The following is a 126,835-nucleotide window of genomic DNA, read 5'->3' on the forward strand; positions in this document are numbered from 1 at the left end:
ACCATTGCACTGATCTACAGGATCTGTCACGTGCCAAAGAATGCAGAAATGCAACAACAGGGAAGGAGAAGACTTCTAGCAAGTAAATAATGCAGGATTTAAAATATTCCAAAAATTAGATTTTTAACTGCTTCATGACGGAGGTACATTCATCATATTTGTTAGACCCCAAGGATACACACAATACTTTTGGTGAGTGACACTGAAGATTAACGGAAACTTTATTAGTTGACAAAAACTCCACAGCGGAGCTTTAATTGATGGTGTTCATCAGGATGTGAATGTCAGTCTCCTACATAAGAGTCAGATGCACCACAGACCTGTCCATTAACTCATCCACAGAGATGTCTCCCCAAAGACAGACCGTCACAAAGTGCATCTTATGGGGATTGTGGCATCGACTGAAGGCTTTATAAGTTATGTCAGCAAATATTTTACAGTAGAGAAGAATGGATGAAAAGTTCAGTGCGTATCTATATATGATAGGTATAACATCTGAATGATCAGCGAGGGGATACCATATGAGAAAATGTGTCTTGCAATTGTTAACATTCTGATGTAGGATGGAGTAGCTTCCAGGTTAACTGCTTGGTACTCCTATGCTGCCCTTCTATGCACTGCCTTTCGCAAACTATTTGCACTTGTGCATGTGGTGCGAGACTGGTAAAAGGTTTGGTTCAGTTTAGGCACAAAAACTGCTCGTGAATTTTAGGACATGCAAGCTGCAAGGAAAGATAAAATGAACAGTCTCCCCTGTCAGATTCACCACCCAAGCATGTTTAATATATACTGAAAAAGGTCAAATCACACAGAAACTATGTGTTCATATTTGTAAAAAACAAATGTGGGTATCCATTAATCCAACACTTAATTTGCTCTGTTGAAAAGCAACAAGATGCTGGTCAAAATTGACGAGTTTAATAGAAAATGAAATTATCCCAGAAGCAAAGTTGTAAGTGAAGGTGATGATTCCCACATTTCTCTCAGTGGTTGACATGTTTGGGAGACATCAAGTGATTATAACACCGTCAAAATACCTCTGATAATTACAACATGTGGTCATTGCAAAAATGATACGAGTCCATGAGAAGAAAAGGAAATCGATCCCACAACATGTTCTGCTTCACTTAAACCAGACGTTGGTCACGTCTTGGGCATTGATCATGTTGTGGGAGAAGCTTTTAAGCTAACCGGCTTGCTTCTAACTAACAGCACAAATAACAGCTCCGTGGTGAAAGAAAGTAGCAGATTTGAGTTCTTAAAAACATACACTATACATAACAAGAACCACATTATTACTGCAATTAATATTGTTCATATTATTCTTATTACTATCATTATTAAACACTAAAATGCAGCCAGGCACAAAGCTTCAGGCTGACAAGTTAATTTGAAAGAAAAAACTCAAAGTGACATGCAAACGTTCTCTTCGTCCTCCTCGTCTCCGTTGCCATCATCAGTGCAGTATATTTATTAAAAGGAAGGTCTTTGTTCACAGTTTCTCGTCCACCTCACAGCAGTGAGAGCTCCTATTGGCTCAGGTTTCAGTAGCAGCAGCTGCCATTGGCTGAGCATGGAGAGCTCTGATTGGTTCTCATTCTGTTTGGCACTTCATCCAGTTGGCTGCAGAACTCACATGACAATACTATGTGCATGTGCACGTGCAAAATGTGTGGCTCATGTGGGATACTGTATGTCAGTGTGTACTGATGTACTGTATATGTAAGTGTTTATGTCTGTATGGGTGTACTGACCTATAGACAGGGATGGGCAAGATGTCTCACAAGTATTTTAAGTATTATATTCATACAAACATATATATACATATATATATATAGAGAGAGAGAAACTGACCCTGATGATGTCATAGTGATGTTTTCTTAATCTAGAGAGATTAAAAAATGACTTGGTTGTGCACTATTAGGGTAGAAATTGTGTGTTGATCTCTCACTAAGAAATTCTGATTGTGTTCATGTATCTTCTTTATGATCCTCTTGTTATTTAAAAAGAACAAGGGATTTCCACATACGGTTGACGTATTACTGAAGCTAACTGGGACTCAAAGGTCTGGATTTCTTGGGTTTTATTTAAATGCGATGAGAATAATATAGATTTGTTCACAGATCCTTTAATAGCATCCCAGAGAAAGCGGCGATCAACAGTAATGGGGGTATTGGTTTGAATAAAGTCAGCTAATTCTATTGCAAGATGATATTTGAAATTTAGATTTAGTAAAAGAGAAAACTTGAAACGTCTATTTTCAGCGTGCAAGTGCCAGATGATGAAATACAGTTGTGAAGCCCAAATGAATATGTCACGGATACATTTTCAATTTTAATCAATACAAGCTGTCACACTTGCACAGTGCAGTCAGAGAGAGATTTTCGTAGTAAATTATATTTTTGAAAAAAACCTGCACCTGGCCAGAAGCTTTACATAACAAAACGGTTTGAAACTGACCTGAAACCAGATACACATGTTGGGTACCGGTAGCTGAACTCAACCTCAGACAAATGCAGCGTAATTAAACGCAAGCATTTATTCAACTTGAGCTCTGAGTGTGTTTCTCTTATATTCGACCCAATTTAGATATTGCTACGTCCCTGTCAATCTCCAGTCTGATGACGGAGTGCTTTCTATAAAATATGTTACGAAACAAATGCAATAAATGTAATGCTGTTGTTAACAATGGACATTAAAAAGTAGTTAAAAAGTAACTTTGAATGACCTTTAATGGCTATAATACCATTTTAGAAGAAGAGTTGTGTGCTTCACACAGCCAAGACAATTATTTTAAATGTTAAGCTATTACCCATAAACAGGAGCAACATGTGAACTGGTGATTAAAAGCTGTTAAAGACACTACAAAATGTATGAATAGGTTACTGCTAAAAGGCGTAGCAACACCAATAACCAAATGCAAATTTATCAAATGTAGTAGTATGTTTGTGGATGACTACTTGTGAAGTTAATGCTTTTTGGTTTTTGTTTGATCACTTAATCCATCCATGATTTGTGTGTTCATAGACTCTTTCTAACTATTGTGATGGCTTACGTTTTATGTAGAATAATGAGTCAATCAGTTTGAAAACTGGTGCAGTCTACATGTTGCTCTCAAACCAGTTATTCTCAGCTTCCCTAGTTTGCATTTGTTTGGTGCTCTTTGATGCTACCACTCGGTGTTACCAAAGTCAGAAATGCTCAGATCCTACACAAAGGGGCTTCAATTGTGGAAAAATATTTACCAACATACATCTTGATTAATGTTTTCCCATCCCTGTGTATAGTGTATGTATTCGTACCGGTGGGTTTGTGTGTGTATGTGTGTGCGTGTCAGTCCATGCATCTCTTGGGTCTCTACTAATTAGGGATATTCAGGCAGAAATAAGGAAAACAATTAAGATTAATAACACCATTATCATTATTTGCTATCACAATTACTATTTTGTCATGGATGCATTTTTTCAGGACGTCAGATTTTTTTCATAGCACTTGAACTCATTTAAACAAGATTCTGCTTTTAGACCCACAATTCCTGATCACATCCCTGATTAATGTTATTGCGTTAACGTCAGCATCACTGTTGTCCTTAGTTTCTATCGCCTCCATGGCAAAAATCTACAAAACAATGTGTTTTTTTTAGAAAACTGTCCACTGTGCTTGATTGTTTTTCATGAATTTGTAAATGACAGGCCATCTTTCTCGTTGATGGTCAAGTGATTCACTCCGTTGGTGGGCAGGTCTTTGCTAAAGCCTGACAGCCAAGTGGTAAGAGGACAACATCTGTCCAGTCTTTTTAGGCTAGATGTTAACGAGCAGATCAGAAGTCCTCAGAGAGATATGATTGGCTAAACTCCGGATTGAAAATCAGGGCAGATCACCCACGGTGAGTGGTAATTGGTCACCGAAGGAGATGACAAGCATTTCCACTCACTTTCAGAGGGGAAGGGAGGGTGTGTGTTGATTGGCTGTAAGGCACTGGCTCGGGTGTGGTCAGGACAGATCAGTCATGCTGAGGCTCATGGGTAATCCTGGACGGAGGTAAGCCACCGGGACACGACCATTCTCACCGGTCGATCCTGTGATGGATAGACGAGCTTTGGAGCGCATTGCATCTGTGAATTTCATCTGTACAAGGAAAACACATGTTAAACGTGTTTTAATCAACACTAAAACTAGATACACATCTGCTTCTGGTGGACCATCTGTTCCGATAGAAAGTTAACCTTGAAGGAATGGTTCATTATTTTGGGAAATATACTTATTTGTTTTCTTTCCAAGAATGAGGAGAAGATTGATGGGGGAGCATACTTCCTCAACTGTTGAACAATCCCTTCTAATCATCATCAATATTGTGATTAAAAAAGAGTAATGTGGAACAAGACAATAACGTAGAATAGAAATGCAACTCATTTTGATGACCCTTGAGGATATGGAATGAAACGTGAGCATACAGAATGAAAGTTATTATCACACAAGCTATCATCTCTGCGTTTCCTTTATAGACCTAAAATATGCTTTCATTAAGGCACTGCCCCTTTAGACGTCTGTGCAGTACACTGCTGACATTGGTTTATTAAAATATTGCTCAGACAATCCATGAACTTGCCAAAGTGTTAATTATTTTATTATTGGATTGTTGCCACCAGATTTCCAATTGACATGTATATTTTGATACAGTGCTGCTATGACCCGTGTGCTTCAGACTTGCATTACATGTCTGAAACAGTGTGGTGTCATCAGGTTTCATTGAATATGTTGTTGAGACCCTTTCCTATCACACTTATACCCAATTAAAACTGACATATTGATCCGTTGAATGGCTCAATATGAGTCAGCAGACCTCCTCTCGACAATGGTTGGACATTGTTTCAAGGAACAGCAAGCATGCAAAAGGACAAACGGAAGTGAAACTGAAACTAAATCTGGTAATTATTTGGTGCAATCTATGGTTTATCAGTAAAGTTTACAGGACTTGAGACATGAGTCTCTGCTAACAGTAGAAGCCGGGTGACAGCTGTCTTATATTAACAGATAGATAGATAGATATCTATCTATCCATTAATATAAGACAGGGACGAATGCGGGTCCAACACCCATTGAGTACACTCGCATCATACAGCTTCTGCTGTCTGTAAATGGTATTATGTATTGGTCAACGGTCAATTGTAGGGAATGTTGCAAATCAATGAGAAGTATTTCAGGATTTCCACCAGTGTAGTGCAAACCTTGCAAAGCGCCAGGCCTAAGCATCAAAATGTATTTCTATGTTTTCTTTTTCAAGCTAAAATGTGTCATACAAGTAGCGAACTCCTTTAAGGAATAACTCATATATGGCAACATTAGTGTTGAGTGTGAAGTAAGCAGCAACATGAATAATGTGACTGTAGTATTGCATTGTTTGTACAGTTTAGACTACTTGGCTGTGAATACATTCCTATATCTTGCGTGTCACCTGTTGATTAATGTGAAGGGAGTTAGCGGCCCATGCTCACTTAAGGTGGACTGTCCTTTAAGGCGGACAAGCTATTTTCATTTTAGTGACAAGTCTCTCCTAAAAGTTTTGCTCAGCTCCACCCCACCAAAAAAAAAAAATCCACTTGGCTGAACACTTTCTGGTGGAAGCCCTGAATTGTTTAAGAGAAATATTGCTTCTTAATAGAATTCGCATCAATGTAATACAGTTCAGTGATTTTAATTTTTTTACACAACCAAAACATTTCTGTCTGGTTATTTTATCCACGAAGATTCAAACATTTCTTACCAGAAAATGCACAATAACTCAAAATGTTGTTTTTGTATTATAAAATGCAATGTGGTTATTGCAGAGATTATTTTCATCCTTCACAATAAATGAATAGAAATACATGTTGCCTTAGTTTATGGTATTAAGCCATATGTGTGTTTGTGTGTCTGTGAGCGCGCGCACAGACACACACACACACACACACGCACACACGCGCGCACACACACACACACACACACACACACACACACACACACACACACACACACACACACACACACACACAGAGAGAAAGAGAGAGACAGAAATGTAAGGAATTATTTTAAAATCTACAACATTTCCTGAAGCCACTAAATGCAGCAAGACATACTGTAGCATGATGTCACGAATGAATGGACAATGTGTATAAAAGGAAAGTATCGGGTATGCTGCAGTATGACCAGAAGTGTCAAGGCAAATCAAATCATTGAGGAAGAAACATTGACTTTATGTGAGAATGAATTCTGGTTTGGAGGAAAGAAACTTCTCACATTATCTCCTTGTTAGGAACACATCTTATGCTTGAATGATGTTTTAAAATCAATGATTTCACTGAATGGTTTAATAAACTAGTGAAGATAAATTAAGGAAATAAAATGTTATGGCTATAGCTTTTGTTCCCTGAAGAAGAGAAACAAGGTACAATACACATAGTAAAGAATATCTTGTCTTTGTGTGGCCAGACTAAAGATATGGTAGTGTACCTCATTCCTCTCATTTAGGAAGGAGAAATGATATCCATCATTGCTTTCCTTTTGGTTGATCCACTCCGTACACTACACAGATACAGTAACCTAAGGTACTTCAGATGCATTTAGGAGCAATGTAACCTTGAAATTATTTGTAGCTAACAGGTAAGAGTCTCTCTTTGTTTAAGACAAAGCAAGGAGCAGTGAAGTCTTGTATAAAATGAACCACAAAGAGCCTCAAGCACTGATGTCAAGACCCATGAAGGAACATTAAACATTACTTTAGACCTAAGGCGTTATGTGTTTTGGAAAAGAACGGGGGATTCTCCCTGGAGGTAAACAGACAATTCCGAAATGATCCGACACCTGAGCCTCCAACAACAGGATCAACATGTACTCTCTCAAAATAGAGACACTCGCAGGTCTAAAATGGGGTACGGTTTCCATCCTTTCTGCAAAACAACAAAGTTAAGGCTGTAACAACCTCGGCTAAATTCTGAAGGTAGAACCACTGGATTGCTTTCTTTCACAGCGTACTGATGACACAAACACAGTTGGCATAACCAAAACTGACACCGATAATAAATCGCTACCGTTCTCTCTACGCATACTGAATCTACCATAGATCACTCAGGGAACGCACTGCAAGCTGACAGATCTGCAGCACCATAGTGAGAGCGGCTGCTGCCCTTTTGTGAGCAAATTGAGGATGGCATTATTTATTAATTTGGATGTATTTGACCTGCTCTGTAATAAATAAATGCACATAAATCACTGTTTATGAGCTGAGAGACCATTGTTAACTTGACAAGCGTTTGGAAACAAGTGTGGTTAACTTGCAAAAAAAGTGCATTTGTGTGCAAAAAAGAGGTGAATTGGGAGACTGGGTTTGGGGATGTCATCCGTGTTTATCCTAATTTTGTTGATCAGGACGGTCAATGGACTTTCGGAGCATCGGCGCCCCAAGCTTCACCAACAGGCGTAACTGATTACATGGATTATACAAAAAAAAGGTAAATGTATTCCATTGCAGATACAGAAAAAAATACATAATCAGATTACCGATACATTTGGTGAAACTTGTAAGCCGTCAGGTAGACGTCAGGTAGACGTCAGGTAGAGGCAGGTGGTGTGGAAATTACTAAGTATGTATATTTGTATGTGTTTAGCTTTTCAAAAACTACATTTTCACTGCGGTCAAAAAACACAAAGGTGATGCGCACCTGTGTTAAAAGGGCGGTCGAGCAGCAACAGCACCATGAATTCCATTCATATAACACAATATCAATAACACAAAATTATATAATTTTAGGGTGAGGACATCATAAAATATATGAAATAAGCTTGAATGTAGAAAACGACATGGCACAGACCTAGAGATTTGATAATTTAATTGAATTAATATAGGAACTGATGAACACTAATGTGCCAAATGATTTGGATGATGGCAGAATTTTCACAGCTGGAAGGCAGAACATGTGCTGCACTGTGATGTTTTTCCCTCTTTAGCAGACAAATCAATGGGGACATTTCAGCATTTTTCTTTTCTCTTGTCTTTATTTGTATATTTGGTATTGAGGTAATCCAAAAGTAATGAAAAGTAATCTGATTACAGAACTTTTATATTGTGATAGCAATTGTATCAGATCAATTCCACCACACTGTTCACCAGACACATCGCTTGATAAGTTTGCATGGGGCAAGAGCTCCTGGGAAATTTTCTATAGTTGCATTACGAAAATCGAAATTGATGGCTCAGGGGGAGAAAAAAAGCTGAGAACTTAGATGGTTGGCAAAGGAGAGGTCAACTCCAAAGCCAGTTTCTCAGCTACCTGACAGTACAGGGAGAAAGAGGTTGCGTCATCCAGCCTAAACAATGCAGAAGCAGTGTTCTGGTCTCAAGGCAAAGGCTCTTGTTCATCTTCTGACAGACCATGTATATCCAAGCCATGTCCAGAATGTCATGGTCATCATGGCCACAAGCGAGCTCAAGGTGCTGCTGGCGAGTGCTTTCAGAGGGCTCGACCTTCAACTCTGCTAAATCTTACACATATTCCATATGGTCAACCTAGCTAAGTGCAGGAAAGTCGGACAAATGCTTTACGCCGTCTCACTCAGGACAATCTGGGTCTCCTGACTCCGAGAAGAAGAGGTAGTGCCATGCAACAGTCGTTTTTTTCCGAGTACTTTCTCCACAAATGTGACCCACCATTCCCGGATTGAGTACTGAAGCTGGCGACAAAATGCACAACTGAGGCTCAGTCAATACTTTCCAAGAGGCAATAATCCCCAGGAAGTCATTTTTGTTCTTAGAAGAATCACACTCATGGTAGGCCGATTGGAAACTTTTTCTTTGCCTGCTTTACTTTAGTATTTTTGTCGGGGGTGTTCTGTAACACTGAAGTAACCAATCAGAGCATAAGTAGCTAATTTCTTATGCTTCATAAACGGTGTCTTCAATCAGGCCATGCAGGGGTGTGATATCCCATGTGTTGTAACGAGTAAATCAACTCAAAGGGAACAGTGGTATTTATCACTGTACTGCGGTGGTATTACACTTACATTTGTTTTACCAAGAAGTCCAGCGTTTGATGATGCTACTAGTATAAACCATCCCATCTTCAAAATGAAATCATGGGCCCGCCTAATGAAAAGCTGATATTAAGACGGATGGCAATGATTGGCCAATGAGTCAGTCCATTAAAGAGGATGATTGGCTAGAAAGTAAGAAAGGAGGATCAGGAAAGGCAAAAAGTAAAAAGGGAAAAGTGGAAGTGGGTAAGAGGACAAGAAAGAGAGCGGAATAGAGGAGAGGAAAGGAAAAGGAAGGAGAGCGGTAAAGGAATGCAGAGAGGGTAGGAGGTGTGGTTAAGGGGAGAGGAGAGGTCAGGGGAGGTGAGAAAAAGGGATAGAGGAGGTGAGCAAGCTGTTGGGTAATGAGTGAACAAAGGAAAGGAGTTTCACAGCCATATACAGTTTTGACAAGATACCTTGTATGCAGTGTTAATCGAGACTTTATTATGGTCTTCATGTTACCTTTGTTTACCAAGAACAACTGCTGCATTCGGAATATGCAGTAAATCATACCACTCTGCAATGCCAGTCAGCCTCAGCGGCAACTTTTGTCTCATTGTAGTGATAATGCAAATAAGCAAAAAGATTCCAGGTTCATGGACAATAATGAAATCATACAGATCAAAAGCATTGTGGTTTTTCTTTTCAGAACAGGTTGTACTATTGATTAAGTATTACATCTAAAACCACCACTAATCAATTGGAAACAAATCAGCAGCTTGGAGTCTTGCTGAACTAAAAGTTGGAATCACATTTTTGTCTTTGGACAGTGGAAGATCTGCTTGTCTGTCATTTATTCATTTGGAGCCTGAGCGTCCCATAAAATGAATGGTCATTGCAGTGATAGACACATTTTCTGTTTGAATGATGGGTCTAATTATTCAAGCTGTACCAAACCAGTTTCCATGATCTCAAATAATTATGGTTTAACAAAAATAGCTGTCTGGTGACCAGTGGATTAAGGCCTCAGTACCTCTTTTTAATAGAAAATTTAAATGTTTTCATTCCCTAATTATCTTCTTTGATTTTGCAATTTTTTTTTCCGATTCAATGTGAAATCACTGCCACTAAAACTAAACAACAATCACTCCTTAACAGCCTACCAGAAAAGAGAAGAGCATTTGAGCAACTCAGAGTTTCATTGCTTGTGGCTTAAAAGCAATCAAAAACAGTTAAGGGGAATCAACAACTTTAAGTTTTCCCACAAATGGCATTATGGATCATTGAGGCCCAATAATGCAGTTTGCCATTGAAGCTGCTATGCACCACCATGATGCAGCTGTTGTTCGATGGTATGAATGAAAGCCAATTACAAGTTAATTGTCTGAACATTGTCTATGACTGTGAGGTTAGGAAAGTTTTAGCCATCAATCATCGCTCTCCTACCCGTGTTAGATCTTGACACTCTCAATGCCGTAAACGTTGTAGCCCTCTTTATAGGTGGCGTAGTTTGGCTGGTGGCTGGGGGACAGCATGTTGAAGTTGGGGGCATGTTGAGGAGAGGACAAAGTGTGTGTGTAGTTTCCTGTGTGCTGGGGGGACGACAAGGTGTTGGCTGCCACCTTCATAACACAAATAAAGTCATTGTTATTACTATACTGGTTGTAACAATGATGACTCTTTAGCCGTGTGGCTGTTATGAATAATTCATGTTACAACAATAGTTTGACTACTGATGGCACCAAAAATAGATAACTGCAAAAGAAATATGGATTTGTATTACAATAGACAGTGAGAGAGAGAGAGAGAGAGCGAGAGAGAGAGAGACAGAGACAGAGAATGGCCTTTTAAGACCTGTCTACACATGTTGCAAATAATGAAAGAATAAGAATATGACAATTACATTATGACAGAAATGCATTATAACTGACGACTTCATTCAATTGCCCCAATTTCAGTAAATAAAATACAAAGGAAATACAATGATATAAAGGTGATATGTCTGTTCTGAATTCTGCAGATTGTGCTTAAAATATCAACCTGAAAAAAACAGCCAGAATAATCATGAATAAGATGACGAATATCACTATCATCACTGGGACAGACCCAGTGAGCCCAAATGTGTTTTGAGCTTGAAATTAAAGGTCCACAAGCTATTAACAAATATCTGAGGAGGAAATTTGTTATTCTGAAAAATAATTGCGGGCTTTAAAACCTTTCCCACAGAATGTCCCATTTGCACCATTGAGCATTTAGCCCGTTAGTCCTTTTGCAAATATAATATAATATTAATAAAAATAGAAATAGTATTTTTTGTGGAAAAGCATTAAAAGCATCCACTGTACACTACCAGCTCAACACCAAACAGCAGACAGGAAGAGTTAGAGACTATTTAGAGACTAGCTGGTGAACATAGTGGAGTATTTAGCAGCCAAAGATAAATATATTTCACTTAGGATTTACATTCATCAGGTGGCCAGAAACATAACTCATATTGGCAAATATGAAAACACTAAATCACTATAAATCTGACAGTGTTTACCACAAACCATTCAAAACCTTAAGATTTCTGGTAGAACCTAAAAACCGGCTCCTGTAGGGAACACCAGGTCAGTGAAACAGCAAGGAACCTTAATTAATAATTAACATTAGTGGTTGACCAGAAGTCAGTGGATGGCCGGAGAAAGTAGTTTGTAAATGCTTTGGAGCAGACACACAGCGAGAAGATGAAAACATCTGTCTGGGTATATACTTAAGACAGTAACTTCACAAATAAGGTTGAAATCAAGTGTAGACTGATGCTTCTGTAGCGTTTACGCACTGACGAGATCTTGCGTCTGGTATGAATTTGAGGTAAGACTCCTAGTTGTGCACTTCAGATGTCCTTTGCACATTCATTTGCTAGTTTATTAGGTCAACCGAGCTACAACTAATGCATTCTACTCCAGCAGCCCTAGAATAAATCCTACCTTCATGAAGGTTCTACGGTTCAGTTTTTCTTTTAGTGTTGATTAAACTTAATGGTCATGAGGCTGGAGTTTGTGCTGTACAGAATTGTGTTGTACTGAGGGGTGTTTCAATTATTTTGTACGACCCCCTTGATCTAAATAGGATGGACGGTATAAAGTATAATGCAATAAAATTCAACAGCATCACAAACAACAAAAATGACCATGAAGATGTACCTAATAAACCGGCAACTGATTGTAACCTAATACATGGATAATATCATAAAGACACTGGCATACTATTTCTTACATTACATTGAGTGCACTTCTATGTCATATCAATTTCACACACATAATTTCACCACACAGGATTTTGCTTTTCTGGTTTTCTGACTGGAAGGCATTCGATCATTTGTATTTGTTTCATTACTCATCACACAAATTCAGACTCAGTATTTTTAGTGAGAATCCTACATGTAGCAGATTTAAAACTGTTTCTAAGATGGAAAGTTAATTTAAATGGGTATTTGAAAATATAAGGTATACCTTCATCTTTTTGGCCTCTGCGCGACTCTTGTAGCAAAACTCTACCAGCGCTACCATCATGGCCAGACCTAGACCTCCGACCAGGATGTAGAAGACCCCTGCTACATTACTGAGAGACAGGGCGCTGGTCTTCTCCTAATACACACACACACACAAAGGCAAAAAAAAGAAGGCAGCCAGCCAGAGAAAAGTGTTAGTGGGGTGTTTTCATGTTAACAGCCTGACACACTACCATTAACGTGTCATCTGCACATATGTAACTCCTCATAAATACAGATTATTTAAGATTAAGACAGCACAGTCACAGACAACTAGGGTAAACCTGACCTGCACACACTTAAACCATTCGTACCTTTTATCAGTTTGTCTACGTGTAAATATGTGTGTACCTTTGTATGTAGTGTATTTATGCATATGTGAATTTGTTTTTCACTGACATCACTGTGTTCACAGAAGTCAGCACTTACTTTGATGAGTACAATTTCATCATAAACGAGAGAAAACTTGGAAACTGTTGTGTTCTATTTCATTCTTCCTGAAGGCGAAAAGCAGTGCTTAACACTGTACGTTATCCTTCCTATGTGACCTGGGATGATGAAGGGAAGCCTTGCCTGCAGTCTGTGTCATCATCAAAGATGTCCATTGCAGCTTCTCGCAGGTAATCCGTCAATACAGGTTTAAACTAAAAGCTTCAAATGAAAAAGCAGGTAATTGGATACTCTTTGCTAGTAGGCCTGTAACTGTATGGTCGGAGCAATGTTTACGTCCTCCTATCACAGCTACACTTGTACCTCTTAGCTCACAGACAGGTGTTTACGCTGAGTGCCTACCATTATGGATAGGATCTTCACCAGCTCTAAAGCTCGGCAAGACAAGTAGCCAAATACAATGTTCACACTATGGACAAAGATACATTTTACAGTGATTTGGCTAAGAGATGCAACTGAAAGACCTGAAATCAGGTAAGTGGACCTAAGGGCTTTCTTTTTCACGTACCAAACGTTTTATCCATACCATCGCAGTTCTGTCTGCCAAGTCACCAAGTGCCATCTATGTATCATATAATGCTTAAAGATTGCCTTGAGCTTGAGTTTCCAGGAGTCAAGGGAAACAGGGCTCCATCCTATAAGGTACATGCCGCCTCCTGTAAGGTCTGCCAGCTGTTCAAAGTTGAGAGTAATATATTCTATGTAAAAGAAGATAGGCCCCTCTGAAGGGTCTGGGTGTAGCCTTTTGCAGAGCAGATACACCCACGCCTAAACCCACAGAAATGGGGGAAACAAACAACAAAATAAAATTGCCTTCACGCAACATGCCTACCCTTCAAAAAGTCCTTAACCTACAGACATGGTTATCCCCTTCATTACCCCAAATAACAACGCATTACCTTTTCTATGTGTATAATGTGTGATTATTGTGAAATCTCCATTTACAACTCTTACTTTGCAAGACATTAACTGTGAAACTGTGTCAGAATCAGGTTTCAGACAGACGGTCAGACTTAAACATCAGTGTTAAAACAGACAAAACAAACACTTCAGTGAGCCTAACTGCTAATGCACAGTGAGTTTATCTTAAGACGTTCCACTCTGTTTTCAGGACACTATTTGTTATTCTTCTTATCAACATTATACTTACAGTTTGACAGTTAAACCTCCATGCTTTAACCTCAGCATTACATACAGCTGGAACTAATCTGTACTTAACCATTCTGTGCAAGTTGTGTTTCCTTCAGGTTAACACCTATGAACATGTTAAACTACTGTGATCTTGAAGTGTAGCTATAGAACCAAGCTATATGTGCATGTGTGAACAGACAATGTGTTTGACATATAAAACTAACCTTATTGGTGGAGTCCTTGAAGCCACACTCTCCTTTATCGTACCACCACTTGTTTTTCATCTTGTCTAGGGTCCCTTGCTCATTCAGTTTCAATACGACAAGGTTTATTGGCACTCTTTAATGGAAATAACATAAATAACATCATTATCAATGTTATCTTATGTTATTAGTGGCGCAGCAATTCTCACACTCTGGTCTAGTGACCAAGACAGGGCCCACTAATGTTTGTTATTTGCAGGGACTTCATTCGTCATGAATGACACTAAAGACATTGAAGCTTGGTTTGGGAGATTATTCTAGCCCCCAGTGGACTGTGTAGACCTTTACGTCTGTAACAAAACTGTTAAGAATCAAGTCTTTTACTGTCAAGGCCCCTCTGTTTGGCCTCAGAGACAGAGAATGAGAGGTGCTGCAAAGAAAAGCCTTTCTGCTTTCTCAGCAGTAGTATTCCTCCAGGCCAGAGCCATAGATAAACGGAGTTTGCACAAACTCTTTATCAACAGCCCTTCTCCTGCACTGTTGCTGCCATCTGGTATGAGGTCACCTGACCCTGACCTTGCCCCTGAAGCCTGCCCTAACCCTGACCTCAACCAAACAGGGTGCAACACATCTGTAAAAGAAGCAGCACAGAGAACAACGCTACCTGCTGGTGGTGCTTATACGCAACTGCTAAATCTAGTACATGTAATAACAATGAGTATTGATTTGTTCTTGGATTTATGTGAAAGGCTACAGCTACAGCACGTTGGTACCTTCACATGTGGCGTTATAACTGTGCTGCTCCTTTAGGTCTTTTTTTTACACCTGATAACCCAGCGTTACCTTCATGTTTGTGTGTTTTAGTGTGTACATGTGTGTGTGTGTGTATTAACCTTGCTCTCCCCTCCTCCGCTGCCGCATTCGCCCTTGTCATACCACCACTTGTTTTTCAGTTTGTCCAGCAGCCCCTGCTCGTTCAACTTTAACACCGCCAGGTTCACAGCATTTCTACATGAACACAGTGGCTGTTAGCAGTTCAGTTGTTGTCAATGTCAGTCCTCCTGCTGGTATGCATGTTAGCAGCATGAACTCTTAATCCTGAGCATAAACAGATGATACACAGCTGAAATGCTTCTCGTGTCTTAGCAGCAAACTGATCAGTATTAGAAATGATTAGCTTTAACATGTCTTAGCAGCTAAGCTGGCTTACTTGCCAAGTAAGCATGGAAATAGGAACGTTGAATAGGTCTGCGTTAGAATCACATTATATTCCGTTATATAACCATAAAGATAGGGTTGGGTTCTGATAGCCAGTTGTTGATTGATAATTTACAAATCTCTTATAAAATCTTTTCTCTCTCCTCGGTCTTTGTTACAAAACATCCATGAATCAGGTTCCCATTGTCAGCTGGCACTGACTGTTGTTTTTGCAGGTCAAAATGTATTTACTTGCTGAAAGGCCAAAATAAAATTGGCTTTTGTCTGGTTAATGTGCTTTCTGCAAGCTATTTTTGTGTGAAACCCTGTTTTCCCTTTAAATTGTGTTTTCTGTAGCAATGTCTAGATCGGTTATGGTTACATTGAACTTGCTAAAATAATTGAGATCTTGTAATCTTGAAACCGGTGGCATCACTGAAATGAAAGACCTAAAGTATTGGCAATAAGTTGTACCAGAGGTTTGTCTGTAAACTGTGATGGATGTTTAAAAACAGACAATTTGCGTAATAATTTTATCAATTGCCTTCATTCTCTCTTCCAGGTAAGTTTGACTAACCAGGTGATGTGTTTACAATGTGATCATCTGACGGTTCCCTTTTAGTGATGTCACCATGTCCCAAAATGATCTAGAGTTTTACTGTGAACTGATTCCCAAACAACAAAAATAAATCCACAGCTGTAATAAACCATAGTTGGCCTTTAAGTTAAGGTGAAGTTATAGTTTTGCGTATCAGAAATTATTGATGGGAGTTGGGTTTAGTTTGGGTTGAGGTCAAGTTTGTGGTTAACGTAAAAATTGTGTAAGGCTAAGGTAAGGGGTGAAATGGTAATTTGTAATTTAAAAGAGGTAAATTCTGAAACCTCACTCAACAGATTGGCACGTCTCTAGAAAAAAGATCTAGCGTCACGATCATGTCAATTTTAGATATTGGAGCGCTCAGCTCAACTTTTTTCTTATCATACAAGCAATTATAGATGGGCAGGTTAATATTTCTGAATCAGAACTTCTGGTCGATACATATTTTCAATTTGGAGCTCTAGATGTTATATCGTGTTCAAGCCGCCCAAAATATCCTAATTGCAAAAAAACAGTTTGGTCTAACTCTACAATTCAGAACAATAGACCTCATGGTCCTTTCATGTTTTTAGCAATTATGTTCTAACATTTATAATATGTTTAGGAACACATCTCAACTTTTACTTTGCCTGGAAATTAAATAGGGTCAGAATTTTAGATATATTTACAAATGTATAAAGCTGACCCTTTCTAAAATAGATTCGATAAGGGATTTGAAATAATTCAGATTCAATAAGCTTGTTTAATATTGTATTCAGTTCCATAAAATGCCATCAGATCCCAACCATATATAGATATAAAAACAACTAACCCATCCCATCCCAGTTAAAATATTTTATGCATTGCTCAAACCAGTAATCATCCTCCCCTAAGCCAGCTTTACTGTCATTATTCAGACCAAATCTACATGAACACCATTACTTTGAGTTTGGTAACATTCACTGATGGTGATTCTGGCTACCGCCAAGTATTAGGCCATTAGTTTTCATGGGTACTTTCACATCTGTGTAAAAGTCACCCAAATTGATGTACATGATTGCATGATTAGACCAGGAGCAAATGGAACTGTCATTTTAGCATAGCAAAGGGGCTGAGTCATGTATAATTCGGTGAGGCAGATGAATTAGGAGCAAATCAATTTTCTAGCATTAGCGCCAAGTTTCCCTTTCATGCTAAGTCAAACTAAAGAATGATTATTTTCGGTTATGATATAAATCAGGATTAATTTATATACCGATATATGAAATAACAGTCACCAATATGGTAATCAACACAGTCACCATTACGTTTCATGGATTTACTTAATTAACTATTTTTCAGATATTAACTCTGCATACCTAATATTATGCATGTCATGGTCAACTTCATATCAAATGTATTTAGAATAGTTGGTATAGCCAGTAACATTACAAATTGGTTGTGGGTTTTTTTGGGAGTATCCTGGCTTGTGTAACTTAGCCAGTGTCACTCAAGATGTAATACCTTTGAAATTGTCGTAAAGTAACGAGCTCTTAAAAAGTAGTTATTTTTCAAACTTCATTCTGTGTTTTCACTATGGGAATTGCCTTGGAAGCTCCTTTGACACCATATCTGTCCGACATACCAGTCAAACCCCGTCCTCCCAAAGTCTTTCTTGCACTCTACCCTTGACAAACAATACTTAGCTCCCTCATCTTCACAAGGCTATCTTGGATTCTGCTTATTAATAGGTAACCTGTTCCCAGAACATTTTCCACAGTTTCCAGATTGTGCTGAAAGAGTGTGAAGGAAATAAGCCATTACTGGTCCAATTCTTTCAAGAGTATGCTTCCTATCAAGGGCTAGTCAAAGCTGAAGATCACAGAAATTGTGTGATGAACAGAAGGCAGCAATTGATGTGGCCAACAACCCGACCAAGGCCTTTTCAGCCCAGCCTTGGAGGCTGGAAGCAGGATGGAGTAGCCATTGACCTCTGCTTACCCCCAAAACACATCCCTTGCACCCCTAAGGGTACCCAAGACCGGCTTTGCTGCAGCAGTGTGGCAAAGGGTGCCAGAATACAGGCAGGACAACACAGACCCCATGGCCTTAAGTAAACATGCCTTTGCTGCTTTGACAGCTAGAATGGCCCTCCAACTGTTCATTTTGAGAAATAACAGCATCAGAATATTCTCCTACAAAGATGACTATCTTATATACTCACAATTGCACGTCAGCAGGCAGTCAGGGATTGTTATTGTGATAAACCATCCCAGGGATCTGTCTCCCTTTTTCAGCTGGGGAAAGTTCAGACTGCCTACACCCTATGTGCCTTATGGCTTCAGTGATATCTGTAGTATCTCTCAGTCTTCTTATAATAAGAGATTTTCAACATTTGGTAACACTATCACAACTGTGCCCTTGTGATCACCTTGGGTTCAGGCAAAAAAAAAAAAAAACATTGACTTGCATTAGCTGTGGCCATAGTACTGTTTTCCAGGGTAACAATGACAATGGATGCATGCCTGTCAGAGTGCGGGGCAACCATGATGGGCAGAGCAGTGAATGACATTTGATCCCTGAGGCAGTGTTTTTAGCACTGAAACATTTTCTACACATCAGACTACCAGGGTGGCACTTGCTCCTACACAAGAAGCCCAGTAGATAATTATCTAGAGTAGCATGATATTGAACATGGGGGGCCAAATCTGCTGTCATGGGCCAACCCCTTTGCGGTATTAGACCTTCCACCCTCATGCTGTGGAACAAATCTGGCAGAGATAAGGCCAGGCAATCATAGATATCTACACCTTATAGGAAACCCCCTAGTATCCATTGTTTTTCTCTGTGTGTAGATGCTCACCCAGTGGCCAAACGCCCTGCTCTATGCCTGCCTTCCTCTCAGCGTGATCCTTCTCGCTCTAGCAAGAGTGTGTAAGATGTGCCTGCAGCCCAAGTCAGATTTTGTCCCTAAATTTGATTCAGCCTATAGGTTCCACTAAATGGATCTATCAACGTTTCACCCACCACCATTCACCTCAGTGAAAGAACAGAGACTTAACACATCATGACCTGTGTATGTGCATGTGAGCAGGACAGCAAGATTCAGGAAAGCTGATGAGCTGTTTAAGTCCTGGGCCACACAGGCAAGTCATTATATCAACAGAGACTGGCCCATTGCATTGGAAAGCCATATATCTGGTGTGAAGGCCTCACAGGCCCCTCAGAGTTTGAGGGCTTCTTCCACCAGAAGTATGGCCACTTTGTTGGCTCAATTCAAGGGGAGTGTCAGAACAGAACAGAACTGCATTTTGAAGGGTACCCTGGCCGGCATGCTTTGAGGCTTCAAGAGCTTATGAAGTCCAAGAGTGGTCTATATGTCCCATAGTGAAACACCCAAATAAGTTTGAAAAACAACTATGAGTTACTTGATGTTATCATTCCTCATAACGCAGCATCATTTCTAACAATGCTTGAATAATTATTCGCAATTATTTCAATAATTCACCAGTCTTCATTTTTGTAAAACTGTCTCGCTCAGAACATATATACGACTGATCTAAATCTGTAGATGAGTCTAATATGTCTTTGTGCAACCAGCCCAGTGTTTTTTTTTTTTTTTATCTTTTAAAGAGCCTACGTTTATTCATTAACTCTTGAAAAGAAGAAGAGACAATCCAGCAGGAAGAGCTTATTAAGTTAAAGTAACGATGTAATGGCAAGACGAAAAGGCGGTGAAATTTATGCTAATGAGGAGTGGTATTTTGGACCCTAGTGAATCAAGCCAATGTGTCAATAGCAAACCTCATGTATTATGTAGTGATTAATGCAGGCGACTGTTTTCAAGACATCTAAAATACTCTATGTATATGTCATGTGACTAATGACTTGGCATGTGCTCAGTTCACATCAGATTTGATGTTGTACGATTTGAATTTGATGATTTTCACATTCCAAAGGATTGTGAGTGTGTGTTTTTTCTGAACTGAACCCACCATTAAAATCACATCATTAATCATCCACTTTGACTGTGATAGTGGCAACAAGGGGAAAAATACATTAAATGACAAAAGTACGATCATGCTAGGAGCAGAGACATGGGAAGATCATTTTGGCAGAAATTAAGTGAATGATTTGTCCAGTATTTGCTGACTGAAAGTCATGGAAATGAAAAAAAATAAATGTCTCTGGTTCTACCATGCTTTAGTACAACAACAGTATATCATACAGTAGATCTATCAAAGGGTTAGACTTAAAGCTCCATTAAGCGATATTAAAATTGAGTCAAGTAATGTGAAAGGGTTTTATGGGCTGCTGATCAGCACACAACTGTCTTCCAACCTCCCCAAACTCATAGCTTCAGTTCACAAGTCTATCTGGTTGAATCTCAGTGATTGTAATTGAGCCACCACCCCCCAATATCACAGCACCCAATTGAAACTCTCTGTATCTTACTGTTATGTTCACCAATGGCCCATTGCAGAGGAATAACCACCACTTGATCCTGATGCGGACATCCTTCTGCTGCTAGAAAGATATTCTAGAAGTCCACAAAATGAGCAGACAGTACAATGGATCCCACAATGCTCCATATGCACAGGAACAGGATCTGGGCTAGGACATCATATTCAATGTGTCTTGGCAATGCCCACAGGCCTGCGACAGACAGTGCCTTGAAGACCTGCATTTTGGAAAAAGGACGCCCAAGTCATCTAAGCCTATGCGTGAGCCATATCAAAGTCAAAGAGAACTGCCGATGAAGGCAGTCTGGGTCAGACAATCTTCCGTCAACATGAGAACGACAACCAGCTTGCACCGACTATGGAGGAAATGCTCTTCCTGCAGATTATGGAGGGAGAGTTCTTCAAGGAGAGCAGCAATTGGGCTTGCCCCTCTAGCGTTCTGCAAACCTCTAAGATCACTTCCAAATAACAGAGTACACCTTCAGTAGATTGGAGGCACAATCTAGAAAAGAAACCAGAAATGAAAACACACTTAGTGTGGAGTTCATGTAAAATGTATTGGGCCGCAACCATGCAGGGAGAGCACCACCACTCGAAAAGGACAAAGGATGTTGGTATCTTCCCATATTTGGAGTATGCCACCCCCAGAAACCAGGAAAGATTGGTGTTTATTCTAATCTAGTGCACAATATGATGGTGTTGAGAAAGAGTGGCCAACGTGGCTGACACACGACAAATGTTCCACTGTTTCCATTTATTTCTTGTACTTTCTGTGGTACCAACAAAGTTGTTGACTGCAGCATGAGAGTCCATGTCTTCGTAAACAGGCCATCCCCAGCAGTAGTTATGGTCAGACTGAAGAAGAATTCAAGAGTCAAGGAAAAGGACTTTGGTAGTGATATGAGACACTTCAAGAATAACTGAAAGAGTAGCATGTTCCACGCTCCTATTCATCCTCCTCAAGCTCAAAGACCTAGAACTTAGAAATGTATGTGATCTCGGATGCTTCAGTCAAGGCAATAGTTGCAGTTGATTACCTGAAACTCAGAGCAAAAATTGGTCCCAGTGAGGTAGGCGTTGTGTTTGGTAAGGCTAAACTGGCTTCTCAACCCTAACGAGAGCCTCTTCCTTCAACCTTGTTCTACCCAAGTCAGATGTGGAGGTCCATTCAAAAGTTAGTCCTTGCCACTAAAGCTAGGATGCTAAGAGAGTGAACCAATCTCAAAGTGCTTTAGGTTTGGTACATGAGAGGTAGTCGCACGCCGCACAAGAGGAAATCATGGCAATAGCAAGAGGTGGGCATATGCATGTCTACTAGAGCTATCCATATTGAAGTAATTGAAACAATGAGCTCATCCAGCTTCATTAATGCAATCTAAAAATGATTCTCAATAAGTGGGCTTGCCAAACAGTTGCGCTCTGACTGATAACCAACTTTGTAGGGGCGAGCAAGTCTATATACTCCAAGGTCAGGCAAGCATCGTGAGCTACTTTCTTGAGCTTTCATCGCCCTTGGTGGAGCTTGGGAACGCATGAGAGGAACTGCACGGCGCATCCTAGATGCCTCTAGAGATTGGGCATTCTCCTCTAACGCACAAGGTCATAATTATAAGCTCTGATGGCTGAAGACCCATGGTTCCTGTTTCATACGATCTTGGGTTACCCTTCATCTTAACACCTTCAATGCTCCTAATTCAGAAGACCATCTCTCCCACACCCACTCCAGTAGACTGCACCAAAGGAGACCTGTTCCAAGAGTCAATGGAAGAGAGTTCGAACTTTGGAGGACACATTCTATGGAATAGAGAGTTCCAGAGTCCAATAATCAAAATACCTAATCTGAACAAGGAGACATTGCTCTGATGAAGGACAACCAGGCAAGAAGATACAAATTGTCTGTGGGTGTCATTGACAAAACTCATCCCGGCAAAGATGGGATCGTACAAAAGCTGGAAGTCAAGGTGAAACAGCAAGGAAATGTGAAGATCTTATTAAGACCCATCTCAGAGGGCATCCTCGTCTTGTCTTTGGAGAGTTAGGAGATGTCTGTGTGGCATCGAGTGATGCCAGTGTCACAGATCTCCTGGACTTTAGTTTGACACCCAATGAGCAGCCTGTGCACAGTGAAGGCAGCATAATGTAAAAAGCATTGTGCAATACTGAAGCACTGAACATCACTTGACTTAATAAGGATCTTCAGGTGGGTGCTGCTTTATAACCTGATTTTGATGTACTGTCTTGAAAATCTGTATTCCAGCAGAGAAATACAATACACATTGCACTGGGAAGGATAGGAACCGTGGTCAGTAGGGGCCCAACAGCTAACTACTGCCTCAGTGCATTAATAAAGAGAACTCCTTTGGGAAGTTCAAGCTAACAGATCAGCTATAAACTTGATAAGTGAAAATACTGGAGTATACTGTATACGACTTATTACTATGAGTTAGTCCTGCCCTTTGGGGTTTAGAAATCGCTTAATGCAGCTTTAACAGCAAATTCACCAAATACAAGTAACTGTAATTGTCACTGAAAACATTCTGCAGAGGAAAATTAACTTTCAGAGCCGACTGACAAAGACAGCAACACAAAGAGACAGAGAAGAGAGAGAATGCAGGGCAGACGTAACCATATAGCGACCTGTAGTGTGCTGAAAAGACACAAAAGTGAGAAACAAACTCAATGACTAGCATGCAGCTCAACACACACACACACACACACACACAAACACACACACACACACACACACGTATCTGGATCATCATTTACATTAAGATATAAAAAATGAAGTTTGATGTAGTCTGTAAGCAGCAAGACCGTGACACATTTTACATTTGGCTGTCTCTGTACGCGAGTCAACAGTGTAGGTTATGCAAGTTTTTTAAAAATACATCATTAACACGTAACAGCTAAACAAAGAGGGAATATTTTTCTTAGTAAAATTCATGCAGAATTCAGGCTGGTATTAACTGCATACATTTTAAAGCTGTAAAATAACGTACATTTAATTACTTGTATGTTAATTTGTCCAATACATTTTGTGTATAAAAAGGGGGTATATTTCCTTCACTGTTCATCTGATGAGGATGTAACTTTAAGTCCATAGTTCAATATTGATATTAAATCCAATATTCTGGACTAAAGAACCAAAAAAAAGACGTCACTATATATGGTTTGGACAGGAAACTGTGTTTTCAACTGTGAAAACATCTGAAGGGTTTGTAACATTTAGAGGTTTTATAGTTATTCAAATACAATTTAAAACCTACAATTTACACAGTTAATAAAAAGGTATAAGGCTAGTGTTATTTTATGTTTTGCTTGTTGTTGAATGCAGCTAAGGTTATGATAAATAGTAGAGGCTAATTAACATGGTTGTCTGCAGCTGAAGCTGATTGTGACAGGCTATTGTGTACACTAGCTATCCTACTTACTGGTGTGAATTGACATAGTTGTGTTGGCTGAAGCTATTCCTGTACTCCTTTGGTGTACTGGCAACACATCTGTTATCTCTGATAGAAGTGCCCCATTCAAAAAGTGTCAGACTGTATGCTGTCTATCCCTGTCTTGGCCAAAGTTATTATCTTAGCAGTCAACCCATCCCAATCACAACAATAGCTACAGACATAGCCACAGAATGGCTATAGCTCAGGCGACGAGCTAAAGTCAGAGCTTGGCTTTCCTTCATTATTATTGGGCAGCAAATGTAAGGGCCCTTAGGGACAGCCACTGATGCTTTCAAGCCTATTCAAACACCTCTCCCTTGAGGCGCTGTGATAAAGATAAAGATAAAGCATTACAGTTCAATGCAATAAATAAATTATAAATGTTATAAATGGAATCAAAAATTCTAAGCAATTGAACACCATCTTCTTTTTCCTTTTAATTTGTACCTAACAACTTTTCTAGGAACCTTTCTAAGAAGCTACTTTTACATATGAGTGCTGTGCAATCACTTTCCAATTTGAAATAAAACCACCCTTTTTCCTGCTACCGAACCACTTAAAAACCTGCTACTTTGAATGCTGAGAAAAAGCAGAAACCAAAGACAGAATGTCTGGGTTTCAAACTACAATAAAACAAGACATCTGAGGGGCTGGATAAATTACATAAATCTATTTTATCTGTATAAAATATGGACCTATGATGTAGAAATAAAACATGGTCCAATTGTTCTTTTGGAAGGAGACATAGAACATTTTCTCATGGAAAATGAATGTAGACATACACACAGACAAACACACACACACACACACACACACACACACACACACACACACACACACACACACACACAGAAACATAATGTTAAAAACTCATAGAATCTGGTGATCCAGGTCTTAAAGAGTCAGTTCATCATAATTGTTAAAAAAAACCTGCAGCCAAATTCTCCTCACCAGAAAGAAAATGAGATCAGTCTTAATAGAAATGGATAATGAAATTTGAACATTGGTCATTGTATCATGATATCCCTTTTCACAAAAAGAGACTACATAATACCAACTTTACACTCATTAAAATACATCCTTTTGAATTTCTGTGATGAAGTATTTCTTTAAGACCTGAAATGTCACACTTTCAACAGCCCCTCCCCCAGTTGTCACGGCAACCACCACTAGCCGTTGGTCAGAGGTGGTAACCATGGTAAAAATACAAACCACTGAGATGATGTCATCAGGGTAGGTGGATTATTATAACAACGAGTAAGCCGCCATGCCCCATTCATCACACTCGCATACTGCAACACCCAATTGGCACTTAGGCTTGGGACCAGACTACATTGCTCCCCATTGGTGGTTTATTTTCCTGAGCAGAGCTGCACATAAGCACAGCCACAGCTCACACACTGGCTAAAACCACCTGACTACTAAAGCAGGTGGTCAGCAAGTGTATTCTGATCATTACTGTTGAGGCTTCAGAGCACTAAGTGAGGGACATTTTGAATCCACTTTCAACTGTAAGTTGACTATTAAAAATGTCTCTTTTAAAGTTTTGAGAGTGGGGAAATGAGCTGTGAGTGGGGAGAGGGACATTTACTAGGCAGCAGGTTAGTAGTGTGAATGGTACATGGCAGTGCAGGTTGGCTAGCATTGTTATACTGATCCACCCACCTTAATGGGGATCCTTTGGGCGTGGCGATGCCGTAGCCTTTGGAGTCCAGGTTTCCTCCCACTTTCATAGTGTCGCAAGGTTTCCTCTGCTCGATGTACTCGTTCATGGTGGACTCCAGCAGGTAGGCGTACTTCCCTTTGGATTTTCTGACACGCAAGACTCCCTCCGACGTTTTCTTGACGAAAGGAGAGGGCTCTGCTGATTTCATGTACTGCCACATCTTGTCAAACAAGGCAATTTTTGAGCGCTAAAAAAGAGAGACACAGACATAGATGAGATCCAACAACTTCATTTGTGCAACTTGGGTACTTTTAAGTACACGGTAATACAATTGACCACAGGCTACTTCAAGATAGGCCCTAATAAACGTGGTGAATGAATCTCATTTACAAAGACAACTTCAACAATATTTCAAATCAATGTTTCTGTCAGTCTCTCTATTTCCTGCCTTGGCGTGTTACCACAACCGACTACTGATCGGCGGAACAGTGAAAATGGTTTGCAGAAATGCCCATCGCAAACCTACTTACACACTTTTGTGTAGCCATTGTAGTATCTTCTGTTGCATTGTGAAATAACACATTTGTATTTGTCCTTACCCTGAAGAACTCTTTGGTGGATCCAGAGTCCAGGGTTCCATATGCGATCTCTGTCTGTTTAGCCAGGTCTTCTGCGCTCTCGATGGGAGACACCATCCTCTCTACCGTCAGGAAGGCAGCCAGGTTGGCAGTGTATGATGAGATGATAATCAGGGTGAAAAACCACCACACACCCCCAACTATACGACCTGACAGAGATCTGGACACACAAACAGACCAAAGTATGCCGTTTTACACTTATGTTGTGTTATTACAGTCTCATGACTCCAGGACTCAGATGAGAAACTCTTGGGCGCGCTGGGAGGATGTTGAGTACAGAGTTCAGAAGAATGATTTCATTATTTTTAGTTGATGTCTATTCATTTATTTATTCAAATTCTATTTATTTACTTTCACATCCATCTACCCTATAGACGTCACCCTATACTATGACACACACCCATCTCAAACCAACATTACCTTGTTCTCTTATTCTACATTATTGATTTATTTTTTCTGCATGTTATCTGGTCTGTATTCACTGTTCCCGTCTTCCTCTTGTTACTCTTGACTTTTGTTTTGGAAAAATAAAAATAAATAAAAAAGGGCTACGATTGTTTCTACAATTTTGTTTAAGCAACTCAAATAACTTTGTGTAGGTCAAGCAAACGGTAGTTGTGGAACTAAAACATTCGGTTGAGGTTACAGAACGTTTGCGGTCTTGTTTTGTCCAAGGCAAGGCAAGGCAAGTTTATTTGTATAGCACATTTCAACAACAAGGTAATTCAAAGTGCTTCACATAAAACCATTAAAAGCATCAAAACATAAGGCAAAAGAAAAGGAGATTTAAAAACAATTAAAGAATTTAATTCCAAATGTCCAAAAAGCGTAAAGACAAAATTTGCTTTTGGTTAAATATTAATTGTATTATTTACAAATATCACAGCCTTTTTCTGAACATTTCATTCTTATGGAGATGTTTTCCCTATAAAATTATATTTTTTTAAATCAAAAGCATCTCGTACTGGTGAGTACCGGCTCACTTTGAGCACTGACACTGACTTGAACATGACATACAATGTGGATCACAGTCCTGGTGTCAAAGTCATGAGGGTATGACCTCTGCAGGTTATAATAACACTGTGTTCCCTGCACTGGAAGATGTTGTCAGTGACTGTAATGTTTAGAGCACGTCATCCAAAGTGTATTTTAAAATACAAAATAGCTGCATATAAACATCATTCACAGACGACGGATTTGCACCTGAAGGCAGCACATAAATTGTTTATATGTAAAAATAACACCTCTTCTTTTGGTTTCAATTAACAGATTTTTTATGTTTTGGCTCTTCAACTTTTAACAAATGCAGAGAAGAACAGGTGTCTTGTCAAAACTGAGGATAAGTTGACAGACCAGAGGCGCACATGGTCATAGTTGGCAGTTTGATCAGACTGGTCCTCTGCCATGTATATTAAATCAGTACCGACACATTATTTGAAGAAAAGCCTTTAACTTTAACTGCCACACCAACCTTGGTGAGATGTCGCAACCCTGCCGCATGAAAGCACCCAAAGAGAACCAAAGGGAGTTAAAGATCCCAAACTCATTGTTGGATTCAGTTGTCAGTGGCATCGCTCCATCCTCTGGCTCCTCTAGCGTCCACTCATAGGGGCTGAATCTGGATACCTACAAGAAAAAAAGAATAATTCAAAGCTTTGAATTTCCACTTTGAGCTGTACCTACATGCAATCACACACCTCTACTGAACATAGGTCTCCTTCATGTTGACGGTCTCGGCTCGGCAGTAAATTGCGCACAGCCTGTCAGACACTAGTGGTAATATAATATATTAACATAATATTATGTTAATTATGTTGTCATATTGTTTATTACTGTAACAGATTTTATGTTCATCCATGGTAATTGTATCCCTCGGGGTTGCTGTAAGGACAGAGAGCTCCAGAGGGGAAGAGAGGGAGTAAAACGAGAAATAAAGCGTTTTGGCTGATGTGGAACTGGATTCTCTTACTGCGTTCCAGCTTTTCTTATAAAACCCAGTTAGGCAAACCTATGAAGAGCTGCTTACATTGTCAATGCAATACAAGTTGGATTTAGCACTGTTCGATTTTAGGAGTTTTGGTTATGGATCTGCATCAAAATCTGAAATTGGGGTTGTAGATGAAATGCAGGCTCTTACAGATTGTCTAAGCAGTTCAGCAATATTTTTACATGATTTCATCAATTTCGCCTCCGTGTTATGGAACACATACACTCAATTTGTAAGCAATACGTTATACGGATTACTGGATTCTGAATCTTATTCTTAAGCTTCAATAGAACATTCTCAGCAGAATACTCATGCACACAACACACACACATTAAGAAACTCTGACAGCCGTGGTGACAGCAGAGTACCGGACAGTTCTGGTGGTAACAAAACACATCTCTACAAAACAGACTGACTTACCAGAAAGAGTACAACACTAACTCCAATATAGGCAAAGACAATGCACATCCAGATTTCATAGGCCAGTGGGTCCAGAAAGGAGAAGACTCCTGGTTTAGATTTCTGCGGCTTCTTAATCATGATGGAGATTCCCAAAGACATGAAGGGTTTGGAGAAATCTATCACCTCTTCACGAACAAGAGTGATCGTCAGAGGAGCAACGGCTATATCTGCTTTCTGTTGGGAAGACAAAGGCCGAGTGAGAGAGTTATTTTCAATGGAAACAGGTGACATGAAGCAACATGAACCCTCACTGCTGCTTTCAACATTAGAAAAACTGAATGTTCATTAAACATTAGATGTGTTTTAAATCTTACCCCATACACCAGCTCTCCAACCATACCATTCCAGATCTTGGTTTCTGCATCTCTTGCTCCATATTTGCCATCTCCCACAATTCTTAACTGGTAGCGGATACCACAGTGCTTTGCAATCTCGGCAGCCAGGTCAACGCAGTAACCTAGCATCGGTTAAAATATAAGTAAAAAAGACGCACACATATGCACAGACGGAAGTGCTTACAGTGTTGAATACGTCATAATAAGTTCATCTAAGTTCAAGTCTTGGTCCCATCCAAGACTTCTTGGGGATAATGGTGACATGCATGATGACATCCAACAATTAAAAAATTGTATATTACCATTATATTCCTAACTATGCAAGAACTGTATGAAAACACACAGCACATAGATGGTGCTATGTTAGATTGTGGAAGTACCATTGTGTGTTTTTTAGGGAGAGCCCAGTATAAAGGTCTGGAAAAATGTGAGTGTAGAGCCCCTTTTCTGTAGCTTTAACAACTCAATAAACAGGTAAACAAAAGTGAATGAAATTCGGTATTTCAGAAATAAACACATATCCACAATAGAGTATATATAAACATACCTTCGTAGCGGTCATTGTCTTCAAACAGCTCAGAATTCTTCTTCATCATCACATAGGGGGCTTCCTACATGCGCACACACACGCACAAGCACACGCAGAGTTATTCCTATGTGTGATAATGACATGCTTTATTGTATTATGATGTGTTTTCCATATGACTAATGTTAACTCACTCTCTTTTGTCATATTGAATACAGAAAATACTGTCTTTCCATTTATAAATCCCAAGCTTTTGTCCTTTTCTGTTCCAGCACTTACTTGGTCATTTACGACACAAAAATAAAATACAACTTTATTATCCATCGTAGTGGTGCTTTATCTTTGACTACACCTTCACAGAATACATCATGAATACACTGAACTTTAGAGGCCTAGTTAGACTCATGTTTGAGCTTGTGTACATTTGGTTATTTCCACCTTGACTGTTACATTTTTGGGTGTTTTTTTCAGTTGGCCCACACATTCACATTGAGTGTCATTCATGTGTTTATTACCAGTATAGTTGAGACGATGACTGTCTTGTTTTCCATTCCCATGGTGTCGTTGGGGTAAATGTCTGACTTCGTCACTACCATTTTATCCACCTCATTCCAATAGCCAATCTAAAAAAACACACACACACACACACACACACACACACACACACACACACACACACACACACACACACATAGGTTACATACATGTCACATAGCTATGCTAGAATTATAGTCATGATGCCAAATTGATTCCTCAGTTACCTTAACAGGTCCAGTGGGCTTCAGCTCCATGACTGTCACTGAGTAGTTGATTCTCTTTCCGTACTGGTCAAACTGAATGGTCCCTGTTAAACCATCAACACGCACCTACACACAAATACACAAATACACACACATTCTAGATTTCATTGAAGTTCACACACATGTTCAAGATGAGTTTCACTATATAAATCACTCCCTGCATCTCAATGAATTTAAAGAAAAATAAGAAAGATATTTTATGTATAAAAAGTGCCCTTTTGGTTTATCAGACACCAAAGCACTGTACAGCTGTTTATAACGCTATGAGACAAGATTTTACAACTCTGGAAAGTTATCACGGCTACAGTCAATTCATCCTTTGTTCTAATGTTGTCACATTACTAAGTAGTCTACCAGGAATGTGAACTTACATCTATTTGATTGTCCACCACCGTGCCTTGCCAGAAGATGGTGAACCAGGTTTTTTGCTTTGGATGACCCTGTCTTTCTTTCCCCTGCAGCCCTCTGCACGGGCAGCCCTGCTGCGCCAATGCAGCGGCCCCATTAAAATGAGTGAGAGGGCTGCTGAACGCAGCCTTATATCCTGGACATCTGAGCTTTCCACCAGCAATCAAGACACAGAATCATTTCTGCTCCCTACTCCCTGTTTTCATAACCCATAGTCTGCAGCATAAAGGCTCACCACTATTACTACTTAAGCCTCGGTTAAACTCAAACGGAGACACTGTCTAGTTAAAAGGACCAGTCCCCAAAAATGGGGGTGATATGCTTGTAGTCTAGAGGGGGTGCAACTGTGGTTTATATTCATTCTAATCCATGGTTACCTGTTTGAGGGCACGTTCAATCTCCACCCCCTGTGCCCAGGGAACCGCTGGATTGGCCAGACAGTCTCCAGTGTTGCCACGGCGACTCATGTCTATTCTCTGCTTGTGAAGGAAGCGGAACGCCTCCGTCATCACATGGACAGCATCATAGGTGAGGGCTGAGGTATACTGAAAGACACAGAAACATTGGCAAAAAATCACTATTACCTCTATAACATGCTGCCTGCGGTGAGGCTGTGTGGAATATGGCGACATTTGGTTAACATTTTGAAAGCCATCGTCCACTGTGAGTACTATGACCTGAGAAACTGCATCTGTCGCTCTGGCAACTCAATATTACAAAAACAATGAGTTGCTAGCAAAAGTCCAACCCACACAATTCTTGTCAAGATCATGAATTTTCCAAACGTAAAGGATGTTAACCTCTTCCACACCACCACTCTTTACCATAGATGCATTTTAGTATTTCTTTAGGAGTGACGGGATCTTTCGGTTGGAGATAGCTCGTCAATAGTAGACGCCACATAGCTGGGAACCTGAAGATTAATATTTGAGAAAGAGCTCAGCTCTTTAAGAACTTTAGGGCAAAATTAGCACAACAGTTTCAATAAAAAGTAATAGTAAAGTAAAGATAGTAAACTATGTTTACATGCATGCACACAAATCACCCGGAAACAATTTAAACTAATTCAAACCAGCCTATGAACTGATGATGAACGTTCAAATCTTACTCTGATCCGTGCATCAGCTCCAGGATACTCCTTCTCTTCAAGGGCTTCCCATCGCTGGTCAAACTTTGCCACCACAGGATCATCAAAATCGACTATCTGGAACCCAGACACATTCGCACCTCCATACTGGATTTTAGAGAGGTCGCCATCTACAAAACCCTGGATCAAGAAAGATCATGCTTAGCCGCAGGTTTGTGCTCCCCTACTGGCGGCAGATCAGCTACAGAAGAACCAATATATAATAGTGTATATATAGTAAAATCAGAGGCAGAGGGATACTCACCAAGTTAGCGATGATATAGTGGTATCCCTTCACATGGCGGCCTATAGTGATCACCTGATGGGAAGAGAGTAGAACCTGTGTCAATACTATATTACTGTAAAACTGTCATGAAAATAAAAAAATTATATTAATTTAAAAATGATGAATAAAATGATCAGCAATGAGAACCCAACCCTATTCGTATCTTCCTATAAAGTACAAAAGTACATTCCATTCCAGAGATATAATAAACTCCAGAGGATGAATCGATAGGACGTTGAAAGGGTAGAAGAAGCTTTCTTGTTGATGGATGGATATTATTACTTATAATAGTAGTCGTGAAAAGACTGGAATCAACCTGCTCCATGATGTCTTTGACTTTGTCTTGTTCACAGTCCAGGATTATGCGTCGCTCCTTACGGATCTCCAGGTCCTAAAAAACAGATAGGTATTAAATGTCATGTTGTGCAGGCCTGCAGCATGGAAGATAGCTCTGAAAACACCAAGTGGTATTTCCCTGAGGCGTAGTGAAGTTTTGGCTGGCAGTCGGAGGAGTTGCAGTAGAGTGAGTCATCCCACCGCAGGCCAGGTCAATAACAAACTTTGGAAGCTGTGCCTGAGTTTTTCGTGCTATTTTTGTCACTTAAATTGGGTAACCACCAATGTAGACCTCCCCAAAATCAAAGAAACCAAGAACTGAAAAAGTCCTTCACCCCACAGCACAATGTGTCGGTAACACTGTATTTCACAGGTCCCATAGTATATTGATAATTAAGGAACTGACATGTAGCTGTTATTTCTTAAGACGGTTCTTGGAAAGGACGGTGTCATCTGGTACAGATTGTATGTAAAATGGAGACTGTTCAATTTGTCAATGATCAATTAATCAACTCAAATTGTTTTCTAACGTACCCAATTGTTTTTACGTAGCGCACAACAGGTTACCTGAACATGACTAAACTTTCTAATAATAAATAAAAAATGGTCAAATCAATGTCCTCTCGAAATCAACAACTGATTGCTCATTATCTCCACCCATCTCGATATCTTCAGTTTTCGATGTCATATCCATTTGCAGGTTCTTCAGAAGTTAATTAACAACTGTGTAAGTGTCTCGCAACTGTCTCTAAATACATTTTCACAGAACCTAAAAGTTAATTAAACCTGCAAGCAGAGACGAACAGGCCCTTGCACCTCTGTGCACCAACGTACAACATCCAACATGGGGGACTTTCTCTCAGGGGATAATCGTATGTGTTCATAAAGATGAGAGCAATAATCCCCCAAAAAGTTCTGAAAAGTTCCATACCCGTAAAGAGCCCATAATGGCCAATTGTCACATGACATCATTGTTCGAGGTATGGACTATTCCTTCGCAATTTAGCTTCACATTAGTTAGAGGATTATACCAACCAAAAAACACATCCCCTGAATGTTTCCCCTGTTTATCTTGGTGTTTTACAAATGTGGTGTGAGTACCAACAGTGTGCAGTGCTTTGCATGAACAGAATATCAGTACCTGAAACAGAGAGCGGTAGGCTTCATCCTTCCTCTCATCTTTGAGGTTTCCTACATTGATTGCTGTGACAACCCATTTCTTCTCTGCTGCAGTGTCCAGTATTACCTGAAGAGTAGAAAGACCTGCACACACAAACGATTCGACATTTTTTGCAGCTAAATCAGAAATACAACCCAGTAATTATCAGTCAGTTTCACTCAGCATCCATCTTGGTTCTTTCAAAAACAATATCAAGGGGTCCTTTTAATTGCAATTGTGTTATTATAGAAGTTATTCTGTGTAGGAATTTCCTAAAACACCAAACAATGTATAGACTAATATAATTGTATAGCTTTAAGCAACAGTACTAAAACCACAATGCTCTATATGACAAACAATGAGACTTCCATTACCTCGATCACTGTCGTAGAGATAGGCAAACCTTTCCCATTTGTAGTACTCAACTAGTGAAACTAGCGGCCCCTTGATGTCTGGCCTCATCTGGAGAACAAACTGATTCATTCCTTCTGCTGGGAAAGACGGCGTGATGAAGGAGACATGTAGTGTCTCACAGAAGGATGTGATGGTGTTTACTGACTTCTTGTCGTAGAAGCCAAAAATGGCGTAGACACCTCGAGAGAACTGGGAACAAACTAGGAGAGACAGAGAGAGAAACATTTCAATAAAACATTAAACAGAGACAAACAAACGGAGAGGATTAAAGTCAGACACAGGGAGCTGGCAGGATTTAGACAAAATCATAAGCAGTGAAAAAGGAATTCTGTCCTTGTGCTCCACGCCTTCATAATACGTACCTGCTAAACCTTAAATATTTTAAATAATATATTTTTTTCAGAATCTGAGCTTGCGGGAGGACGTAGAGGTTGAACAGAAGAGGCCCGAGAAGGGAATCTTTGGGAACGCCACGTCATTATTGTATTAGTGTACAGTACACCAAGATGTGCTCTGATTGGCAAATTGGAGAGGATGATGATGGGCTTTTCAAGCTGGGCCTGGGAGCAGTTCAAAAGGGAAAAGAGGTTGGTACTTGCAGCAGGCAAGCTTCCTTCTGTGAGTTGTGGGACGGCCCAAGACCCATTGAGTATTATCATAGTCGTCATTATTATAAGGTATTGATAGAGATGGTAGTACAGAGGTGACAGTGAGTATAGCTATCATATTGTCATTGCCATACACTGTCCCCCTCACACCGCCATGCACATCAACATACTACGCACATGACAGACACTCTTTTCATTATCTTTGATGCCTTTTTTCCAATTTTTTATTTCTATCTTTTCAAAAAGGTAACAAAGGAAACAAGCACATTACAAAGCAACATCATGCTAGAAAAATACTAACAACGGTTATGTAATGCAAGACAAACAACAATAGGAAAAGGCTATAAAAAAAGACCAGAAAATAAATAATTAAATTATAAAATAAAGCAATTACTAGTACAACAGAGGTCTTACAGAGGTGAGATGCTGGAAAACAAAGTCACAAGTTAAGGCAAGTCAAGTCACTGTTGACTGGGAGTCCAGTCTTGGAAAATGTGGAATTGTCTTGATCAGTTTGGCCACCTTGGACCACTTAAATGTTCCTCATTATATAACTCGACAAGTCCTTTATTTATCCCGTTGAAAGAAATAGACAGCCAGGCTTTTAAACTGCATTTAGGCACATAGTTGTTTTGAGTTAAATACTTACACCAGCATGCTAACATTGTCACAATGACGATGCTTGATGTCTAGCAGGTATAATGTGCACCAGTATAGTTTAGCTCGTTAGCATGCTCATATTTACTAATTAATTCTAAACACAAAGTACAGCCGAGGCCGATGTTATTTCTGTTGCATGTATTTGATCAGAATCAGAATCCAAAGTGTTAGACTGAATTGAATTTTGACCTGCTGGATGAAAATTCCAAGTATCAGAGTTATTATAATTCATCTGTGGAATATGAATTGTTTGCATACAATTTCATGGCAATCCATCTAATAATTGCAGAAATATTTTTGTGAGGACAAAAGTGGTAGACCCACCAACAGACAGAGACAACATTGCCATCCTTTGAGCTAGCATGGCTAAAAATGATTGTCTGACATGTGCAACTCTCAAATATAATCAGTTGGAAAAACGTATGGCAATGCAGGTTATTTCGATTTTTGCCCAGCTCTATCACTATTGTTAATACGCTCTGTAGGCATGCCAGCATAAGTCAGAAGTGATTCTCACCGATCTCTGATGAAAAAGATGGCTATTTATTACAGTATTATATGATATCAAAGGGAGCTAACATTTGCTGTAATATGTGCTTTTTTTATTTAAAGGGTGTACACAGACAGTCCTTTGTCTACAGCTATATTTGGTTGTCCTACTTCAATGACCTTGTTCTTCCTCTATAAATACAAAGTCTAATTTCATCTCCCTGGGTATAATATTGCATTCATGTGCATTATGTACTGTGGTAGAGCATACAGTTATGTTCTCTGCTCAGAAAATTAGGTCATTCTTTGAGGGGACATCTTGATATGTGAACATGGCTCAACAATGACCAGTTGTCTTTTATAATGCATTGCTCTATTTATGAGACATGGAGCTGCACATATTTTGGAATACAGTGTGAATATTAATGTATAGTTCAACAATATAGAGTCACAACATACTTGTCAGATAATTGTAATTCAATTTTTGACAGTCCATCTAAAATGGCAGCAGAAATAATGGGGACTGCCCCCCTTCTTGTTTGTTGACCCATACCGATAGTGTGCTTAACTAATATATCCAACTTTGAAGGTCCTTATTATTAGAGGAAATTATGAGGTGGATAACTGAAAAAGTGCTCTACTTGCTCAAGAATTAGGCCTTTTGTCAGAACTGGACCGGTTTCAAATGCGAGTGTGTGTGGGAGGCAAGGGGGCGTTTATTTTCAAGGCTGCATGACTTAATTATTTTGACCAGCAGTTTGGTGGCAGAGGAACACAGGTAATTGCTATACTTGTGTTACACCAGTGTGCTAGTGCAAAAAGCAATTCAATTGCCGCAACAACACATTACTACCACTGATTGTAATAAGAAATTTAACTTCTTCTAACTTCTATAATGTTACTTGGTATATTACTCCTTATCACATTGTTGAATTGCTTAAAAAAAAATCAGGCCGATTTTTTATTGTCCTTAAAAGAAAATAAGGGAATGCGTGTTATGAGCAACACTAGCCACACACAACTTACAGTCATGTGTGCCCTGCCCAGTGTGATGCACATATGACAATGTTGTGGCCTGGCTCACCTTGGGGCACCTGTGGCACACTTGATTAAGGGCTGGGAAGAAATACATTGTCGTAAAAAAATATGTTGATAGGCGTGTTAAAGCATGTGACAATCTTGGCCAAGATTGCGACGGCTGAAGCCACCCACTTTAAGCTTCCCTACGGCTCTTCAGTAACCTATGGGTGACGTCACAGAGACTACGTCCATATATTATACAGTAGTTACACCGCAATGATGCTGGTAGTGATCCAAAAAGAAACTTGCATTTTTAAAATAACGTTTCTGGAAGCACCACAAAACAATTCAACCTGAAATGTCTCTAGCACATCTTGATGGTGATCACAGCCATCACCTCAACCTATATTGTAGTTGTAACGCTCCAGGCAACACTTTGGCAGACTCAAAGAGGAGAACACACGCAGTCATTACCATCAGTAACAATTGATTTTCATTGGAAAGACCGAGAGAGAATTGGTAGGAACGGATGGTCTTGAGGGAGTTATGAGAAGAGAGAGACGTTTTAATTGACCTACAATATGTCATTGGACTGTGTGAACTGTGTTCCATGGGTCTGTCTCCAACACTCATTTACACATAAGTAACAATCAAAAACAAAGTTTGATGTGCACATAAGTACATCTGGCCCTTCGCTAAGCCCCACCCCCTGCTGCTACTCCATCAAGCCATGGAGCACACACTTTCTCTACATTACATTTCAATCATTTACGCTTTTATCCAAAGCAACTTACAATTCAGATTCTATCACATTCATACACGTAGGCACAGCTACGGGAGCAATTTTGGGGTTAAGTGGTTTGCTCAAGGACACATCGACATGCGACCAGCGGAGCCGGGGATCGAACCGCCGATTGAAGGACGGCCCTGCTCTCCACTTAGCCACAATCGCCCACTAGCTGCAATACCTGAAAAAACATTATCAAATTTGCAGAGAAGCAAACTGAAAGGTCTACAGTATGCGTTTGAAGGACATTATCCAGGATGTCAAACTGATTCAGCAGTGAAAACAGGTTAAAAGAGAAAAATAGAAGCTAAAGCGTACAGATCACAGGGTAAAAGTGAACCACCACATGACCTGGCCATGAAGACAGAAGACAATGAAATTGAGGAACAAGACTGTTCCTGTGAAGCCGGGGAGGTCTTTATTCACTGTTGCAATCATTACAAAGCAAAAACAGCCTGTATATGTATTCAGTATACCTTCAGTAGCTAGCATAGCATATAAGTGCCTGTTAATGTTAATGATGTGTTAACATACTCATGCAAACGTCAGCTCCTCAGGTTTTTACGTAGGAGCGTATGTGTCCTTCCAACCTCCTCCTGTAACAAGTATCACTATTACACTCGCCCTATAGGTACAACGTTTAACCACGACTTGGTCAAACTCCACAAAACCAGCCTGAAAAGGAAGAAACTCTGAAACTATTGCATGCGAGTTCATGGCACAGAGCTGGATAGCTGTCGACCCCAGGCCGGAGCTGGCAGATGCCGCGTTTGAGGGGCGGGACTTAGCGAAGGGCAATTATGGCCCGACTATGCCCAACATCAGTGGACAGCACAAGACGCACTCATTCTTGGCATCAAGATTGCAGTACGCTACTGTCCTTCAATCACAGGATTGGCGGTTCGATTCCCGGCTCCATGTAGATGTGTCTTGGGCAAGACACTTGCTAATACCAAATTGCTCCCAAAAGCTACTGTCTGCTGTGGTTAGTTAGTCCTGATGGGCAGGTGACACCTTGCATTGTAACCCCTGCCACCAGTGTATGCATGGGTGTGAATGATATGTAGTATTCAGCGCTTTGAGTGGTCGGAAGACCAGAAAAGAGCTATAGAAGTACAAGTCCATTTAACATTTTACCTCTTCACTAAAGCAACACACACCAACATGCCGAACCAGCTCAGTCAAGAAACTAACATCAGTGGCCCCCAAGTAAAATGTCAATATGAAGTTGTGTTCCTCACCATGCACCGACACCAAAATAGAGGCTCCCGTCTTGTCCCTAGCTTCATTAAAGCTTCAAAGCACATCATTGGCAGCTCATTTTATGTTGCTGCTGTAGAAAATGTTATTTCCTTTAAAAATGTTGAACCTGTAACATGCAGGTATTCCTGATTAGAACTGTTTCCCCAAACATCTTTATGTATTTGTAGCAGGTGCAAAACAAGAGTGTAGACAGCAGAAAGAGAGGACTGCATGCATTCACTGCTATCACAATACTCTGTACTTAAATAGCAGAGCTTCGAGCCTCAGGCCACCATTACATCACACTCCAGTATACTGCATGCATGGAGTCCTCGTTCTCATTGCTGCTCTTTGCTCCACAGTTACTGAATTTGAAAAGTAACATGACTCTACACTGCCCCAGTTAAAGAAAAATCTAAAAATCTAAATTTTGGGGGTTTTTTTGTACAACTTTATGTCACCAAATAAATGTTAATGGTCTGTGGCTTGGGTCCATCTCACTAACACACATGCATGCAGTGCTCAATTGTGTACAAACAACAAGAGTTCATGCACTGCATTCTACTGATGATGGGTAAAGATATGTCTTAGATGTTAAAAGAGGGTTATACAGCCGGATGCTTTTTGTCCGTCACCTCATGCAGGGAAATGGGAGAAAATGTTACATCTGCTTTGCCTAGTGTGTGCATTGGCATGTTATGTTGAATTCACGGCCCCCATCAGATACATCGAACAGCTATTTGTGTGCTTCGGGGATGGAGCCCTATCCAAGAAATGCCTGGCGGAAGGGCTTTGTGAGTGCATGTCCTATAGCCTATAGGCAGGCAGGAAGAGACCCTCTCACTGTGGTCCCCACACTCTACATGCAGCGTGGCAGTATTGGCGGCCATGTTTCGTCGGGTGAGTGTTGAGGACATACGTCGATGCATACTTTCTATACAACAGTCTCTTTTTAAGAAAGAGATTATCAAGATTATCAGTGCTGTTTTCGCTGTTGTGATGTGAAAATCCATCGGAAATTTATATTTCTGAGGTGTTTTTGAAGATCATCAAAAACCGATGAACTTGAGGCTGAGAGCCACATACAGGGTTGTGACGTCAAAGCCAATAACACATTGGTTTGAGTCTCATCATGAGATTTGTTGACAATAAGATAAAATATAGAATAACACCAGATTAAATATTGATATTGGTAGCGGCCTCAAAAAACCCTGCAGTATTCTGTACTGTTCTCTGTTGCAATAATGACATCTGGAATTTATCAAACTGGGTTCAGACAAAGATTTTAAAACAGATACTTACAGCAGTTAGTGACAGCGAAGCTGTTGGCCACCTCCAGGTTATCTATGTGTGGAGTCAGTCTGAAATCTGCCATCCCAAACTGAACCATGCCAATTCTGAATGCACTGTACTCCTGATCTGCCCCCCTGGGAAATAAACCACCTGAGACAGACACACAAACAAGACCATGGTTAGAAATACATTTATACAATATCAATTATATTAACAATAATACACTGTTGTAACTACTCTGCACACCATAATAAAGCAGTATCACAGCTGTCTCTCATATTCTTTTGCCACTCTGCCCCAGAATCAGTAACGATCCCACGCAGCATTTTAGTTTTTAATGTTAACACCAAGGGGTTGTCTTTGAGGCATCTTTGAGTAAGGTGAATACCGTGAAAACACCTCTGGAGTCTTAGTGCTACAGAACGATGCACATTACTGCAGAATTTTGACTGAAAAGAGAAGGTACACGAGAAAAATGATGGATGGAAGAAAATGCAGAGGAACATGCAGTAAGATGGCTAGAAACAAACAGAATGTTATGTTGCAAAAGCAGTTTGAGAATAATCTTGACAGAAATTAATGAATCGATGCAATGAGGAATTCATCATTTCTTGTAGACATCCATCCATTCATCTTCCCATCTCAGCTGCCACTGGCCGAGAGGCAGATATATGTTGCAGCGAGACAGAGTGGTTAGCTGAGTGACTGATGTGTCATCGTATGTTGTTTTATTATATTTTGTATGACTTTTAATATTTCTTGGAGCCTTCCAGCGAAAGCATTTCACACTTGTATAACGAGACCATCTTGAATCCTGAGACATATATAGTGAGTATTGTCGGATCGGTAAGAACATGCCAACATGTGTTCACAGGGGGACTCGCAATACACGTTGATAACTATTTTTAAAAGAAGACTGAATTGCAAACAGAGGAAGAAAAAAAATCGATATCAATTAATACAATTCTTCCTCAGCTCAGCTGAACCACTTGTGGTGGAGCTGGCAGAATGAGGTCATATTTCCAGACACACAATCTTAGGCCCCGAGTAGGGAAGCTGGGGCAATATAAGGTGAGTATCTACTCAGGGGAAGGCAGAATTATGGGCTTCTGTGACTGACAAGTCTTAACATGCCCACTGAGCTTCTGTCGTCAGAAACAAGGCCACTATTAATAATCGGCCATTAACTTTGTCAGGACGTCAAGTAGGCGCCTTCACTCGTAGCCTGCTGTCAATGTTTTTATAGAATATGGGACTGTAGGAACATTATTGGGGTGAGGTGTTTAAGTAGGAACAATGAAATTGGTGGAAGGTGACATAAGGGGCTGAAGTTAGACTGCAAGAGTGAGCTGTAATAACCAATACATCGGACTTGTTGGATGTTGCCATGTGCGCATTAAAACACTTCCCGCTGGTTGCTACTCCAAGAACTGCGTCTCTTCTCTTCATTTCAGCCCCAACTTAATGGTCGTGTTTCTGTCACAACAAATCCATCTGGCTTCACGTCATCAGCATCCGATACGGAGCTACTGTCAGCAAGGGCGTGGTATAGGCGTGTGACGCCACGACACGGAGAGGAGACTGTTCATTCAAAACAACAATGGCGGCTCCTAAAGAACTAACAAACGCAGTAATAGCCTCAGTTATATCAGAACTGGAGAGTATTTATTCATTGAAAGAAGAGCAAATAATGGGACTGAAGACTTTTCTTGATACAAAGGATATTTTTGCTCTTCTCCCAACTGGCTTTGATAAGAGTTTGATTGACAGACGGTTTGTCCAATCACCTGCCAGGTATTCCAGTGACGGCTTCTCAGATGGTTCTGTGTGAACAAACCATCTGCCGTGTCAGGTTATCTAAAACCCGTCACATCACCATTCAATTATAAATCAGTCCAGTCAAAACAGCCTTCTTCACCATATAAAAATGGATACCCAAATTACCAGCAACCTAGCAACAAAATCAAGAGCGGACTGAGTGGGTTTCACCGAACATACATACAGTCAGGCACACATGCCCACCACATACACTCATGCTCAGATCGGCACATTTGAGGCTATTTAAAACAAGCGGCAAAGTACTGTAATCAACCATAGAGCACCCACACAGCCCATTTTCAATGAATCATTTCATAATCCACTTCAGGTTATGGTGCAGAGCCTCAGCTCATGTATTCAGCTCTCTCTCTTACAGCTCTCTCTGTAGTTTACAGCGCATCCACATTTAGTGTTCGCCTTCTCCATGCAGATTGTATTACGATCCATCTCTAACTTTCTACAGGAACATGCGAGAATTAGTGTCGTCACAGGATTCTTGCTGTTGCCTAGCAACTCCAGTGTAATGTAGCCTACCTATTGCTCAGTGTGTTTCTGCATTTATTCAGTGGGAGAAAATGTGCTTCACTCTGACGGTCAAAGACTAAATATCTGTGCAAGTGGAAACCTACCTATTCGTTTGTTGGGTATGGATTTGGTTTTAATATTCATATTTCTTCCCACAGAAACCCATGCATTTGTGTGTGTGAGTGTGTGTTTGAGAGAAAGAGTTTTTCTTTAAGTAAAAGATCGGAGTACTTCCTCCACCACTGATTCCTGGTACTAAGATGTGGTTCAATTATGTCACACAGTCCATCTGGAAAGAAGCAGAGGTAGTGATGTGAACCGTTTGTGTGCATGAATGTAACTGTGTATCTCCTGATGTTTGTCGCTGTTGTTATTGTTATGTAATATGTGCTGTTGCTGTTTGAAATACATTGAAGCTGCTGACTTATTTGTCAGCCACTTTGTGACGCATTCAGTCACAATGCTGTACGTTATGCCCCAATATTAAGACATGTTTATTTGCTTTCTTCATGAAAGTGAGACAAGTAGATTGATAACAGTCTCATGTCCTTGTGGTAAGTACGGATAGATAGTAAGGATGTTTTTAGCTTAGCTTAGGATAAAGACTGGAAGCAGGGGGAAACCTTCCAGCCTGGCTCCATTATAAAATACACCTAGCAACAGCTCAAAAGCTCACTAATAAACACATTGTATCTGGTGTGCTTATTAATCCATACACAAATGTAAAAATGACATGTGGAGCTTCTTTCTTTAAATGTTGGTTGGCCATATTTGACTACTGACCTGTATTTCAGAAGATGCTGTAATTCATATTAAGTGTTTGTTTACCTGACAGTGAGGGGCCATGGATCAAACATAGGGATAGAAGAGGACAGGAGACATCAGGGAGGGACAGATGAGGAAGAAAAGAGGAGGCAAAGTGTACATGCTAGGGAGCAGGAGAGGAGAGGGCACAGGACAGAGGGCAAGATGAGTCAAGCTTCCAAAAAACTTCCATACACAGAAAGTCTGTATGGGACTCAAATTGACCCTTCGCTAAGCTCCGCCCCACTGCTGCTACTCCATCAAGCTGTCAGAGCTAATATGAAGCCCACACCGTCACCAACTGCACTCTCTGAATAAATATCTAATTCCTCTATATTTGAAATTGAAGGTTTCAGAAACAATACCTCCTTCCAAACTCTCCAGGACACAAGAATCCCGTCTGATCTCTCGCAGAAAGAAAGCAAATAAGTATTTTTCCCTGAGGGAACAGGGTTGGTATTGTTGGTATTGCATCATTGTTCTAATATGGATGATTCTAGTGTGTGGAGACAATACCGGGATTCTCTGCTGTGGTCTGTATTTCCAGCCATGATTAGGCCTTCTTCAAACACCAGCAAAAGAAAACAGCAAAATGCAATATGAGACCGTGTATTTATGTTATTTACCACATCTATGTACACTTGTTTCATTTCAGCTCAGTGTGATAGTCTCGTTTTGCTGTCATCTATGGTGCATGGTGTTTCTCAAAGACAGCCAATGGAGACCACAAACACACTTCAAGGGCAACAAAAGCACCGCGAGCACAAAGCCAATACGAGTAATTTATGAATGTATTCTGCACAGACAACAACAAAAACCAATCAACGGTATACAGTTCATTCAACAAAGGCTGCACTGAAGCAACAAACACTGGAGCACACTTTAAAAGGGAGACAGACAGCGACAAGTCCAAAAATATTACAGAGAAGGTTTGTGATTTTATACTTCATTTTGTAAAAAGTGGAAGTAAAAAACATTACGGAACAGCTTGGATACAAACATCAATTTTGTATCCAAGCTGTAATGCAGAGCTATTCAATTGTCAAGCATGTACATTGACTGGATTTTAATAACTTTAATGTAGTGTGCACTAATCAGCTGTACTTTTTAGGAAAATAGATGCATCGGATTGTGACTCTGTATCAGCAGATAGTCCATATTTAATGACTAATATTGGGAGCAAGAAACCTTGATCGTAATAGTAGTCAGTTTCTTATTTCTGGTAAAAAGACACCGGATAAACGTACAGACGTAACCCAAGTAATGGTATATTGATTACTGTAGGAGCTGTCCAATGTATCATCATGAATGTCAGACCGGTTCCGCTTACCGTAGTTATTTTATCCTGTACCATGTCCACTTAACTCAAGGTGGACTTACTGATGTATAAAAAGTGCTCTGGGATTTGTTTTCATTTTTCACAGAGTAACTTAGATCTTTTCACTTGAAACATTTTTACTTGTCGGACAGTTACCGCCATATTTATGCTGTGAAATGCAAAGTTTCACAAAAGGCGACGACTACTCTTGCGATTTAAAACTTACAGCTTCCAAGTTTGAAGTTGGGTCACAGACGGCAGGTACAGATCCATCCTGAGTTTAAGTTGTGAAGCGAATCTTGCTTTGTACTCGCACTTGTAGTGTAAATAGTTTTCCTGTTTGTGAGGAAAAAAAAAACCTAAAACACCTCAAAAATAAAGTTAATCCACTGGGTCTTCACATCCTCAGATGATGGGAGTAAGTTACATAAATACTTTCGGTTGGTTCTTGCGGCCAACAACAGAACAAGTGGCATGCTTTGCTCGTGGCCAGTGTGAGCAGGTTATGTCATGATTGCGAGGAAATCACAATGACGGACCGCGGTGGATTCAGCAGCGACTCCATGGATCGGGCATACAAACCCCATCTGATGTCAGAAGAGGAGACAAATCTGATCTGCTTGTTTTTACACGTTTTCTGATCGATGGAGCCGGAGAAAAGAGAGGCTGGTCTTTTCTGTCACACCTAGGACACATATTTATGTTTAACAGCCATGAAAAAGTGCATTTCACACAATATGTGACCTTTAGTTGTAAAGTCTCAACTATGGGATGGCTTGCCAATAAATGTGGTGTAGACATTCATGTTTCCCGTAGGACGATTTGCAATACCTTTGGGAATCATTTAGCTTTTTATATGGCCATCTTCAAATAGTTGCAAAACGAATGACCTTCCCCTCAGCCACGGCTGTACTTTGTGTTTAATGCTAATAGCAAATATTAGCAAGCACAGACACTGACCTGAAGTAAGTAAAGTAAGCATGCTATTCTCTTGGGTGTGGTTAGCATCCTGAAGTTAGCATTTAGCTCAAAACAAGACTGAGCAGCCTCAGAGTCACTATGGCTGTAGACCAGAGGTATTCAATTAAAATTCAACGAGGTCCAGTTAGAGAGAATGTCCTCATGCAAAGGTCCGGAGCATCACAGTAATATCGATGATATATGATTTAGTCCCATATTGAAGCAGCCTAGCTTGTATTAACGTCTGTATGTAGTCCACAACTGACTGTCAAATCAAATAAAGAAAGTTCAATTGAATAATATCAACAATATTTATTATCAGTTTTCAAATTTAACTGGATGAATTATAAATAATACATAATCAAATAAAAAAGAAATGTTTCAAGTAAAGTAAGGGCTGGATTTAAAAAATAAAATACATAACAGAAAGCTTTTGACTCCTAAAATGAAGTACTTAAAAAATGAATTCAACTGAATTGTCTTTGGCCTGCAGCTTTATGTTCAGTTCATTCAGGTGTGAAGTGATGTTAACCAAAAAAAACACGATATTATATAAAAAAACATATTATATTCTTCTCATCTTCTAATAAGAGGACTTTGTCCGTGGTTATTGAAGCCTCTTGTTTCAGCTCCATTACCTCTCTGGTAACATCATTGTTGGGCAGTGAATTCATGCGTTCGGATTCTGATCATATTCGGCTCTTAGATTCATTTTCTGTGACTTCGTTTCGGATGCGAGTGGGTACGTTTGCTCAAAATATTTGTGCTTTGTCTCTTTAGCGTCGCTTCACATTGCTGCTTTGAATAATCACCAGTCTCTGAACATGTGAGACACACTGGCTTTAAACTGCCCGTGGGAAGAATGGACATTTAAGAGTCGGTCCATTCTTGGTTAAAGGGTCTGGTCCCTCTGACCACATCCTTATTGGAATACACATATTTGATTGGCTGAGTAGCACCACGTGATGTGATTTACAACACATGTAATTGGTCGGTGTGTTTCCTGCACCGCTGAACGAGTACCGTAAAGGCTAGAAAAGCTGCGCTTGTTAAAATAGAAGTGATCCGTCAAAATGTAATAATTCTCAATTATCCATCGGTTTTAGGTCCAGGTCCGGATACAACGGCGTCTGGGTCCGGACCCGGACCGCGGTCCGCCTATGACTGACCCCTGCTGTAGACTCTCATGACTGATTTATACTCAAACGGCTGTGCACCCATGGGTTCTCTGTGAGCAACTCTTACGCATACATAGTAGGTCGCAGTAGCATTTTATTTCTATTTGATTTGAACCAGTGGTTTTCAAATCCTTTGTCAGGTGTTTTTTTTATTCATTTGATTGGCATGAATCAATAGTTCTATATAAGTTTGGCCCAACACAACTCAATGGCTGGCAACCTTATATGCGCTGCAGCTGTATCCAATAAAAAGATACGGTCCACATCTGTTACATCTTCAATGGAGACAAAGTCTTATTAACATATGTTGGACTCATGGGGTTCATGGCACATAAGGCTTTGGAGACACAGTACTTTATAATGTGATCAATTAATTATAAGTTTGGGTATTTTCATGAGAAAATAAATGACATTTGACAACCCCTTTAATGTGAAATGACTGAAAATTAAAGTAATTGTGCATCTACTTATAGACTATGAATATATTTGAATGCAATGGCATAGGGCTGAAAATCCAACACATTGTTTCAGGGGTTGTATGCAGTCCAACAAAGAATGGAGCTCAGGAAATACGTCTGAAGTGTCGAATTTGAATCATTGTGGATTCACCTGGTTTTAGCAGTGTGCCAGTCTGCTGTGCAAGCAACACCTTGAAGACAAACAAAGCCCGCACATATGCACGCACCACACGCTCCACTGGTAGTAAGATGAACGCGCATACAAGCACATACACAAATACAAAAGATGAAAATGGTGACATAATTAGAACACTGCAGCAGCCGCGGTACAGCCAGGAGGCCTCTCAGTACTAAGAGCGGCACAAGGAGGACAGCAATGAGATGGGCCCATTTTAGCAGGAGGAAGACACGGGGGACGATTAACGGGTGAAGGAGAAAAGTGAACGGTGAGAATAAATTTAGAGAGACGGGTGAACGGGAGAGGTGATGATGAGAACGGTGGGGCGATGGCAGAGAAGAGAATCCTACCGATCTGGACGCTCGGAGATCCGCACAACGCCTCGCGCCATAAGAGTGTCACCACAAGCAGCAGCTTCATGGTCGTGTTCAGGCTCCTCGCGCGACGCCACATCAGCCTACGGCAGCAGGTTCCTACCAGAACATTACCTTCATCACACACGATGCGAGCTCATGGCGTCATTCCAGGTTCGCTCAGAAGCGTCTTGAGCTCTGCAGATGCCCTGTCCTCTCTCCTGAGATGCGCGTGCCGCTACTGCTGCTGCTGGACTGGGTGCGCGCGCCGAGGATTGCCCAGGAATACCGATGAGACACGAGAAGGAACCGAGAGCAGCCGACTGCGAGACGCAAAACAGCGTTTATGAGACCAAAATGAGGATTGCAGGAATAGCAGTACAGTACGTTAACATTAGCGGAAGCATGATAGATTCATACTGCATGACTATCACGTATAGCCTTCCATTTGTATCATCTTTCATGTAACTATTGATTTTACCTGATATCACACAGCAGTGAGTAGGCAGCCACTTAGGTCTCTTTTGGCCTCTTGGATGTTATACAGTGACATAATACATATAATAATAAATAATAACAATAAAAAAATAGTATGACGTATGTACACACAAATCCCCTTTCTAGTCCGATGACAACAGAAAAAACTGTAATACCTATATATATATAACAACTATATATATAGATGTAATAACTCATAAATATAAAAAAAATAACCCAATTACTTTCACGTTGTTTCTTCCTCTCCAAGGAAAAATAAAACCAGATACACCTAAGACCTTTAAATACAGGAGGCTATAGTGTAAAGCTGAATGGATTCATTTGCATTATTAATTTAGTCATCATTGTTTTCTATCATTAAATTCCTCTTGATGTAAACTATTGTCTGGCTGTAGCATAATATATCACATATGGGCCTTCATGTTCCCTTTCCCTGTGTTATTTCCAACTCTCAACTTATGAATTAGTACATGATCTTCTGTCCGTGTAGTGTATGTGGACCTTGTGACCACTTGATTCTTTATCACCTGTGATGCTTCTCATTGAGACTGATAAACATCTTACTTACTTTTCCACTTCCAGAAATGTTGAAACAAAGACAAAGAAGTTTTAAGTTAAGTAGCAAGCTATGTCTTCAACTTAGATTTTTGTGTTTGCCCAGAACCTGACGAAATTACACTGTACTGTGCAGATGGTGTCCTAACGTCTGTGCTTGGTGTGAAGTGAGTCATTTATTTTTAATGATGACTATATTGCACTGCTAAATTATGGTTCATGTTAATCCTTTATTTTATACATCCATCATAAATAAAAAGGACTTGCTCTTCAGATGCAAAAGAAAATATTGATTTATTTCATATATAAGTGAGTGTAAAAAACGTAAAATACTGTCATCGAAGTATCTTAAAAACAACTTCAGCTATTCTGAACATTTAAAGTGGATTTCCACAGATTTCACACATTTAAAGAGATACATCTAAGTCAGTTTAGTCATCATGACGAGTATTCTGTGGCTCTGGAGGGGATTTATCAAGTCTAAGAAAATAACCTCAATTGATCTTTTGATCATTCTCTTAACAATGCATATTTGGTCATAAATATATAGGAAACAAGCCCTAGAGGCAAGCACTGATGAAAGATATCACAGCAGATTTAGACCTAAACAACCAGAATGCAGGGAGGCATAGCCCTACCACACGTGCCATGCAGCTGTCAAGAAGCATTTATGAGGAAGAATGGGACTTGTTTTGGCTACATGTCAGCACAACCTCATGTCAGTACAACCTCAGTACAACCTTCAATCTTACCTACTTCATTTTATAATCAGTATTATTTTACGATCTGTTATATACGCCTATGTACTCGGATGAATGAGGAGGCAAAATGATTTTTCAGCCAAGTGAGGTTTTGCTCAAAGCAAACTATTCAACACAGCATCAGCTGTTAGAGCAAAATGTCAATTTAGTTAATTAACATTGCAAAAGTCACAAGGCCTTGTCATGTCACATAATGTGTCTGGGACATGTGGTGTAAGATGGGATGTGCCTGCAAACCTGTCACAAAATTTGAAGTTGGACTTTACTCAGTTAACATACATTTCATCCAACAAAATATCAAGGATTACACTTAAATTCACTGACCTTTTGCCTCACACTTTCATCATGAGGTCTTCCATTTAGTCTTTCCATTCAAATGTAGTAACAAGGTTTGATCAACAGATGTCACCTAGTGACTGACTGAAATAATTAACAATGCCGAACCATTTTCAGCACAGTTGTTTCAAAGTCCAAATCCAAATATCCAGACCATCCCCACATTGGCAGATTTGTTGACTTTAAGGGATAGTCTGGGTCTTACGAAGTGGGGTTTATTGAGGTAGGCTGCCTACAGATGACGGTTGGCACGTCCCTGGATTGGAGAAGCAGAAAGGTGGCAAAGTAAAGTACTGCTGTGGATGGGGACGTCAGTAAAACTTATTTTAGCCACCACGACACACAACCACCCGTTATATAAACTGTACGTAACAGCAGTGGACTAAACCAGCACTTGAGGAAACCACTTCATACTGTAAATACAGTACATACATTTAAAAAGATAATTTTGCCAAACAGATATTACAATGTACACAATTTCATTCTCAAATTGTAAAGGCAAATAAAGAGTCAAACATCTATTCAACTCCCAGCTTCATGAAAACATATTTTATTCAAATCGGACATATGCTCCTCCCCACCCTCTCCCCAAACATGGTGGAACCAAGAAGTAGGCCCAGTCCCAATGCCCCCCCCTAAAGCCTCAAACCCTGAATCCTCAAGGACTCACTGACGTCACCTGGTAAGTGGTTGAGTGTGAGAGGCTGTGAGGGCTTGTATGTGTTTATACGGCCCAATATCAATCTCCACCTTCACGGACTCATGCAAAGTCCGTGAGGGTTTAGTCAAATCATTGAGTGTTTGAGGGCTCTCTGGCAGACATTTTGAGCCCTTTACCCTTGCTGTAAGTCAGCATTAGATGCAGACTTTAGGGAACCCACAAATCATTGCAATGTGATGTTTAACACAGGACGGCTCACGTGTGTTCAGCCTGTCATAATACATTTACTCAGAAACATTAAGGGTTAAAGATGGAAAAATAACAAAACATGAAATCAGAGGATATTTATTTATTTATTCATCAAATATTTGATTTTGTCATTGAGTGAAAATCTTGAATGTGTGACTTTCATTGTAACAGAGAATTTTTAGAGCAGTATTTACTTTTACTCAATAAAAGATATTTGTACTTCTACCACCTCTGCTGCAAGTAAGAACACCATTGTTCTGTTTCACCGTCACCTTTATGAGGATAGATCTTTGACTCTGACCTTTCCTTTTCCATTCATTAAAATAGCCTTTTTTTAAATTAAATTCATACTACCTACTTGCGCTATCATCAGTATAAGTTACTGGTACACACTCCTGGCTGAAACTAATTTCTCAATCTTTCAGGCTTGGGATTTAATTGAAGAAACATTTAGATTTTACAGGAGCCACAATTAACAGCTGCTCAAAAACACAATGCCCCTGGGAAAGACATACTTAAAAAATACTCAGAATACAGGGTGCTGTATTTGCCTTGTGGTTCATACATTTCCATGTATAAGTTGCCTTTTAGACCATATATAGGCTGACGGGACCCTACGGAGACGTCGGCCGACCCTTTTGGATCATCGTCTCTGTACATGATTGCACATCTATAATCTATTCTGTGATATTTTGCACATTGCATAAAACTGTACAGCTCTTTGTTTTTACAATAGATATTTTAATTATGTTTCTAGACTGTTGCCGTACTTACTTTTATCTGTATTTTCTATTACTAAGTTTATTGTTTTGCACCAAACACCAAGGCAAATTCCTTGGATGCGAAAACCCGGTTGGCAATAAACCCGACTCTGATTCAATGTAAATGTGATTGAGCGATGAAAATGGGATTCAAGCTCCGTTGTTTACCTTGTGACAGTGTTGTGGTGTAAATACATCGGTTAACAGTACATTTCGGTGCCCATTCTCTCTGACTGAGCAGAACATTGTGGGCACTCTCAATTACAGGGAGAATGATGATGCTTCCAAACACAATATATCTCTGTTGAAATGTTCTCATAAGGTTTTGTGAGTCAGTCAGTGTCCAGCAGAAAGATAGCAACCTCTTTTTTGAGAAAAGTCTGCACACTGACTCCAAACCACAATGTTATATATTTAAACAGGCAACATTCCCAGCCCAGTCAGATCTTCAGTGGGCCAAGAAACTCCAGTGGTGGAAAGAAACTAAGAACATTTACTCAAGTACTGTACTTAACTAAACATGTAAGGTATTTGTACTTAAGTCTTTTCTTTTTACTCCTACATTCAGAGGGACGCATTATACTTTTTACACTTTTCACTACAACTATTTGACAGTTTTAGTAGTTACTTTACAAATGAAGGGTTTTTTTTGCACACAAAAGTAAGTTTTGTTGTGAATTAAATTACCCAACAGTATAGACAAGTACAGCTGAAATGCTTATTCAATTAATTCGTCGATTGACAGAAAAATAATTGTACTATTACTATTACTGTTACTATTTTCACAATCCTAGTAATCATTTTAAGAATTTTAATTTGTTTTTATAGCTTTGTTGTTTGGACAAAACAAGCATGATGATGGTGTCATTTTGGTCTATGAGCACTTGATACAATCAATTGATTAATAAAGTAAAATTTGTAAAACATTCACCTTTGCAAATACTGTCGAGATGTGCAGCTGCTGCATATGTTGCACAACATCTCGCCTCAACTGCTGTAAGAAATTTGAGCGTAGAACTGTGTGTTTAGAAGTTATAATAAAAGTGTTTAATGATTCATATTTAAGAATTCATAATTAGTCATAATCATAAGTGTTTTGGAAATGCATAATTAAGATAAGCATAAAGTGTTTTAGGATTAGTAGCTAGAAGTAGAATTTGAGACATGTAGCTTTTGCCTAAAGTTGCAAAGTATTATCTATTATATGGAATGTTTATCATAGAGGGATTAAACAACAACTGACAGTCATTGAATGTGTTAAAGAACTCAGAGACAGACAGACAGGCGAATACACTCCTGGAAGTTAGTCAATAGGAATTGGGATAGACGGAAGGGGAGGAGTTTCGGACGGAATAGGAAGTATTTTTCTCTCTCTCGCTTAGCGTGGGTTCCAGGGACGGATGTGTCTCATGGGACCAGGGAAGACTTTTTTCCAAAGTGGGTTAATATTGTAATATCTCATAGAAGTAGTGTACTTCACTGTAATCATACTTGCATCAGTGGGATTAAATTCCTTTTAATTGTAAACCGGTTTTGGTAGAGTTATTATCGCAGCGTGTCCACTGTACACAGCAGCTGGCCATGTGCTCCGGCCTTCCTCTCTGTGGAGCAGACTCAAGTTTCCACACTGCCTCATTGGACCAAACGAGGGACATATAAAGCGTATAGTGATGCCTGCGAAAAAAACCTTGAGCATGTCCAGTTTAAAGGACACCACACATCAGTCTGTGGCTATGAAAACTATGAAAACAAACAAAGAAAATACTTACTCCACTGTAGCGCTTTGATTTAAGCATTGATAAAGCTACTTTATTAAAATGCAGTGCACTCAGCATTAGTTTCACGTATTTACAAAAGTTCAAGGAATGAATGGCAAGTGATATAATGCTCAATCTTATCTATAAAAAAGAAGGTAGAAAACATCTCTTTTTCATTAATGAGATGGTACCACATTGACACAGTCTTCTACCATCTCAAACAGGGCGTGATGTGGGCCAGTACGCCGGGCAACCTCACTGGCCGTCTCCCCGCTGCTGCTGCAGAGCTCTGGCTTCAGGTGACGTTGAGAGAGGAGGAGCTCCAACGTGTGAGGAGAGTCTGACCTGAAGGCGGTGGTGTCGGAGGCGGCCAAGTGCAGTGGTGTGAGTCCACCGTTGGTCTGGGCGTTCAGTTCGGCCCCATGTTGCAGAAGAAAACTCGCCACAGTGACGCGGCTCCAGCGGCAGGCGCTGTGAAGCGGCGTCCAGCCATCGATGGTGCGAGGGTTAACCTTAGACCCGCCGGCGATTAAAGCAGAAACCACATCAACATGGCCGCTGTATGCTGCACGATGCAGTGGAGTGTATCCGTCCTCATCACAGCAGTGCACCAGCAAGGGATCAGCCGTTAACAGCCTGTGGACTGTTGCAAGCTGAGAAAACAAAATGCAAAAATGCCGAGGGTCAGGAAAGTATAAACGAGAAGTCTCATGAACCTATTACTTTGATTATTCTAACCCCCTTCCCAGCCTTTCATGTTGGTAACTTTCACCTCTCTGTACATAACGTTTTTCCAACTGAATTATCTTCTATTCCGGTCACACTTATCCTGAGTAAATACAAACAAGTATTTGTAGAGTAGAATTTCTTCCTTCATCTGTATGAAGATCACAGTGAAAAAATACTTCTGAAGCAGGACCATCCCAGCAAAGAGGGTTGTCTGAACCTTTGTTCAAAGTAGGGTTGGCTGAAGCTTTTTGCAATTTATTCAGTTTCAGTTACGCCAATAAACATTTATCAAAGAGTGTGAAAAATGGGGTGGACAAACATAACAACACTCCCTGAGGCAAAAGACTATGCAATTCTCCGCAAATATTTCACAGAACTATCAAATTATGAAACCTCTCAGGGTATCTTTGGGTTATTTTGCTGGGACATAGATGAGGAGACTCACTAGACCAGGGGTGTCCAAACTACGGCCCGTGGGCCAAGTACGGTCCATTTTTAATTGGCCCGCAGCAACTTCTAAAAATATAATGTAATATGGCCCACGTTGTTGAATTCCTGCATTTATTCCGGGCACATTATACTTGTCACTTTAGTGAGGCACTGTTTTATGAAGTCACCATCTGAGAAAGGTTTCCCGTGGCGGGCAATGAGTTGAGCTACCTCGTGGCTGCTATTTTGACTTTTTCTTGTGTTTTGATTGCACGGAAAAAAATAGGCTGAAAACTGTTCACGCCTAAATATTAACTGAAATATTCTCTCACTGACCGGTGGCTTTCACTTCCATGGCACTAAAAGGTGAAAGGCCTAATAACAGTCCTATCAGCTTGATCTCCTGAGCTCTTAAATAAATATTATTTCTCAATTCAAAGGTTTGGCAGAAAAACATCCACATTTCTCAAAGTAAGATATTGAAAAAGTATTGTTTTGAAATCAACACTAGAGTCAAATTAATTCAAATGATCCCACCCTTAGTTTATCTGTATTCATTTAAAAAAAACTAGGGGGAGCCCTCTTCAATGTTTAGTCTTTGGTGGTCAGGAGGAAGGCGCATAAACCTTACGACTGACTAAATACACAAGACAACAGTTACCCTGCAAATCCTGTGAGAACACCAGTTGTTACATAATCTTGTACCGACACGACCAGCAGCTTGCATGGTGTATATGCAGAGCAGTTTACAGGGAAAAGGCCCAAGAAACAGAAAACGCAGAGCTTTTGGGTGGACAATGTAGACAGCCTACAGAGGGAAGTGGAGGTGAGTGAACTTTATAAAAATGAGGCACACCTCAGCGAAAGCTGTTTGTGTACTAGTACGTCTCATTTGGGCAAAACACAAGAGACGTCATCAATCCGCATATGTCGAATATGTTTTTCAAAAATCTTTATGAACAAGACTGGCAGTGACATGATCTGAACAGTTGAAAAAAAACATCTTTACAGATCACACACTATACTATTTACACCAACTGACCCAGACCAGATCATACTCAGGTCCAATTAGTTGTCAAGTCCAAATCATATTCAGAATCGGCCCAATAGTTGTACTGCATGTGTCACTTTCAGTTCATAACATACCTACCGGGACAGTAGGGGTCTACTTGCTGTCATATCTCACAGGTGCTTTATTCTATCATTCAAATTGTTCCGAATGACTACATGTGAGAGTGTTCTGTTTATATTTGAATTACTGCCTTTAAAATAATTATTTTGAATACCAATGCATTGAGTTCCTAGGGGAACATATTACATTTCACTGTAACTTTCCTAATATGTCTGTTTTTATCTTCAGATGACATTAATTACACAGCAAATAATATTTTGACATTTTGCTATGATGAGTACATGTACGTTAAATATGTTTGCAGGATGAGGGTTAAACCACAGAAATATTTGTGAATGTTGACAAAACTTTCTAAAATCATACTTATCGGTTTTGTTTTAAATTAGAAGAAAATGACAATTAATTTCATCGACAGCAGTTTACAGGCAATGTTTGTGTTTAGGAAGGAAAGATTCGCACGCACACCGTTATGCCAGCCGACTTACAGAAGTTGGATTGCTGGACCTGTTTTCCGTGTTGTTGGAATAAAACACCAATACATATTTTGTCATTTTATCTCGGAAATATTTGGACAAGTTTCTGCCAAAATCCCACAGCACACCATGTCAGACATTCAGCTGCAGCTTAAGTTGACGTTTGGCAGCAGAAGCAGAACTGAACAGTTTTAGAAAGGCAGCTATAGCACGGATTAAAAACCTGCTGGTCTGTGCTGGCCACAAAAACACACGGACGCTGGAACAATTTAACAGCAATTAATAAGAAAACTAGACTGGCACTCGGAAAGTGCAGACAATGGTGCATTCACATGCTTCTCGTGAATGCACCATTCACGAGGTTTGTTGTTTTGGGCATTCACATGAATTTTCAGTTCATTTTCCTCAGTCAGGAACTCATGTTTCAGATTATTCCGAAACAACATGAATTCAGCACAAATGCCCTACCTTGCAATGTTAATGAAAGTGAAACATACTGTAATGTGTGTACAAACAAGCAAACAAACAAACCAATTTCCTCTCTTGAGGAGGTAACTAACATTACTTACGCGTTGGTTTTCCGCTGCCCACAGAATGAGCACCTTTGGTTTGTCTTTGAGAGTTTCTTCTTTTTCTAGATACCACTCCTCACTGTGGTCCCCCTCCTCCTCCTCCTCCTCCTCTTCCACCTCTTCCTCCTCATCCTTGCTTCCGGTCCACAGGCTGCTGGCCCCTCTGGGGATCAGGTGTCCGTGTGTATTCAGCAGCTCAAGCTGGTTGAAACCTTCTGGAAACTCCATCACTTACTGTTTGTGTCACAGAATTCAAGACAGAAAGACATCTAGTGACCATCAAAGGGATTTCACAATGTTAGTGTCCTTTTATAATCTCGTGTGAAAAAAAGAAATCATTATTTCTATTTAGTTGTATTATTTTGAATGTTTCATATGTCGGCCTATATATCACTCAAGGTGACCAGCAGCTTTCATTTTTAATAGTTACATTAAATCATATATTAATGCAGATGAATAGATAATGTAAATAGTTAGTTGCAGCCCTAGAATCTCGCTCTAACTTTTATTTTCCATTTTGTAATGTACAAACAAATAGTTGTTATTAAGTACATCACAAGACGTGCACGACGTTCACGTTACTAGTCACACATCTTGCCCGTTTATACCAATGTGGTTAGGACACAGACTAGAAATAGCACTCAGTATAATGCAATACAGTTCAACGGCACCAGAAACTGAAGTCTCCAAAATGACTGGAGGCTAAATTGTACGTGAATCAACAACTCTTTAATAAACAGATTCAACTGGGCTGGTGTAACGTCAGTAGAAAGTAGTGTGTAGCATTAGCTTTAGCTATCTCAACGTGAACTGTGTAATGTTTACGGTACCTAACTAATGAACTGGCAAATGTGTGACGTTGTTAAGAGCTGTAGATACCGTGGAGCCAGACGAGAGTACTTTAAGGAATAGACGCTGATATGATAAAACTCTCCCTGACCTACTAGTTGTGTGGGTTCTTCTTCTTCTTCTTCTTCTTCTTCTTTTGCTTCTTCTTCTTCTTCTTGTTTAATGGCGGTTGGCAACAAGAGTTATGGTGCATTACCGCCACCTATTGCTCCAGACAATATCCCTCCACGACGAACCCCCCCCCCCCCCAAACACACACACCCTTCTCCATATTTCATATAATTTACCATATCTTTTTTATTTTTTATCTTCTACGTTTTACCCCAAAAAAAATCTCTCAACAAAAAGTCAATACAAGCATCCATGGAGCCACAACCGCATGAAGGGTTTATTTATACCCGACTTCTGACACCTCCCATTTCCCAAGACCTCATGCAACACTCCTTTTATGGGTAAGAATAACTGTGTCAGAGAAAATTTGTTCTGTAATTTGCCATCAATTGCATTCTTCTAAAATCCAACGTCATTTCTCTCATTTCTGTACGGCATGTACTGCCAATGTTTTAAAAGCCCCACTGCACACTCTCAATGTCTGTGCCTGAATCACAACCAAAGTCCTTATAAGAGACCTGGCTGCTGATCCATAAGCTACTCTGCAGTGATCTAACACAGATGTTATCAAGGCCACATACAATGGGTTCATCAAGGAGCAACATGCTCGCAATTACCTACCAGTCTCCATCTCAACACATTTATTACTCGTCCATGTATATTCCTACCTTTTATAAAACCTGGCTGATATAACTTGCCAGCATTCTTATTTTCTCATATAACAACCTTTCTGTTATCATCCTTGCCATCTTGCATACATTTGATGTCCATGCAAGTTGGCCAGTGGTTAGTGCATCGACGGATCAGTAGCCAGCTTTTATTATTCCACTCCCGTCCTGTCTCATGTACAATATTTCTTAACTGTTTAACCAGATATTTGTAGATTATAATAACGTCTCCCTTTATTGTCCGCATCCAATTCCTTCTGCCAAGCGTTAATTATAACTTTCCGAATTAATGATTTTGCATCTCCCCTACCATGAGCTACTTTTATCATTTTGTTGTCACCTTAATTTGTCTGCCTTTTCATTATAACACCTTTGAGCCAGTACTAATTAAAACTGCACTTCTATAGGCCAACCCATACTTTGTCATCTTAGGAGCATGATGTACATTTCCATCATCAGATCCTCTCAGACTGTTTGCCTCGGTGACAAATCTCTGAGCTGCTGCTGAATCTGAGCAAATTACTTTTTTAATATGCTTGTTCTATCCACGGAAGGTCCAATATGATTGATTTCCCGTCCTATGCTTGAGAAAAACAACCTTTGTGAATGTGTCTTTGTTGATTTAATAATTGTCCTCGCCTCAGCTCTCTTGCTTTCATCATCAATACCATTTTCTTGATTTAAATTATTTTTCACCATTTTAAAAGCTTGAATTTGTTCTTTTATGGCCTTCCTGTACTGATAATTTCACCAAGGTACAACTTTCCTTTTACCACACGTTTTACTTTTTGGAACATATAGATTCTGTATTTAATATCAATTGTAATGTATCTGTGGATTCATCTATTACCTTCCATGTTTATAAACCTTTATACTACTCCACAGTATTCCCTAAAGTGGCAATCTTGATGATTATCATTTAAATAAATGTCTGTTAAGTCACTATATAACAAAATGGTGATTGAGCCTATGGTCGACTGATTAAAGTATTGCAATATTTACATATGAGATATATTTGGAAAAATACAAACTAGGTGTTTGTGGTGACATTTCAGAAAAATTGCTGTATTACAGTTCTTCTCCATTGAATACACAAAAACTCTCCACATCATTTTGAAACATATTATAGAAAAAAAATAGTAGATATGAAAATGATAGTATGGAATATCGGACATGGCACAAGACTCCAGACGGATAGATTTAAAGCACAATCCCTTTGTTTTCACAGAAATTTGGAATCTAAATCAACCAGGACTGAACTCTTAAGGATTGCCACTCTACATTTATTCAGCTCTATAAGCCCAGTCTACTGTGGGAATTACCTTGAAAATACTTTTATATTTAAGGAGGAAGAAAGAAGGAAGAAGAAAGACCTTTACTCCATTGTTTCCACTACATTTTCCATATGCACCATGCACACCTTCCCTTTCCTTTTCATTGTCATGCTACGTTTTACATGACAATACGCTGCCACTTAAACCATCTAAGTGGTGGTGGAATATATTCTCTCACTGAATGACTCAACATGCCCAGCAAGACTTTCTTTGGTAAGAAGTACATCAAAGAAGTACTAAATAAAGTACGATCGAGAGGCTCTCGGTTTTCTCAGTCCCCTTCTCACTGATCAACCTTCATCCTTTGCAACGATTAGCAGTCTTCTGTCCATTAAGTACAAACGTAACTTTCACAAGTGCCAATATGACGTTAATTGGATTGAAGTGACTTCCATCTTTGTTCAACTTGATGATTGCTTTACATTCATCCTTTCGTTCTGTGTTATTGCCAAGCAATAGATTAATTGAAAGCCTCCTGCTGCTTGAAGTCTTTTGACATTGTCATCAGAATCCTTAGGTGAACCACTAGATTGTTAAAACATTAGACTCTTCCTCTTTTCCTGATGGTGGACCTGTTACCAGTCCATTTCACAGAGATTCACTTCTTTTGGATTTCCAGCCGACTGGATGTCTTGCGGCACATTGCTGCTTCTCACAGGTCGGGATTATATCCAGCAGCCTTCAAATAAAATTCTGTAAGTCGAAGAAACAGTTACATCCTGTTAGATCCAATCTGTAGACTACTTGTAGTTTGAAGACCACATTCGTATGTATTGGATTTCATCCTATGTTCTTTGTATGTCTGCTGTTGGGAACGTAGAGGGGCGTGTTTGCGTTATCAGCATTTAAGAAACTGAATTCTTGACATCAATAGAATTATTAATGTAAGTAACAATTATTAATGATTATTAATAACAACGGGGCACCACCCTGTAAACAGGGACTAATAACCAAACGATAAACTAAGTCTCATAATTAGTGGCCACTCGTAATGTCAATAGTCGGGTGCGACTACACATTCGAAGTGACAGTGAAGGGTTAAGTTCGTACACAAGACTACTACATACAGATCTTATTACACAAATATGCACAAGTAATCACAAACGACTGCTCTTTAAAATATAACAGAATTTATTAAATAGAAGTAATAAGTGATCAGATCAATTAATATCACAACCAACAACGCTATCATACAATTTTATGTGCCTAATATCTAAACAAATGAATAAAATGGGTGATGATGTATGTAATACAAGTATGTGTGTGTGTGTGTGTGTGTGTGGGTCTGTGTATGGAAAGGAAGGTGAGTCTTTAAAGCTATCGCTAAAGACTACAAAGATGGCGGCGTCGAGTGACGCAGACAAACAGGGAGGGGCCTTAAAGCGTTATAGCTAAAACCTACCACCAGATGGCGGAGTCGAGTGACTTAGACCAAATGGCGAATGGAGAGGGGGGGGGGTCAGCTATATGTGGTTGCGTGTGTCGGCGCACACGTGTGTTGGAACAATAGGTGAGAGTTTCACCCACAATCCGGAGCTCTATGTGTGTGCAAGTTACGGAAAACAAGAGGAATAAAAGGGCAGAGAGAGGAATCAGAGTTTCTGTGTGCGATGTCGCGTCGTAGTGAAAATGAGGATCGCCGAGCGTATCTCACACAAGTTGCCGTTGTCGCTTCGCGAACTGACGACACTTATGCCCGATAGTCGCGTTTCCACACTTCACTCACAGAATCGACTCGAGGAAATAGAGCAAGAACAAAGATGAAATCAAATAATCCCAAAAGCAACAGTCAAACAGGAAACGCACAGTACGACGGGCCTCGGAGCTCCGTCGACGATTGCGTAATCTCTCAGCAAAACGAAAACAATGACTTTAACACGACAAAAACACGGGAATAATAACATATAAATGAATGGCCTGAATTAAACTTAAGTTAATTTAAGCTAAACTACGCCCAGACACCGTGACTCTTACTATGAGATGCTTCGTGGCAAGGTTGTAGAGTGTTTGTCGATGAATGGTCTTTCCTCCTCCAGGAGGAAAAGAAAGGCATGAGGCTGCGGCTGTTTCGGCGTCGCTGGTGAGCGGCTGCTGTTTTGGCCCGGTTCGCTGCAGAGAGGAGGGCCTGTGGTTTCCAACGTCGGCTGAGACACGTGTCGGTTCGTTTCTCCCGGTAATGGTCGGTGAAGGAAGATTGTTTGGTCTCCCTAGTACCGTAGCGTGTATACGAAGGTGGGGAGTGGCGCGTGGGAGGAAGGATGCTTTCCGCGGGCCAAGGCCTTAAACTCAGAATAGACGTGGTCGATTTCGTCCAGCGAAATGGCACGTGCGTGCTGAGATGAGTGGGGGTTGAGGTCGATCGGGTCCTCTGGTGATTCTTCTTGAGACTAGACGGAAGTCCAGAGCGAAGAGAGCGATTTTGGGCTGCGTTGCCGCTTATAAGCGGGTCTCTGCGCACAGCGGGAGACGGCTTGTCGGCCAATGAAAGGTCCACCTCCGCGGTGGACCGAAGGTGGAGGTGTGGTCATCTCCAGGGGGCAAGGATCAGACCCCAGGTCATTTGTGAGGAGGGGAGGCCCATGTGAGGGACTCAACCAGCCAGGAGGTGGCGCCAGAACCCCAACATCCCCCCTTTGGTCTGAAGAGCGGGATGCTGGTCACGGTCTTTAGAGCAAACCAAGGGCTGGCACTTACATCCATGTGCTGGGGAAAAACTGTCCATATATTCCTGAGAACCTGAAGAGGTTAGACAGTCCAAGTATTCCTGGGATCAAAAGCAGTGGTTAACAGGCAGTGTTCAATGTTCAGAGTTCAGAGTTCAGAGTTCACTGGTGTCTGGTTGCTAACGAAGGTGGCATCTGGGCAGATGGCTTTAACTACTTTTTCCCTACATCTACTATCATACACAATTCAAATCATAGGTGAGCAAAACATTATTCCCAAATAATTCAATCGCTAATATGATGTTGTGATACTTCAAGCATTGTGGTATAGTGTCAAAGAACGTAACACCCCAAATAAAACAAAAACAAAACACAAAGGATAAAAAGAAAAGAGGTAGAAAGAAGGGAAGCAGAGGAGGGATACAGTGGTTACTGATTCTACTCCTAGACAGGACTGGAGACTGTCAGCGGAGCGGTCGCCGGGTGGCTAACACGTGGAGCTCCGTATAGGAGGGAATCCAGTCTGTTCTGCAGCTTCTGGATGTATTTGTACATAATATGTGCGACGATTGCTGTGATTATCCAGCCACTAAGAAAGAGTCCCAAGGCTAGCATGCTGAGGTTGTTTGCCTGATAGGGGTTGGACCTAATCAAATGGTTAAACAATGTGGTAGTGAGTCCAGTGGGTTTGAGGCTGAACTGGACCAATTTCGTCCCTTCTGTTAGAAGCTGCTGTTGAATGTTATCATCAATGGTGAGGTTGTGACCCTTGAAGGCGTCCATAATCTCAATTTCTACATTGTGTGTGTCTGGGTTGAGGTAATGGAGGATGATGTCATTGATGTGCAGTGTGGCTCCTTGTGGAACTGTCAAAAAGAATGTCTGATTTGGTAAAGTTAGCTTAGTGGCGGTGTCGTGGCGATCGTAGGATACGAGGACTTCGGTGGCGGGGGTGCTAACCAGCCATTTGTTGCCTGCTCGTTCTACTCTCGTCTCCGTACCATCATCCTTGACGGACAGACTACCTCGGCACCTCTGTTCAGGGGACTCGGCTCTCAAGCCGCAGAGGTAGCCTGTTACGTCTCTAACGAAAGGGTTGCTCGGGCAGACCCAGTGGATGTCTTTAGTTTTTGTACACATGCCTAGGTTGGGGATGAGGTAGAGGGAGAGATCGTCATCATGGTAACCAAGGATTGGCGGTGTTGTGAGGTGTACATGTGTATCACCTTTCCAGAATCCGACATTCAAAACTGACTTCATTCGATATACATTTTGTCTCTCTATGATTGGTAGATTCAGAATGAATCCTATTTCTAGGTTCTTTGGATCTACCGAAATCGGGATGGCGCTGCCAAGACTATAAGCTTGTACCTGTGATGGTTGCACAACAGTAGTGGTCGCAGATCTAAGGATTTCTAAGGTCCAAAGGGACCAGATAGGGTGGGATTTTCCCACTGGTCAAGCTATTGACCGATGAGCTGATTTCTCTGATGAGATCCTGCATTAAATCTTGTACTACTCGTACATAGGTTATGTCTTCTTGGACTACTTCGGAGAGGGTAGCTAAGGCATGCAAGGTGTTATTGAGGAGAGCAGAATGTAAGTTTACAGTGACGATGGTTCACTGAAGGGTTTTACCCAGGCCCTGTAACTGTGCTTGTTGGAGTTGGATTCGCTGTTGGATCTCTGGCATTTCTTTGTCAAGTTCGCCCATGTGTCTTTGGAGCGCGCTCAGGCTAATTGAGTTGGCGGCCGAGAGGCCGATGGAGAAAAGGGACCCAATGGCCGATGCTGCGACGAGCAGACCGCCGAGGAATCTCTTAGGTCGGTGCTTACTGCTAAGATCCTCCTCAGTGACCAAGAACTTGTGTAATTGGTCGAGGATGTGAGCGGTCGTCTGCTTGGCCCGGTCGACTGTGTCGTGGGCTTGGACTCCGCTCAACCTTCCTTCGGTCAGCCGTGGGTGGTAAGTCTCAATGATGACTTTCTGACCTCCGATGTAGCTACGGAAATGTTCCACAGCCCAAACGGTGGCAAGAAGGGCCTTTTCGCAGTCGGAGAACTTAATCTCGACGGTGCTTAAAGGTCGGCTGGCGTATTTCTGTGCCAAAGCAGCGCTAAGGCACTGGGAAGAGAAGCTGGCCTCAAGATGGAACTCTTTGTCTTTGTCTGGGTAGGCCAGACAGGGGGCGGAGCAGAGCTTCTCCTTCATTTGGCGGAAGGATTGCTCTTGGGGTCCCCCCCATTCGAAAGGGCTATCTTTGCGCAGGAGCTCCGTGAGGGGTCTGGCTATTTCTGCGTAGTCCTCCATGAACTGCCGTGAATAGTTGCAGACACCCAGGAAGCTCCTGAGTTCCGACACGTTTGTCGGAGCTTTGGTGTTTCGGATGGCTTGTATCCTCTCTGCCAGAGGTTCAATGCCGTCTGCGCCCACCGTGAGCCCCACGTACTTGACCTTAGTACGGCACCACTGGCCTTTGGTGATAGCCAGTTTAGCTCCTGCGGCGGCGAGCTGGCCGAGAACATGGCGGATCTCAGCCAGGTGTTCCTCAAAGGTCCGACTCCTCATGAGGATGTCGTCCACATATATGAGGTTTCCACGAGCGGCGGCGTCGGCCATCGCTTTGTGGAGGAAGATGTTGAACTCTGAGGGCGAGTTAGAGTACCCAAACGGGCAGCGGTTCCAAGTGTACTGGCGATTGCCAAAGGAAAAGGCAAGCTTCTATTGGTCGACTGGGTCGACTCTCATGGTCCAGAACCCATTGGCTATGTCCACCGTTGAGAAGAAACAGGCCTCTTTTACCTTTGCCAGTTCTTGATCCAGGTGGATCATTGGCCATCGGGAGAGGGGAACCTGCTTGTTCAGTGGGCGGTAGTCGATGGTAAGACGCCATTTTCCAGTTGGCTTCAGCACTGGCCAGATGGGCGAGTTGTACGTTGTGTTGCACTCCCTGATGATTTGCTTTTCCAGCAATTTGTCAAGGATCTCTTGAATCGAGTCATAGGCGGCCAACGGGATTCTGTACTGACGTACAAAGGTTGGTTGGGCCTGTGGGTCGGTAGGGATGCGAACCGTATGGAGGTCGGTGACTCCGCAGTCGTGGGAGTCTTTTGAAAAGATCTCCTGAAACTCGCAGAACAAGTGTCGAAGTGCGTCTCTCTGAGTTTCTGTTATCAGAGCGTCCGACTTCGCGAGCTGTTGCTCCATCTCTGCCTCAAAGCCAGGGTACGGTTGGTCGGTGAATCCGCACCCGTGACCGCGGAGGTCGAATCTCCTGGTAGAGTAGTGAGGGTGTACACTATCATGTCGCCGCCAGTACTCAGGGAAGCGTCGTGGATTGCTTCGCTCTGTAGCATTTCATGACGGACGATGGTGATCATTTTGGTCGGAAAGGTGTAAAGAAGGCCATTCAGTTCATCCTCTCTAGCTAGGGATGGAGGCAGCTCCCCTATGACAGGGACTGTGAGTTCAAAGTCGTGGAAGGACTGGTCAACCAGTATCCCCAATGGTTGTCCTCCCGTCACCTGGATCGGTGAGTGGGTCAGATTCTGAACCAGTATGTAGGCTGAACGATTGTTCACCTCAAGCAGGGGCATACCACAGACTGTCAAGTTCAGTTCCCAAAAGCGGGGCAGCGGTTGGAAGAATGCCTGTTCGCTAGGCAGCGTCTGTCCCTTAAGGATGACGAGGCGTATGGAAACTCCGGCAGTGCGGGCGGGCACTGTCGTGCCAGTTTCACTGGCGACTTGACACGCCTGGGGGATAGTTTGCCCCGATACCATGTGTTCGGGTTCGGTGGCGAGGGGGTAACGCTCAGCGCTACCTTGAGACCACAGAACTTGGTGGACTGTGTCCAATACGGCGCCAAGTCTTACTAGCAGGTCTGCGCCGACAAAGAATGGGGGATGGAGTCTAGGGACCACACTGATCAGGTGCGTCACCTGTTTACCTCCAATCCGTACGTGGAGGGCACACACCCCGATGGCTTTGAGCATCGTTTGCGGTGATTCAGCTGACAGAAGCCGGTGGCTTCGCTGAACGAAGACTGGCGGTGGATTTTGTTGGCAGAGAGTGTTGAACACGTCTTGGCTGACAGCTGATTTTTCAGACCAGAGGGCTAGGAGAGCCTCTGGATTCATGATGCCATTGAGGTGTACGCCTTCAGTCAAGCGGGGGCGTACAATGCTGAAGTGGGGTTTTCCAACGAGAAAAGGAAAGACTGGTGATCACGGGGCAGGTTCTCATGGTTTGGCTGCGACGGTCCCAGGTCCGCAGGCGGTCAACCCAGACATCCCTGGCGGGGTTGATGGTTTCTCAAGGGTGTCGCCTTGTGAGGAGCACGTGCGTGCTGAGATGAGTGGGGGTTGAGGTCAATCGGGTCCTCTGGTGATTCTTCTTGAGACTAGACGGAAGTCCAGAGCGAAGAGAGCGATTTTGGGCTGCGTTGCCGCTTATAAGCGGGTCTCTGCGCACAGCGGGAGACGGCTTGTCGGCCAATGAAAGGTCCACCTCCGCGGTGGACCGAAGGTGGAGGTGTGGTCATCTCCAGGGGGCAAGGATCAGACCCCAGGTCATTTGTGAGGAGGGGAGGCCCATGTGAGGGACTCAACCAGCCAGGAGGTGGCGCCAGAACCCCAACACTGCCTTGTAAAACACTTTGATGCTCGTTTTGATAAGTGCCATATGAATAAGCTTTATTATTATCAACCACACAAAATACGTTTTTAGTACGTAGTTGCACAACATGAAACTAATAGACAACAATCTAGTGTTAAATATTACAATTACACAGAAAATTTGGATTGTTGTCAAAATGATTCAGCTCTTTGATCGGACAAGAGCCAAGCGTTTCCCGTCATGCCCTGGCTCTTGCAGTCAGTTAAGAGCAATCGCAGTCGCCTGGCTCTAAAATCTGTGGCCGACTCAATCTCGAGAGGTTATCGTTGCCCACGTGTGCATGACGTCAGAGTCGGGCTCTTGTCAGAAAAAGGTTGGACACAAATTTAACCGGTATGCATTGCGCGGTGATCGCCGGTGATCAATTCTGCGCAGGACTGGCTCATCTCAAACAAGCCTATTATATTTCTTTGGCGTAATCCTATGGCAGTGAGGAACTCAATGGCCTTCTTTCGCAGTCTTCTTTTTTCATTGAATGTGGACGTTTTTGCAGTTGGGGAGAACACAAGTAACATATTACGATGAACCATGTGCAGAGCCAGTGATGTATTGATCTATAATAAGTCCAAACATCTATTAAAACACTCATTTGTCAAAAGATGCTGTTTCCATTCAAAGTGCAGATGGAGACTGGAGATCCCATTAAACCACTCAAACAACATAAAAGCAGAAAAGGAAGACAGGCTCAGACTCAAATAGGACTGCATTAGTCCACATTAGCAATAGGTGCACTCAGTAGTAATCAGTCACCCTATGAAAAACATACATCTTCTTCACAATAACAGGTACAAAATATGTGAATAGGAACACTATAATCTGCAGGTGTTTTTTCCTAATAACCCCTGTGTTTTCATCTCAGAACATATACACATGCAAAACTTTCCTGACATTGATTGATTTTCATTAATGAGACTTTTTCAAATAAAAGGGCAATCACAACTCATAAACGGTGCAGTGCACATATATGGACCATCTTTCTTATTGCTTGGATTTTGTTTATATAGCCCCATTGTAGTCCAAGATGTAAAATGAATGCATACACCATATACAGTCCATATTTTCTTACATCCATCATGAGATGCAAAAGTCCGACAAACATACTATTAAAACCTCTGTTGTTTAATTCTAGTAGCATTCAATGAAAAAAGTAAACCTTCTTGGAATTGTCAATGTCAGGTTCAAACATGAAATGGAACCTCTACATTTAACCCATTCGATACATTGTAGGAGTAACTTTGGGTTCAGTCTCTCGCACATGAACACTTTGAGATGCAGACAGCAGGAGTCAGGTATCGAACTCCAATAGCTTACAGGACAGCCCCTCTATACCCACTGAGCTACAGCCGCCATTAGTTACAGTGTGAGCCACATCTCGTGTCTCTGTTGGATGGGAGCATTATGATAAAGTAAGCACAATGTCTCTGTCTACTTATTATTGTTATGAGTTAGACACGGTGCCTTCACTGCTTAGTAATCTGATGTTTGGTAGTGCTTTTGCGAGAAAACCATTCCTAGATCTGCATCTGGATCTCCACACAAATACAGATGTTGAATTGATGCAGCCAGAGTGACACTGTTGATCCCTGTTAAGGCAGCGTTTTATTGTTCATCCCTCTTGATGGACAGTCAGAGCACAAACTCAGGATTAATGTATGATATAACAATGTGCTAATAGTGGTTAGAGACTCAGAACCATGACAGAAATATTCACTGATAATGGGCCATCGTCGACCTTTCGCATTTTTACATAAGCTGAAATCCACTGAAGTTCTCCAAAACGCTTGGAAAGGGAGGAGTGAGCAAGGGGGGAGTATTGAGTTTGTTGCAATTTGCAACCTCACTTCTAGATACTACTAAGTCTTACACACTGTTCCACTTCTCTATGAAATAAATTGTTTCTGGATTTAAGATGCATTGATCGGGTAGCAACCGCATGGTTGTCAGCTGATTGGCTATGACTGGTGACTGACCGACCAGTCTCATACCTCTTACGTTTAAGTACGTGCCATTAAAACCCCACGTGCCACATTATGATTTTATGTCGCGCACAAAGTGGAAAGTGGAGAGACAGTAACGTCACAGCCTCACACATGCAACATGCACGGCGCACACACGTGAACATACCTTAAAGTAACTAGAAACGAGCACGAAAAGCAAATATTTTTCAAAAGTTTATTCCCACACAGCTCAGTATTTTCCAAAATGTTGACCTATTACTTAAAAGGTGATGAAATATATTAACCGAACCATGATAAAATAAGTAAAACTTCCATACGATTAAAGACATAAAGACACAATTTAAAGAAGTAAAAAAAGAAATACACCCATGTAAAATCAGGATAAGCTCTTTGATAAAAGTATGGTTTTGAGAGGATACCAACTCCTTATTCGATAACTTACATATGTGATAAATAATTTGTTAAATCAAGTTTTCAAAATTTGATCAGATGATGTCTGTAATATTGTATACAATGGATATATCTGCAAACTGATCACAGAGTGTTAATATGAGATCAGCTGGGGCTCACTTTGCCTATTGGGTTGATGTCATGTCATCCATCACTGGTCATCACATATACTGACATAACATATTCCTAAACAGGTAAAAAGCTGCATTTCATTGACCACAGATTTGGTGTTGAATGTAAAAAATCGTGAATTTTTTTGATGAGTGGTTTCCATGTCCTCACACTTTCCACACTTCATCATCATTCATCATTCATCATAAACAGATTGAGAATACCGATATGTGAGTGAATGGATATCATACTGATATATTCATTGCTTTCGCTAGGTTGTTCACACAGATTATTAATTGACATGGTTTGAAGTTGTGACTCAGACGGTGATTAAAAAATGATCAGTGATGAATTTCGGGCTCTTAAGTAATTGTAAATAATACATTTTATTCTCCACATCATGTTCATGGACAACATCAGTTTTCAGCACAGCTAATTTTCAGAAACAATTTCCAACACTAAGTAGCAGGCAACCGCATCTTTGACTTAGATAATCACTGTATAATACTTAATAAATATATGTTCAGGGCCCTACTTCAAAAGATCATTCCCAAAAAATGTATTTGAATCATTCTCTCTTTTTTTTTTACGATTAACACTATTCAGACGTTGATGACATTTTAATTACAGTTCCACTTTACCCACCAGATTAGCAGTAGACAAATGTACACTTAAATCAAGTAAAAAACAATGTCATGGTTCCTCTTGTACAAAAGTTAATCAAATAATGTGCAGTTGTCCACTTTGACCGGCTAGTTACTTTTCACTACTGTATTTTATAGGTGGTGACAATGAGTCAATCATCAGGCACATCAGAGGCAACTCTCTCCCTCACACACACACACTTTTTTTTACCGTATTATCCACCGTATTTTATCTAAGATGTGTTATTTAAACTGTTACTATTTTTGTGTATTGTTCAAATACCTTTTAGCAACGTTGATACTTTGGCAAAAATGTTTTTGAAATGTTCATGTAAATTAAGCAAAAAAATAAATAAATCCCCTCTCTCTCTCTCTCTCACTCTCTCTCTCTCTCTCTCTCTCTCTCTCTCTCTCTCTCTCTCAGAGAGAAGGTTAAAAACAGCAGTCGCGCTGTTGAGTCGCATCACACAACTTGTTGCTGGCGCTTCAGCATCTCCACAGCAGATGTGCAGTTGTTTAGATCATACTAAAACGAGCAAGTGCTGAAATGAGAGCCGTGTGTGTTTGGTTATGTGTGGTGCTCTGGATGGGCAGCCCTGCAGCAGCGGGACACCGACTCAACGACTCTTCACTTCTGGGAGAGGGGATGTTTTCTGACACGGCGCATTTACTTAACGTTTCGGGGCAGTTGGGTAACCGGACTTCTGCACTTTTCCTCATGGACTTTGACGAGGGGATGCTGGAGGACTGGCGCTCTCTGGCCAGTAAGAAGCGCCGCAACGGGGAGTCGCAGGACAGCGGAGTCAAGGCGCTGCTGGTGGCCGCATACTCTGTGATCATCGTGATCTCCTTGTTCGGGAACACTCTCGTGTGCCATGTGGTGGTGAAAAACAAGCGCACCCTGTCCGCCACCAGCTTGTTTATTATGAACCTCGCTGTGGCGGATATCTTCATCACTGTCCTCAATACGCCATTCACCCTGGTAGGAGCACCTTTCACCTTGAATAGGGTTGGGAAATACGTACTGATGGGAACAGCCAATAGCACAGCCCAAAAACAGTCTATTAGGCTCCTCTTGTCTTTACACTTTAAAGAAGCAAAGACAGGAATAAGCATTCAGACTGGCTAAGTTAAATTGACAGTAGGCTACTACAGTGTAAAAGTACTTTGTTGCAAGCATTCAAAATACCTTTAAACATAAAAATTGATCCACATCAACAAATACTTAAAGTACCAAAAGTGAACTACTTAAGTAAAGTACAAGTACCTCAAAATTGCAGTTACAGTACTTGAGTAAATGCATTTAGTTACTTTCCACCACTGCAGCCATACCTGCAGTGTATTGAGGCATTGCGTGTGTGTTTTACTCGCCTTATGGGGACAGAAATCTGTTTACACAGTGAGATTGTGGGGACTTGCAACCTTTATGGGTCATAAATGCAGGTCCCCATTAGGTGAATCGTTACATTTTAGGGTGAAGACTTGGTTTAAGGTTAAGGGTAATGATTAGGATCAAGCGAGTCGTGGTTATGATAAATTGCCAGTAAATGAATGTAATGTCCCCAAATGTCATATAAACTCAACTGTGTGTGTGTGTGTGTGTGAGAGTGAGTGTGTGACTGAGAGAGAGTGAGAGAGAGAGAGAGAGGAGCGATAGAGGAGAGAAACCTACTTTTTCCTGGGTTTACAACTTGCTTTGAAACAGAAACTTTGAAATCAGATTACCATTGCCTATTACATGTTAATCAGGAGTCACACAACTCATGGTCTTTTGTGCATGATCTATTGTGTGTGTGTGTGCTCCCTCAGGTTCGGTTTGTGAACAGCACGTGGGTGTTTGGGAGTACAATGTGTCACATCAGTCGCTTTGTACAATACTGCTCCCTGCACGTCTCTACTCTCACCCTCACCGCCATCGCAGTGGACCGTCGACAGGTTTGTCTACAGACACGAAGCAGTGACACTCTTCTGTCCCTGGAGTGCACTAAAGCTTGATACCTTTGTGTGATGCACAGAGAATATATAATGTGAAGTTATGCCATGAAGGTGAATGTTTTAGCTGGAAGGTGGGCTCCTTCTGGTAATAAAAGAGTAACAATGCCATGCTGACAAAAACTATAGTATTTTCATTCAAGCATCACTGTTTAGTAAGAGTGGGAGAATTTACATTTGCCCTCGAATACAACCCTAAAACAACTTTTATAGATATGTTTTTGTTCTTTTTCACGACCATTCACAACTCTATTTTTTCAATTGTAATTAGCTTTGTGGGAGACTAGTGTTCACCAAAGCCCACTCCAAAATCAAAGGTATTTTAGTATGCATGCACACTGAATGCTTTATTATTTCCTTTTCCAGTGTAACACAGTTTAGATTAAAATCCTGCATAGACACGGCTGCAGTGTGCTCCAAGTGGCGCTGTCCATGGTGCTGAATTTGAAGGGCGAGACATCGTTGAGATGGAGAATAATGATGTTATCATGTGGATATTTCAAGAATTCTATTAGATCAGAGATGTGGGTGTATCTGTGAATGCCAAGTTTACAGCATTCTGGCTATATTTACGGTCAGTTAAAGGTAAGGGAAAAGGGGCAAGTCGGTGACTTAAAATGTAGATGTGTTTGAGATTTTCGTGTTAAAAAGCTCAATGCTTTTGATGCAAGGCAAGGCAAGTTTATTTGTACAGCACATTTCAACAACAAGGTAATTCAAAGTGCTTCACATAAAACCATTAAAAGCATCAAAACATAAGGCAACAATAAAGGAGATTTAAAAACAAGAACATTCATTGAAACAATAAAAACAGTGTAAGAAATAAAATACAGCAGTAAAATGTTGAAATGCAGGAAATTCATTAATATATTAATTGAATCTTGTTCAATTAAAGGCAGCAGCAACACAACAACATTGTAACCACAATCACATCCCATTAGCAATGTAATATACCGCGTATTGGCCTTGCAAGGATGCAGCGCCTGAGGCTGTGATTCTTTTCCACTATATCCTTAATTACTTCTGTCATGTCCATACCCTCTTTCTGCCCGATTAGCCCAGCACGTGATCCTCTTCTGCTCTACTTTAGGTTTTGCTGTACAGATTCCAAAAGATGTCATTCAATAGAATTTTAGTATGCTCGAATAGTTTCCCAGCTATAATAAAAAGTGCATAATTTATATCATCACCATGCTTCTTTAAGCATACTGTCACGGGAGTTCACAGATAGGACCCAAACGCAAGACCACAGGAGACAGAAGTGAATGTTAAACAGGCTTTATTTATAGACAGGTGGGTGCAGGTGTGGAGCCCGTGGTCCGACACCCGAGTGGCAGATCGACAGTGTGATGTCCCGTGGCTCGACACTGGAGAGTTGACAGATCGACGGTGTGAGTCCCGTGGCTCGACACTGGAGGGCTGGTGAGTTGACGGCGTGAAGTCCCGTGGCTCGATACTGGAGTCGACAGAGTGTAATCCGTAGACCACAACGAGAGCAGAGCGGCAGAGCGCATCCACAAAACACAAGGAGGGCAGAGCGGCGAAGTGTAATCCACAGACACAAGGAGGGCAGAGGAGCGGAGTGTAATCCACAGACACAAGGCGGGCAGAGGAACCACGGGGTTTCAGCGGGAGAAGACGGTACGACCTGACACTCCCAGACTGCAGGACCAGAGTTTATATAGTGGCAGGCTACTCATTAAGGGGCCCTGAGTCTGGTGTGTCAGGCTGCAGGAGGTGATCAGCTTGAGTGTCCTCAGCCGTGCACAATTAAGGGTGCGGCCCTGGGAGGTGTCTGAAGGCAGAGGACAAACAGAGCACATGGCACACCACAACAGACAGGGGAATCCTGGATCCTGACAGTACCCCCCCCTTAAGGCACGGATTCCAGACGTAACACAAGACCCAACACAGGGCGGGTGGAGGGGGTCCGGAGGAGGGATGTCCCCACAGCTAGAAGGCCGACTAGGGTGGGCGGCGGGGGTCCGGAGGAGGGGTGACAGGATCTGACCCGCCACGGGGCCGCCGAAGAGCGTCGGCCCCCGGTGCTCCGGCGGACGGCCGGGAGGGCAGAAGGGCTCCGGACACGGGTGCTCCGGCGGACGGCCGGGAGGGCAGAAGGGCTCCGGCCACGGGTGCTCCGGCGGACGGCCGGGCGGGCGGAAGGGCTCCGGCCCCGGGTGCTCCGGCGGGCGGCCGGGCGGGCGGAAGGGCTCTGGAGAATAGGATGCTGGTGCCGCAGTGGCAGGTACTGGAGGTCTCTGCTGCTCCGCGACGGCAGCGGGCACTGGAGGCCGCTGCTGCTCAGAGACGGCAGCGGGCACTGGAGGTCGCTGCTGCTCAGAGACGGCAGCGGGCACTGGAGGTCGCTGCCGCTCAGAGACGGCAACTGGAGGTCGTTGCGCCTCTGGGACGGCGGCCGGGTGTGGGAGAGGCTGCGGCACGGAGGCGGCGACAGGAACTGGAGCGGACTGCGGCGCTGAGGCGGCAGGAACTGGAGCGGGCTGCGGCGCTGAGGCGGCAGGAACTGAAGCGGGCTGCGGCGTAGAGGTGGCAGCGGCAGGAACTAGAGCTGGCGCTGCAGGAACTGGCGTAGAGGCGGCCGCGGCAGGAACTGGAGCTGGCGCTGCGGCGGGAACTGGGACTGCGGCGGCAGGAACTGGAGCTGCGGCGGCAGGAACTGGCGCTGCGGCGGCAGGAACTGGAGCTGGCCCTGCGGCGGCAGGAACTGGAGCTGCGGCGGCAGGAACTGGAGCTGCGGCGGCAGGAACTGGAGCTGGCCCTGCGGCGGCAGGAACTGGAGCTGCGGCGGCAGGAACTGGAGCTGCGGCGGCAGGAACTGGCGCTGGCCCTGCGGCGGCAGGAACTGGAGCTGCGGCGGCAGGAACTGGAGCTGCGGCGGCAGGAACTGGAGCTGCGGCGGCAGGAACTGGAGCTGCGGTGGCAGGACCAGCGAGCGGCTCTGGCTCCGCGGCCGCGAGGTCCGGGGATAGCTGCGGCTCCGAGACCACAGCTGGGACTGGAGGTCGCTGCTGCTCCGGGACGGCAGCGGCAGGACCTGGAGGTCGCTGCTGCTCCGGGACGGCAGCGGCGGGAACTGGAGGTCGCTGCTGCTCCGGGACGACAGCGGCGGGAACTGGAGGTGGCTGCTGCTCCGGGATGACAGCGGCGGGAACTGGAGGTCGCTGCTGCTCCGGGACGGCAGCGGCGGGAACTGGCGGTCGCTGCTCTGGGACGGCAGCGGCGGGAGCTGGAGGTCGCTGCTGATCTGGGACGGCAGCGGCGGGAACTGGGGGTCGCTGCTGCACTGCGACGGCGGCGGCCGGGACTGGAGGTCGCTGCGGTATGGAGACGGCGGCGGCCGGGACTGGCGCAAGCTGTGCCGCAGAGGCGGTAGGAACCGGAGCTGGCTGTGGTGAAGAGGTGACAGGAACAGGAGCTGGCTGCAATGCAGTCTGACTACGGGGAGCCGGAGTCGGCCGGGCCACCGAGTGTTCCGCTACCCTTGCATGGCTCCGTCTCCGGCTGAGAAGGTGCTTGACCATATACTCAGAGTTCCCCAGAGGGTCAAAAACTCTCATCAGAGCAGTCACAAAGTCCACATACCCCACAGTATTAGGCTGGTCGCTGCTCACTGTGTACATGGCCCAGTCCAAAGCCCTTCCCCGCAGTAAGCAGACCACGTAAGACACCTTGGACCTGTCTGAGGCGAAAGTCAGGGGCTGTCGGTCAAACACCCGTTGGCATAGCAACAGGAAGCCTTGACACTTCCCCAGTGTTCCATCATAGGGACTCGGAACCGGCACGGGGGATTCCCAGACCGGCGGAGCGAGGACAGGCGGGAATAGTGCGGGTGCTGGAACTGGTGGAGACTTGACTGTCCGGGCTAGTTCCTGCAAGATGCGGCCAACCCCAGAGACCTCACCTGCCATGGATTGCAGGGCTTGACGCATCTCCATGAGCATCTGCTGGGGTGCCTCCAGCTGCGTGCTATGTCCGGCCAGCGTAGCTGCTCCTGTGGTTGCTGGGTCCATTATGGTCAGGTCGTTCTGTCACGGGAGTTCACAGATAGGACCCAAACGCAAGACCACAGGAGACAGAAGTGAATGTTAAACAGGCTTTATTTATAGACAGGTGGGTGCAGGTGTGGAGCCCGTGGTCCGACACCCGAGTGGCAGATCGACAGTGTGATGTCCCGTGGCTCGACACTGGAGAGTTGACAGATCGACGGTGTGAGTCCCGTGGCTCGACACTGGAGGGCTGGTGAGTTGACGGCGTGAAGTCCCGTGGCTCGATACTGGAGTCGACAGAGTGTAATCCGTAGACCACAACGAGAGCAGAGCGGCAGAGCGCATCCACAAAACACAAGGAGGGCAGAGCGGCGAAGTGTAATCCACAGACACAAGGAGGGCAGAGGAGCGGAGTGTAATCCACAGACACAAGGCGGGCAGAGGAACCACGGGGTTTCAGCGGGAGAAGACGGTACGACCTGACACTCCCAGACTGCAGGACCAGAGTTTATATAGTGGCAGGCTACTCATTAAGGGGCCCTGAGTCTGGTGTGTCAGGCTGCAGGAGGTGATCAGCTTGAGTGTCCTCAGCCGTGCACAATTAAGGGTGCGGCCCTGGGAGGTGTCTGAAGGCAGAGGACAAACAGAGCACATGGCACACCACAACAGACAGGGGAATCCTGGATCCTGACACATACACTGTTATTTCACCTTTGTATGCAACTCAGCAGAATAGAAGTGATGGTCAATGCAAAGGAGAGCATTTGAAATGATTTCCAGTTCAGGATTTATATATCCAGCATATTAAAACATTTTCAAGCTGTACTTCAACAAGTTGTAGATTGTTCCTCCACAGGATAAATGCACACAACAAGGATGTTGTTGCCCCTTTGAACAAGCTTCTGAGGGTTTTCTTTTTTTGGTGCTTTTGACGACAGTTTTCATGAGCCTTTGAAGCAGCTGACTTGGCAGCTGTAGCTTCTCCAGTCCACATGTTGAAATGTCCTTTGACAAGAGACTGAACCCCGAATTGCTTCCAAAGGCTGTGCCATCAGTGTATGGATGTGTGTGTGAATGGGTAAATGTTGGCATGTAATGTAAGACTAGAAAGGTGCTATATAAATGTAAGACCACTTGCCATACTTTTTCTGTCCGTGAGAGTGAGTGACTCATAGGAGAGCGAGAGAAGGGAAGCACCAAAGTGAGTCTCATTCCAGCCAGTGTGTTCGTCAATACATTCTCACCCCAAGCTCATCAAATCCGGCAGCTTGGTCAGCGGCCCTTCACTTTAAACTATGACTCTTTAGGTGCCCCACAGGGTCAGTTTTGGACATGACAGTTTCTACTCGCTACAGGCATACAATCGTTTTTTAAAATAAACTTCCAAAATCGGTGTCGTTTAATTTTTTTAGGTTTATACGCAACAAACAGGAACAGGCGTTAGTTAAGTCCAGAAGTTATGTAACAAACTACAGTCAAATATGTCAATGTTGACTTGGATTCACAAAAGACACGAACAAAATCTCTGGGTGAAAGTCCTGTTTGTTTGATATTATGTAAAAGGTAACTAGCAGGCCCAACTCTAACTGTCAAATGAATCTAGTCGAGTAAAAATAACAATATTTTCCTCTGAATGTGAAACCCCAATTTAAAAATAACTAAATAAGTACGAACCACTTCTTCTTTTGAAATTTCTTCATTTTGTGTAACGGAACCTAAGCAATACAGCATTGACAAAAAGAGCAAGAGTTTGATTAGCAGGAAATAGAAAATAGTATGCCGTCGTCTACTCATTGCAGCTTTGAGTGTAAAAATGCTTTTATTAAATATGACCTTTGTATTAACACTCACATTCACAACTTTGCCTGAGCTCCTGTGATATTATTCATTTGTAGATTTCATATTGGACTTGAGTCATTTTCAGGATGTGCAATGGTTCACTGAGGAAAAAAAACTGGTGCTGATTTTAGAATTCAACCCCCAGATGAGTATCTTACACAGATGTGGACAGATTATGCAGTTCATCCATATATGCAGTGTGTGTGTGTGTATTTGTACATGCACATTACTAAATTATATGAATCATTTATATCATATGCATTGAATGTGTTGTGTGTTATGACATCTATTGCACTTCTGTCCATCCTGGGAGAGGGATCCCTCCTCTGTTGCTCTCCCTCAGGTTTCTCCCCATTAAAGGATTTTTTTTGGGGGAGTTTTTCCTGTACTGATGTGAGGGTCCTGGGACAGAGGATGTTGTATGTGTACATATTGTACCAATTTGTGATTTTGTGTTGTACAAAATGAATTGAATTGAATTGAACTTGAATTATTTGACTTCAATCTGTGTGTGGTGATTTTGTTTCAGGTGATTTTGCACCCTTTGAGACCTCGCATGTCCCCGACACAAGGTGGTGTTTGGGTCGCTGTTATATGGATGATGGCCAGCTGCTTCTCCCTCCCTCATGCAATTTACCAAAAACTCCTGACTTTTGCATACAGGTGAAATGATACACACTGAAACATTTCAATAAGGAGAGATTCCGTGGAAGTGTGCAACATTTATATATTAGGTTGGCAATAGAGGAAGACTTTGGTGATTAGACTCCATCAATGTGAGGCATCTTCAGTGAGTGAAAGCCAGTTGAGGATTATTTACGACTTTGACAGAGTAGAAATTTACCCAAAATAAAGGCAAAAATGTGTATTGTATAGTATGTCGAATCTTAGTCAAACAAAGTTAATTGAATAAGTCTCATTGAATAACGTATAATGGGCAATAGGCCTACACTCTCCTGTGACCTAATTCTCATCTTGTTCACTAATCTGTCATTCTTGCTTGCTCTGTATGGTAACGCTCCTCCCCAGCAAGGAAAAGGAGCGCAGTTTTTGTGTCCCAGACTTCCCAGAGCCATCAGATGTCTACTGGCAGTATATTGACCTCCTGACCTTCATATTACTTTACATGCTGCCACTCCTCATCATCACTGCCTCCTACACCACAGTGGCCTGCCGGCTGTGGCGCCACAACACCATCGGTGACACCACAACAGCTCAGTACGGCGCTCAGAGAAAAAAGCGGCAGCGGACGTTGGCCATGTTGCTGCTGGTGGTCGTGGTGTTTGCCGTCTGCTGGTTCCCCCTCAACTGCTATGTGGTGCTGCTGTCCAGCCAGGCCATTCACTCCTCTAACGCCCTGTACTTCTGCTTTCACTGGCTGGCTATGAGCGCCACCTGCTACAACCCTTTCATCTACTGCTGTCTGAATCCGGCCTTCCGCAAGGAGCTGAGGCTCCTCTTCAACATGTGCAGGAGGAAACAGAGGGCGGTGGTCGGGTTGGAGCCAGAGCTCCGCCCCGTTGCTCCTCCTTGTCGCAGGACTGCCTGGCCCGACAACCACGAGTCTTTGAGGCCAAGGCATGCTTTGTCACACACAGGCCATGCCTCCTCACAGCAGAGTCACAACTCCTCCAGTCAATCCCAACACCTTAAAGATACAAATGTGCTATTCACGGCCAGACAGGTCCTCACAGGGAAAATTGACATCCTCTCAGTGGAGCCTATCGTGGCTGTGAGCTTACTGGAAACAACTGCCACAATGTTTGATGTTGTTGGAGATTGTTAATCCTATTGTATGATGTTGTCATGTTCCAAAAGGGACAGGAAATCTTAAAAACTCAGAGCTTTATTTCTCTGTGGTTTTAAAGAATGTTGTCTCTTTTCACAATTCTTTTCACTCAATTCAGGACTCAGCCCTTAAATAATTAGCAACAACTGCCGTTTTGCTATTTAAATGCACAACCCTCCTCAACAAAAGTAGGTTGCTTCGTTCAGGGGTTTTCAATTCAAATCCAATGAGGTCCAGTTAGAGAGAATTTCCTCATACAAAGGTCCGAAACATCACAATAACTTGTGCTGTGATTTATTGCGCTATGGATTGAAATAGCCTAGATGTTGTGTTAACGTCTGTATGTAGTCAACAACGGACTGTCAATTAATTAAATAACAAAGCTTTTGAAAAATGTTACTCTTAAAATAAAGTACTTCATTTTAGAAAAAATAATTTCACTGAATTGACCTACAGCTTTAAATTCAGTTCATTCAGGTGTGAAGTGATGTCACCCCAGAAAACCATGATATTTAATTTTTCTCATCTTCTAAAAAGAGAAATTTGTGTGCAGGGACTTGATCTATGGTTATTGGAACCACTTGTTCGCAGCTAAATTACCTCTCTTTTAACATCATTGTTGGACAGTAAATTAATGTATAAGAATTCTGATCATATTTGGCTCTTAGGTTTATTTTCTGTGCCTTCATGTTGGATTTGAGTTGGTATGTTTGCTCAAAAGATTTGTGCTTTGTCTCTTTAGTGTCGCTTCATATCGCCCCCTTTTTTTAATCGTCACGGTCTCTGAACATGAGACACACTGGTTTTAAACTGCCCGAGGGAAGAATTAACATTTAAGAGTCCATGCTTCGTTAGAGGCTCTGGTCTCTATGGTCTCTTTGACCACTTTTCTCTTTTTGGAGAATGTCATGTGAAATAACTTCTCTGACTCACGTACTATTTCTCCAACTATTCGCCCCGTCTCTCCCGTGTGTGTAAATCTCACTCGAGTCGGGATGTTAATCAGAATACACATATTTGATTGGCTGAGTAGCATCACGTGAGATGATTGGTCGCTGTGTTTCCTGTAACGCTTAACGAGTTCCGTAAAGGCCAGAAAAGCTGCGCCGTTTAAAATAGAAGTGCTCTGTCACAATTCAATAATTCTCAATTGTCTTTCGGTTTTAGTTCCGGGGTCCGGATACAACGGCATCTGGGTCTGGATCTGGACCACGGTCTGCCTATTAGTGACCCCTGGCCTAGTTTAACAAATTATCATGATTTTCTGTGCACTTTAATGACTTCTTCTCCATGTGGGTTTGTTGGCTAGCTTTAATTTTGGCTGGTTGAAGTTAAAAATATATATATATATATACCCGAAAAATATCACAGCAGTGTACGTGACTCATCTTCCTCATCGTAATCTCTGTAGCCTTGTATTTGCTTTAAAAGTACTTTTACAATGAGAGAAAGTTGATAATCCTGAGAGAAATTTATGATGATACAGAATAATTATGACCACTTTAATTTTGGTTCACAAAAGCTTACAAAAAAGAAAGCTTGCTGGCAAATCACAGTGTGCACTTTGAGGTGGAACATCAGAGCATGCTCACAGTTCATTTAACATTGCTCATTGTAATGCACATGTATCTATATAATCATATGCCTGGAATATGTAACATATGCTCTGACCGTTTGATAGGCTATTATATAGCCCACTGTGCTACTTTGGATGCTATAGAATTGGAAGGCAGAATATTTCTTTATGTACCACAGGTACATGACAACAAGGACTACAGTCTCTTCGTTGCTGTGAATTTCATTGTTGATTAGCATATCTGTTTAAATGGACAGCAACAATCTCTCGAACCTCCATTCAAAGGGAGAATACAACTATCGTAAGCAAACTAACAACTTAATGACCTGTACCTTTGTGACTGCCAGCTCTCCAACTGTTACATTTTTCATCTTTTTCATGCCTTCGCAGGTCTGAGTCATGTTGACACCTTTTGTATAGTGTGTATGTGGTTAGCTTTTTCTGCCAACGAAAGGCAGAAAAGTGGAAGTGTTTTTCCCTGCTGGTGATCTTTGTATGTTACTTTTTCTGCTGTCTGCCACAGTCTAATTTTCAAAACCATGGAGAATTTGAATTGGTAAAAACACATTTCCCTTTTGCAAGACAGGTACTGTTCCATCACGTCACATTACGGATCTAAGAGAACATGAAGTCCAATAAAATCTTAAGGGTTTTCAACCCAAGGACAACCAAAAGGACAACCGTAAATGTACTGCAGATGGTTTTCAGAACATCTGGAGGAAAAAGGGAACTGCAGCATTTAGCTGTGAAGAAAAGCTAATATTTTTCCAAAAATCATATCAGCGATGTCTTCACATTCAGCGCATTCTTTGCAGCTCAACAAAATGAAATAGAAATGTGCATTCATCAAACATGTATACAACAAAAAGCACTAATGGCAGTGAAAAATACAGAAAATATTGAACAAAAGATATTCTATGTTTAAATGTTTATTTCACCTACATGTGGATGTTTTACGTAAAAGAAAAACTGCTGAAAGTTGTACTACTGAATCAATTGCTTTATTTTTGGTTTGTTGTTTGGCAACAGAGGACATTATCAATATGCCATGTATGTAGATGTCCACAGTTAATGGTTCAGGAATGTGAATACCAATATATGTTTTTTTGTGTTTGTCACCCTATTTTATGATACAATACATCAGATTCAAATTAATTCTAAGCATTGGGTTTGACTGTTCAGACTTAAAATTACTTTTTTTCTGGAAACATAAAAAGGCACTGATTGAACTGTAACATCTGCTTAGATTCTTAACATACCATTGGGGAAAAAAAAGAGCATTTCCACCACAACCTACCTTCAAAGACAATGGAGAATGCGCATACATATAATATGTCCGTCCTGGGAGAGGGCTCTCTCCTAAGAAACTCCTCTTGTGATTTCCTCCTTGTTTTTTCTCCAGTTAAAGAGTTTTTCCTCATCCGAAGCAAGTGCCAATGGACGAAGGGTGTCATACAATGTTTGATGATTGTAAAGCCCCTGAGGCAAATTTGTGATGTGTGGTTATTGGATTATAAAATAAAATGTACTTGACTTGATTAACACACCAGATTTCATGAGACATACTGCTGCTCTCCTGATAAGAAAAAGCAGAGCAGCAAACACAAAACACAGTACATACAGAATAATAATGGGGAGAGCTGCTGTGTAGAAACCTTCCCATACTTTCATAGCACAAGGCATATTTTTCTCTTGATGGTATTCATTTGTTGTCCGAGTGACAGCACAGAAAGTACGACACTCCAGACAAGCGACCTGTGGGATTAACAAGGTAGCAGACAGGCTCTTGTGTAGCTGGAGGGAGAGAACACTCTAATCCGATGGGTCGAAGCAGCAGAGAGACCAATATGAACACAGGAATCCATAACTATACGAAAAAATAGGTTTGTTTTTCCTTAAACTCCAAAAGAACATCAAGCTTCTATTTATTAACAGCTTGGATTCATGTTTTTTTTCCATCTGTTGCCATGGTTACGGTTATGGTTATGTGAATGCCATTCTCGGTTAAAGGGGCATTCCTGATATAATAGAATATAATTTGTACTATCTTTATCCCTTGTCGAGAAGAGTTGAGATCCCAGAGGAAGCCGCCTTGGATACATGCTACACGATCAGGGGAAAGTCAGGATATAAAGGCACGAAGTGTATACTCAGAAATCAATAGTTAAAGTGTAATCAAAAGATAAGGTTTATGATCATTATATAACGAATGTGTAAATAAATAGAGTGATTTAACAATGTAAAAACTGATTATAATAATGATCTGTGCAACAGAGTTGAGACATGAAAAGTGTGTGTATGAAAGGAGTTATGGGGGAATATGGAACCTTCCAGAGACAGTGAGTCAGGTACAGATGTTTTGGGGCGTAGGTCGGAAAAACAGACACGCGGCAGCAAAATCTGTTGCAAGAGATGACTCATAGAAGCAAGAGGAGAACTCCGGTACTTTCCATACATAAGCACACACACATAAGGGTGGGATAAGGATCATGTGTTCAGAATAGGAAGGGGGGAAACAGACAGCCCAAATGAAGGATAAAATGAGACGCTTGCAAGCCGCAAGCTGGGATTTCTACACGAGCCGTCCAGACGCTCTGAGAAGAAGATACGGACGATTGCAACTGAAGTATTCGAGGACTTCGGCTCTGTTCACGAAAAGAAGACCGCTGTTTGTGGACAAAGATTGAAAGACGGAGATTTTCCTCTCCCCACTGCTCGACATTAACAACTGAACAACGGAGGAACGCGGCAGTCCTAGAAAGACTTTGTACTGAGCCTTGAGGACGGTTGAACGGACTCCGCTGCGGGAGCAGGAGGACCGAGGGTCCGGCCGGACCTTCGCTCCTAACAACTCCAAAATAACCTTTTCATCGCACCATTGAAAATCCAGCTCCAACCGAGCCGTCTCGGCATCTAAAACCAATGAGTATAATCTAAGAAGAAAATTAAAGTAACGAATCAAGTGTAGTAACATTTTATGTGAGCTGTAGCTTAACCCTTGCTAACTAACTAAATATAACCTGCAATAAATATCTAATCTGCATTTAAAGTAAATTTCTCAAGTGCATTTATTTGCTCAAGTAGTAAAAGTTCCTCGTGGCAGTAAAAAGTTAAATCCATTGTATGTCTAACAACTGAGTTCTGTAAGGTTATCCTAGAAGACCGAATCCACTTAACAATCCCTTACAGTTTTAGAAGTAATCCTAGCCGAGCCAAGAGGGCTTCTTGCTCGTCTGCGGGGAGCCGCTGCGCCGCGCTGGGCGAGTGCTCCTACGCCGGCCACTTGGCGGGCTGAATGCCGGCTCCGGTTAAACCTCGATGTTGAGACCCGACTCTTCCTGAAACGATCAAAGTCGGAATCCGCTATTGTCTCAGTTACGCACAACTAGTTGTTGTAAGGTTAGGGAAATAGTATCGCTTCGCATCTGCTTAACGCTGAAATGACAGCAGCAGAGAGGAGAACACTTTAAAGTTCGACAGCAACGAGCTGATTGGCTTAAGGAAGCTGTGTGCCAAATCTGGTTGGTTGCTCAACAGTGCACGCCCCCAGTCAGCTGATAGAGTAATTACAAGGAGAGGAGAGACAGCGATCACAAGCGAATGTCTTCCTGACTGAACTTGAGCATGAGCTACATTTGTGAACACTTGATGGTTACAGCCAGCTAAACACAAAAATAGTTTGGGCTTCTGTGGTGGTGGGTGAGAGCTTTTACCTTTGCACCACCTTTGCATGCCCCCACATTTTGAAATGATTCTGACAAAATTATAATTTCAAGTGTTTATATCTGATATTTTTCTAAAGGTTATACTGAAGACGTGTCTACTGCCACTTTCAACATAATTTCATGGTGCGGAGAGCTTCACTGACTCCAACATGAACACTTTTAACCCAGTCCGTGGGTTTGCAACTAAATGTTTGATGATAATTTGATTAAAGTTGCAAATACCATTGCTGATGATGTCATTCTGGTGCTTAAGAAAGTCAAGTGTTTCTCCATCATTGAGTTGTGATCTTTGGAAGTGGTAACTGGGTTTACTTTATAACTCATGTTAACAGCGGTGTTGTGTTTTTGCTGTACTGTTGTTGGGAACGTAGAGGGGCGTGTTTGGGTTATCAGCATTTAAGAAACTGAATTCTTGACATCAATAGAATTATTGTACAGTTATTATCCAGTAACAATTATTAATGATTATTAATAACAATGGGGCACCACCCTGTAAACAGGGACTAATAACCAAACGACAAACTAAGTCTCATAATTAGTGGCCACTCGTAATGTCAAAAGTCGGGTACAACAACACATTTGAAGTGACAGTGAAGGTTTGAGTTCGTACACGGGCTACTACCTCCAGTTCTTATTACACACATATGCACAAGTAATCACAAATGACTGCTCTTTAAAATATAACAGAGTTTATTAAATCAAAATAATAAGTGATCAGATCAATTAATATCACAACCAACAAACGCTTATCATACAATTTTATGTGCCTAATATCTAAACAAATGAATAAAATAGGTGAGGATGTATGTAATACAAGTATGTGTGTGTGTGTGTGTGTGTGTCTGTGCATGAAAAGAAAGGGGGGTCTTAAAACTACAGTCGAAAACTACAAAGATGGCGGAGTGGGAGTCAGCGTGTAGTGACGTGTGTAAAAGGGGAGGGGCCTTAAAGAACTACAGCTCAAACCTACCACCAGATGGCGGAGTCAAGTGACTGAGACAAAATGGGGGAGGGGAGGTCAATATAATGGTGCCCCGTGTGAGGCTACGTTATTCCAGTTTATTCCAGTATATATGCACATTAATCCATAATTATTTTTGAATGATTCATTTTCCAAAAAATTATTTTTTCGAATGATCCAATGATCCAGGATGATCCAAATTCCTGAAACTTATTTCCCAAAATAGGTAGGCTTTGATATTCAAAATCTTCTCTTATTGTGATTTCATTTAGATTTTAATTTTGATTTTAATCTTAATTTTTAATTGAACTTTAATTTCCTTTCCAGGTTTAATTATTCGTTTCATTTCCTAAACTAACAGTCAGCTGTGTAGTAGATTTGATCGTTTATTTTGTAATACCAATACTTTGCTTTGTTTTTCTTAAATCCCTCCAAGAAGTTACACGCAGCTGTCACAGGCCCAAAGTTCTAAACAACATTAGCATTTCGCACCTCTGGCTGCAAAGCAGTAGTAAGATCTCAGAGCATCAGCAGAAACGTAAGTCACAGAACCAGACGTTTCGCTGTGCACCTCAGAGCAGTAATTGACATCTAACAGTAGAAATGGAAGTCATAGAACTAGACATTTCACTGCGCGCCTGCATGAAACGTAGACACTAACAGTTTAACACTAACGTAGGGAATTTGTTGCCATTTACAGAGAAGTAAAATGGGCAACCAAAAACCGTACAGGTTAGGAGCAGAAGCTCACCAGGAGCCAGACGACCCTGCACAAGATGCAGCTGCTGGCCTCCTCACACTCTCCCTCTCTGAACACAGGAGAAGGGGGGAGTACTCCCAGGTCCTGAGTGACCTAAGTGGGTCCGAACCCACTTCCACAGGCGAGCGAGACATTCCGCATATGTCAAGCGTACGCCTAGAACGAATGCCCTTTACCACACGGGGAGAGGTAGGCCACCCTCCTCTTGACTTTAATGATTATGGCGAATCAGTAGGTAAAGCCACCGCGCTCGTCAGACGACACCACCTCGCAGCCCACCTGACTAAGCCGGGTGACTCTTCCCTCTGCTGCCATGTCGACGGTCCCCTGAGTGCTGGCGGTAACCTGGGGGATATGCACCCTCGCCACTTGAACAGCTCGAGCGGGGTGGGCTCTGACAACAGAGACTTAGAGAGATGCACTTCGCAGACAGGGCAACTCCATATCCACACCCTCCAATCTCGCCAGTGTCGAAACCAACCGGCAGAATGGCGGCTTACTATTGACTTCTAACGTTTAACTGCATGCTTCAACTCACCCTGTAGACATGCACTAACCGCTAACACATCCAACTTGAACCAGAACAGTTGCATGACCTGAAAAACGCTCATTGTGACTGTAAACGTATGCTCCACTCTCATAAATAACTCTTTGCATGCTTTATAGACTCTCCCAGAAGTGACCAAAGAAGACATAACCTAGGCCGTAGCAGTCAGATTTAATCCAGGACCTCATCCGAGAAGGCTCAGCTGCCAACAGCTGGAGCAGCGAAAATCCCAGCCTAGCTGGTCACACTAGCCGTGTTAACGAAATCAGTAAATCTGCTACCACCATTGTTATGCAACCCTCACAGGTACCTCTGGCCTATAGTCTTGGCAACGCAACTCCAATATCGATAGATTCTAAAACTTAGACACAGGACTCGCTCTAAATCTACCGATCAGCGAGAGATAGACGCACATATCATGTACAAATAGATCCAGAAGCGACAGACTAAACTGGATTCCCTCCTATTCATAACACCACGTAGCCAACCTACGACTGCTCCGCCGACGGACTCCAGTCCTGTCTAGGAGTTGAACGATTAACCACTGTTTGCCCCTCACCTGCTTCTTGTCTTTCTATTCTTTCCTTCTCTCTCTTTTGGTGTTTTATTTTGTTTTATTTGGGTTGTTACTTTCTTGGACACTATGCCGCAATGCTAGATTATCACAACATCATAATAGCGATTGAATTATTTGGGAATAATGTTTTGCTCACCTATGATTTGAATTGTGTCTGACAGTAGTTGTAGGTAAAAGTAGTTAAAGTCATCTGCCCAGATACCACCTTAGTCATCTGCCCAGATGCCAATGAACTCTAACCATGAACTTGAACATCATGAACTTGACCACTATGAACCTTGACCACTATGAACACTGAACACTGCCTGTTTTAACCACTGCTTTTGGTCTCAGGAATACTTGGACTGTCTCACCTCTTCAGGGTTCCCCACCACATGGATACACGTGCCAGCCCTTGGTTTGCTCTAAAGACCGAAGCCAACACCTCGCTCTTCAGACCAAAGGGGGGGATGTTGGGATCTGACCATATGGCTTCAACATGTGCTGTGAACAAAGATAATCAGGCCTTCCCTTTTGCAAGCAAAGGTTTCATCATGATTGTGGTTTGATGAGAGCAAACCTCCTCTGAAGGAATTTCACACTAGGGTGTGAATTCCCCCCCCCCCCAAAAAAAACTATGGTTCCTGAAGTCACCTGAATGCACCGCTGCAATCTCATTGGCCGAGAGCACCAGGACCCCTGGGGTTCAGCCACTGTTTCTACAAAACTGGATGCATTTCACACCTCATGGCTTTTTCCCTTCGACCGCCGTCGAGCTAGGGAGCACACAAACACTCTCTTCAGCATGGACCTCAGTCGTGGCTACAGAAGAGCCAGCTCTCCCCCCCAGCATCAAGCTGCCGACGCAGCCACGAGGACCGCGCGGCCTCATCAATCCCTCCGGCAGGAAGACAAGGACGAACCCCCTTTGTCAGCCGATGATTACCGGGGGGTACGAACGACGTAGCCCACCGACATTAACCCACAGGCCTCCCCTCTGCAGCGAGGAGACCTGCATCCGCGCCAGCTCAAACGCCGCGCCGATGTCCAGCCGAGCCTGCATCCACGCCAGCTCAAACGCCGCGCAGATGCCCAGCCGAGCCTGCATCCGCGCCTGCTCAAACGCCGTGCCGGTGCCCAGCCGAGCCTGCATCCGCGCCAGCTCAAACGCCGCGCGGGTGCCCAGCCGAGCCTGCATCTGCGGCAGCTCAAACACCGCGCCAATGCCCGCCGAGCCTGCGTCCACTCCAGAGCGAGCCACGCTACCGGGTGCGACCGACTCCTGAGGACCGAGCTACTCACAGTCTGCGCCCGCTCCGAGAGCCGCGCTCCCGAGTCAACACTCGAGGACAGATCGATTCCCATCACGGGAACGAGCCCCATCGAACAAAGCTTCTCACAGTAAGATTCATTGCATCTGGGCTTAGCTTAGCTTAGCATAGCTTAGCTTAGCATAGCTTAGCATAGCTTAGCATAGCTTATTCATTTATGTGTTATTATTCCCGCATCCTGTTGTGTTAAATCACTGTCTTGTTACACAGCGCCATCGCGCAATCAACGCGGACCACGGACCCCCGCTATATTGTGTATTGCCTGCTGTAACTGTCTGCAATTAGGTCCATCGCTGCTAGTGAATGGAGAGTTTGTGTATTATCACTGAAAGACTGAACCTATGGTGGCTGGAACTTCGTGTCGCCGACCGAGTTTCGGGGTGATAGGAAAACAATCCTCATCTCACCGCAGTGATGAAGATCTGTTTTGTTTGGGATTCATTTTCATTTGTTTTATCACACTCCGTGTGATATTCTCTCCTCATTAAATCAGCTCTGTGAGTGAAATGTGGAATCTCGGCTATCGTACATAACTGCCGGCAGTTCTACCGACAGCGGCACTTTGTGTACGATACGGCCAGCGCTCTCCATTCTCACTACAACGCGGACCACACACAGAGTTTGATCCATGACCCCCCTCCTCTCTCTCTCTCTCTTCGCTCCCTCTCTCTCACTAACCTGCACACACATAGTCAGCAGCCCTTGGGTAACCACGTGCCCTCGGGTGCCTCACACACACATATAGCTTTGAGCTAATCTAGCTACGTGCTGAACAGCCACCACATGTAGACGCCGGGTCCCCTGTTGGCTAACCGCCATTTTGGGTCGCACGCATGAGAGACGTCACCACGTCCTAACTACGTCACACGTCGCTGAGCTGTTCCCTCGCTCCCCCCTCCTTTTTGCTCACTCACACACACACACACACACACACACACACACACACACACACACACACACACACACATCCTCCATTTTATTCATTTGACTTTAGGTATTAGACATAAAATTGTGTGATAAGCGTTTGTTGGTTGCAATATTAATTGATCTGATCATTTATTATTTTGATTTAATAAACTCTGTTATACTTTAAGGAGCAGTCGTCTGTGATTACTTGTGCATATGTATGTAATGAAATTGTATGTAGTGGCCTGTGCTCGAACTTAACCCTTCACTGTCACTGAATGTATAGTCATACGCAGACTATTGACATTATGAGTGACCACTAATTATGAGACTTAGTTTTATCGTTTGGTTATTGGTCCCTGTTCGCAGGGTGGTGCCCCGTTGTTGTTAATAATCATTAATAATTGTTACATACATTAATAATTATATTGATGTCAAGAATTCAGTTTCTTAAATGCTGATAACCCAAACACGCTCCATTAGTTCCCAACACTGTATCACACTAATGCTCCTTTTATTTGAACTATAGCAACTATTTGATTGAGAAATGTTAACTCTTTCATTCCTTGAGTGAAAAAGACAGAGTGCATCAGCCCTTATGCTATGAGCATTTTGGGTCTTTCAATAATTTTGAAATTATTTCAGTACGAGGTTTAATTAAAGATGTACATGCTGGGAATATTGCTAATGGCGAGGCAGTTTTATGAATAGCATCTGACTGAGAGTGTCTGAATAAGAAGATGTAGCCTTTTATATTCAGCAGCACCTTGCTTATACTTACTATAAGCAAACAATACAAAATGATGGTTCCATGTAAACTGTGATTGATCAGCTTGTGTTTCTTGTGTTTCCTTCTGCAATTTTCCGGTTAGAGTGAATAAGTCATCAAGGAAGTCAAAGAAAGGCTCAGTTATTGTCTTCTATTCACGAACATTCATTTAGCAAAGCCATTGCCGGTGCAAAAGCAAAACAATCATTTGCATCATCACTCTGTATGATGAAGAAGAGAATGGAAACACATGTACTCTGGCGTATGTAACACTACAACTGTAGCTGAATGATAGTCTCCCACAGGAAAAATCAACCAACAGCAATGATGTTATGCCATTAAGACATTTCGTTCCTCCTTAAATTTGAAAGATTGCAGTGCAAAGCGGCTGTGCTGCATAAACCACCCTTGGGGTCTTGGCCTAACCTTTTCCAGGAGCCCCGTTCCATGATGCATGCAATCTTTTACTGTCCCAGCAGCATGTTTGGTCAGGATTAAATACAAATCTCATAAAAACATACCTACAAAGTTACCCAACTTTTCACCAACAACTTTTTGACAATTAAACACATCTGTGAACAGACCCAACACAGATCCAAAGACTATGAGAAAAGGAAACTTAAAGTCAGATTTTTGGCCATGCCAGCTGTGTGGTTCTATGGTAATGTCACTCCACCACTGAAAACAAACCGGAAACAATACAAGTCAGCCCGATCATTCTTGTGAGTTCATTCTTCCAGAAAGCTCATCAAGGTTTAGGCAACAAACCTACTTGGTTAGGTTCAGCAAAAGATTATCGTTTGGGTTAACATGAACCCACTCTGGCAGAAAGACTTGTCAAACCTCTCCCTTGTGTGTTAAATGTATGTTATGTCAGAATTTATTCGGCTTTTCCATAACCCATTAAACTCATCTCTTTTTTGAGGCCAAAACCATAATTTGTATTGAATGTTGCCATTTTGTAATGCAGTTTTTTCTAATGAGATGCTTGTGCATTCAAATTTGAATGGACACACAGTCTTCTGCACACATAATACCTGCTGTCTTATAAGACATGCCACAGTATAATAATTTAACTCCCTGGTTTCCATGCGGACTTCCACCATCTAAACCGAGTGTGTCATCTTTTGGACACATTCTTCCCACCAAATAATCATGTGTCTCACCCCTTAACTGGGGTGAAGGTCCAGCTACCTTTTACAATTTGTTTGCTTTTTCAAACCATAAATTACCCATTTCACGAATCCTTAGCTGAAGTACTGTAACAGGAAAATAAGAAACTAAAGTGGTTGCCTTTATGAAACTGATGGATTTAAACACACTTATTTAACTCAAACGCAACATAAATTTAGTCTCCATCTGATATTGATAAGCTGTTTTCCTTATTATCAATTCTTGTCTACTGTAAAAACAGATATATATTTCAGTTTCTTTGACATTCCCTTTGGATCTTTCACCTCTCTTCATCCTTCCTTTTTTCTTTCCCTAGCCTGAGGCCACACAGGAGTCTTCACTCTTCAAAGGCAAGAAAACAAGTTTTCGCAGATCTGAAATGATCCTAGCGAGAGGTTTGGAACAAAATATTCCTATTCTACACCGTACAAACCCAAAAATCAAGTTCATTCTGACAACAATACAATAAGACTCGTATACTAGATTTGTTTTAAAGACGCATCAAAATTCAGCTCAACTCCCCCATTATCTCAGGATAATAAAAGTAATTTCCCATGACTTTGGGTCCGTTATCTGTTTGATTATCATGTGGAAGTAAATTGTTGTTTTCTTCAGATAGCTAGATAGATCATTTTCCATTATTATGACATTATTTGGTAAAACGTAACAAAACATAATTAACTCATGACTTTCAGATAACAATATATAAAAAGCAACCCTAACCATGTGTACTGTTGCCTCTCTTAGATGTATGTTAGCCCAAGCACATTCAACCTGCGCATAGAGCAGTGGTTCTCAACATGGTCTGGCTGCGGGACCCACCATCACCCCTTAATGACAAGCCGCGACCCAAATCGAGGAAAAACTTCTCAAAACTTGTGGCGGCCACTTCTTCTTTGACAAAATACAATGTGTTCTCTGCAAAGAGAATTGTGTGGATATCTAATCTATCTGTCAAGACTTTATAAGACTTTCTTCAAAGATGTAATTCATGGACTTGAATACAAAGTGCTGACAATAGATGACCTCAGTGAAGGGAACAGGAGTCAGTTACCTTAGATGGCAAATCCTTCAGAAAGGTTTTCATGTATTTCTCAAACAACCTGCTGACCGTGTTCTCAGCAGTTATATTTTAAGCATGTGTGCAGGTAGAGCAAATTGTTTCTGAAGGCCAATTATGGGAGTAAGTGGTTTTCTGGTCTTTCAATATCCCACGCTCATGACATGTACCGGTAGCTGCATATTCTTACACGTGTATAAGTGTATTTGCATTTCTATAAATGGGATAAACTATTCATCAAATTGTGACAGCCACTGTCAAAAATATATTGGGCTTTTAACACAAACCTGAATTATAATCGAATTATTTGTCTTAGCAAGTTGGACAAATATCTAAACTGCATTGCATTGCACACTGAATTACCTGTCCAAACAACAACAGCACTACTGTGAAATTGTCTATCAGAACAATATTGTCAAATGTTCTAACGCATCAGAAATATCTGGCGTAAGCAGACTCTGATTTACCAGCAAATCAGTAATGTCTCAGTCAACGGATCTCCACCTTTCCTTTGGACTGAAATAGGTATTCACTTGCTTGAGCTGTGTCACCTTTTATTCAGCATTGTACAAATGTGAGTGATTTATTCATCTACTGGTGTAGTTTGAAATGAGTCTCTACACACATAGGGCAGCAATCTGACACATTTCTCACTATATGGAGCCTGACCTGACCTTCTTGCAACATAAAGATTTAGAAAGGTGTATTTTTTTATGAATACAAGGTGTTTTTTGCTTAACTATAAAAAAGATATTTGCCATAGGAACAAGTCAAAATTTGCTTGGTAAGACTTCTTGAAAGAAGACTTCATATGTACACCTTTCAACATAAAAGGAGATCTTAGAATTAGCCAGGAACTCATTTTGAGCTATATTTCACTAGTGAGCCTGCAATGCTCGAAAGTCTACAGTATTTTTCACTTACGGTAACATATTTAAGATGCATTGTCTGACGTCAAGTCCCTATATCTCACTGAAATGTTACTTGTCAGGTGATTGCGTCTTATATTAAAGGCACCAGATAGCATCATAAAGAGTTACTGTTAGAGAAGCAGCACTGGGCAATGAGTACAGTAGTTGTAGTTATAGTAGTAGCAGTAGTATATGGTACAAGAAAAATCTCATGAAAATATTTTGCATCCAGGAGATGTATAATAAAGTCTATTCTATTGAGTTTGAAGGTCTATTTTCCACTTATTTCTCAATATGCACTGTTGAAGAAAATCATCATATCACCTATTTTCTGAACGGTTGATATAACTTATGTTGAACTTAACGCACTTTGGGATAAAGACGCGCCAGAGAAATTGGAATATATCATTCCAATTGATTCCAAATATTTCCCGTACATGTATCATTTGTTCTGCCAAAGTATTATCTTGACCCAGACGAGGACATGAAAGCATGACATCATGAGGAGACCAGATGTGCTGTGTGTGTGGTTCAATCGAAGGATTTGATTGGTGAAAAGTGACATAAGGGGCTGACTTTAGACTATAAGAGTAAGCTGTAAGAACTAATACTTTGTTATGAATTGCCACTGTGTGCATTAAACAGTCCCGCTGGTTGCTATTCCAAGAACTACGTATCTTCTCTTCATTTCAGCCACAACATAATGGTGGTGCTTTTGCCAGAACACAAATTGTTTTTGTGCATTCTTTGTGCAGTATGAGATACACGAATCTCAAGTAAAAAAAGGGGGGGGGGGGACTCATTAACATATTTTGCATCTAGGAGATATATAATATATTCTAATCTATTGAGTTTGAAGGCCTACTTTCAACTTATTTCTCAATATGCACAGACACACACAGACACACACACACACACACACACACACGCACACACACACACACACGCACGCACGCACACACACACACACACACACACACACACACACACACACACACACACACACACACACACACACACACACACACGCTGCATTGGCCTGTAGTGCTCCATAGTACAGCCTTTGGATACCAGGAAAATAGCATAATGCCCCAAAGCCCCAAAGGCTAGACATGAGAAAAAGGCTCAATCTGGTGGAAAATAATACAATACAATTTTAAAGTCAAAGCTCTACAGATATAGATATGCATGCTTTTATGCTGTAATGTCAATTACTCTAGTTCTGAGTCATGATGGTATTCAAGATTTAATGGAGACACATTATCAGAGGCTATTAAGCTGTCTGCATCTAAGGGTGAAGCCAAATACTTGTCCGTAATATATGGTAATTGGGCATATGTCTGCTTAAACGTCTCTGAACAAACCCCGACATATATTTCAGGTTTAAAGCCACAGCTCTAGCTGACCCTGCATCATTTTCTCTGTAATCCTCCTTACTGATTGTCACTGGCTGTTTATACCCTGGCTAGGACCGTAGCTTAAACAACAGACAATTAAACACCATCAGATCTAAAACTGCATGTAAAAATGTATCATACAGTATATGTCAAAACATATCTGCAAGGTAATACTGAAAATGACGACAACTATTTAATTTGGCCTTAAGTTAAAGTATTGGTGGATAACATAACACAAATTTGTGCCTAAATTAATGTCCCTGACCATTTTTACTGCCATTTCTGCATGACCTAATATAATCTTGAATAGGTAAACCAGCCATTTTGAAGAGATATTTGTTTGATATATCACAACTTCATATTATGTGAGTTATTAAAAACATAAAAACATGTTGAATACCTTATGAATAACATCAAATAAACCAACCAAATTGCAGATAATATGCTAGTACATTTGTTTTTATTTTCTCTTGTCAGTTAAACCAGGCTATTACAGCATTCATGCATACAGAATTAACTATACCTAATAGCGTAAATGAATGCCCTGTAATTCGTAGATATCCCACAAAATCAATTCTTATGTAATCTACATAATCATGAACAAAGAAGTATAAAGACCGCATAAACCCACGCAGGGTGGTTTGGAAGGGAAGTGGAGTGAGTCAAACAAAAACTGATCTTTGAGCCAGGAGACTGATATTCGTGCCCCCGTGAAATGTTTATTTATCAGCTAACTTCCGGACTTAAGTAACACCCCTTCCTAAATGATTTCAACCCAATCCACGATCTTTTCCTGAACCCAACAAAATAGTTTTGTTCCTTTAAGCGCAATAGGTTGTTTACTGTGAAGTTTATTTTCAAAAGACTGTACTCATGTAACAAGACGAAAAATTGACACATGTTGCTGGACTTTCGTAAGAAAATGCACGAAAAACGCGGAGTAACTTTTTCGCAAGACATCATGAGAACCATGAGGATACGTTGCTTAAACAAACAGAATGTACTCTCGTCTTTTATATTAGATTCAATGTTATAAGTAGGCTATACTACAATTATGGGAACAATTTAAACACTTGGCTTCGTCATGTGCATTAAAGGACTGTGGTCAAGTCAGCAGACACTCAGATCTCCGTGGTCAACTCAGCAGACACTTAAATTGTAGTGAGTGCACCTATACGCTGAAACTTACGGTAAACGCATTCAAACGACACAGATCGGGAGCGAGTGAAGGACTTTGCAAAGTTAGCGGAAAGATTAACGTGAGACAACTTCCTGTTTTCTACAGACGAACATCCGGTTTTCAGAATGAGATACCAACAAAGTATACATATTGCATAACGAAATGAGATTAAATGAATTATATTCACATTAAGTATAAAACATGCTACCTGCATCTCCTGAGTTAAAGGGAAAATACACCTAAATTGTGCGTAAAGTGTCTTTATTCTTTGATTTGAGGGTTGCTGGAAGTTAATAATACCTGATTGACAGTCAATTAAGATATTTTACAAAGCAAAAACTGAATTCTCTTTTTCGAGATTTATTCATTTCAAATGTATGACTTTTACTATGAAATATCTCCAAATTAGGACAGTAAAAATGTCTAATTTTCAGTATGGGCGGAGTCAACGATGTCCTCAACACATACATATCAGTCATTGTCTGGGCTTATTGAGAAAATAGTTTTTATAGCACCTTCAACATTGTGATATTACCCATCTTTGTCCCGAACATATATGCATTGGTCATTGTGTGGAATTATTGAGAAAAACATTTTGATAGCACCTTAAGAAGATTGAAGATACTGTAGCACCCAGTTACCACAGAGACCCGGTTCACAACAGCGTAAAGGCACATTCACACAGGAAGCAGTGTTATAAAAATATAAATGCTTTATTGGTACAAAACTATGTGGAGTAACCAGTGACAGCTGGTTTAGCAGGCAGGAGGAGTTCACAGACCATGCGATAAGATAGGCATCACAAACAATTTAAAGCCAAATAAACAAGACAAAAGACCAAGGCAGCGTCCCACTAACTGTTCAGCAACCCAGCCACCCCCACTTGGATTCCCTCCCAGCTACCATTGGGTGCACTGCAGGAAGCTCTGAAACAGCCATCCCCCAAACACACGCTGTCCCCTCCGTAACTGACGCCTCTCAGACACTGCGCTACTGACGCAACGTATGCGGCCTCACGATACGTCTCCGCTTGTTGTGGGAGAGAAAGCAGGTGGACTCGCCCCCCCCCCTGCTTGTGGCGGCGGAGACAGAGAGCAGATTCAGCACAGCCGCTCGTGACGGCGGAGAGAAAGACACAGGACGCGAGTTGCCAGCAGGTGCCTCTTTTCACCTAATCAGGACCGTGCACCTCATTACCGGTCTGGCGGACCCAATAGTTACACCCCGTCATTTCCACTTGGTTACAACACCATTTGAAGATACAAATTCAGTTCAGAGTTTTTGCTTCGTAAAATATCTCAATTGACTGTCAGTCAGGTATTATTAACTTCCAGCAACCCTCAAATCAAAGAATAAAGACACTTTACGCACAATTTAGGTGTATTTTCCCTTTAACTCAGGAGATGCAGGTAGCATGTTTTATACTTGATGTGAATATAATTAATTTAATCTCATTTCATTTTGCAATATGTATACTTTGTTGGTATCTCATTCTGAAAACCGGATGTTCTTCTGTAGAAAACCGGAAGTTGTCTCACGTTAATCTTTCCGCTAACTTTGCAAAGTCCTTCGCTCGCTCCCGATCTGTGCCGTTTGAATGCATTTACCGTAAGTTTCAGCGTATAGGTGCACTACAATTTAAGTGTCTGCTGAGTTGACCACAGAGATCTGAGTGTCTGCTGACTTGGCCGCAGTATTAAAGGTATGGTACGAATACAAATGCTAGATAAAACACTATGGAAGACATTACGCAAATGTATTTTGTACCAACATCTCCTGCGACCGTCCTGTGGGTCCTGATCCAGTCTTTGGGAGTGACGACGATAACCGCTACTCTAGCTGATTGCATGCATTGATGAATGAGCTGCATAATACTTCCACATGGAAATCCACAATTAAGTGTTGATTACGTTTTTGCTGATTAATTCAAGTGTTTTGCTCCTTGGTTAGCGTTTAAGATCAAGTAGCATGATGTGAGAAAACCAGTAAAATGAGAAGCCACAAAATGATGTGGCCCATTCCATTCGCTGTTTTGCAGATAAATGAGATGTTCATTTAGTTTTGAGAGACTATATTTATGGTTTATTAACACCTCACAGGCACATGAATACAGAATGATGTTCAAGGTCTTGTTTAGCATTTTAAAATCCTCAAACTCACTTCTCAGTACAATACCCAGTGAGCATTTTTTGGTTCAAAAGACGTTTAAAAGACGTCTATGCCCGACGTTGAAAAAACGTTCAAAAGTGAAAGTTTTTTCGCAGACTATTTGTAGACGTTGAACGCTTAGACCAGATTAAAACGTGATTTGCAACACTATCATTTTTTGATTTGAATTTGAATTTGAAATCCGGGTTAGTGCTCACTAATGTATTCTTTATCATTAATTTGGAATAGTTATTCACACAATTGCCCCTATTATTTGATATATTGAAAGAATGGTAAATTGCCTATCATGTTTACCAAAAGATCCCTTTTATTTTGTAGTCAGTTCTGACAACACGTATAAACTCACTTCGGCGCTTCACTTTCTCCCTCAATATAGTAATTTACTACATCCCACTTAGAACAAGCCACAGCACATTAAGTATTTTCAATATATTGCCCACCCCTAAATACATACATATTACAAGTTAACCAATAATCAAACCACAACCACTCTTAATGATGTTTTTAATGTGGGCCTGTGCAGGTCAAGAGCTTGTAATTGATGTTATGACTTTGTCAGCCACTTTGCATGAATTCCCTCACTAGGGCTATAGCAGCTGAATACCTGCAAAGTATATACATTTATTAATAATGCCTCAAATTAAGGACAGTAAATACTGACAGATCTAGAAGGCTGTTACTGTGAGGCAGCTGCATATGCATGTGTCTAATATGTGCGTGTTGTGATAGCCAAGGGGGTGGCTGATTTGAGTGCATGAGTCTTCAAAAAAAGCATGTTTTTAAATTGTTATCATTTTCTAGCTGTGACAAGTCTTGATACTCTATTTTTTTTTCTCCCCCAAACATGACACATGTTTGTGAAACGACACAAACAGCCTGTCAAAGTGTCTCAAGGATCCACCTACAGTGAGCTTCTGTCTGTCATTGAGGAGATGAGCCGTGAGATCCGGCCTACATACGCTGGGAGTAAGAGTGCCATGGAGAGGCTAAAGAGAGGTATACTTAACTTGTCAAATAGACACAGTACCTGATCTCAGTGCAAGTCAGGATTTGTGTGTGCTGAGTATCATGAATAGTTCATAAAAGTACTGATGGGGTCACAAATGAAAAATAAGATTACAAATGTGGACAATAATTTGTAATATTCACAAATGTATGCTACACACAAATACCAAGTAAGTGTAAGACAGTGTAAGACTTCCGGACTTAAGTAACACCCCTTCCTAAATGATTTCAACCCAATCCACGATCTTTTCCTGAACCCAACAAAATAGTTTTGTTCCTTTAAGCGCAATAGGTTGTTTACTGTGAAGTTTATTTTCAAAAGACTGTACTCATGTAACAAGACGAAAAATTGACACATGTTGCTGGACTTTCGTAAGAAAATGCACGAAAAACGCGGAGTAACTTTTTCGCAAGACATCATGAGAACCATGAGGATACGTTGCTTAAACAAACAGAATGTACTCTCGTCTTTTATATTAGATTCAATGTTATAAGTAGGCTATACTACAATTATGGGAACAATTTAAACACTTGGCTTCGTCATGTGCATTAAAGGACTGTGGTCAAGTCAGCAGACACTCAGATCTCCGTGGTCAACTCAGCAGACACTTAAATTGTAGTGAGTGCACCTATACGCTGAAACTTACGGTAAACGCATTCAAACGACACAGATCGGGAGCGAGTGAAGGACTTTGCAAAGTTAGCGGAAAGATTAACGTGAGACAACTTCCTGTTTTCTACAGACGAACATCCGGTTTTCAGAATGAGATACCAACAAAGTATACATATTGCATAACGAAATGAGATTAAATGAATTATATTCACATTAAGTATAAAACATGCTACCTGCATCTCCTGAGTTAAAGGGAAAATACACCTAAATTGTGCGTAAAGTGTCTTTATTCTTTGATTTGAGGGTTGCTGGAAGTTAATAATACCTGATTGACAGTCAATTAAGATATTTTACAAAGCAAAAACTGAATTCTCTTTTTCGAGATTTATTCATTTCAAATGTATGACTTTTACTATGAAATATCTCCAAATTAGGACAGTAAAAATGTCTAATTTTCAGTATGGGCGGAGTCAACGATGTCCTCAACACATACATATCAGTCATTGTCTGGGCTTATTGAGAAAATAGTTTTTATAGCACCTTCAACATTGTGATATTACCCATCTTTGTCCCGAACATATATGCATTGGTCATTGTGTGGAATTATTGAGAAAAACATTTTGATAGCACCTTAAGAAGATTGAAGATACTGTAGCACCCAGTTACCACAGAGACCCGGTTCACAACAGCGTAAAGGCACATTCACACAGGAAGCAGTGTTATAAAAATATAAATGCTTTATTGGTACAAAACTATGTGGAGTAACCAGTGACAGCTGGTTTAGCAGGCAGGAGGAGTTCACAGACCATGCGATAAGATAGGCATCACAAACAATTTAAAGCCAAATAAACAAGACAAAAGACCAAGGCAGCGTCCCACTAACTGTTCAGCAACCCAGCCACCCCCACTTGGATTCCCTCCCAGCTACCATTGGGTGCACTGCAGGAAGCTCTGAAACAGCCATCCCCCAAACACACGCTGTCCCCTCCGTAACTGACGCCTCTCAGACACTGCGCTACTGACGCAACGTATGCGGCCTCACGATACGTCTCCGCTTGTTGTGGGAGAGAAAGCAGGTGGACTCGCCCCCCCCCCCTGCTTGTGGCGGCGGAGACAGAGAGCAGATTCAGCACAGCCGCTCGTGACGGCGGAGAGAAAGACACAGGACGCGAGTTGCCAGCAGGTGCCTCTTTTCACCTAATCAGGACCGTGCACCTCATTACCGGTCTGGCGGACCCAATAGTTACACCCCGTCATTTCCACTTGGTTACAACACCATTTGAAGATACAAATTCAGTTCAGAGTTTTTGCTTCGTAAAATATCTCAATTGACTGTCAGTCAGGTATTATTAACTTCCAGCAACCCTCAAATCAAAGAATAAAGACACTTTACGCACAATTTAGGTGTATTTTCCCTTTAACTCAGGAGATGCAGGTAGCATGTTTTATACTTGATGTGAATATAATTAATTTAATCTCATTTCATTTTGCAATATGTATACTTTGTTGGTATCTCATTCTGAAAACCGGATGTTCTTCTGTAGAAAACCGGAAGTTGTCTCACGTTAATCTTTCCGCTAACTTTGCAAAGTCCTTCGCTCGCTCCCGATCTGTGCCGTTTGAATGCATTTACCGTAAGTTTCAGCGTATAGGTGCACTACAATTTAAGTGTCTGCTGAGTTGACCACAGAGATCTGAGTGTCTGCTGACTTGGCCGCAGTATTAAAGGTATGGTACGAATACAAATGCTAGATAAAACACTATGGAAGACATTACGCAAATGTATTTTGTACCAACATCTCCTGCGACCGTCCTGTGGGTCCTGATCCAGTCTTTGGGAGTGACGACGATAACCGCTACTCTAGCTGATTGCATGCATTGATGAATGAGCTGCATAATACTTCCACATGGAAATCCACAATTAAGTGTTGATTACGTTTTTGCTGATTAATTCAAGTGTTTTGCTCCTTGGTTAGCGTTTAAGATCAAGTAGCATGATGTGAGAAAACCAGTAAAATGAGAAGCCACAAAATGATGTGGCCCATTCCATTCGCTGTTTTGCAGATAAATGAGATGTTCATTTAGTTTTGAGATACTATATTTATGGTTTATTAACACCTCACAGGCACATGAATACAGAATGATGTTCAAGGTCTTGTTTAGCATTTTAAAATCCTCAAACTCACTTCTCAGTACAATACCCAGTGAGCATTTTTTGGTTCAAAAGACGTTTAAAAGACGTCTATGCCCGACGTTGAAAAAACGTTCAAAAGTGAAAGTTTTTTCGCAGACTATTTGTAGACGTTGAACGCTTAGACCAGATTAAAACGTGATTTGCAACACTATCATTTTTTGATTTGAATTTGAATTTGAAATCCGGGTTAGTGCTCACTGGGTACAGTCATGGACTGCAGGTATCATGACGGCAAGATGGAGGGAACCTGGAACACCCTCTTCACAACCTCTGGTGGCCAAAAGAAATACAGGCACCATTACGCCCAGTGGTTTAAGCTGCAAGCTGACAGTATGTCATCTTATTTACAGAAGAAGTGGGTTTTGAACTTAAACTGAGGTCTTGTACTACGTGTTTTGCTTACAACTTACAGAACTTTGACTTAAATATAGGTGTTTTATTTTCTATTTGATTGATCGTCATCGCTTTCTATAAATATGTACTCTGTATAGGAGTATACATATTTACTCCTATATTTACACATATTGTCCACTACTTGTGTACAAAACACTCCTGTCTAGTTTTTTACCTTTATCTGTCCAGCTGAGTCAGATTCCTTGTATGTGCAAACATACTTGAATAAAACTAATTCCTATTCTGAATAGTTTTAAGTGCAAGGACAGAAAAAAGGCTTTCAATTTAATTTCAAAGAAAAAAATAAAACAAATACCTTACTTATTGTTGACTGTTTTTTTTATCTAACTGTGTGTGTGTTGTCCTTGTTATTGGTCTCCAAACAGATCACTCTCCCCAGACACTGCATAAAGCTCAACTCAGTCCCACATTATGTGTATTCTTCAGATGTACAATACCTAACATGCCATCCAGACCCTACAGTCATTTAACTCTCTCTCTCTCTCTCTCTCTCTCTCTCTCTCTCTCTCTCTCTCTCTCTCTCTCTCTCTCTCTCTCTCTCTCTCTCTCTCTCTCATTTCAATATGCTTCATCGGAATGAATGCAACAAGGACAACACGATTGCCAAAACGTCACTCTCTGACAATGCGGTATATGTGGATACCTGTGACTGATCAAATAAGATATACATCGATTTACATATTCAACTAATTTATTTGTGTTTGCGTGTAAGTCTTCTATTTTATGTTTGGCACTGTGGAGATTCCTTGTGATGAATATCTGGAAGCCCATTTCCACCACTGTGAGGAAAAAATGCAGATCCTGTAAGTCATTATAATGCGATACGATCTCAAAATAATGACTTAGCATCTCATAATTATGACTTACTATGAGATAGTAAGTCATAATTATGATGATGCTCAGTCATTATTATGAGATAGTATCTCATTATTATGAGATAGTAAGTCAGAATTATGAGATGCTAAGTCATAATTATGAGATAGTATCTCATTATAATGACTTACAGGATCTGTATTTTTTCCTCACAGTGGCAGAAATGGGCTTCCATATACATACGTTTGTCCGTCATCCAATTGCATCGCTCTAAAAGTAAAAAAACAAAACAGTAGTACACTACGCTTCTCTACTGCGCAGACTCACTCAGGGAAGAGAGTCTCGCTTCCCCCAGAGGATTTCTAGTCTCCTTATAAAGGTAATTAAAATAACACTCTTTTGAATCATTTCTGGTCTTCTCAATGGACACACGTGTAAATAACCTTCGTATCCTTCACTGTCTGTATATAGATTATCAATGTTGCCTCACGACTGTTTCCTTGCGTCCTACTTATGTTGTTATGCTAACCGGCGACTGTTAGCTAATCTAGCTAACATCACCAAGTAGTGGTTAGCTTGGCTCCTTCCTCTAAAGCTAACGTCAGCTTTCGTTTCACTCCGCACCACCTGGCTCCAATTAGTACTGACCGATCTTACTCACAATCCTCAACCCGGACACACACACAACCGAACAAGTCAAATTCATATCATATTCATAGCTCATAAATGAGACGAAATAAATGCATTAATGTGGTTAATGTTCATTCAGGTAGCACAACTCAAAATAATGCTTTCAAAATGCACGAACAATTGTTAAATACAGCAGGAAATGCAACATGTAGCACGTGTTTAAAAAGGACGGAAACACTTCAAAAGGAAATTGCAGGACAGAAACAGGAAAACAAGATAATAAAGTACAAGCTGTATAATGTGGTGCTTGGTAAATAAATGATTACTTGTGGCCACTACCACATGACCTCAGAGGGTTCTTATGGATAGAAAAGCAGCAGCATTTCCTCTGATTTTCTAATACATTTGAACTGTAAAAAGGGAATCTTCGTTACAGATAATGTAACTTATTTGTAACGGCTTACTACAGCTGAATACTTGGACACTAATTGTTATCATGAAATATGACGAACTACTTGCAAGTCTGATGGTCTGAAGGTAAATGCAACTTCAAGGACAGTGAGCATGAAGCTTATACTTATATTGTATATAGCTGTTAAATGTTTATACCTACATCTCTTCTAATTATTTGCTGCCCTTTTTTATTCTTTATATATTTTTTCTTGTTTATTGTAAAATAGTGTCTGTACATTGAGAGCGGAGTGGAAACCGGAGCCAAATTCCATATATGCGTACGCATACATGGCCAATGAAGCTGATTCTGATTCTGATTCTTAACTCAGTTCAAAGCATCACTCCAAAGTTCAGATGTTATAATTGAACTTTACGGGCACCTCCTTAGCTAAGGGATGAATCGCATAGCATGAACCACAGCATCGCTGGTTTGAGTCCAGGTCAGGGACCTTAGTGTTTCTCTGTCATCTCTGCAGTCTGTTTGTAAAGGCACTAAAAACACCAACAAAATGATATTCACTGCCCTTATAACTGCACACCGTAGCTCCCTTTATCATTCTGAGGATGAATATACATTTGACATGATCATCTTTTAATGTGTTTCTGTGTGTGTGTTTGCGTTTGTCGTCTTTTAAAATCAGCTCTTAGGAGCTCACCACCACCAGTAAAGCTGTATAAGCACCGGGTTGACGGGGCCGAAGGAAGCGGCGCGGCGTATGGGGAGCTGCCTGCTGAAATCGCAATGAGTTACAAACCCATTGCTCCTGCGCCCTCCGGCTCCAACCACACACCTCCAGGTTCTAACACCACTCAGTTGGACATGCAGTTATTGGCCCATTGACATCTGTGTTATGGATGATTCTTGGTGTTACAAGTTTCAACCATAGTGTGTCACATCTGTTCCCATCTTCTGTCTAGGCTCCTCTGTGCCCTCTCCATCCCTGCCCTCGTCATCAAACTTCAGGCCGGCTTTTAGTGACTTTGGCCCACCCTCCATGGGCTTTGTTCAGGTATGTCTGAAGTACAGTTATTCATGCTGTCGCGTTGTCTTTGTTATATTTTCTCTCAAATAGCATAACTTTTTGATCTAACCCTTTTATATATGGTCATACCAGCATGATCATTGTAATAAACTAATCTGAATTTAGAAGGAACACAGATTGTATTTTTTCTTTAATTTTGAAATTCCACACCAAAATGTCCTGAGCGGTTTGCTTTTATTTTGAAGTGAAACTGGTCTTTGGAAATGTATTCTTTATCATTAATTTGGAATAGTTATTCACACAATTGCCCCTATTATTTGATATATTGAAAGAATGGTAAATTGCCTATCATGTTTACCAAAAGATCCCTTTTATTTTGTAGTCAGTTCTGACAACACGTATAAACTCACTTCGGCGCTTCACTTTCTCCCTCAATATAGTAATTTACTACATCCCACTTAGAACAAGCCACAGCACATTAAGTATTTTCAATATATTGCCCACCCCTAAATACATACATATTACAAGTTAACCAATAATCAAACCACAACCACTCTTAATGATGTTTTTAATGTGGGCCTGTGCAGGTCAAGAGCTTGTAATTGATGTTATGACTTTGTCAGCCACTTTGCATGAATTCCCTCACTAGGGCTATAGCAGCTGAATACCTGCAAAGTATATACATTTATTAATAATGCCTCAAATTAAGGACAGTAAATACTGACAGATCTAGAAGGCTGTTACTGTGAGGCAGCTGCATATGCATGTGTCTAATATGTGCGTGTTGTGATAGCCAAGGGGGTGGCTGATTTGAGTGCATGAGTCTTCAAAAAAAGCATGTTTTTAAATTGTTATCATTTTCTAGCTGTGACAAGTCTTGATACTCTATTTTTTTTTCTCCCCCAAACATGACACATGTTTGTGAAACGACACAAACAGCCTGTCAAAGTGTCTCAAGGATCCACCTACAGTGAGCTTCTGTCTGTCATTGAGGAGATGAGCCGTGAGATCCGGCCTACATACGCTGGGAGTAAGAGTGCCATGGAGAGGCTAAAGAGAGGTATACTTAACTTGTCAAATAGACACAGTACCTGATCTCAGTGCAAGTCAGGATTTGTGTGTGCTGAGTATCATGAATAGTTCATAAAAGTACTGATGGGGTCACAAATGAAAAATAAGATTACAAATGTGGACAATAATTTGTAATATTCACAAATGTATGCTACACACAAATACCAAGTAAGTGTAAGACAGTTTTATCAGTAAATATTAACACTTTACACACAGATTTTTAACTTCATCTTCACAGGTCTAGGAATTTTCCTCTTTAAAAAGCTTCCTCTGTATACAAATGCTATAATTATGTGCTAGTGGAAAACTCTGACATCGGTGAAACTGTGTGTAATTTCAGAGTGGGAAAGAAGTTTTTCTAATAAACACCTGTAGATCAAAACCCTGTTGCTGGTTGTCAGATGTGTGAGATACGAACGTTAAACTCAATATGTTTTGTAGATGGTTATGGTAACTGAAAAACAACATGCACCATTAATTGTAATTTGCTTTGGATTTAAAGAAAGTCAAAAGCAAAGCCAAACAAATAAAAAGAAAAACTTTTGATGTGTGGACACCGAACAAAGAGGAAGTAAGGCCACTGTCAACAAAATATGAGAAGGAAATGATTATTATGCTACTCCCATTGTATGCTCCGTTTTTAAATTCAGATGGATAGTTATGAAGATATATAGAAGTAATAGACTGCCGTGATTGAAGTAGAATCACAAGCATTAGAAGCTTCAGTCGTGTAAATTGAACAGGTGGACAGACGGCTGAACCCAATTTTGCCTTTAACTTGGCCTGCAGTTTTCCTGCAGGCCTATGGTTATCATAGCAATAAAGACTGTCTTGGATGCATTACATTTTTTTAGTTGAGGTATACTCAGACAGAAATTGCTACCACTTATTGTAGCAATGAATATCATTAATATCAAACTGTTGATTTAATGCCTCCTTGCACCTTGTGTCTGTCTTCAGGTATAATCCATGCCCGTGCACTGGTCAGGGAGTGTCTTGCAGAGACGGAGAGAAGCGCCCGCACATAACCTTTTCAGAAGCTCCCCTCACTCCTCCCTGATAAAAAACTGTCCTCATCGAGATCCCCATCGTCTGTTTTCCTCGCCAGCTTTTTATAGGTGCATTATGTCCTCCTTGTCTCCACTGTTCCCTGCATTCCACCACACCATTTTGCTCATCACAAACTTTCTGTGTATGCAAAATGCAGTTTTGTATCCATTTTGAAATTAGTGTGGTGAATTTCTACGCATTTTAAAGTTAAGCTGTGGGTGAAAACCTTACTCGAATGGATGGGAAAATATTATTTTGACCATGAAAGTTGGGGTTTTTCAATCATGAAATCAATGTTCCAGCTGCACCATCGTTCAAGTTTTTTTTTTTTGATTATCACTCTGCAACCACTGAATATTCTTTTGTTAATATGGACATTTTGAATATACCCCATTTCTATCCATCCTTGCTTTGTTTTCATATTTTGTTACATGTTTCTCAATCCCAAAAAACACTGTACATCAAGTCAATTTGTTAGTAATGGAAATTTTGTAAACCGGATTTTTGCAGTTATGTATGTATATCTTAATTAAATAACAGAAAAAAACAACTTTCAGTGTGTTTCATCTGTGAAACATGTTTAATAGGTTGCCAGGGAACTGCTATTTTAGTTATACTGCGGGCAGAGATGAGACACCATATTAAATGTTTTTCATTGAATTAAAGAGACTCTTCATGGCACTGAGCTAAATAAATACTCAACTGTTGAAGGCCCCAAGTGCACCTTCTGCCAAGATTTCTCTAAACGTTCTCTGACATTCAGAGCATCAATAGCAGCAAACTACCAGTATTTGCTATGTGAAGGTAGTCATGTCTACCTAATTAGAGAATGAAGTCACACTCCCTCTGTGTGTTATCCGAGCGTCTCGCCTCATTGAGCTATCAGAAGACAATCCACTAATCGTGGATTTGCTCTGAATAAAAGGCCTTTTCACAGCATCTGTCTTTGCAGGTTGAACACAGGTGTAAGTAATAACATTAATTACAGCCCTGTTATATTTAGGCTTCTTCAGGACGGAATTGTGCACGCCAGCATACTGGAACAGCTGTGACACAAATTGAATGGGGCCGTAATTAATTTTAATCAATTGCACTCGTTAACCTTGCTGTGACATGTCAAAATGTCTGCTGTAAAAAGGGCCTTTTCCTTATTGAGCTCTTTTTAAAATATTTTGAACATCTTTTACTCTAGGATGCGATGCAAACTGTTCCGTTACAAATCACGTGTGTGCATGTCACAAATATATTGACGTAAAATGCAAAACCGGGGGATAAACACAAATTTATTGTCATTTACATTTATCACAACCTCAATAACGTTTCACGGCCTAACTAACCAGCTGCTTCACAAGAAGAGAGATGAGAAGCTCTTTATGAGCAAGTGAAGGAGATAGTAAGGGCTTTGTTGAGTACATCGTGACAAAAACTATATGATGATATAGGTCTTACATATATATATGAAATGAGTACAAAGGAGAAAGCAAAGACAAGTCCATGCGTGTTGTAGAATGATTGTCACAAGACAGCTTGGTTTCCCAGTCGCATCTACCAGGAGAACGGTCTGCTGCTTACTCCAGTGCTTCCGCTGTTAGAAGGAAGAGCGGGTCTGGCGTGGAAGGCAGAGGTGTGGATGTGAGTACATGACGTTCCTTGTGCACAGAAAAAAAGTATTCCATGGTATCGGGAATCCATTGTAATCGCTCCTAAAATTAGTAATGTTAGGATTATCAGCGCTGCACATATTTCAGAGAAAGCAAGACAACATAAAATGCTTAAACTACTCATTTCTAAGAAAAAAAAGAAAAAATCTTTGCAGCAAATCCTGTGAAAAATGTTGCTACAGATAACATGGTGTAGGTAGTAGCGGGCTAAGTAAAGAAAAGAGTTTACTTTAGAAAACTATGACGCCCTAAAATAATGATGCCGTTAGCCAGTACATACCTATGGTTATGTCAGCCTGCCTTAATCAAGGGCTGAATATTACTTTGATAGAGGGAGTAAGGCAGGAATGCAAATTGCACCTTAGTGTATATATATATATATATATATATATATATATATATATATATATATATATATATATATATATATATATATATATATATATATATATATATGCGCGCATGGCTTTGCGTGTATGACCGGACTCCTGTGAGAATATGTTTGCGTGTTCCATGGAGGGCTGAGTGGCAACAGTATTCGGCTCGGATGCATGGATTAAAAACTTAAAACACCAGTCAGCGCGGTTTCCTCCTCCTCTTTTGAAATTCACAGGCATCCTCTTGTTCCAACCCACTGTGAGATTCAACCCTGTGAGGACAGAAGAGCAGACACTTCTTTGAATTTCTGCATTATGTTATGACAAATGAGCTTCATATGAATATCCAGGGGACAGATAAGAGTTTACAGAAATAAAACTCGAGGTAGACTGACTGTAGTGGCAGTGGCTGGTGTTGCGTTGTAGTTGAATAGGTCTTTGTAGCGACCCTTTTCCTCTTTCTCTTTGGTGCGGATCTTCTCCTCCATGGTCTTCAGCTCCTTGGCGATAGACGGTCCCAGAGAGGGGTCCAGCTCCAACACCTTGTCAAAGTCTGCTCGGGCCTCCGTCTCATTCCACACTGCAGCGTGGGCCTTAGCTCGCTTGTAGAAGGCCTTCACGTTGTCTGTTAGGAAGGGGGACACAAAAAAAATAATGTATACAAATTCTTAATTTGCACATAAATCAGAGCTCCTACGCATCCTGGAAAACAGCATGAAAAATTACAGAAAAAAGTCAAATGTCCTGTAAAATGATTTCAACATTCTCATACTTTCCCTAATCTTAAAATAAGCTATAGGCTGTCAGAGCTCCCTAAAACAGATATGTTGTGATGTTATGTTCAGGATCATAATAACTTTCAGATGGTAGTTTATAGATAAGAGTACTTTGAACAAGGTGCTCTCGGGTTATGCTATGGAAATGCTATGAACACACCCCCAAGTCACGTAGCATGGTAGCAAAAGCAGGTTCGATGACTTCACATTCTTCCCAACTTGTTTTAAACGGTTGAATAATGGTAAGTTAATAAAATCATGCAATTTAAAGGAGGAGTCTTTTGGCCACATGATTTAGCCATCCCTGTACAGTACACTCGTGTGGCAGACTCATAAACCCTGAAAAAACTTAGTTGTTTAAGCTTCATTACATTTGAATCAATCTAGCATGTACAGCACCAACAACAAAGCCTTACCCTCATATTTGAAGACTATGGATGTGCAGTGTTCGATGACTTCGTAGTACTGGCCCTGGAGTAGCTTGCACTGGCAGTAGTTGAGGAGCAGTGGTGTTATCATGTGGTCCAACTTCACCCATACTTCGTCACCAGGGTGCTCCTGAAAGGCGAGACCAAAGTCACAGAGAGGAGTTACAGAATGCATTTTATTGCATATTTCAGTGTTTATACTGGTATATTATAATGGTATATTATAAAAACCAGATCTGATCTGATCTTTATTAGCTCGTATTTAACTGTGCTCGAACCTTCATCTGTAGATTTTTGAGGCAGGCAATGCCATTGTAGTACTTCTCTGTGGCTTCCTTAATTTGGCCCTTTTTGAAAAGCATGTTGCCCTCCTCATGGATCTGAGGCACGAGCTCGAGTTTCTCTTCGTCTGTCATGGCCCACACGTCAAGCTGGAACGATCCTGGAGTCAGAACCTGAGCAGAGGAAAAGAGAGAAGATCAGTGGCAGTGGGAGCTCACACTGTAGGGGAATATAACTGTAGTTGTGTGAGGCAAATTGCAACTCTTTATTGTACATATAAATTACATTAGAAGTTTATTAGATGCACATCTACAGTCGAATGCAATTCATTACAATATCCGTGCCTAGGAATCGTGTCTTAGGAATAAGCCTTATACATTTCAGCTTTTGCTTAAATTGTGTTACAACAATTGAGACCAAAGGGGTGTCATATTGGACTACATGATATCGATAGGTGTTTATAATATGTTGTTGTCACCCTCATGCATATGGAACAACTTTGATTTCACACTTGATTTGTGAGAACTTTTGCTTCTTTTTTTCCACAAAAAATGGTTTGGAAAAAAAAGGTTTATATATGTCAAAGTAAGATATTATAAAAAAGGGTATTGGGACCAAAACTTAGGTATTGTGTTGGTGATACAATAGAAAAAATAAATAAAACAACACAGTTTGAGTTTGTAAACCTGAATGCAACCCAATAAAATGAGCACCATTAATATTAAACTGTGGGCTCACCTCCAGCAGCTCGATGCTGAAGACGAGAGGCTGCTGACTGGCCTGAAGCTGATCCAGGTCCTTGTGCCCCAGAGAGTGGTGGGAGTGGATCTGAGCAATGCCGCAGCAGTGCCTCTGGCCTTCCAGGGGGTCCTTACCAGCACTGATGTTTCTCAGGGACTGGGACACGAGCGGATATAGTGCCGTGTGCTGACGGGTGAACAGAATTGGTAAATGCACACAGAAAGAACAAGATTGCCACTTCATCCCAAATGTCCAGCTCACTGACCTTATTGTCACAGGTGAATTCTGCAACTTCGCCTTGTTTCATGGTGATGACCACTCTCTCCCACACAGCTAGTTTAAACTTCTTGCCCAAGATGAGCTCCATGGGTTTGCTGCGGCCCCCCATGGTTCTGGAGTCATCCAGCACTTTGCCATCACACAGGCTAGTGCGGTAGTGGAAGACCACCTGGTAAACAAAGATGGGACGTAAACACGGACAACATTACACACACAGCACACTGCTCAACAGAACTATCCGGTTAAAATAACGGTTGTGAATGCAATACACTTTTTAAAGGACACGCGATGCATTCGATTCTGCTTGTTTACTAGAAACAAAAGAGCAATCTGTACGGATCAGACAGGCCTGGAGAGAGTCATCATATTCTGACCAATCACAACAAAGGAAAAATGATTGATGTGGTCTGCCGACCAATCAGCATTCATAAACACATGCCATCCTGTCCCACCCCCTGTGTTTCCATCAGATGAAAAAAAAAAAGAAAAAAAAAATGTAAACCGGCTAAAAACAAATTGCAGCCGCAAACAAATCTAACGTTGTACAACCACAAAGGGCGCAAAGCTCACAAGCTTGTCAGCGTTATCTGTGTACACGCGCATTAGGTTTGCTGTAACGTTCACATTAACATCTATCTGACAGTCTGCTGTGTTAGCTAGCTAGTGGTAGCATTAGCTAAAGTGCTTCATCGCATTTCTTAAACTAATTCAGCGGACTGGACTGGGCAGTTCCAACCGTCGACACACTGTAGTTTTACCTTTGTTCCATTGGGAAAGGTCGATAGCTCTCCTTTACCAGGACTTATCAGTTTCTTTACTATTCCTTCCTCGAGAAGCTTGCGTGCCTCTTCCTCCATCCTTGACCGAGTCTCAATTAACGAGAGATGACGATGTTTGCCGAAGCCACCAACCGAGTCGTTTCGTGGGACGTCCCTCTGCGCCTCAGAGCGCCCTCTAGACGTAGCCTGCGCGAGTGCCTCACTACAATAACAACAGACACAAAAGTGTCATGAAAATATACATAACGAATCAAGTACTAGTACGCTATATGATGCACTGTCTCTTATTTTATGTAAACCTAAATCTGCCGTCTAAATTCCACACCGTTTTGTTATCACAATCAGTTTACTTCAAATCTGAATCGATTGATTTTGACTATTGTAGAATACCAGCAGGCTAAATATCTAATTTATTCCTAATATTTTAGAGTTCGTGCATCTCTTGGCTTCCTCAATTTTTCCACACCTTGCCACTGCGAAAAAGAGTGCTGGTTTGACTCCTGCAATTTAAATAGGCCAGAAACCGCTGCTAGATATCTAAAATAAAGTAATTAACAGTTGATTGTCTCCCTTGCTCCGACCACACATCTTCTGATCTCAACTTCACACCTGTAAAGTGTTGTGACTGCATCTTACACAATGTTGATGCTTTGCCACTTATGCGCCATCAGCTATCAAACTTCTCTCTGATGGAACCAGCTCCCAGTTTCAGCACGGGAGGCAGACACCTTCTCGAAATTGAAGAATAAGAATAAGCTTAAGACCTTCGTCTTTTATAACGCTTATGGCCGGCTCAGGCTTGTCTTGGAGCAGTCTCTAGTTATGCTGCTGTAGGCCTAGACGGGTGGGGGGACTTCCTAGGGTACACTCTAATCCTCCTCTCCCTCTGTACGTTGTCATGTCCCATGAATGCATGTTACTAATTTGGCTTCTTCACCAGAGTCTTTGTGCTTTCTCCCCTCACAGGTTTCCATGGATCGGGGTTACACCTTGGATCATGGTTGCACCTTTTGCCGTGGACAAAGTCATGGTATAATATACATGTCATGAAAAATGTCATCCTATAGTATGGCCTTTAAAGTCATAGTGTTTTATGTCAGAAAAATTGTAGTATAGTTTGTTTTAAAGGCATATGGTAACTTTGCCCTTGATTGGAAAAAATCTCAACTGGCACAAATTCAAATATACAAAAGTGTTATTGTAATTTCACAGTCATTATTCACACGACATAGAAAACACAGGCAGGACCAATCTCCTTCTTTTTTGTGTACAAATACAGCAATATCAGTTCATGTGGCGGAAACATAGTCGAGGCACTGAGTGGTTGAATTAGTAGTGGTCATTACAATGACAAGAAAAAACAACCATGTGACAACACATGTTTTGTTACAAGTGACACAATACAATTCATTTTAAGATAGCAAAGAAATAAATGTAGTGAAATGTAGTGTCTCGTGAAATGTCATTTTTCAAAATAGGGTAGGTAGAACAATTTGAAGCCTCTCCTTCCCCGGACAGCACAGCTGATGTATATCACATGGTACACTATAGGAAATACAGGTTATGACATTGTTAATACCAACAAAACAAGGCATGCATTTACTGGTACAGGCTAAGGCCAAGCAAAACAAAAACTCTTGGAAACAATGGATCAATTTACCTCCAGGGATGAAGAGGAGAAATCCAGGTACAAAGAAAATAGCACTTGAAACACCTGTAAGGACCGTTTTATTAGTTACAATACAGTAAAAAGACAGTCACCAACTCGAGTCAATGAAACCACACAACATTTTGGGAACTATGCGTATTTGCTTTGTTGCCAGGAGGTGGATGAGAGGATCGATACCACTCTCATGTCTGTACGCTCAATATGACGTTACAGCCATGAGACTGTTCGCTTAGCTTGGCACTGGAAAGAGCTAGCCTGGCTCCGTCCAAAGCTAATAGAATCAGTCTGAAGTTCAATGATTAACTTGTTTAATCCATACAAAAACTAAAGGTTCAAATTCCCCAAATGTCAAAACATTCCTTTTTAAAAGAATCAAAAAATGTACTATACTGGTCGCAAAGAGTTATTCACATTATCTATTTCCTCCATTCATTCAGGGTGACATTAACTAAAAAAGAAAACTGGCAACTTTAGTTTTACTTTTTTTTTCTGCCACTTGAAAAGTATTCCTACAGACAACCTTGTAAAGTATCTATCTTTTTTATTTCTCTCTTTCTTTTAAAGTATCTTATTTAATAGGTCCTGACGCTGTTGCAAACTACAACTGTAGTTTGTGTACTGTGCTGAATACAGCTGGTACATCTTAGGCCCAACTGTCCCATTTATTCACTTGTTTTGTGTTTGTGAGTTAGTATTTTGGTTTAATTTGTTGGTTATTTGTTTCAAGAAATATTTGTTTCATACACAGCTTTTCAGCATCTGTATCAGCTCATACAACAATCTACAGCTTTCTGATGATTTAGGGAAAACTATAACTATAAAAATAACCTTGCATCTGGACAGTGATTTATTGTGTCATTTCTGGACACTAAAATAGTTTATTTTCCTTTTTTCCTTACCTGCATTTGGATTCAGCTGTATGACAACACCCGTGAAAATAAGAGCTAAAATGAAACAATACAAAAAGTACATCAGTGATCTCATTTATATATATATATATAAATGACATACTTCTTCTTTTCATTAGATTACTAGTTAGAACAAAATGTGTTACAGAGAGAGAATCAACAAGGGTACAAAGTTCAGTGTGCCAAACATGTCCCTGACTGACACAACACTGAACAAACTACCTTTTAATCTCTAACTTTCTGTGCCATTTAAATATTTCACATTTTAGTCATTTAGTCATATGATCTACTTCATCCAAGAAGAAGAAATAGATAACACATTTTTATTTCCTGAACCATCTTCTGTACATTTCAAGTAACTACTCTTAAAAGGGTCAGAGCTATTATGCAAATACTTTATTCATGTGACATTAGAATATTCATGAGGACAAAGCTGTGAAAATGTGAGCAAAACAGGAGCATAAGACCGAATAATTAAAATGAAGGTATTCCTCTTTGAATTTAGCATTTATCGCAGCAAAATCATTCTGGTTGTATATTTTACACGTAATGAGTAAACAACTCACCAACTCCAGTGATGAGGAGAAGGAATGAAGCGAAAACAACTCTTCTGTTTTTCTTCACCAGCGGATGGGACACCCACCTGTGAAAATATTCTTTAAAGTAAATATGTTTATCTGTGTGTGTATGTGTGTGTGTGTGTGTGTGTGTTCTCACCCGCAGCAGTGTGCAGACAGCTGTGTGACTGAACTCAAGGTGCTGAAGGACCACTGGGAGCTGCAGTAAGACAGAGTGGCCGGGTCGCTGTGGAGAGAGAGCAGGAACAGACTTTATCTCACTTTTCAAAGCACATGGTGGTCTACGATCAAACGTTCCACCTGTAGGACCCACCTGATTTTAAAGAAATTATTGAAGGAGGAATTGCCATTGCTGCCCAAGACGTCTTCATTTTCCAGATTCTAAAGACGCAGCACAGATAATAAGAGAGCAGCAGTTTAAAGTAAATCATTTATTCATTGTGATAATTTTTTATAGTAGTTGAAAGTGTACCTGATATTTTAGGTTACTGTGTTCAGGGGAGCCGGCAGCAGCAGCAGGAGAGGGATGAGTCTGAGGTTTGGAGAAAGTTAGAGGACCAAATGTCATCTCTCCTCCTTCTCTGTCGTTGTCTCTGCCCTTCCATCCCTCCGCCTCTCCATCAGACACAGCTCCCTCCTCGTCTCCCTCCAACGCAAAGGCATCATCGATACTAAACTGCGTGGCCATGGTGATAGCCTTTTACACGCTGAGGGCCTGTGGCTTGGTGCTCACTGTTGGTTCAGAGTAAAGATCAGTGCTACTCACAGTGCGCGTGCTCACACCTTGGGGAAACATTTTGTGGTAGTTAAGTTGTTATTAAGTGACGGGTCATTTTTGCTCATGCATTTCTTATATACGCGCTCACATGCCTGGGCTGTGACGTTAAGTGTTACGCACAAATAAATAGTCTGGCGTCCCACATCACCTCTATGCAATATAACTTAGCGTTAACTAATGTTTACGACGCTAAAAGGGCGAATGTAGCCATACAGTCAGGAAAAATATACAGTACTGCCTCGACTCGGACTACATATTTTAGCAGACTGGACCGAAGTTAACTAAAATGAACCAGCAGCTAACTGGCCATTGTTTGTGCTCTTTCCGCTAGTCGATCAGATGACCAGGAGGAAGACTCACTGTCTGAAGTAAACTTTTTCTCCGGCAAGGCTGAACCCGACTCCACGTTGTGAAGACACAGGTCACATACTTGTACACTCTGGGAATTATCTTCCAAGTCTTCCTGGCACTTTTGATCTCGAGAGCAGAGCGATACAAGATTTTGCAAAAGTTTTGAGCGTCTCGTTCTATTTTTAAAAACCCGGCTATCGATTGCTCATGTCTGAATCCGCCCAACGCTCTCTTTGAGGAGTCACTTAGTCGAGTGTCGGGTTGTCGATCGACACTCACTGGTAGAGTAGAAGTATAGGCAGTATCTGTGGTATAAGTATACAAGTACTAATCCCACACAAAAAAAATACAAAGTACTTCATGTAGAAAAATGGCTTATGTTACTGTTATAGGCTGCGATTATATAATTTGAGAATGTGCATCAATGTGTAAGCATCATTTCACTGTTTTCAGACAATTTCAGAAAATATTGACTTACTTATCCTCAAAATGCTTGTTATGAGAATAATTTAAGGACCAATAGTCCAAATTCAAAATGAATTAAAATTATTAAACTATGAAAAGGAAAAGCAGCAAATCCTCACATTTGATAATCTGAATCCATGAAATGCATTTTTTACATGAAAAACAATGATCAAAATAGTTTTTATCAATTGGCTTGCTGATTAATCAACTGATTGTTTCAGCTACTTCTATATATATTGTTTGGTAGATTAGTTGAATTGATAACAATACACCATATTTTATAAGATCTTTGTATGTTTTTCATACAAAAGTATTAATCTGTAGGAACTAGTTACTAAATCTATAAAATAAATGTACCGGAATAAAAGGTAGAGTATTTCCCTCTCAAGTGCACTTAGTTACATTCCACCAATGCATGAAAAGACTTGTTAGTACCCTTCATTGGAATGATTTAACGTCACAAAAGTGTTCTTACTAGATACATAAAAATGCTTGGTTTAAGGAGTCTTTAGGGATAAAACCACCCTAGAAATGACACAAGTCAAGTTGTCTCTTAATTTAGTTGTTAAATGGGCAAGACTTCAGGGATGGTTATTATGTTATTTGGTAAGTCTCTTAAATGTATAAACAAAAGGAAATCGCTGAAAAGTAACTGACAGCTGCTATACTTAGTGGTAAATCAAATTGACTGAAGTCCCTCCAGCTGTCCTCTTAACAATACCAATACTCCCCAACAAACTGTACTTAAAAATGTACTAATTAATTTAATGATCCCATTAAAACACTTATTGTCACTCTGCCTCCATCAATTTGGCACTTCAATGATACGTTATGATTGTTGTCCACAAATGTGGGAACATTGTTTTCTGCCAATTAGAAGACACTCAGCTTGTTTTTCTCCCACTACGCTATTGTCCGTATATAGTAATGCAACCTTTAGCAAAATCAAATTTTGTGAAACACTTCAGGCAAAAACATTCTGATAATTGGAAATGAGCCAAAGTGAAACTTACCGCCAACTACTAATGAATATGTTTCACATGTCAAGATGAGCAGTTATGATTGATGATAAAAAATACCTGGACTTAAGTACTGATATATTAAGTAATAAAATACTATATATTTCAATGCAATGAATGCCAAACAGGAGCATAAATTGTCCCACTTGATTGTGTTGCCAACATGTGGAATCATGGGATTTCCAGTAAGTCAGAAGACCTGCATTATGCAAACAAACATCTCTAAACCAATAAGCACCAGATTAGTCATTGATGGTTGCAGCTTTGAGGAGCAGACCGTTAGAGGTGGTAGATGGAGTGAACAGTGTCGGGTGTGGCAGAAATATCGCGGGTAAAAAAACAACTGGTCACTGAATTTGGATACATTTGGAAATTCAAGGTGTGAGTTTTTAATGTTTCTCTGACTTTTGTTGTTGATTATGCAATGAACAGAAGCAATATTTCGTACAGTGTATGATACATTATTTTTGTTATTTATCTTCTGAAGTTTTCTTGGGATTAATCTCTGGCAATGGTGTATTTAATGCAAATCTAAACTGTAGCTAAATGATTACAGTTTCAAAAGTTTCAATAGTGTTTCAACATGTTTCACAGATTGCACCACATTGTTGATCTTCTGCCCGGCTTGGTGCCATATTCAGTTTGAAATCCTCACTTGCAAAACAACTTCAGCAATTTGCCAATTTCAATTTACTCCCTTTGCTCCGTTTTCCGCTTTAGATGAAACTACAGGCTGTACTTTGCCTCGTGCTGATGCTCAATTATGAGGTAAACTTAGTAGAATAATGTAGAATAAGCTCCTTATACAGTCGCTCTGGTTGAATGTTTACCATTATCTTCTCTATAAAATATTGACCAAAGTGCTTAAACCTCATCCTTCTTGCCTCTTGAATTCATCAACTTTCCCTCACATGTTTGAACTCCGTCTTTCTACTTAGCTTTCTTCATGCATAGATCTCCGAGTGGTACCTGGTTCCTCTCTGGAGCTGCCCTGTCTTTCATTTCAAACTGACCTCACTGGAGCGGCCATCACCTGGGAATTCAATGGTCTTTATATATTTTGTAACTACCACCACTATTGTCACTGTTTTGCAAAAGTACACAGTTATGTATGTATTCAGTTTGATCTTTTCTTAATGCAGGGGAAGCTGTACATGTCAGTGCTCAGTCGCCTGGCTGGCCTCGAGTTAAACAAGATGGCTTGTATCTCTCTATATCCCCTGTTACTGCTGCCAACGAGGGCGAGTACTTGTGTTTGATAAAAAAGAACGACATGGAGATGATAAGGACATACCACGTTACAGTTGATGGTGAAGATCATAGATGCACACTACTCTTTTACCTTTATGGAACATTTTGACTCTAATATATATATCAAATTTACATATCTAACATTCAGCAATATGCTCGACTCTAAAAGACTTTGTGCATTTCTTTTCAGCATTTGTTACCTATACCATCAAGGTAATCGAGGGCTTTACTCCTCACCTCCCGTGCCATTTCCCACCTTCCAACCAAGTCAAGGCCAATGCACTTTGGTTCAAAGAGACAGGTAAGAGGAAACAGTTGCACCTTGAAGACGATCCGACAGCTGAACATAATAGAGTGGAGCAGCTTTATCCACTCGACCATGATCAGACCATCATCATCAGAGACATTGTCATGGAGGATGCTGGAAATTACACATGTCAATCTGCTGAGGGAGAGAAGCTGAGCTCTGTATATATCATTGTTGAAGGTAGGTTTGACAACCTTTTCTATATACCTAAAATGAAATGAAATAAGGTCATTTTTTCTTATTAATAAAAAAAAAACAGGTACATTTAACCATCTGCTTAACTTTCTTTCAGTTCCTCCTAGCGCTGTTCCTCCCTCCTGCAGCAGCTTCACCACAGCGTGGGAGGCCTGCCAGGACGAGAACGATCGCACAGGGGAACCCATGTTGCAGGAATCCATCACAGAGTTTTCCATGAAGCTGTATTCTTACCTCAGAGAATCACAACCCTCCAGCAACTTGCTCTTCTCTCCTATCAGTATCAGCGGGATGCTGTCCCATTTGTTGTTAGGTAAGACAAAGGAAGCAGGTCCTCATTTTTTATTTTGAAACAACATAATGATACATAATGATAAATCATTATTCTTGTATACTCTAAAAGTTTTATTTTTTATTTTCAACAATTCCCATGAAAAGACTAAAACCAACAATGAGTTGAAGTATTGTCTTGGCGTCAAAATTCTGATATAGCTTATTCCTCTGTGCCACAGACCTCCACTTTTAGCAACACATTAATGAGCCACACTGTTGCAAAGTGTGATGTGTTGCTTCATCACGACGAATGTGGGCACTGTAGATTACTTTCGGTTGATCCCATACACCATCCTGCTGACAGAAATTGCACCAAACCCTACACAATTTCCTCCAAATGTTCAAAACTACATAGCCCAACGGTAGTACTTGTTTTATGTTTTGTCAAATATGTATACATTCATACATTCATGTTTTCATGGAATTTGAGAATATAAAAAACATAGAACACCACCAATATCCTTGAAGATTCTTTGGTCTAACAAGGATGAATCTTAGCAAAAGGAATCATTGTCTTGGAAGTTACATAAAAATGTTAATCACTTTGAAATGTCACTGGAGTTTTTCTCTACTTATGTTAAATGCATAACCTGCAGCCTTCAACATCACTCTAAAGTACAGTATATATCATTCCTATATTGTCTTTTCTTCATCATGTTCAGGTGCAAGGGGTGACACCCGTAAAGCCATTGAGAGGGCTGTCTGTGTGCCTCATGACTTCCACTGTGTTCACCTCCAGATGAAGAAGCTGAGAGAGAAGTTGGCCGGCTCCTTGCAGATGGCTTCTCAGATCTACTATAACCCACGTATTACGATCACAAGCTCACAAAATGGCTCCTCTGCAGTCAAAGAGCTAGATGCAGAGGTTCTGAGTGCTCATAAAAGGATCTCTATCTCCGCAGCTCATCATGATTTATCTGTTCTCTTCCTCAGAAATGAACCTCAGCGAATCCTTTACCAACCAGTCCATCCAGTTCTATGAAGCGGAGCCCACCAGGCTGCTGGAAACCAGCGAGGACAACACACAGATGATCAACAGCTGGGTGGCAAATAAGACCAACAATAAAATCAAACACTTGGTCGACTCCGTGCCAGCCAGTACACAGCTGATGCTGCTCAACGCTGTCACCTTTAGTGGTCAGTGTCCTATGTTGCGTGTATGTGCATGAGGAAATGGTGGAAGCTTATAAAGAATGTGTCTGTGTGTGTCAGGTCAGTGGAAGGTCAAGTATGATATGAAACCCAGGAAAGGACTTTTCACAAAACTGGATGGTGATCTGGAGATGGTGTCTGTCCTCTATCACCAGAAATACATGGCGGCTATGACGTATGTAGTTGAGCTAAAGGCACAGGTAAGCAACAGACACCTTAACCCACCCATTCACATACTGTACACAGTGGAGGTTTTCAAACAGTGAGGAGAGCCAAAGATACTGTGTCAAAATGTGCACTCTTTCACGGAGACATTACTCAATCAAATCTGACTTCACAGACACGAGACACACGTGTTTATAGTCGGCGAGACTTACAGTTTGTATATATCATTTTAAAAACAAAGAGGAGGAAGCTCTTTATAACTTCAGAACTTGCTTGAGAATCATCACGTTTTAACTTTTCTCCACTATCAAAGTAATCCAGTGGAAGTTGTGTGTACATTCATGAGTACATTGCAAACATGAACTGCTAATAGTTCATTTTGCTTACTATTAATGTCGCTAATTCTCTTGCTCTTCTATTTTTCCGCAGGTGGCAAGGTTTGCCCTGACGGGTGACAGCAGTCTTTACATCCTGCTACCTCGCTCCAACAAAGTGACTGACCTGCAGCAGGTGGAGGAAAGGATGACGGACACGGCTGTGCGTCAAATGATAGAACAATTTAAAACAACACCTCCTCAGCATATCGAGGTCACTCTGCCCCAAATCAAATTGGATATCCAGCCAGACATGAACATACTTATGAAGAAATTAGGTTTGTTCATCTTTCATGATCTTTTCTGTCCGTCAGACTCATTCAGCTCATTAATACCACAAATTGAAAATCACCTATGCTTTCAGCTTTAGCTTCCAGCCAGTAGACATTCAGTAATTAAGTGTCATTTGTGAAATAACCATACCTTCTGCTATTTGATCTCCCTCTGTCTGATTCAATTACTTTGCTTCCGCCCCTTCTTTTTTCCCTTACTATCACCTTTCCACTCTTTTTTTCTCCCGGTTCCCCCAACCAGGACTGTCGTCACTCTTCGAGGGTGCCAACATGTGTGGTCTCTACTCAGAAGAGAGGGTTATTCTGGACGATGCCAGACACAGAGCCTTCCTCGCACTGACCGAACAAGGAGTTGAGGCCGGGGCCGTCACCGCTGTGTCGTTCTCTCGCTCCTTCCCTTCCTTCACTGCCATGCGGCCTTTCATCATGCTGCTGTGGAGCGACGGGGCCAATGTGCCACTCTTTATTGGCAGAGTGACCGACCCATGAGAGAGAGAGATTATATGTTATATTGGCACAATATAAATTCAGTAACAGCATTGCTTCAAGTAGTTACTGTACTAAAGTGAGCAGTGACCCTCACAAAAACATATATCGAAGCCAGGATGTGTTTTGATTTCAAAGATGATGAATAAACACATATTAACACAACGCAAATGCTGCCTGTCTTATGTTTTTGAAGAATGAAGTACAATAGAGCAGCGGTTCCCAAACTGTTTAGGCCACGCACCCCCTTCTACATCCCGACCGGGTTCACGCACCCCCAACCCCCCCCCCCCCCCCCCACACACACACACCTTAAAAAAAAAAAACAACAGAGCCGCATAAAAATCGGACGAATGAGAGAACAGTTTGCTCGCGCGTGGCGTTTGTTTACAAGATAAAAAACACAAAAACTCTTCCTGCACCGTGCCTTCGAAAAGGTAACGGACGTAACGTTACGAAGGTAACGGACGATTGGCCAGATTGGCCACATCTGTAGGCTCGTCTACTTGCAGAGAGTAAAACTCACTCTTCTTCACCTCCAGAATGTCCCCCGGGTGAAATCCGGGACTTGGTTTTATGGTTCCGAGTGGCGGGCGCTCACCCGTTGGCGCTGGGACGCGAGGTCTCCAGCCGCCCCCGCCGTGAGGCACCCGATCGTCAGGTCTTCAGCCCTCGGAACAGGCCGCGGGTCATTAACTCGTGGGTGGCGGGGTAGAGGCGAGGCAGATCACAGAAAAATAATAAAGACTAGAGTACAGCAAAGATATGTTGATGAGAAACGTATTTGTACGTCAAACACAAACGTAATCAGGGAGAAAATACGTTCGTGGTAAAACGTAATTGAGAATGCATTTTAGTTTTGGGGGAACGTCATTTTTAGGAGACAGGACTGCACCGCCATTACATTTTTCCTCTCGCGCACCCCCTAGAGGCAGTTCGCGCACCCCACTTTGGGAATCCCTGCAATAGAGGATCACATCGAAGGAAGACAGACGACCACTGAAACAACTTCAATTTATTTTGCGAAGAAGTTACACAAACCCACCACAGGATGGCAGCCATACTGTGTGATTGACATTGAATACACAGGGACTACAGTAGTGAATTCCCCATCTCAATCGCCCCTGCCCTCCTGCATCAGTACAACTGTAATCAATTTAAGGAAGACGAAGTGTCAAAATCTGTGACAGTAAAGGTTTTGTTTCTTAAAGCAATAGCTTGCTTGTTAAAGCACAGCAACTGAGCAAAAAATACCCTGAATCATCGTATTCACAAACAAACAAAAACACACTGATGGCATAGACTGTAAACACACCAGCATTCAGAATGATCAGCCATGGTTGCACTCTATTATACAAGCTGATAGTGATTGCTAAACATGCAGCTGTATTGCAGATAAAATGATTACATAAGCAAAGCGGGGTCAATAGACAAGTCAGAAAATTCGGTGACTGTAAACAAAACCAGCAGATCCAGAGACAGGAATAAGCAACCATCCAGCCTGAAATGTGAACTCTATTAGATCACTGTCACTCAGCCTAGCCTCAATCAAAGGACTGAGTATTCCCAGAAATGCATCTTTGATGCCTGGATAACATAATAATGTTGTTTTGGTTTGATTATCTCACTGCCAACGTGCTGGGAGTTTTGATGTGCATAGAGAAAGTACTGAATACACCTTGCACAACCCTCTCATTAAAGTCATTTATGGACTAACAGAAAATATGTACTGTTACACATGGTTTACTTTCAAGCTTCGATAATGCCCAAGCCCTTTTTTATTCTAAACCAAATTCACCACTGAAGGATCCATCTTTTTTGCAATCAACGATGAGACATTCACAAGGTTGTTGAAGGACACCAAGAATATGAGCAGCCGGATCGATTAAACAGTCAGAAAAACTCCCAGAGGCCACTGACTGACTGTGGGTGTGCTAATGTGAACCAGTGTATAGCCAGAGCTGTAGAGATAGATGAACCGGGGGGAGTCCATTTGATATCCTATCTGGCATTTATATAATTCAGTGATAGTCTAGCCCCCATGTACTATCGATGTTCAAAGATTTGTTTCTAGATGCATAACATGCATGAGGGTTTTTTAATATCTTGGATCCTAGCCTGTGATCGTCCACTGTTCCGTGCTGCCATGCATGCAGGGTGAAATCCCATTTTACCTCCTGAGGTTAACATGTAGGAGGGGGGACATTTCTACTAACAGCAAAGTTTTATCTCAGCCGGTAATCCTATGTCACAGACATAGACACGGTAGTCCCAGTGTCTCGTCCATGGGATGAAATACATGCCACTATAGACCCGATATCTAATAGGTCAGAGGTAATGGGCTGAATGCAACTTTGAACACGGCAATGACTCCCTCTAATGGTTGATGTAGACTTCAGCCACATAACTTCTGAGATCATCTCAAGAACAGTTTCTGAGGGTGTACAAGGTATGTTATGGGACATTTTTAAAGAAAAATGTTGCATCATTCCCGACTCTGGTGGAGCCAGTGCTTGAAGTAAAGCCTAGAAGTGTAAGAGTTGCTTATTAGAATTAAAAGTAAAAAAGGGGGTGTAAAATAAGTGTCAGCCTACACCTTTTCGGTCAGCATTTTTGTTTTGTTTTTCCATTTAAATTCAGGTCTTATTGCTATTTCTTCTCTGTTACGTGCATTAGTTTTAGAAAATTGCTAATGAGGACCAAAATAAATCATTAATCCTACCACTGTTAAAATTGGAAAAAGTGCCAGTACTCCCCTTACTCTCATGTTGGTTTGTGTATCAGCCTGTATCAGAAAATAAACATTACATTCTGAATTTCTACAGTGAATAACATATAAGCTACGACGAGATATTGCTGATGTTAATGTTTAAGTAAGGGCGCTGGAGGTAGTAGATGAAGAAAGCAACTTGAAAAAATGTCACGTCGAAGCTATAGCCAACTACCATCTGAAAATGACCAAGGCCAGGTTTAAGTGCAGTCCACATGTTTACATATTTCGTTGTTTGTCATGGTACCAAAGTGTAAAATGTAGAAGAGCTGGTACTGCGTACTGATGAGTACCAGCCCACTTTGAGCATGAAGATGCAGTGAAGCGAAGGTACAAACGGCACCTCCAAAAAGCAATATCCGTTC

At 41.3% G+C, this 126,835-nt stretch overlaps 7 protein-coding genes across 8 annotated transcripts; 3 read left to right on the forward strand and 4 right to left on the reverse strand.

Annotated features, from left to right (window-relative positions):
* Nucleotides 1–3,853: 3,853 nt before the first annotated feature.
* On the reverse strand, nt 3,854–47,897 carry LOC306784258 (glutamate receptor 2-like; the record flags this gene model as incomplete). 2 transcript variants are annotated; one of them, XM_079278146.1, is made up of 20 exons in its annotated part: nt 4,028–4,128; nt 10,435–10,610; nt 12,483–12,617; nt 15,198–15,312; nt 25,629–25,876; nt 26,229–26,427; nt 27,739–27,893; nt 28,675–28,890; nt 29,031–29,173; nt 29,599–29,662; nt 30,093–30,200; nt 30,339–30,443; nt 31,163–31,330; nt 31,894–32,052; nt 32,177–32,230; nt 32,514–32,588; nt 33,675–33,796; nt 34,067–34,306; nt 40,215–40,355; nt 47,795–47,897. In XM_079278146.1, 19 exons carry the CDS (start codon nt 47,895–47,897, stop codon nt 10,440–10,442), a joined length of 2,721 nt encoding a protein of 906 aa, XP_079134272.1. In that variant the 3' UTR covers nt 4,028–4,128; nt 10,435–10,439. The 2 variants fall into 2 exon arrangements, with proteins under 2 accessions (XP_079134273.1, XP_079134272.1); XM_079278147.1 differs by lacking the exon at nt 10,435–10,610 and having other exon boundaries at nt 3,854–4,128; nt 47,795–47,864.
* A 5,514-nt stretch (nt 47,898–53,411) lies between these two features.
* Nucleotides 53,412–57,706, reverse strand: ankrd49 (ankyrin repeat domain 49). Its single transcript, XM_079279421.1, has 3 exons — nt 57,651–57,706; nt 56,708–56,944; nt 53,412–54,028 (listed from the first exon to the last, which is right to left on the reverse strand). Exons 2-3 carry the CDS (start codon nt 56,936–56,938, stop codon nt 53,552–53,554), a joined length of 708 nt encoding a protein of 235 aa, XP_079135547.1. The 5' UTR covers nt 56,939–56,944; nt 57,651–57,706; the 3' UTR covers nt 53,412–53,551.
* A 13,017-nt stretch (nt 57,707–70,723) lies between these two features.
* On the forward strand, nt 70,724–79,803 carry LOC306784609 (G-protein coupled receptor 83-like; the record flags this gene model as incomplete). The annotated part of the gene is made up of 4 exons (XM_079278637.1): nt 70,724–71,158; nt 71,986–72,111; nt 78,547–78,680; nt 79,047–79,803. The coding sequence occupies 4 exons, from the start codon at nt 70,724–70,726 to the stop codon at nt 79,801–79,803; spliced, it is 1,452 nt and encodes a 483-aa protein (XP_079134763.1).
* A 24,373-nt stretch (nt 79,804–104,176) lies between these two features.
* Nucleotides 104,177–108,587, forward strand: cdk2ap2 (cyclin dependent kinase 2 associated protein 2). The gene is made up of 5 exons (XM_079279555.1): nt 104,177–104,245; nt 105,591–105,746; nt 105,868–105,959; nt 106,872–106,992; nt 107,964–108,587. The coding sequence occupies exons 2-5, from the start codon at nt 105,692–105,694 to the stop codon at nt 108,029–108,031; spliced, it is 336 nt and encodes a 111-aa protein (XP_079135681.1). The 5' UTR covers nt 104,177–104,245; nt 105,591–105,691; the 3' UTR covers nt 108,032–108,587.
* A 1,588-nt stretch (nt 108,588–110,175) lies between these two features.
* On the reverse strand, nt 110,176–113,471 carry aip (aryl hydrocarbon receptor interacting protein). The gene is made up of 7 exons (XM_079277946.1): nt 113,356–113,471; nt 112,584–112,766; nt 112,316–112,504; nt 111,574–111,750; nt 111,284–111,425; nt 110,487–110,716; nt 110,176–110,363 (listed from the first exon to the last, which is right to left on the reverse strand). Exons 1-7 carry the CDS (start codon nt 113,452–113,454, stop codon nt 110,358–110,360), a joined length of 1,026 nt encoding a protein of 341 aa, XP_079134072.1. The 5' UTR covers nt 113,455–113,471; the 3' UTR covers nt 110,176–110,357.
* A 1,098-nt stretch (nt 113,472–114,569) lies between these two features.
* tmem134 (transmembrane protein 134) lies at nt 114,570–117,842 on the reverse strand. The gene is made up of 8 exons (XM_079279359.1): nt 117,670–117,842; nt 117,004–117,263; nt 116,845–116,912; nt 116,671–116,757; nt 116,520–116,596; nt 115,945–115,989; nt 115,037–115,090; nt 114,570–114,921 (listed from the first exon to the last, which is right to left on the reverse strand). The coding sequence occupies exons 2-8, from the start codon at nt 117,217–117,219 to the stop codon at nt 114,839–114,841; spliced, it is 630 nt and encodes a 209-aa protein (XP_079135485.1). The 5' UTR covers nt 117,220–117,263; nt 117,670–117,842; the 3' UTR covers nt 114,570–114,838.
* Nucleotides 117,843–119,864: 2,022 nt separating this feature from the next.
* serping1 (serpin peptidase inhibitor, clade G (C1 inhibitor), member 1) lies at nt 119,865–123,703 on the forward strand (the record flags this gene model as incomplete). Its single annotated transcript, XM_079278305.1, has 10 exons — nt 119,865–119,912; nt 120,083–120,191; nt 120,287–120,454; nt 120,586–120,882; nt 120,995–121,210; nt 121,893–122,036; nt 122,164–122,367; nt 122,443–122,582; nt 122,977–123,199; nt 123,456–123,703. The coding sequence occupies 10 exons, from the start codon at nt 119,865–119,867 to the stop codon at nt 123,701–123,703; spliced, it is 1,797 nt and encodes a 598-aa protein (XP_079134431.1).
* Nucleotides 123,704–126,835: the final 3,132 nt, after the last annotated feature.

This window comes from Melanostigma gelatinosum, assembly GCF_949748355.1.
Source record: "Melanostigma gelatinosum genome assembly, chromosome: 11".
Taxonomy (NCBI): domain Eukaryota; kingdom Metazoa; phylum Chordata; class Actinopteri; order Perciformes; family Zoarcidae; genus Melanostigma; species Melanostigma gelatinosum.

Coding starts and splice junctions, on each gene's coding strand:
- ankrd49 (XM_079279421.1), bottom strand. CDS start 56,938: ATGGAGTTTCCAGAAGGTTTCAACCAGCTTGAGCTGCTGAATACACAC. Junction 54,029..56,707: donor GGGCAGCGGAAAACCAACGC/GTAAGTAATGTT, acceptor TTGTTTTCTCAG/CTTGCAACAGTCCACAGGCT.
- cdk2ap2 (XM_079279555.1), top strand. CDS start 105,692: ATGAGTTACAAACCCATTGCTCCTGCGCCCTCCGGCTCCAACCACACA. Junction 105,747..105,867: donor CTCCAACCACACACCTCCAG/GTTCTAACACCA, acceptor TCTTCTGTCTAG/GCTCCTCTGTGCCCTCTCCA. Junction 105,960..106,871: donor CCTCCATGGGCTTTGTTCAG/GTATGTCTGAAG, acceptor CGACACAAACAG/CCTGTCAAAGTGTCTCAAGG.
- aip (XM_079277946.1), bottom strand. CDS start 113,454: ATGGAGGAAGAGGCACGCAAGCTTCTCGAGGAAGGAATAGTAAAGAAA. Junction 112,767..113,355: donor CCTTTCCCAATGGAACAAAG/GTAAAACTACAG, acceptor TTTGTTTACCAG/GTGGTCTTCCACTACCGCAC. Junction 112,505..112,583: donor AATTCACCTGTGACAATAAG/GTCAGTGAGCTG, acceptor TTCACCCGTCAG/CACACGGCACTATATCCGCT.
- tmem134 (XM_079279359.1), bottom strand. CDS start 117,219: ATGGCCACGCAGTTTAGTATCGATGATGCCTTTGCGTTGGAGGGAGAC. Junction 116,597..116,670: donor CTGTCTGCACACTGCTGCGG/GTGAGAACACAC, acceptor ATATTTTCACAG/GTGGGTGTCCCATCCGCTGG. Junction 115,990..116,519: donor TCTCCTCATCACTGGAGTTG/GTGAGTTGTTTA, acceptor GTTTCATTTTAG/CTCTTATTTTCACGGGTGTT.